Here is a 142,807-nt window from a genome sequence, read left to right as displayed (position 1 = left end):
CTCTTGCAGGCACTAAAGGAGGAAAAGGGAAGGGCTCGAGGTGGCTCAGGCAGGCATACAGCTGGGGCGATGGCTGCAGGGGCTGAGAATGCCACTGCTAAAGGGGACCGGGCCAAAACGCACAGCTGCCTGGCAGCATTGGCACAGCCCCCTCCAGTCAGAAGGGATGCAGGAACCAGTGGAGAAGTGCTCACACCAGTACAGTTCATTCTGGTCTGGGAAGGGAAACAGGGGTTTCAGGACCAGGACCTGTGTTGATATCACCATGCTGGTAAAACCAGAGCTTGGCAGGAAAACAAACGTTGCCTTCATAAAACCGCTCTGCGTGCCTGGCCCGGAGAGGGAAGCCCAGCCAGCCGGGCGGAGAGCTGTGGGCAGAATGCTCACACAAGAAGCAGAAACACAACCATTTCTGCCTGCTAAAGCAGCGCATGTCTGAGCTGCAAGAGAAGAACCGAGCCCAGTGCAGGGTGTGCCATGTGCGAGAAATAGCATCCATCGGAGGGGACCACTGTGGCCGAGTCACGGTGCCCGTGATTTCACCCTTCCTGACTGTGTCACTGCTGACGGATCCTCTTGGAGAAAGGCTGCCCAGCTGTGAACAAACAGCTGTGGATGCTAGGTGGTGGCAGCACAATTTACGTCTGATCCTCCTCTGTCCAAACCAGGGCGAAACCAGAAAGTAGTCACTGATGTCATTAAAGCAGGAAGAAATTCTTCCCAGTTCCCATAAGAGGTAGATGAGCTGAAGGAGTCGTGGAGGCTGTGAGACTGTTAGGCTGCAGGTTCACTTCCCACAAGAGTCAGGAGTCCAGGTGCTGGAAATAAAAATCTGAAGTCCAGCTTTAACAGATTCAGAAGTTCACACTAAATTCCACAGGTGTAATTCAAATCACAGATGTCTGTGGCAGCTCCTCACCTGATATAAATTGCTCTCTATATAACCACTGCTATGTTGTGTTTTGGTAGAGGTAAGAAAAGCCCTTATTTAATTCCAAAAAGAAAAAGAAAACAGATTTTTTTTCAGAACCACTGGATAAAACTAGCAGGGGACAACTGGGCTTGAATTATCTTCATGTCAGTTCTTGTGTCAAATAAACTTTTCCCAGCAAGGGCAAGGGCTGGACGCGCAGGTAACGGGGGTGCCACTGGCGCGACGGGACCTGCGGGACGAGCCCCGGGTACCTCCCCAATAACCCAGCGGTGCTGAACTGCCCGGGCACACCGCAGCCATCTCCACGGACGACAGGAATTTATTAAAAATGCTCCTTCCCGACACTAAGGGGAGCTCAAGGGCCGCCACCCGCTCCGCGGCCGCCGCGCCGGGACCGGGTCGGATGGGATCGAATCGGATGGGATGGGGTGGGATGGGATTGGATGGGATGGGGTGGGATTGAATGGGATGGGATGGGGTGGGATGGGGTTGGATGGGATGGGGTGGGATGGGTGGGATGGGATTGGATGGGATGGAGTGGGATGGGGTGGGATGGGATGGGATGGGATCGGGGGCTGCCCAGCCCTGGCAGCACTCTCACTGCCCCTGCCCCACCGTGTCAGTTCAACCAGCGCATCCCTCTTCCCTGCTTTTCCCATGGAGAACCGTGGCTTCTGAGCATCTCGGTGGTAGCTGGAGGGTTCCAGTGATGCGGCCAGAGGGTCCCCGTGATGCCCCACCTGTGTCACAGGGAAGGACAAAAACGTGGTTTATTCTGTTCAATGGTCTGGCGGCACATGCAGCGAGAGCTGAAGCCCAGGAGCAGGGCGCTCGGTCTAAGGGGGTGAGGCAGGCTGTGGTGGTTTCCCAGTCTTCGGGAACTCCAGTTGTGGTGAACCAGTCCTCCCAGCAAGGGATTTTAAAAAGAGAAGAGTGAAAAATACCTTTGTGATTCAGTCTCTTGTGTCTGATGGTTTATGGGAGACTGCCAGGCAGTCAGGACAGTTTTACATTTTTTTCTCTCCACTCTTAATAGCTAGAAACACTCTTTTTAAGGTAAAACCCCAGATTTCACCAGTATGTCAGAGGTGCCCCCTTGGAGGGACAGAGGAGGGACAGCTGCACAGCTCACTCCCAGCCTCACTGCTGTGAGGACAGGACACAAGTCACAGCAGTGGCACTTGGAGCCTGAAACCCAGCACAAGGCCCTTGGGCAGCAGGATTGGAGGGTACTTGTGGCCCACACGTCTGCTTCTCCAGTCCAAGGGAAGGTCCATTGGGGCAGGAAGGGTGCCACAGGTCACCGTGGGATAGTTGGTGAGCAACAAAAAAGCCTCTTGCATCTACAAAAATGGGTAGCCCTGAGGTACGAAGATGGGCAGCCCTGAGATGTAGAGGCTGGCTTGCGTGCCCATGCCACCTCCCTCACCAAACACCCTGCTCAGTGCTATTCGGCCCCAGCTTTTAAGACTCCCAACTAACCACCCTACACTGCCCTACAACAGCTATCTGTAATAGCTAACAAGGAGTTGTACAGCTCTGCTTATCATTCACTCCCAGCACCAATTAAAAAGATTTAGTTAAGCAAAATGCAATTACACTGTCATGGATAAAAGGGATACAATTAATTAAAAAGGAATACTTTCCCTTAGGAATGCTGTTATTTCCAGATGCTCCCATCCCTGTCCCCTACCACTCCTCGTGATCTGAAGAGATTTGGAGTGGGGAGAATTGGGGGGTTCGGGTAGTTTGTCTTCCCATCTCACTGACTCATATATATTTCTGAGGTAACGTTAGCAAGATCCTTGAGGACACAGACCTCTGGAGCCCTAAAACATCATTTCCAACATATCTGACACTGTTTTCCCTGCTTTTCCAAAGAGATGAACACTTCGTAGAGGCTGTTTGGCACCAAGCTGGGACTTCTCTCCTTTTGCGGAGAAAACTGGGCTTTCTGTCAACTGTGAAGGAATGGGGAGCAGCCAGAGACTGTGGGGTACGTGCTGTGGCTGGAAGGATTTATCAAAATCCACAGGGAAGCAGCTGAAGTTTCCCATCTGATGTCCACTGGGGAGGGAGGAGACGCGTGCCACCCCCCCCAGCCCGCTGCACAGGCAGACAGCCAGGCTGCTGGTTTCCCAGCCCCGTGGTGTGGAGATGTTTGGCCCCAGCCAACACCTCTTCCATAGACAGTCAGATATGGAAAGCTCAGCTCTGCAGCGAGGAACAGATTTCCCATCCCCAGAGCTTTATATCACAGAGGATCCTGCTGAGAATGTGTGTTAATAAATAAAGAGTATTTATCCAATCATTGCTGTGTCTCAGTATTGGCATTACTGTCAAACCACAGAAAAACGACACGGAGGAGAAGGCTGCAGTTTGCCAGCGGAGGTTGATGAGAGCCTGAATGCAATTTTCATAGCCTCAACAGAAGGCACACGCAATTCGAAGCACCACCCAGGCAGACAGAGATGCTGAAGAGCAAAACGCTTACTAACGAAAAGCCAGTTCTCCAGGTTTCCAAAGCCTGAAGTTTATGCTGAATGCATCCATAACACATCCCGCCTTAGCAAAATTATTGATGATTCCAGATGCAAATGTAAAAAAGGCAATTTCATTTGGCTCACAGCTAAGAAGTTGTTCTGTCTGAGGTTTGTTGTTCTTTAAAGTGCATTAAAGTCATCACATTAAACATCAACTGCAATAAAAAAATTAGTTCTCTGCTCATATTACAGACAGGTAAAAATTTCAATATGCATGCTGGCTATATCTAAAGATTAAACTCATGATGTAATATATGGGTCACTAATTGTATTTTCACCCCTCTCTTCTGAAGTCTTCTGTTCTTTGCAGAGTGAGGTCAAGTCACCACAAATCTGCCAACACATTCCGTAGCTTTTTCTGCTAAACCTCTTGGTGGAAGGCAGCATCTGGCCTCAAAACACTCAGATATTTTTTTCTCTTTCACTAGGTGTCAGAACTGGTCATGCTTTGCTTGGTTAACTCCCTTTCCACTGGCGTGGTCCAGCAAAGGCCCAACCAACCATCCAGTGCAGCACACAGCCCAAGCTAAAAGTATTTCTGATCCGATCAAAGGGACCAGTTTGGCTCTCACTGGCACCGGCATGAAGCTGGAGCATGGATTGATACAGGCAGCTGCTCTGCTATGACGCAGAGCTGAATTTAACCCGAAGTATTTAAGCAAACTGTTAGTGGTAGCTCCAAATGATTATCCATTTATTTCAGTATTTGTCTTTTTCAAATGTGACCTAAAATCTATAAGTAATTAGTTATTGTACTGGCTACGGTGTTGCAAAATGCTTCCCTTCATTTTTTATTCAGACTCTGAGCTATAAATCCAAAATCATTCTAGTCACACCAGCCTTCAAAGGTCTAACTGGGGAGGAAGGGGGGCTAACGCCTTAATATCTTTGAGATTTGCAAGAATATTTGAGGATTTTCTGGGGATTCAGTGTGACACGAAAAAAAAGAGTTTTGCAGGCAAATAGAGGAACTTGTGCCTCAAGTTCAAAAGGAAAGACACAGCCAAAGGGAGAAATGTTAAAGTGCTAAATAAATATTGCTATTCAACAGCGGTCTTTGTCTTTTGAGTCCTAGGTTAAAACTACTTCACAGGGACTATAAAAGCTCCTTACTCTCCTTTGTTGAAGCTAAATGAATTTTAACAGTGCAAGTTCCGGAGTGAAGAAGAATCATCACCAAAAACTCCTCCCAAGTCATCCATGTACCATAGGGGGGGAAGGCAGGAGAGGAGTTGTCAAATAAGTATTGTGCCATGTGAATAAGAAAGTAGTACACAAATTGCATTTATTCTGGGTCCACTTTGTGATGTTTTGTGTAAATCCTAACAAACGAGTGGCGCTGTGAAGGTGCTGGTTCCACGCCATCAGGGTATCATCAGCACAACGGAGAACAGCTCTGCCACGACCTTGTATCTTGCTGCCTTAGGAAATCCCACTGGAATCAATGGATTCAGAGGGCTTTCAGGCTCAGGCCATAAATCACTCAAGATATGAATTACTGCCTTATTATAGCAGCTTCATAACTGTAATTCCAGATAAATACACAATTAGTCTGATCTCTTCTGATAACATGCCAACAGGAAAAAAAAAGAAGTCCTCTCCTACTAAGCTGAGTAGCTATTCAGAGGAACTGCAGCAAACTTTCACAGATGTTAAGGCCAGCGGGACCATTATAATAATCTCATCTGACCTTCTGCATGGTGCAGGGTGGAAAAACTCACCCAGCAGCTTCTGCATCATTCTGAAGCCACAGCTTGTTTTCCAGGGAAGTGTCTTATCTTGATGTGAAGAATTCTGAAAGCAGAGATAGTACCATGTTCCTGAAAAACCACCATGTTCTTGCCACGTTAGTTATCCTGCTAGTTCTCTCACAGTAACTCCACTCTTAAGCTGTGCTGGGACACCAGGAGCCAGATGAGGTCCTAGAGCCACCAAGTTGCCTTAAATTTGTTCAGACCAGGTTTGAGAAAGAAAATAAGTTTTCCTTAGCACAGTAGACTCCACCTGGCAGTATAAGCCCACAAGTAGGTTTTGGAAGAGCTACCGTACCAGGCAAGCATCACACCTATAAAGGGATGCTAATGCCCTTGCTGGAGTTGAGAAAAGAGGAATGAGTGGCACAAGGCAAGATCAAACTGGAGGTGACCTTGATGGTTTTACGCCTGCTCAGCATCTGAAAGGGAATTACTGGAAGGGTTTTGCCATGGTATCAAGCACCAGGACTCTGCCATTGCTCTGATTGTGCAGTTGCTCTGATTTTAAAACAGATGCTTTGGCTTTACAGAGTAGTGATGCAAGAAGCTCAGTGGGGGTGGAAGGCTCTCAACACACTTCTGAGGCCCTCAAACCCTTTTTTCTGGGTGGAAATGAGATCAAACTAAACTTAAGTGGCACTATTTGCATGAGTAACAGCTAATCCTGATTACCCAGGGCTGTGAGCTGAGGATCCCAGGGCTAAAAAAACAAGGGTGTTTTTTTCCAGACATGGGTAAAGACTGTTGACTCAACTTGCAGGGCTATAAAATTTCTCCAGTAACAAGAAGGGACAGACTCCTACAGCAATGCTGGAGGGAAGGGAAATACCCTGTCTCTGAGAATCTGGTTATTTCAATCAGCCTTGAGGAGCTACACAACACTATAAACGGATCTGGCTGCAGTTAAGAACGCCCTTTGCTTCTCCTGTGTTTGTACTCCAAAACAGCAAGATGAAGAGTGGGGAAGTCCCCTACTCCCAGTTTATTTGCTCTAGAGGAGTCCCCCAGTCCCTTTGAGTCCCCCAGTGCAAGCTGGCATGGGGAGGGCAGAAAATGGGAGAGAAGCATCCCTCTTTTCCAAGGGCTGCTGTGAGCACAGTGCTCTGGGGCACTCCGACTTTCCACCCCTTGAACTAGGAAATGTGAGGGAAAAAAGTCACTTTTTCAACATTTTCCTTTTGTTGCTCCCGGACGCCCAGTGCCGCTTCCAATTACAGGCCAACATGTCAACTGTGACCTGCTCTGGTGCGATGTGCTGTGACCCCGTGGGGCAGACACAGCGCACTGAGGATGCGAGGATAAAATGTACAGTCTTCGGTAAACATGTGGGGCCCAGCTTAGTGAGGGGGTCCTGGGTGATGAGACTTCAGCGAAAGGCCTCCAAGCGTCACCCAGCATGGGAGATGAAGCAGAGAGCTGTGACCTGGGTCACATCTGCAGCTGGTATAAATCAGCATCGCTCTGTTGATATCTGGGGAGCTACACAGATTTGGTCTTGCGACAAATTCAGCCCTTTTTTGTTCATTTTTGGTTTGCGCAGCTCTCTCAAACACTGCTTAGCTCCTGTAAAAGCTGCTATAATAATATGTTATATGCATTTCAGTGGTTAATATATTTTACAAGTCCACTCTTCTTTCTCCAGTATCTTCTATAAAACGCTTACAAAAATAATTTCTGTGGAGTGGGGAAGCTTGTCCAATAGTGATGTGATTCCTATGTATGCATTTGGGTGTATGTTTATACTAGCAACAGCCACATACACACTTACAGTGACCAAAAGTTTCATGCAATGAGTTTCTGAGGCTCCCATGGGGCAACAATGAGAGGAACACGTCCAGGCGCTGCAGGTCTCCAGTCTCTCAAATATTTTAGAGTAGTTTGAGATGTGCAATCCTCATCGTGTGCACTTTTGTGATCTCCCTTTTGCATGTCAGCACACGATTGCACCTGGCCAGTCAAAGAGCAAGAAAGCCCATAAATATGTGAAGCTGGAAGGATGAGCCCTTTCCTTTTACAGCAAAGCTTGGCATATAGACCAAAAGACAGCCTTTGCATGGTACATCAGAAGATACAAACTCACACTCTGTAGAAGACTGATGACAAATCAGACAAGCCGTTGTGCAAAGGAAAAGGCTTTAGAATAAACATCCCTTGAGAGATTCACAAAGTTGCCTCATCTAGAGATGGATGACACCAGAAAAGTAAGGGGTAAGGTGGATTTTAGCATCCTCTCATGCTCATTCGACTATGTGAGCATGTCTTTAGGATATGTTTTCTTTATCCCAGGAAGTCCAGATGAAAATCCTACCAGGATGTGCCCTTCCAACTAGTTCTATGCATGTAATGGGAAACCAGCATAAATGTTTTTTTGGTTTGTTGGGGGGTTTTTTTAGAAAAAAAGTTAATCAATTTCATATCCATGTTCCTCATGGAGATATTTTTGTGGTCGTCTTGCTAAAGAAGAAAAGATACAAGCAGTTTCTATGTTGAATTTCACCCAGTCCTAGAAATCTGAGATAAGTGGAAGAAAGAGAAATGACTGTAGGAAGGCCCTGTGAACATCATATCTGTGCTGGTCTGCAGGTGTTTCATGCGAGCTAGCTAATAAAATGAGGATTGCAGTCTTATTAATCCAGGCTGGATCTCTGCCAGATCCAGGATTGCTGTACTTACAGACAAAGACTTCACAGCACCTTCTGCAAACTCTGCTTCCCCTTCCAGGATCCCAAGTGGGAGCTCCAGCACGGTCTGAAAGCCTGGAGCATCTTTCCTTTGCTCCTAAACCGGAGCTGGGTTGTGTGATGCCCCTCACCTGCCTCAACACTGGAGAAAGGGGAAAAAATTAAAAGAAACCTTTAAAGAAACATTGTCTTATGCAGTCTCTCTGCAGGACACGTAGGATAAGCTCTGAAGCTGGCAACACATGAGGCCATAAAGCGAGGGAGAGATCGAGTTGTGTCTCAGCTGACATGAGGTGCACATTCCCCCATGCACCTGCAGAAGAGAGGCAATGCCGGGGTGGTTTGTCTTCTTTGAGGAACTCATTTAGCACTTGTGGTTATATTAAACTGGCTGGTTCCTTCCCTGACATTTACTCCGTAGAATTTGGAGTTTCCCTTAGAGGGTCTTTCTGGAGTTTAGCCCAGCAATGAGTCAGAGGCTAAGTGCCTCCCAGAGACAGATTTTCTGTTCCTTTGAGTCCCTCTCAGCAGTTATTTCACCCATAAAAGAAATCCCATTCCAGTTCTTTACCTCCCTTCGCAAACACAGGGACCGCTCAGGGCCACGTGCCTCCCGTCCATCACTCAGCACAGCTCCCATCAGCTTTATCAGCCACTTATAGCCCAGAAGCAGCAGCCAGGGCTGGACACTGCCAAGGGACTTTCTGGGGTCTGGGTGACATTTGTAAATCCTTCGCTACCTCCTTTTCCCAGCCAGTTGTAACCCTTTGGGAGGCACAGTTTCCCAGTGCGGGGCTCACGGAGAAGCCCACCCAGTCCCCACTCCCTACTCACTCCTCACGCAGCCCCATCTGAAAGCAGATCTGAACTCCCCAACCAGCTGCTCCCTAAATCCAGAGGGAGAAGATTCAGGGTGAGACAGAAACAAACAAAAGGTGCAAGAAATAATGTCATCATCTGGAAAGCAGCTGGTACTACCGAGAGCAGAGAGGACTTAACTCAGAACTGAGAAAGTTCCAAGGCAGATGGATTCACTAATGGGGCATGGGATGCTTCAGGAGTCAGGATTCACAGCCTGGGGAACATTTTTCTGGTTGCCCAGCACCTGAGGAGCTGTTCCCACTGTGCACAAATCTGGGGGTCGGGTCTCTTGCCTTCCTCTCAGGCTGCTGGGCAGCACACATGACCCATCTGCAAGCCCAGCAGCGGACTCACCCACCAGCTTTCTAATGAAGAAAACAGTAGGGACTCTTCCAAAATGGTTATTTAAACAGGGCATTTTAAATTGAGCTGCACTGATTATTAGAAAGCGCAGTAATTTTCATTCTCGTGGCACAAAGGCATTATAAAACTGCCATGAACAGTACTTCATCAACGTCCCTAGTTCCAGCTTTCTCCCACATTGATACTCCTGCAGTGTAACCCTGGTTATTGCCGTTTATCTGTTCACCCCATTACGATAGATGCAGTTCCAAGCCGCCCTTTAGCTCTTTTCCATCCAACATCAAAGGATCCGAGTCCTTCAGTTAGCATCAGCACACTTAGTGATGAAATTAGTTCTGACCCAAAACATGGCAACCGGGACACAAAGCTAGAAAACTGCCTGAAAAATATTGAAGCGTAAGCATAGAAGAGAGTTGTATGGAGTTTTCATCCAAATTTCTTAAAAAAGACACATTTGGATAGGAGAAACTCCTACTGCAGTGTAGAAGGGCTTATTCCCCAGCTAACTTCAAGTACCACAGCTAAGCCTGTCTAACAAAGTATTTGTGGATCCTTTCCCCTATCTTTAGGGGTTTTTTCCTCCTATTAATTTGTACATCTTCTGCTCTTTAGCTGTAACCTGTTCCAAGATGTTCATATGATATGAATTTATAAACCAGATGATAGCCATCATTTTCACTTCAAGGAGGCAAACTCTTGTACTGTTTCTGAGGCTTTAACTCTTAATCTTTGTTTTCAGAGCCGTAAGTACTGCTCTATTGATATTTCTGACCTTTAGTTTCCAAATATTCAATCTCTTTCAAACGAGATCTTGGTAGCTGGCAGTATTTGAAAACACTGATACTGCTAATCAGCAAAAGTCTTGCTGAATTTAAAAAAAAACACCTTGTCTGTCTTGCAAGACAAAAGATTAATGCTTTGTTAGCCCCAGCCAATATATTAAGGTACGGCGTAGAGAGCAAGCCTTTGAGGTTGGTTAAGACAGAAAATATTTTAATCACAGATGAGAAAGGAAGAGATCAATGTCAGGTTTGCATAGGCTCAGGCAGGTCCTCAGCTGGTGTAAATAAACTCAGCTCTGTTGAGGTCAAAATGGTTTACACACACAGTTATTTTTCCTGAATGAGGTGAACATGCAAAATCTCTTATCGAGTCATTTTCAGCAAGCTTGAGCAGGTCAATTCTCACTAAAATCAAGAGGAATTAGCAGTCGGAGAGAGGACCACCCAAGTTATTGCAGGCTATTGGTAGCTTTCAAGGGGAAAATGGCTGTAAAGCAAAGAATGTGAGTTCTTCCCCATTAAAAGCACAGGTTAAGTATATAGCTGACAGGAGCTCAAAACTTTTCCTTTCTGCATTTGATGCAGCAGCAGAGTGTTCGTCCTGGCAGCAGCATTTCAGGTAGACTGGGATAAGTTAAATATGTAAATACTCGGGCTGAAGCATCGCACCTGTCACTTCGAGGGTAGCTGAGAGTTACCTGGCAGGTGATATGAGCAGTACCTGGATGGAAACGTGGAGAAGTACAAAGATGAGGGGAACATCCAACTTTCAAAATGGACAGGGGGAAAGAAAATCCAAACTGCCTCTATAGGAAAGAGTAGAAATGTGGAGAACCTCCAACAGACCGTCAAAATTGTCTGTTATATGAAACCAAAGGGACACTTTCAGGGAGTCTGGGGTCATAAATTAGACGCTGAGTTTCAGAAGTAATCATACCACAACTGAGTCAAATTTGAGAAAAAAAAGAAAGTTCACACCAAGCCTAAAAAGTTTCGGCGCTGCAGGTAGGAGAACCAGAGCAGTAAGAGGCTCTTTTTGTTCTATGGCAAGCTGAAAACAAATCAAAAACAAACCTTAAGATTGAGCCAAAACTCAAGTTTCTCTGTTTTCTTGCCAAAAATTAAAAACAAAAATATTTCAGTTTTTAGAGAAAGTGAATGTTAAAGATTTCACCAAGTTTGTTTATCATTTAAGTCAATCCCCAGCAATTTAGAGTGAGGAAAGCAGCCTTATGTACCCCAGGCAAAAGTGGCCAAAAAGAGTTCAGCCCACCCGGCCCAGTGTTTGTGCCACACTAACATCAATTTAATCCTAGTGTCCCTATACCCACACTGCCAGTAAGGACTTCTGAGCAACCCAGTTACTTTTGAAAAGATTTGTGGATGGCGACCATCTGTCATTGGGAAAACACGAGATGGGGGACTAGTAACAGACTGGCAGGGAATACTGGAAAACTGGCGATATATTTTACTCAGGACAGATGTAAACACAATGAGGATATTGTTCTGAAATTAAAGGAAGAGCAGGAAATTTCGCAGTGTTCTCCTGAGGTTTTCTTTTTTTTCCTTGCCACATCAGTGGGAAAAAAAAAGCTGGCAAGCGAGAAGACTAATTATAGGGCATAAATCTACCAGTTTGGGGAATCTCCCCCGGGGTCTGCTCCTCCTCTGTTACTGCTTGATTGTCACCATTACTGCATGTGAGATGCATGTATCCACTGCTGCTAAATGCCACAGATGCATCTCTATTATCTTTGGAAACATAAACTGCTTTTTCTAACAATCAATTTCCCAATTCAGAAACAAATCTAACGAGCTCATTCTGCCTTATGTGTTGGAATCCAGCACCATTTCTGCTGGGACTAAGATAAGAAGGAAAGTGCGCAGAAACCACTTAGAAAAGCTAAGTGAGGAACTTAATTACTTCAGTAATTTTGCTTCCCAAATTAAAGGGAAAAATGTTTCACAGATTAGAAGATTTTCAAAGTGTCTCAATCCCAATGAGAGAGATTTCTGTTTAAAATGCTGATGGTCGAAACATCTCCAAGGCCATGTTCATCACAGAAGGGGAAAATATTCAGAAAACTGCCAAAAATGTCATCCAGGGAGGGAACCTCTCCCCAGATCTTGTCTGCACTAATAAGAGTTTGCTGGCACTTTTGAAGGCAGACGTATCTTCTGCTGGCAAAAGCCTTTCCTGTTCCCTCACTGAAGGAAGACACGCTCTTTGGCTGGTGTAAATCCGTGTATTTCTGCTCCTGCTAGCACCAAGATGTCATTAAAAATCACAGTCCAAGAGGCATTACCGTGGCAGGAGAAGTCTCCAGCTCAGGGTAGGCTTTGGCTGGGGGCTGCCACTTGGGAAGGGGTCTGTGTCACTGCTGCGGCAGACGTAGGGACCAGCGAATCCCCCAGAGCAGGGGGAAAAGCATGAAGCCTCATTAACCAGCCAAACCTGCAATTAGTAGGGTAATGTTAGGCAAGGAGTGTGATCCACAGAAGCAGTGGCTGGCTGGGATTGCTTCCATCCCTCTCCATTCTCCTCTTTTCATCAGGCCTCCTAGCCTGAAGCTAACTGAAGTGATGGAAATACTTCACCGACTCTGACGGACTTTGGATCCAGCTTTTCATGGCATTTTATCCTCTGGTTCTACTCCAAAAGGCCCTACATGGTGACCACGCGACTGAGATTTTCAAGTCTACCCCCATCACTTTCAACAGCGACTTTTCTCCCACCTGCTGAGACAACCCTGAGCCACGCGCATTAATAATGAAATAAGAGCCGAGCACCAGGGGAGGGGAAGTGACAAAGCCGCCAAACTTCTTCCGAGATATTTTGACAATCCACAGCCTGAAAAGATTGTAAATGAGGGTCTGGCCCCTCATTACACTCCCACTTTCTCCTGCATATCTTTAAACATCACATGGATTACGCATCATCCATCCCACAGACGTATTTTGATGTCACAACGACAGTCCCGACTCCAGAGTACACAACACTGAGCTGCAGGCGCCGTGATTAACAGCCGCTTTTGCCACTGTACCCTCCGGACTCCCATCAAAGTAAAATTTGTCCCAATTCATCAAACCCAAGTGTTCTTTGCTGCAACGCTCGTCTGTATTGAGAAGATCTTGAATGTTCATCCCGGATGCTGTGCGCGGCTGCTAACCTTTCGGTGGAGTCCACCGGGAGCTGCTGCTCATTTGTATACAAAGCACAGAGGATGAAAGGGCAACTAAACATAATTTACCTGGAAATGAGGTTAAAAGTGGTTTACCAGCTTGATGGTGTTAGGTTTGAGAAACAAAACATTAATTAACACCTACCTATTGATTAATATTGACCAGCTTTTTTGCCTTCTGCAAGTTTTAAGTAGGCAATTTTAAAATTTATTTTTAGATAAATTTTCCCATTACCAAGAATATTTTGACAAAGTTTTGGCCAAACATGAGCCTGCTTCTGGTCTGGCTGCCTGATAGGGAGAAGACCTGAAACTCCACAGGGAACTGCAACCGCTGCTGCTCCGAGAGTTCCTCCTGCCCTCAGTGGGAGGGTGCCCCAGGACACCCTGATCCAGCACCACTGACATTAATGGGCCTTGTCACTGCCTTCAAAGAGCCCGAATCCAAACACATATGGCCAAATCCTTCTGCCCACAGGGCTGGGACTTGCTGACATGCTCTCCTTGCCTTGGGTGCCATGTGCCTAATTTCGCTGTAGGCATGTTAGAGAAACCCAGTGTACAGACCCAAATCCTTGGCTTCTTTGAAAGATGTATTTATTTTGCAGTAGAATCCTCTGGATGTCATTGCGGCTGTGACACAGGGTCTTTGCCTGCCCTGAGCACCCCGAGCACTCCACTGATCCCACAGACAGAAGTTGGGCTGTCTCACCCCAAATAAGAGCGAAAACCTGCCCCGTGCTTTGCTACTGTCCCTGGACACTTGCGGCATGGATGAACACATCCCTTATTGCCAGGGTGCTCCTCATGGAACGCGAACGTGGTCTCAATTCATCCTCTGAATGTGCTGGTTTTAACACTTCTTGCCCATCCATGGCACGTTTAATTTGGTAACACTGGTAGATACAGGCAAAATTAAAGCCAGCTATTTGCCTGTCTGAGATGGGAGGAAGCCGGGTTCCCGCAGTTAACAGATGCTGTAAGCAGGGAAACTGGCTTTCACATGAATCTTTCCAAAAAAAGGCAGCATGAGGCTGGAAACTCACCCACAGCCAGGATCCCACAGGTCCCAGGAGAGCCCCTTTCAAGCAGGAAAGCAATTTGGGGTCTGCAGTGGGGGTGTTAGCACTTAAGCCTGATCTTCCTCCAGAAATTGTCCTTCAGGCTGGCCAAAGCCCATGGAAACAACTTCTGCAAAAACCAGAGCAGGTGGGAAAAGCCTTCGGAAAGCAAAGGCAAAGCCTTGAAGCTGTATCTGCCTTGGCAAGCCTTAAAACAGAGCCCCTCCCTTCAATTTTTTTTCCAATGGCTCTTTTACTGGTGTTTATTAAAAAGTGACCACTTTTGAAACTTAAAAGATCTCTTTCCAAATCGCCATAATTTTTCTCATTCTCCAAAAATCTGCTTTTTTTTTCTTGAATTGAATTTTCCATAAATAAAAGACCCTCTGCAACTTTGAAAGCTACTTTGATTCAAAGTTTTAATAAAAAATGTTTGAGGCATCTTGTTGTCCTCGCCTAGAGGGGAGAATGCTTGCTTGTTTGTTGGCAGGGTGGAAAATGCTGACAGTAATGGCAGCTTCAGAAAAAATTAATTTTTGCATAATAAGCTTTTTTTTCATCCTGGCAATTCCAAACATCTGTACATAGGGGTCTATACCTTCAACTACATAAATGCTAAAGCATGTGTTTGTTTAAATTTAAACAAATTTAAATTTAAATTTAATCTATTAAAAGATTTCAATGCACTGCAGCATCAGTCTGTTCATTTTCTGTTCTCACCTCTCATTTCAAAATGGGATGGCTTTGCACTCTGGAGCGATGCTTTTCGTTTCAAAGTCGACCTGACTTTTACAGGACAGGTGAAACAATCCCAACTGCAATGTGATTTTAATCAAACCAAACATTCTGAACACATTTCAAATACTTCAAATTACTTTTTTTTTTCTTTTTAAAAGAAAAAATACCCATTTCAATTTGATTGAACTCAAATTTTCCCTTGGCTTCCTTAACAGACAAGAAAAAAAATTATTTGCCTGGATCTAACTATGAACAGAAGATGCACAGAGGAGCTTATTGGTGAAAGACCACTACAGCATGCCTTGACTCCTGACAGCGAGCCTGCAGGCTTAGCCACTGCTGATGGGCACTGTTTGCAAGTTTGTTTGACTCATTGGGTTGTTGGGATGTTTATAAGAATAGATCAAAAAAACACATACACATCTTGCCCATCACAGAACAGTAACCCAATGCAGTCTTGGCCTATGTCCCATCCTCCTGCCTCCTAACCACTAAACTAGATCAAGCCTTCAAGGAGTCTGAAATCAGCCCTGGGCCCAGAAATACACAGTATACAGAGATCTCACGCTGGGCCACTTTGCAGAAGTGCATTTTGCTCTCTGTGCTCCAGAGCCCCCAGAAAGCATCTTTAAAATCATTCCTCCAAGTATTCTGCAGCTTAGCCTTAAGTGCTGGCCACAAACGAAGCAGCCTCAGCCTTTAGGAGCTGCTTCACGGCTCGAGCTGTCCCAGCACTCCCATTATCTGCCAAGGGCTTGGGATTTGCTCACATTTATGGTCATGCACTAAGGAGAGCTAGTCTTCTAGTGCTCAGATGAGAGATGAGGTGCATCCCTAACATATGCAGGTAAAGAGAAGGATGAAAATTGTTTATATCTGTGGTTTAATGGGACAAAGTTATTTCCTTGCAATAGAAGCCTGGTCTCCCCAAAAGGGAGGGAAGGCTGAATTTGCTGCATCCCTTTAAGAGCAGCTCTGAACATCAGGCTGCAGTCACTTCTTGACTGACACAGAGATTTAGGAAACTCTGTGAGTGACGAGTCACATCCCTGCGGGAGCCTTCCTCAGCCCCTGCGCGGGCATGGGGCAGCGGCCTCTCCTCCGCATGGATGTACAGTCATACTCAGCACATGAACAAATTGGAGCTCTCCAAGGCTCATAACTCAGCCAAATCAGTCCCAGTCTTCACGGGAGCGCCCGGCTGCACTCGTCAAGGAGACCCATTTCCCTGCCAGGATTCATTTGCCTACCCCCAGCTGCTTTGCCTGTGTAGATGTTATAAATAAAGTTGCAATGACTGTTTGCTACAGGAAAAATATGATTTTTGCACTCTGGTATTGCAGAATGAGCAGGCCGGGTCGGCTTGCGATCCCTCACACATTCTCCCCAGCTATCTCACCCCCCACCCATACAGAAAAATAAACGAAAAAGCAAGACATTAGCTAACCCTTTTGTCCAGAGAGAGGCCAAGGTTTGAAATCAATGCTCTGGAAGGCAAATACAGAAAGCCTCTTTAATCACCAAGAGACCTGGACACCTCTTTAATTACCCAGGGTGAACCCCCCCACAGCCTCGTCTTGTCTGAGCACTCAGACGGGTCTGGGGGGGCCAAACACCCTGTTGAATCCCAGTCCCGGGTGCCCTTGGAGGACACCTGCCAAGACTGAGCAGCTTCAGCCCCTGCCAAAAAAGTTACTTTTCTGTCACTTATTTTTTATGAACTTCTACAAGCTGCCAAGAAAGAGATTTTCTTACGTGGAGAACTGACTAAGACAGCAAGAAGACAAGAAAAATGCCCCTTCTCCCCCCACTTTCTCATTCATCACTAAATTAATGAGAAGCATTTGTAAAGGACACAGGCGATCCAGCCCACGCTGCATGCCGGGTTTCCCACTCCCACATCACCCCACAGGTAGGCAGCGTCACTGAGGACTGGCTTTGTGACAAAAGACGCCCACCACGGCCAGAGCTGCAAGACTCTAAGAACCACTCTTCAATTAAATTAAAAACATTTCTTGCAATAGTGTAATTCAGAGCCTGGGGCTTAAGGGAGGATTTCTGAATGCCAAATAACCCATTTATTAAAAATAAAAAAAAAACACCCTTACTTTATCACCTGCTATTCTGAGGTGAGAGACTTATACCAAACCTCTGCAGAATGCAACTATATTGACTATAAATGGGATTACTCACAGGAGCTTTTCATTTGTAAGTTTTCTGTAGAGCTTGAAGGTCACACATTAAAAAGGGCTACAACCTCCTTCAAAAAAACAGCAAGGGAGAACGCATTACCTTTGCTGCTGCTGCTTATGCAGGGAAACAATAAAAGCCTTTCTGAAATGGCATAAATTGAGCTATGCTGATGTTTCACAAAGCCACAAATTGCTTATCTTATTTAAGAGTCAGTTTGTTTGCTTCTGGATGAGATCCGTACCGCTCCGCCACGACGGACAAGATTAGCTCAACAGCTCTGAAGTGGGAAGGGCCAGCTCAGAGTGCCCAGCACAGCTCATCTGGCCAGTTAAAGGACATTCGCAGGGGGAAGATACTCTATCACATACATGTATTACTTTACCATTTATAGCCCAATGATCTGAGTCTCCAGAGGCTGAGCTTTGACATGGTCAAGACAGGAGAACCTTTGGTCCCTTCAAGGATCCCTCTCAAGACCCTGCGGTTTGAAGAAGCCACCACATGCTTGCTGTGCCCAACCAAAGCAAGGCAAGGCGGGCAGCCACATCCTTCTGCTGGCCCCAGCCCCTGCTCGAGGACTGCAGGCAGCCTTGTGGAGGTGACACAGATGTCAGCTGTCTACCTTGTTCCTGCTGGCAGCAGCTCCAAACTTCTCGCAAGTGCTGCAAAGCCGAGGCGACGTGCTTTCCCAGCTTCCTTCCCCACCCCCAGGCAGCGCCAGTGATGCACACCATGTGCCGGCGGACTCTTCGCTCTTGGCAGGGACATGGTGAAGCTCATTTAGGAGCAAAATGAACTCACCTCAGTCTTGCCTCTGGTCTCTGCAGTAATTAGTTGTGGCTCGGAGGACCCCTGTGCCAAAAATGACACATCTGAAGAGACCCTTTTATTTTGAATTAATTTTCAGATTTTTTAATTGTCTCCTTCAGCACATTTCAGTGACATCTATCTTTCAAAAATGTCTTAATTAAATGCCAGATTTTCAGAACTTTGAAGAATAGCAGTGGAAGTGTCACAGGGCAGATGTACAGACTCTTACCCCACTAGACATCAGTGGGTTTGATGCTCTTTTCTTTTTAAGAAAACGAGTTGAATTGTCTGGTCCTCAAAATGTCTGCTTGTACCAATTTTTGAAATTCTTGCTATCTAAAATATTTAGTAATGTAGCTCTAGCCCAATGCAGAAATAGTGCATATGAAGTACCTATGATTAAAAACCACGCCAATTCTGTGCCTGGAAAACATTACTGAGTACGTTTCCTGCTTTCTACTTGCAGCAGAGAATGAATAACGTACCATGAATACCCAGGCGACGGGATCAGAGGTCTGCGTGAAGACTGACTGCCCTGTAAGGAGAAAGAAAGAAACAAATGACTGTTTCTGCTCTGTAAACCCATCCTCTCCGTTTGATGGGGTTCCCAAAACGAGAAGAGTGAGCACTGGTCTGACTCAGGACCAATCCCCCAGCCCACTGTGAGCAGAGCCATGAGTGGGGATCCCTGCAGGAACCTGGACCTGCTGTCTGTTCAGCTGGAAACCACATTTCTGGAGGAGCTATTTGTCCTTCAAAAAGCCATGAATCACTCCCAAAAGCAATGGCTTGCAGGAACCACCTGAGGTAGCTGATCCTAGATGCCCTGAAGGGCACCTTCTTCCTCCAATAGCTCAAAATAAACAGCAGCGAAATCAGAGGAGAAAAAGGACTGAGTGTTAGGGATGGAAGAGATTCACGGGACCAGAAGAACCCGAGACGTGAGAGTGCGACTCCACGAGGTTGCGTCAGCAAGCACAGACACACACCAAGCAGTGCAGAAACTTCTTTTCCAGATCCAGCATCCTTTACATGTCCTCCTTCCTGACCACAAATCCCCCTCTGCTGGGGCAAGAGCCGCCCTCATTGTGGCCCCAGGAGGTTTTATAAGCCATCTGCAATTCCGGTTTTACCTGCTTTAAGTACCTGCTATCATTACAACTCCCTGTCCCCATGGCATCCAGTTTGTCTCTCCTGGCTTGCTTAAACAGGATGGAGAGCAAATTTTTCCCAGGACCAGCTGTAACTAACTGTCCTTCTGTGATGTTATTTTTTCATTACTTCTGACATTTTAGCACATTAGCTTTGTTCTGCACTATTACATCTCCAGCTCTCAACTGTGGGAAAGGAAGGCTGTGTGGATGGAAAGCCTTCTTGAAAGATCACAGACAAAACTGAATGGTAACAGGGGCAGCAGCATAGCCAGGCTCTTCTCCTGCAGCAGCTGGGTTGCTCATGTGGACAGTATCAAAGGAAAGTCCAAAAATGTCTTTGGGACAAGGACGTGCAGCCCATGGTGGTGCCATATATGTACTGAAGACCTCAGATAGGTGATCTGAAATAACCAAGAATGGTCATCCTGGTCCCAACCTCTACGAAAACACTTAACAGTAGGAAAACCTTGACCTCATCCGGCTAAGCTAACCCTTGTTACTCATGGGAAGGCTGTTGACTTCCCAGGAGCCTCCCAGACTTGGCACCCTTGTAGTCCCATAGAGCAGACAGCTGTCCCTCACGGCTCCAAGGCATGGGTCATCTTTGTTTCTTGGCAACTTCTTCAGGTATCACATAATGACGTGGATCCTAAATACTAAATAAATCATGTCTTTCATAAGCGTTTATTGCTCATTAGTTTGGACACCGAGCTAATGAATGACTCATTTGTCTTCCAAATCCCTAATGACCATTAATTACAGAATTTACCCAGCCTGCTTAGAAATGGAAGTAAGAAATCAACTGTCAACTGTTTACAGATATATACAAAAATGTGCGGTTATTTTTAAGACTCCAGGATGCTTTGTCAGGGAATTGCAATCACTCACCAAAGTGCTGTGCTTTAATTTCCAGTTGGAAAGCTTCAGAGCATTTCTCCTGGCAATTGTTAAGTGGCTGAATGATTTCTCCCCATTGACAAATGAGGGGCTGGCAGGTCGCAGGTGGTTATGTGCATTCATATAAAGTAGCACAATGTAAGTCGGTGCTGCTTAGACGCGTGTGTCAGCTCTTCATATTAACAAAGAAAAATACCACTAAAGGTTTCAAGTGTTTTGCTTATTAAGCAGTTGACTGATTGCTCCAGACCGTCAAGTGACACCGTGCAAGGAACCAGGTGCTGCTGCTTTCTGGCATGCTAGAGCTGCTGATCTTCCTCTTGGGCTAACAAATTAGCCAGTGGTACGGTAAGAGGATGAAGCTTTTGGTGGATTAAATATTTTGAAGTATCTGTTATGTGATGTGTTCTTGTCAGCCTAACACCCCTCCTGTTATAGATGGAGCAGCTCTTTCTATTTGCTCTGAAAACAACAGAAAAAGGACTTGGCTGACCACTTGAGACACAAAAGTTTCCATGGAGGCAGACAGGAGCTTAGTGTAATTGGGTGTCAGGTGAGGAAGCATTTTCTTGTGTTTGCTTTGAACCTGCTGCTCAAAATATTCACTGCTGGCCTTTGTACTTGTGTTCAACAGCATGGTGAATAATCCTCCGGTCGCTCCATCCATCACCTTCAAGATATCACAACTTCTAGCTCGTCTCACTTGCAGTCATTTCTTTTCCAAGAGGAAAAGTCTCAGTTTGTTTGGTGTTCAGCATATGGAAACGCTTGCATGCCCTTGATCATCCCTTACCCTTCTCTGTATCTCTCCTCATAGATGAATAGTGCCGTTGGCTTCATTGGAATTAGTAAAAGCTTGAAGTTGAGCTTGTAGTTAAGAATTTGTTGGTTTTGTATGTGGGTTTTAATTCCTTCAAAATTCACACACACTCACAAAATTTCAGCGACACTGGGCTGGATGAGAAGAAGCATTGGCTGGATCACCACGTGTCCAGTGCACAGGCTACAAAAGCAAGGACTTGGTTATCATCTGGATCACTCAGTAGCTAGCAAGATTTTAGTGTTAGATGATGCAATACCCAATACATGCCTTTGAACTTCACAATACTCATTTAACTTATACCCTGTAATTTACGTATTCAAGTGTTGGCTGTATACATCTGCTGATGGGTAGAAATGAGACCTCATATTGCCAAAACAAAGCATTCAAAAATCATGTTAGGTGCCGTTCTGCCTCCAGAAAACATGTACAGGGGGAATTTTCTTCTGGGAGTGATTTTTTAAATCTGTGATTTCTGAACCTGTAAGGTCTGCTAAGCTCAGGTTTCCAGGGGTTTTGGATTAGCCGCTCTCTTTGCCGGTGTCTCAGCACCCCATCCACGGTGACTCAGTCTACGATGAGGGTTTTGCCGCAGCTTCTTCCCTCCTGCCACTTCCCCGGTGTCTGCCTCTGCCTTGCACACGCTCTCCCATGGCACGCACAGGCAGACAGCAAGGCACTGAGCATGTTGGGGTGTCTGAGGTGGGATTTTCACAGAAAATTTTTTAAAAACCAGCCCAAAAATGCAAATGAAAACAATTTTGTAACCTCCCCTGTTTATTCCACTGCTGAATGGGGCAATGCTGAAGATCTCAGTATCTTTGATGGAGTGGCACAAACATTTCCCAACTAGTTCTGCCTAATTACAGCCTCATTAACAGGAGAACTGAGTGTACCGAGCCACTGGCAAAACTAGGCTGCCACAAGGGAAAAACTGGGAATGGCCACGGATTTCACAACCTGTACCACTGCCAGGCTGGAGCATCTACGGTAGGTCTTGTGAAGAACCAGTCCAGATATGGCGAGCATGCATATACAAATACGTCTGAGTGTGTATTTCTACTTTTTCACAGGTGTATAACTGATAGTAGGTGATGCCACCCCCAGCCATCCCCTGTCCGGTGGGGGATGAAGCCTCATCCCCAAGGCTTCACTCACTCCCCGCTTTGCCAGCAAGCCCAGCCTGGCCTGCATCAGCAGATCGCCTTGGTGCCAGCTCCAGCAGCTCCAAACTGACAAGCCAGGACAAAGCAATCATCATGAAGCTGGCCTAAAAAAAAAAAATCACAGGGTTACATGGTTCAAAACGTCACAGACTTGTAAATCCCCTGGACTCGCTGCCTTGAGTTTGCAATTCCTTGGTGAGAGGTACAAGATGAAGGTGGAAAACACAAGCTGGGGTGTATACAAAATACGTACATGATTAACAGCAGGCTGGGCTCGCCCAGCCCGCCCTGGCTGCCCTGGTACCCCAGCATCTCCCATGCTTCAGTGGCCACTGCAGCCAGAAGCCCCCTGAATTTTTTTTAAAAATTGGTGTGTAAACAGGAGGAAAGGTTTGGGGCATGGGTTTGGCTTTTAATTGTTTGATTTATTTAATTAATTGCCTTTCATTTTTTTTTTTTTTCCCCTGGCCATCTCCCGTCCTCCCAGGCACACACTGGTGCAACCCAAATTGCTGGCAGAAGCAAGACGAGAGCAAACACCAGCGTTGGAGGTGGGTGGGTGGCAGCGGAGGTGGGGAGTAGTGGCTGGGAAGAGCTGGGAGCCTGCCCCGTGTTCATCACTGCTGGGAGGACAGCAAGGAGCCAGAAAGTTTCATCATGTCCGAAAGAAAAGAGCAGAGTAATGAAAGACTGCTCAGACAGTGCTGCGGAGTGCCAAGGGTAATAAATCAACCAGAAGGAAAGTCAAAACAAACAGGGGCGAAAACCTATTTTTGTGCCGAATTTCAAGCTTGTTTTGTTTAAATTTGTAAGCCTTTGGTCAGGACAAGTCTTTATTTTCATACAAAACATTTGCAATATAATTCCATTTTCTCTCCAGACTTTTGTTTAAATGAAGTGTGTTTTTTTTTAAAATCAAGAATGATCCTTCCACAAAGGATTTTGTAAACGGTACATCTACAGAAATAATATTTTAAATAGGATTACTTTTGCCCATATTGCTTTTTTAAGTAAAAACTCATGTTTATTTAAATGTGCAATATGAAAATACATTGACCAAAATCCTTTTAGCAGAAACCCTGGCCACAGCGTAATGAAGGGGATTTTTGTTCTTGATTACAATGAGGACCAAGATTAATCACAAGATGAATTTGAGAAACAGCTGGATTTTTGGCTAGAGGGGAGGGAGTTTAAAAATAAAGTTGGCATAAAGATGAAAAAAAAAGACTTAGGCATTATGTTTAGCGAATTAGCTAATTATCCTGTCCTAGCAGTTCTTCTGTCTGCACAAAATGAAAATAATCTTAAACGAATGTTGAACTCCTGCAGATTTCCAAAAGGTATTTTGGAAGATGTTTTGCCCTCTGATTCCTTCCCTGAGTTTCTCTTCTCTCCTCAGCCTGGCCAGTGATGGATTAAATATCCTCTGTTTGTGTTGGAGGGTGACATGGGGGTACGGACCTGCCACGGTGGAGCTTCCCAAGCCTCAGAGCAAACCTGGCAGCAGTTGGGAGGGCCATAGTGGTGCACAGCGGTTTCTCTTCTGCACTCACACGCTCCAAATTGCACCGGGATAAATAAGGACTATTTTACACCCTTTTCACCTCTTGGGAAACATGCAGGCCAACCCATAGCTCTTAGGGCAGAGGAGGAATATTTTTGCATTTGTAATCAAAACTGTAGTTTAATGTGTTAGTTTTTGCTCAGAAATGAGGAGCATCCTGTGCCAGACCCTTCGCAAGCACAAACTAAAAAGATATTTCCAGCTCAAGATCACAAACAGTTACAGACAACCAGGGCAAGAGCAAGGGCTTAAGCACCCACCACTGTGTTGACCTTGAGGCACCAACAAATGATTATTTTGGAGTGGGACTATCTGAAGAAGGAACTGCTGAAGAGCACAAAGGTACAGGAAGGTTTACAGAGAGGAAGAAATGGCCACCGACAACCCAAAGAGGGAAGTTTGTGGTGGCTCTCCACAAGCCCATCAAGCTGCATTTGTCAGGCAAGGAGGAAAGGTGGGTACAGGGAAGGCTGGAGGAAAGATGTAACTCTGGAGGGTGATGGATAGCTGGTAGCTTCAAGCTGCTGTACAGAAATAGCATGTAGGACATAGGCATAGCCTGGGTTGCAAAGGGCTTGAGGTGGTGACCAGACATCTGCTAGAATATATCAAAAAGGCAAGCTGGGACTGTGATATGGGAGAGCAACATTGGTCTGCGAGTCACCAGCATTGGCTCAATTGAAGTTTGAAGATGAGAAAACCTGAAGAGAAGTAGAGGGGGAAGAGGAGGGGTCCAAGGACAAAGCCATGTGGAACTCCAACATGAAGCTGGAAAGACAGCAAGGATGATCCAGAGGTGATGATTACAGCCTGGTGTGCCACCACCCCTTCGCTGCTGGTCCTCGGGGAGCAGTGGCCTTCCCCAGCAAAGAGCTGGGAGGAGCAAGTGGATCTGCCCTGCTAGTGGGGCCCAGGCGGACAGGAGGCAGGGCTGCGGGGACGCTGGGCACTCGGCCCTTAACAAGGCTTGGAAGAGCTCAGGTGACCTGCTTGGACCTTAGTCCACCTGTTGCAATATTTCAGAGTAAAGGAGAGATCCTCAGGGAAAGTCATAAAAAGACTCTGAGCTTGAGGCTTACAGACAGATTAAACCTTAGAGTTAGTCCAATAAGCTCAGGCACACGATTACAGTTGTAGCAATCATGTTCTCCTCAGAGACATGCCACCACCACCTGGGATTTTACAAACCCAGAGCATCATTTTAAACCCAACTGCTGCATCAACTGCTGCACTCAGGGGCTTTGCTCCACTGCCATCCTTGCAAAAAGGCAGCCAGCCCCACACATCAGCTTGGACATGAGTCACACTAGGGTAAACTGTTCCCCCTCTGAAGCCCTCAGACCCACAGCAACCTCCAGGCAAAAGCCAAGCAGCGAGCAATACCCTGGGAGCAGCAATTAAATCAGTTTGATTTGATTTGTTTCAATATTGCCAGCAGCACACTGGCCAGCACTCCGGTCTTGCCGGTGGTGCCCCAGCAGCAGGATGCTCTGCTCAACAGTGGGGGCCAGGACATTGCTGTGTCGGGACGTGCACTGAGCTGGCACGGAGGCCAGCAATCCCCTGAGCCAGGAGAACCAAGAAGGGGTGGGAGCATGCAGCATGGACCTGCCAGGCAGCCTTTGTCCCAGCCACATCTTTGCAGAAGACACAGTAATACATGTTTTTCCTGGCATCAGGAGGCATAGTCCTTCACTGGTTGTCCCTAACAGATGTCTGTCCTCACACAATGATGGGGAGAAATGTTGGGACACCCTGTTTCTTCCACTACCGACATGCAAAGCATCCAAGAGAAGGGTGGCAGCTCCCTGGTCTGAAGGCTTTTTATTTTATTTTTAATGCCTTTTCCCTCCAGCTGCAAGTCCCTACCGACTCACACGCCGTCCTCTACCAGGACAGCTATTTTTGTCTGCAGTTGCACAAATGTCAGAAGGTATCACAACATACTTCCTGGGTATAATTTGGGGATTTCAGAGCTTGAAGCCCTTCTTGGTGAGAACCATGTCATTTTGACAATGCTCTTCCCAACCTCCTGCTCCAAAAGGTGCATGGATTAATGTGGTGTGTCAAAATGAATATATCAAAAGCAAAAACCTTCAACCCCCAGCTATTAGATCAAGTTTGGCCTGCCTAGTAGAAGTGAGTTTGATGAACATGATGCCTTGGTTGGCTGTAATAATTACTGGTAAAGTGATCTCACAGAACTAAAATTAAGAGGGCAGAGCTAGCTGCAGCAGAGTAGGATATTACCACCAACAACCGCGTGCCTTTGCCAAAGGTATGTCTGCAGCAGGCAGCAAAAACCAGAGTGTGCCCAAGGAGCAGGGTTTGGCTCTAGTGAGCATGTCGGCCAACATGAAGCTGGCAAGGAGAGGCATCCCATCACGCAGCTGCGGTGGCTGAAGTGGGACACATCTTGTCTACATTTAGGCCACACCCAGGGCTAAACAATAACCAATTGTTCTATCACCCAAGACCCCTCCCCAGCTGAGAAAGGGAATTGGGAAAAGGAGGGAGAATCATAGGTTGAAATTTAAACAAATTTAATAAAATAAGAGAACCATCATCAATACTAATACAAAAGACACAAAATTATACTTAGCTCACAAAGTGGTGGCAAGTCCCTCCAGGGATCACAACCATTGAGAAGAGGGGAGAAAGAGTGAGAAGAGAGCAGAGAAAAAAGCCCCCCATCCCCCCGCAGCTTTCCCATGTTATAGTGACCCTGACGTTAATGTTACAGAATACACCTGTGGGCCAGCCTGGGGCAGCTGCCCTGGCTTTCACTGCTGATGGCCTTGATCACCATCCCACAGCTGGCCACAAATTGTAACAAAATGGAACAGAAAAGTGATTCTATAAATTTTATCCCTGCAAAACCAGGACACATCTCTGCCCACCGCCAGCAGGAAGGAGAGCAGCCAGAAGCAGTAGTTTCTCCTCCCTGTACCCCTGAGTCTCTGGTCTTTTCATCAACCAGCACCTTTCTGGTCAACCACACCAATAAATTCATACCTACTCATTTTGTGAGGCCAGTTCCTCATGTCTAACCCATCATACACATAAGCAAAGAGTTGCAACATTTCCTTAAAACCATCATTCACTGGAGTCCAGAACAAAACATCTCTTGTCCTTCCCTGGGACATTTCAGTCCTTAATGATGTGAATGTAACCTCTTTAAACTTATATTTTCCTGTAACACTGCTTAGAAATGCTCTCCAGAATGGGTCTTCTCACTCTAATTTCTCACTAGACTTCTGTTTTCAGCATCCCTGTTTAAAATCCTGTCTCAGAGGTTTGACTTGCGTGTGGTGTGCTGTGCCCAGGAGCACTTCACTAATTGCTGTATCACCAACAGACCTGGTAGTAGACTGCACAGTTTCAACACTGTTGGCTCAGGTGCAAACAGAATTTCGTAAGAGTTTTATGAGTTTGACAGCACATTGCTGAAGTGGGGAGGAGATGGGCAATTCATCAGCCACAGAAAGTCTCCAAGCCGTAAGACATTGCTCTTTCCATGCTTGGTATGGAGAACTATGTCAGCATTCAAGCCTTGTCTTGAGAGTCTCCTCGTCCCACTATCAGTGCATGACCCCAGTTACTTGTTGTTGAACTACTGAGTCCTTGCTAAAAATTATGCCTGATGGATCCCCAAAACTTCCTGAACCTCCTCCCGCTGCTGTCAGATGTAAGCAGATTTGACTGTTGTCGTATGAAACAAGATATTAATAACTAATAGGCAATTTATTTGATGCTGTCAGCTTCATGATTATCCACCTCAGAGACATGACCTAAGAAAATGTGAATCAAATGTATGGGCCAGATCCTCATCTCTGCAAATCTGCCTCATTAACTCCATTGGTGCAAGGGATATTTTCACAATCTGACACTTAATTCATGTGAAGGACCAATGTCAGCCACCGGCAAAGAAGCACTTCATTGAAAACAGGAGGTGTGACATAAAACATTTGGTGTACAAGGGGGGAGTTGAGTGTAGAGGCAAAGGGCCCAGGAATGATAAAGTATTAAGCTTAATTTCCCACTTATCTTGAAGACCAACTGTCCCTTGGGTAGCATTTAGCATAAGAGCAAGCCTGTGCTTGAGTGTCTTTTGGCACATGTTGTGTTGGGTTTTTTTACCAAACTCAGGTGAGGGAAAAGCTGGGCACTCAGACACGTGACCTGTGCTTGCTCGCGTCTTCCCAAGTTGATGCTGGCCTGCAGTGAGCACAGGGTAGGGCAGAGCTTTCCATCAAGGGTCGCAAGACATTTTCTGTCCCTTGGGCTGGTATGTGCTTGGAAGTCCCACAGAGCGGGAGAGCTGGTGGCCTGCTCTCACCCAAAGTCACCCGGCGACAAAAAACAGACAAAATTAGCAGCCACCCTTGGCAATAACAAGGTATGTAATGGGTCCAGGAGTCAGAAAAGGCGTAACACTCCTGAAATCCTGCCCATCTCCTTTCCTCCCACTCTATACCTTCTTACACAGAGGCTCATTTTCAAAGCCATCACCTTCAAGCACGCACCCGTCTTACTGGATGCAGGAAGGCGTGTTCCCCAGCTTCCTGCTCTGACCCTGGTCAGGACAAGGGCTGCTCTGCCACCACTCACCTGCAGCCAGTGTGGGAAGGTGACCTTATGGACAGGCTAGGAGTTCACCTCACTTTTCTACACCCATCACCATTAGTTCAATACTTCATGCCCCTAAATGTTCTGCTTGTAAGCCTCTTTGCAAAGGTTTGAGTAACTTTCACGGTGCTCCATCAGAGCACCGGCTTTCAGGGTGATTTTTTTTCTGAGCTTCCCTCATTTGCGTTCCTGGTGACAAGGGCTGGCGCATCACATAAAGACAATTTCATACCTGTTTATTATGGAGAAGGACACATGCATCTATGACTGATTTGACAGGAGACAGCATGACAGCTGTTTTACAGGATTCTCCATTGAAACAGCAAACGAGAGGCTTGCTATCATGTATGGGACATATTTATATCCTAAGCAAAAGGGCAACAACATACATAGTGACAAGTCTTGTTTGTACACAGCTTTCAGCAAGTTTGTGCCAAGCGCTGGCTCCCAGCCAGGCTCGTGGCTGGTACAATCTGGCACAGCCCCACTGACTCCAAGGCAGTTGCATCAATTTACACCAAGGAAGAAATGAGGCATAATTTTCTCAGTTACACACCAGAATCACAAGAGAGGGGAAAAAACCCAGTGATCTGCAGGAAGGCTGGGGGCAAGCAGCATCTCAGCCTGCCACGTGCTGGAGGGGGATAGCTCTGAGCGTGTGAGCAAGGCTGGGCAGTTGAATTTGTGTGTGTTGTGAGGGCGAGCAATAAAGTTACAACCATTTTACAAGCCACCAATTGTTGCCTGCATCCAGCACAGCAAATAGCACTTAATGCAGCAGCCTCCTTGTTTTCAATCTGTTTGAATGGGACATAGGTACGGAGGGAAAAGCTGCACCTCTGTGGATGCTTCTGCACAGGAAAATGGGGACAGGGCTCTCCTGTACCCCAGGGTCTCTAATCATTCTGCAAACAGCAATTTTCTCACCCAGGGAAAAGAGATATGAAGGTCACCTCTAGCCCCCACTTAGTCCCCAGCCATCTGTGTAATGCCAGAAGATGCTGCAGAGAAGAGGCTGATGGCAGTAGCCACTGGAGGCTGAAGCAGGACATTAGTGATCACACCACCGAGTTGAATTTTGGCTGAAACCAGCAAAGTGAACAACCTTTGCCATACCATCAGTGGCTTTTTTTAACAGCAGCACACTGTCAGGAGCACAGTGAGTTTTAATGACATTTCCAGACACTAGTTCAACATGCTTTATAGAGGTCGCCAACTTAAGTCTATTTTAAATTGATTTTTGTACCTCAATGACCAAATTAAAAAATAATGTGGTCACTTAGGCCTGCTCTCTTGGGAAGGCATTGCTTCTCCATGAGTATCTCCATAGCACCTCACAGCACCAGGCTGTTGTCTTCACCGAGACATTTGCACATTGATTCAGTGAGAAAGAAGTCACTGTTATTGTTTATAACAATTAATACCAGCCATAACAGATGATACCGTGCCTGTATATCTTCTTATAGTGTAATTACACTCTGTTGCACCCAGCCCTGCCCAGAACTGCTATTGAGTATAAGGGATTTGTTGCATTTCCAGCAAAACCCCTTGTATCAGTTCCTCACGTGTAGCCAGAAAGCTGCCCAACAGAGGACGTTGTCAGAAGGCTGGGAATTACAGTGGCCCGATCACCTACCTTTGCTTTCACCCTGGCAAAAAAATGATGCATAACACAAGAAAACACATAGGACATCAGTCTTAGCAAGAAGTTCTCTTAGATCTACGTTCATGTCTATATCACAAGTTTTACGATGATCATTTTTAAGTTGGATTGTTATGTCAAAGATAGGTAAGTTAAAAGAAAGGTCTGGGGTTTTTTGTTTTAATTTACATTAAGGCAGGAACAGACATCTCATTAGCTTTAATTTTAGCTTTCTAATACCAAAAACAAGTTTCTTGTCATGAAATAGAGATAATTTTGCCTTCAGCTATTAAAAGCAACAATATGGGTATCGTACGCTAAAAACCCCAGGAACAATGGCAAAGCAAGAAGCTGGTGTAAGCACGTGGACGAGGCAACAAAAACTACACGAGACATTTTCAAACATGTAATGATTACATGTCAAAGCACAATTTAAATGTCACAGCGCCTTATGTGTTCATGAAGAGGAAAACAAAATGACTGAGAACTCCTGGCTAAAATAGTCTTGTTCCTGGCACTGATTGATATTCTGGAATGGAGGACTTGATGGATTATGATTTTTGCAAGAGAATCATTACACGCCAGGTGCACAAATAGAGAAGTACAGCTTGTTGACACCTCTGTGCAAAATAAAGCCATTCTAGGAATTTTGATTCATTATATCTCTATTAGGAATCAATCCACCTGACCTAAATTTTGCATCATAAATCAGATTAAGAAACCCGGCTGGATCGCAGCAAAGTCTGTATGTCCTTGGTTTAAAATCACTCCACTATATGCAGCACACCATTATTATTCTAAATGCAATAATCTATACCGTATAATTTAGGTCAACTTGATTTCAGAGTAGGCAAGAGCATTTCTACGCACTCACCTGCATAGGAATTTAATCATTTTAGGGACATTATTTGTCTTTTTTGTATATGGGTTGTTTGGGTTTTTTTATTTTCACATTCACTGCTCAAGATATGAGGGAAAAAAAACCCAACAACATGCATAAAATACTGCAGGAAGATTATAAAGCAACTTTGGAGATCCTTAAAGTAGAGCCGTATCATTTTCTTACATGGGTAATTACAGTAAATGGGATTTGCACAGCTAAGTAGAGAAGCATTGATTTTCACCAGCTGGTCACAGCACTTAACAGAAGCCAGGTGGGTTTGTGATGCTGCCTAAAAGGCTTTGACAACTGAAAATCTCCCCTCAAAAAGTATATAGGAGCATATAGGTCTGGCTGAAAGTCAAAGGGATTTGCATCCCAGTCTGAGGTGCTTTTGAAACTATCCCCATTGGTATCGCCCTGGAATTTGGAGTGAGTTTTAAAAGGAAAGATGGCAGCATTTTCTGCATAAAATTAGACAAGTTCATTAACCATGAGGATTTTTTGTTTAACTTTGAGGAGCTGCGTCGCTCGCTCCTCTTTGAGCTGCACAAGCAAACCCAGGGGTACGGCACCAGTCTTTGACGATGAAAGAGCTACGAGGAGAAACAAAACGGGCTTTTGAAAGCTTCGAGCCCATGACAGCTGCAAGAGAGCAATAATTCAGGAAGTGTCTTGGGTAAAATCAACTCAAATGACTTGATGCTTTGTTTTATCATTATGAACATAAAGGAGGTTTTTTTTTAGTTATCAACTGCAAATCTCAAGGGGTTCCCTGCAAGATTTGATAATAACATGCTTTGAATAGAAATGGCTGCAAGTGGCAGCAGAGTAACAATAGGAAAAGGGACATTTTTACCCACAAGTGTCAGTTCTGTCACTAAAACATGACACTCCCGTGCTTGATACCTACGCGCTATTCCCAGCGCTGCCTCTAACCCCAGCAGGGCAAGTCTCTCTCCACCCTTCAATGTACTCACCCATAAAATAGGGGTGTCAAAGCTGGCTATTAACCTTCCTATGGACAGTTCCTGGGAAACCTCCAAGTGAGGCAATTTATTGCTACGGCCTCAGGTTTTTTGGTGGTCATTTATACCCATGCATAGGCGGCAGGGGCGGGGCGGGGATAAAATGTGCTGTTAGTGTTGGCGAGTTTTGCAGACACTTTGCCATGGGGTAGGCACCAAGGCATGGGGGGCTTAGCCCTGCAGAGCACCCCCATGCCTGGGGAAGCTGGTCCCCGTCCAACCACCGTGTTGCCATCAGGCAGTCGAATCAAAGAGTGTTTTTGTAATAGCATTTCTACACTGAGCTCGCACGGACCCATTTCCAAAGGAGACAGTGCTTTTCCTGGTGAAGGAAGTATTTACATATGCCATGTGCTTATTTTGTTTTGACTCATAGGCCTTTTTGTGCCTTTAAAGGGGTTCCCCATGATGGGCACGGCTGAGATGGTCCCAGACTCTGAGCCTGGGGCAGGACCAATCTCCATCCCCACTGACGGATAATACCCTGACCCTACCCATGCCTCGGCAGAGACCCCCCAGCCTCAGGACAGATCAGTATGAGCCTGGCAGAGCACAGCACAGCACTGGGGAAGATGTCAAACGTGGTGATTATCAGCTCTGCTAGCTGGTGCCGTTTACATCTGCAGTAGAAATTGGCTTTAAAGGGAATATAAATGTTCTTGGCTCCTTCCTCAACTGTTCTTTTACCAGCACAGTGGTATGAAGGGACTAAGTAAACACTAAAAATCTTACCTACTCTGTATTCTGCAAAATAAGACCCTACCAACTTTCTTTTTGTCTTTTTAACACAAGACAAAAAATTCTCTTAAGACTTTTCTGACTTTTTCCAAGTCCTTCTATATACTTTCTTAACAAAAAAATAAGTTAAACCTTTCTTCCAGAACATTTGGGCAAATGACAAGACAGGATAACAGATTGTCCATATCCCGTAAGTATACATGTATTTGCTGACTGTCTATGAGAGGAAGCCAGTAGAAACAAAAAAAAAGCTATAAACAGTAAAAATAACACTTCTGCCGTGGGGAGGCTCATGGCAAACATCGTGTTGAGAAGACTACTTACATTTCTTCAGTAATTACCCCTGCAATTTAGTAGCATTTTTGATCTAAATGGTTAATGCTGGAGAAGCACAACTGCCAGTGTCACACTCCTTTGTGGATTTCGAAATCCCTTGGCTGAAAAGCATCTCTCCTGAACTCGGTTGCGCTGTTGCCACTTCCCAGAGCACTAGGTTTAAATTTTTTAACCCATTCCCTGAGTACTGGCAGCACCGAGGTGCTATGACGGGTGGTCTGAGGATGCTCTGGGAGCACCGTGCTGGCGTTGCCTAATTCCCCTATCAAACACTGCAAGGTCCCCCTGCGCCGTGTCCTCATCACTGGGAATACCAATGTTATTTTCACAGAAAATAAAGACTTTTTGATAGACACGATTTAAGTAATACAGTCTTGGCTTTTTAAAGGGAAAGAAACAAACCATTCAAATGTGGAATGATTTCTTTCTCGGAATATTTCAAAGTCATGTCAGTCTATCTATTACCCAAGACAAATTACTTTGACAGCACTATCTACTCTTGACATCTGAGTTGTCTCTCTAGCCTATTATATTTTAACACAGGCATAAAATATTTTTCAGACAGTATGGTTAGTCTAAAAGAGTAAATCTAACCGCTTTGAAATGGCCTATTAGGAGACGAACTCTCAGTTTAGCTGCAGGCAGAGAATTAATCCAGTGCTTTTCTTAGTTCTTCAATGGCAATCTTTTCTCCCCTGCTAACTAAATGCTCTTTATTCAGAGGGAGGTAAAAAGGGAGTAATCTTCAGAAGGAGAGGGGGCAAATTAAACAGAAATCAGAGGGGAAAGCATCATTAAGAAATTCTGGCACACGACATCGTTAGAGGACATGTGCCTGGGCTCTCCTGCTGTGGCAGAAGTGGAGACGGAGTTAAATTTTGACTTCAGTCCTGAGAAAAGTTATACACACCACTTAGCCTCCTGTACACCTTAAAATGCAACACCTGCCTCTGCTCTCTGGCTTGGTGTATTGCAAATATTCAGTTATAAAAAGGGACACCCTGGGGGATCCCTTCCCACTCCCAAGCCCCGAAGATGGGAGGGCTGTGGGGTCCCAGTCCCTCTCCCATCGTGTGGGCTCCAACGGGGTCAGCAGGGCAGTGCCGCTGCTCTGCTCACAAGGGCTTCTGGCCGTCTTAGAGCTTAACCATGGGAGCGGTGTGAGCTTGTGTTTGGCCACAACACCCTCTCATGTATAGATATGTGTTTTTTAACAAACAAATGGTCTCAGCTGCTTTGGAGGAATTCATTTCAGTTCTCCCCAGGAGCTACTCCTCTCCTTAGCACCTGCCTTTTCAGTGCTTGCCTTTACACTGTAAGTTTAACGTCTGTCTATTTAACGTCTGCTATTCAGCAGCTACTTCTCTCGCTACTGATGCATCACTTGGCAGCTTCTGCAGGAGAGGATCTGAAATCAGAGCCACACACATAGACACAAGGCCCAGTTCAACACCTTCCAGCAGCTTGCTGCCCGCCGAGCGTGTGACGGCGGTTTTGCACAGCTATCCTAAGTGAGCAGCGGGTCTCGACTCTTACCCCAGAGACACCACAACGAAGCAGGTCTCCCACCAAGCCTGGCCAATGTGCGCCGGCAGCATGGCAGCGGCAGCAGTGGCACCCCGGGGAGACGAGTAGTGGCAGGGTGGGCGCTGAGACACAGGAGCATGGCTGGGGACGTTACCCAGAGCCACCCCAAAGCGCAGTGCTGGCCAGAAACACTCCGTGATGTTGAAGAGGTGCCAAGTCAGGGGTGCCAACCCCAGCCAGCAGCACCTCCTGCCCGGGGTACCCCACGACCCTGTCCCCACAGGGTGTACCCAGAGGCCGTGATCGAGCCCCCAGCAGCTCTGGGTGCCCACGGACCCTCCGGCCGGGGGCTTTGGCTGCTCCCCAGGAGGATGTGTGCTGTGGCAGCAGCAGGACTGGGCTGCTGTAGCTGAAGGCAGGCATTGCCACCCTGTGGAGAGAGAAGGGGAACAGTGAGCTGGGCTGGGGAAGGCTCTCAGCACTACCTGGCACTGCCACCTCCTCTGGACCCCACTGCTGGAGCCCTGAGCTGCCCCAAAATGCTAGCACAGAGGACACTTGCAGGCCTTCATCATGGGAGGGTCAAGGTCCTGTATGGCAGGTCTCTTCCCCAATTCCTGGCACCGCAGGAGAGCACAGTTTGACACTTGGCTGGTCCCACCAAAACGTGCCTGGCAGCCAGCTCACCCGCGAGCTTGGTCAGCCTCCATATTCCCTGGTTCAGACCACATCCTGGAGGAGATGTGGTTAAAGAGATGCCCACTGAGGTTCCCGAGGTTCCCCAGAGAGCTGAGGAAGAGCGCAGGGTGAAGCACGGGGTCCCAGCAGCTCCCCAGGGTAGAAGCATCCCATGTTTCCCTTTGCAGCTGCCCTGGGACGTGTCCCTCCGGTGACTCCAGAGGTTTGCAGCACCCATGATACATCTGAAAAACCAAACTGCAGATCAAATGCTTGAGAAACAACCACCTACCAGCAGCACCAGCGCTTGCTGAAGCAGTGTCCAGAGCCTCTACATATCCCCTGTGACAAATCCCAGCACCATTTACCATGTGGCAAATCCACCTTCATCCCCCTCATCCCTGGATGATGGTGAGGTTTAAAATCTTCTGTGCTTCCCACACCGTGAGGTCACTTCTTGCTAAAACACGTTTATCGTCATGACGGCTTCGCTTTGTGTAATTATCTGTTCATCAGCCACCAGCCTACTCTTACTAAGGTGCTTGCCTCTCTTCTTTTTTATTCATTACATCTGATTCATCTTGAAGATAGATGATATTGCGTTAAATGAGCTTCCTGGGCCAATCAATCAGCTCCGGAGACAGCACCTCGCGTTGCTCGATGAAACTCACTGGTTGCCCTACCTGCACGGGGTGATTACCTCCCCCTTCCCCCAGGACTGCAGCAAAAGGATCCAGGAGGCATTTGTTTTGCTTTTTTTAATTGAAAGGTGAAAACTCTCCTAATTAATGATCCAACTACAGGGCCTCATTGTGTCATTACTCCTTATTGATGAAAAAGGAATAACAGCCATCCGATAAATTAGGGCAGGCACATTAGGACTGTCACAGTGCTCCTAAATTGCATGTGTTGTCTCGTGAAGGACTGAGCATGAAGGGGTTCATTAAGAGTGCCTTGATGACAGAAAGGGACACCCAGGATTACTGTCCCCTGCTATTACATGTGTTTGAGTTACACACCCCGTTGGTAAGCCAGGAGGTCTTTGTGCCCTTCCTCATGTACTCTTGGGAGCCTTTCCCGAAGCTCTTTTGCTTGTAGGTTGACATTTTTGACCCCCCATTCCTCACGGTTATAGTTATATGAAGTTATATCCATCTTTTTTCTTACCAAGCATTGTCCTCTAACTCAAACCATTCCTTCTCCACTCCTATGTCTTTGTCAGAGTGGGCACTCAAAGACAAGCACTCCTGCCCCTGCTCACCAAGCAGTCCCAGCCGCCTCTGTAGGATAAGCTCTCCCCTCCTCTCTGTTTCTATCAGTCTTTCTCTGTAGCCTTTACAGGATGAATTCATCTTTCTTGAGCATGTGTGACCCAAATATGCAGTATTCCAGGCAAGGACTCGTACAGACCTTGTGTGCTGGTAATGATATCTCACTTTGCTGTATCTGGGGAAAGTCCATCCCATCATATGGTTACAGTTGACTGCTTGATACCTGCAGCAAACAGAGCGGTTGTCCTTGTTAGCTCCCAGCCCCCAGTGTGTACCACAAGCTCCCGGCACTGTCTCGAGTGCCCAAATGCAGGACTTTGCACTTTTCACAACATTTCATTCCATTTCTCCGGGTTCTTGAATAAAAATACTGTGATTCTGCTCTCCACTGACCAGATCTCCTGAACGTGTCTCAGTGGCTAATGCAATAAATGTTGTCTTGCCTTTTGGGCCATAAAGGAAATGTCATTAAAAAATAATCTGTTCCATGACCTACCTTTGAGAAAAGTCTTTATTAAGCTCCTTGCTTGCTGTTGTCCACTGTAAATGAATCCCCTATCATCAACCTCATTTGTTCATCTCTGAGAATCAACTTTTCTAGTTTCACCAAGGACTTCTTGTAAAGTATGTTTCCAGGGAGAAGATTTACTGCCCTTGTGTTGAGGGTGTTTGTTAGCTTAGCCAAGGAGAGAGAGAAGTCAGGTTAAACTGGCATGAACTTTCTGGCAACACCTGGCAGGATTTTTCCCTGCCAGCCTTCCTTTTAAACTGTTTGGCATTCTGTTCCTTTGTATACAGAAACCAAAGCTGCCTTTCCTATTGTTTCAATAATCTGTGGATCAAGCCTTCCTTCTGGCAGCAGCCTCTGAAGTGTCAAACAACTTGCCATGTTCAAGTCTTTCCCAGATCTCTACCCTGTACGGTGCCACCTCCCACCCCAGCCTTGTTCTCCCCCTAAAGACAGGAAGCACACTCAAACCAGTCTGAGGATAAGAGGAAGAGACAGGGAAATAACACCTGTCTTTCAAAAAATTGTATTTGAAGGGAAACTTTCTCCAGTTGCATGAAATCCACCTTCATGCAGAAAACTGGACAGTTTAAAGACTTATGCAGACCTTCCCACTGGAGCATCAACCCTCCTGTCCCTGCTCAGTGCACAGCATACGCTGGGCAAACCCCTCTGTAGGTGACACCTACTACCGCCTGCTCACACCGTACTGAGTAAAAGGTGGACTAGAGGTATCACTGGAGCACAAACAATAATCATGAAGGTGTCTTCAGGGCACACGAGCTGTATACGCATGCACACAGCTATCTAAGTGTGTTATAAAATGTCTCGCCTTCTGAACCACTCCAAACCAGCCACAGGGATTCTGCAAGCCAAGCAATTGTAGGGGAGGGAGATCCAGGAAAGACTGGCATTTTTATATAGGCAATAAATCCTACTTCATGAAGAAACATGTTGAGGTAAAATTGCCAGTGGCTTTTTTAATAAGTATTTATGACACATGAAGGGATTTGATTCATAAATGCAGTAATTATGTCTTTACTACAAAGCAGTACAAATATAAAGCCTCCTACCTATTACATTGAAACTGTAATTGCGTCTCATTAAAGAATACAGGCAAATCAAAATTAAAAACTTGAGGGGGACAGAGAGAAGTACTACCCAAAATCTTGGTGGTTAAACATTATGGGCTTTGCGTTGTGCCGTTCAATCAGCCTAAATACCTCATTAAATGGAGTGAAGCCCTGAAGATCTGGGTGGCGTTCCTGCAACCCAGAAAGCGGCTTTGCTTACCTAGGACTGACATTTCCAAAGAGACCTGTCCACTTAAAAGGCATAAAAGAAACCTTGGCTTTAGCCTCAGACGAGTGGGAATTCCACCAGTGCCTGCCATGTGGCCACGATTGCACCGCTCCGGGCATGACGGAGCCACAATGGAAGGTTAAAGCCTTCCCCGTCCAAACAAGGCAGAATGATAGGCTGAAATAAGCATTTTAAATCCTACTTAAGTACACACCTGAAGACAGTCTCTCACACTGTGGCACCAGAAAGGTGTAACATCACTGCATTCCCATACTGCAGCGGGTATGAGGGTAAATTAATGTCAAGTAGAAAAATAACAGCATTGGGGTTCAGGCGCTGGTCACAGAGGCACAAGAGCCTAGTGGTTTCATCCCCTTCCAGGCTAACCCCATCCCATGTGGCCTTTGCCAGGACTCCTACGGGCTCCTCACTGGGTCTTCCTTCAGCATCTCCGAAGTTTCAGCCTTCTCCCCTCTGCTATGTTCATTTAATCAGTGTGATTTGGGGGTGAGGGGCTCTCGCTCCTCCCAGCTGCACCTCACTCCTGGCCAGTTTGGGTCTCTGAAGGCATCAGACTCCACTCGCTGTGTTCAAAATGAGCTCCTTGTGGTCCAGTACAACTTACCCCAAGTCACTTCAGCCACAACACCTGCCCACCTCAGTGGCTGGCCTTGCCACGAGAGCACCTCCACAACATGTTGGAGCAGTGCTGGAGTTATTGATGCAACTTTCCTAACAAATGTTCTTTGGCCTATTCGCTTTCTTAAACTACACAAACACAATCTCTGCACCATGATCAATTATTTAATAGAAAATGATGCATTCAGTTAGAAACTAAATACCATTTAACATGCTCCAGGAATTCTAATTGAGAGATTTCACTGTATTGCTAATGAAAACTTTAACTTTGCGGTGTTTTTAAATCTTCTTTGAATATAGATAAGCCAATATCTATATACTTTCTTTTAATGTCTGGAATTATTTTGCCATTTTAATGTAATCAGTCTTTCTATTTTGAAGAGGGTGCCCTTGTCGGTTATTTGTTTTCCTCCTGTTTTGCAAATTGTTCCCTTTTCAGGACTGTTTGTTTAGTGTCAAGAGGTTATTAAACAAACCAAGCACAGTCCTTAAACTAATCAGCTAGCAGTGACAATAGAGATCAGGAATAATTCAATATTAAAGAGGTTACTTTTAAAATTGATCTGAAAATGTAACGTATTGGGGGGGGAAGGGGAAGCACACGCACATCTCTTATTAAAGTTGAAAAGATGAGCAGGAGGGACCAGATGCCTGAAGAGCATGAGTCAGGAGCCCCAGTTGATGGGAAGAGTTGAGCTTCAACACGCCGCAGCTGATTTCCACATTCATACAAGTTCCCCCCACCAGAATGACTTAAGCAAAAACCCCAGGGGCGTTGCAAACAGACGAGGGCTGCCTTTCCACCAGCGTTTGCTTTCAGTCATTATCGGTCTTTGGGATCTTTCCATGAGTACTTTGTGTGCTACCACAGCTCAGGGTGGACCCCAGCTCAGGAGCTCAATGCTACAACTGGTCTATCTGTGGTGAAGGCTGAAGGGTCTGTAAGTCTGTCTCCCTCCAACAGGCTGCTCATTAGCTAATTAACACAAATCATTACGTGTCTCTGCCCATGTCTTCTGGAGCGCAGCTTTTCACACACCTTTCTCAACGTCCCCTTTGAAGCACTGGTAAGCGTGTTGCCTCGGGCATGGTGGTGTTCCCTGGGGTTTAGTCACTTTCTCATCTCTCCTTCCACTTGCTCACAGCTGATCAAAACACAGAAGGGGAAGGAGAAGAAAACTATCCACTAAGGGACCTTCTGAAGGACTTTTAGTCTTAGTCATTTCAGCTGGATGCTAATCCTTGTGTAGCGAGGACCGTACCTCTGCCAAGGACCCAGCAAACTCCTGGTGCTGTAAGTAGCATTTTCCATCCCAAGGGCTTTACATCCCTATGGCTGACTTCTGCTTGGGGAAGACGCTGCAGGCACAGGACCTGTGCTGGCCAAGTATCCTCTCACAGAAGCGGCTCCTCTAGGACCAGCAGCACGTCTCTGCAGCTGCCGATCTGGTCTGCAAGGCACCTGGGGATTAAGCTTGGAAAACCCCAGGCAGGAGCTGGGTTTGTCAGCAGTTACAGCTGGAGTCAGGCTGTTGCTGAGCACTTTCAAACCCCCCAGCTGGTAGGTCATCCTGGACCTTTTCTGCTGGGACATCTCTGTGGTCTCATTTGGTACCTCATCAACACGTCACTGCCTTGGTAGTGCCAAAGGAGGGCTCCTTATCCCGGCTGTATCCCCACTGTGCAGAGCATGGCCTCTCCTCATGCAAGTGGCCCTCAACACAGCAAGAAGTTTGTGAAGTACCAAGGAACTACCTGCCCAACACTGTCCACACCAAGAGCTTTGTGCCCACCAGCCAGCTACAAACAACCCTCACATCGCCCAGTGTTCAGTGTGATCAGCTCAGTGCTCCTGATCAAGGCAGAGCAGAGAGCTCTGGCGTCCCTGGTTTCAAACACAGCTTGTAGAAAAGCTGACACGTTGAATTAACATAAAATCACCCTCCCATCATCATTTTGGGCAAAAGGTCCTCCAGCCAGGCTGTTTATACTGGAGACACGCAGCGCAGAACGTCGTGCGAGTCCTCTGGTGCTGCTCGCTCCCAGTGCTAAGTGTTTGTAAAGTGTCACCGGGATTGTCTCTCTGCTCATGTTGTGACCAATTTGGGGGAAATTAATTTAAAGGGAGCAGCTGGTAACAGTCCTGTGCTTTCAGAGGCGGCAGCGCCATGCCTTGTGGTGCATTTCCATCTCACGTAAGGGTGCAACAAGCAGTGGCAGAGAGTCCCTGTGCATGGGACTGATTTTTTTTGCATCTTTAATAAAGAGTAGACACCTGAATTCTCACCCAAATGCCCCAAAATTCCCCTCTGCCCCCTCCGTGGGCCAGTCAGCAAAGGGCACAGCAAACAGCCTCCAGCAAAGCTGCTGCTGCAGGAACTGCTGGCTGGGCACTTTCATGATGCTATAAGTGGGGTTTGGGGATTTCGGGATATTTTTCTTCTCCTTGATGTCACTTGAAATCAGATTTAAGCTGAAGCAAACAAAATAAGTGATTCATAGGTAGAGATTTAGTAAATTTACTGGTCTTGTTGTAACTTAAAACTTCCCTGTTTATTTAAAGTGGCTGAGGGGGAGGAAGGAAGGAAGGGTGGAAGGGCAAAATCTGGCAAGAGAGCTGCTGTGGTAAGCCTGGGTGGTGAGTGCTGCTGTCTTTATCACAGAGGGGGGCTCTTAAAAGCAGAAATGATATAACCACTGAGCCAGCCATCAACTAAGTGCCACTTTCCTTTTTCAGGCTATTCTGGTTACAGTTGTCTTCAGAAAAGGGAAATAAAATATGCATTAAGAAAGACCCACAGTCACAAATGAGGAATAGGACACTGCAAAGAGGACAAACACCACAATCTAAGTCACTTTCTTTGTTACAATCCTGGGATAAACAAAGCTGCTTAATAAATATTGATACTGTTTGTACATCCTGCATTTGGAAATGAATAGCAGAGTAATGCTCTAGCCCCTTTCCCTCTCTGGAGAGACACTAAGCTCAATACGTGTGTGTGTTTATGCACCCCAAACTATTTTTCAGAGAAAGCTGGAAAACAAGTTCACAGCACAATTAAAATATCCATAATGGGTTTTGGAAGTGTTTGGATGACACCACTCAGCTGTCTGTGTAACGCCGAGGAAAATCAAGCTCTCCCAGCACAGAATAATCACGGCGATCTCATGCTGGGACCAAGTGTTTGCCCAAGGAGTTAATGCAGGGGGGCTCCAAGGGTCCCCTTGGATGATCCCCCTTGGCAGGACAGGGCTGCCCTCGGTCAGGGGGCCCTGCTGTATCTCTGAAGGCTCTTTGGTAGACCTGAAGCCAGTTCGGTTTCCATCCCAAACTGGTCTTTGCTCTCCTTGGGACATCTCTATCAAAGCCTGCCAAGCTGGTTCTTCATTTCACGTTTCAAGTTGGTACCACAGATCCAAGCATCCCTTTTTCTTCTGTGTCTCCCACCTCTCTTCCATGTAAAAGCTCATCCATCGCTGTGGACTCGGCTTCACTTCAAACTGCTCTCCTCCCAAAAGAGATCTGCACCCAACAGCCAGACCCCGTGTTGTCTCTAAAAATGGACACGGTGACATTCCCACAGCGGTGTTTGGTCTTGCTCATTCTGGCTGAAGCTTTTTAAACATGTGTCAATGTTTATGTAAATATTGAAGCAAAGCTCCGAGGCAGGGAGGCCGAGCGCATCCCCTGCAGTCACAGGGCTGCTGTGCAACGAGCTCCCGCTCAACAGACCACCCCACCCGGCGTCCTCACACAAGTGTCCCTTAATTCACAGCACGGCTGGGAACACACAGAAACCACCACAGCAATGGCAAAAGCACAGTTAAATCGCCTCCAGGCTCCCCTCCCGCTACCGTCAGGAGCCATCAAGCCAGCTCTAACTCTGTCCAGCATCTCCAGCATCTCCAGCACAGCTGTCGGGAGCAGCGGCTTTTTTTCCCTCCTGTCTCCGTGGGCAAGGACAATGCTGCCCCAGCACCAAGGGTACCGCTGCCACATCAAGCGGCTGACTGCTGGCCGGACTCTGCATTTACCCCCATCCTATCTTCTGCAGAGCCCCTGCGGTAGAAACCTGCAAAACAAGGGGCCGGGCCCTGATGGAGGGAGAGCAAGGGGGTGACTTACTCCCACCAGGATGGGGTAGGAGAGCAGAAAGTATTAGCTTGAAACACGCTGACATCCTTGCACAAATACTACGTACATCTGGACCCACAGCCAATGCACCCTCTAGAGTCATCATGCAAACGACAGTGCTGGGAATTGGAAGTGTTAGGCAGGAATTCAGCGTTAAACCATGAATAAACCCAGTAGCACCCGCCCACTCCTGCCAAGGCTTTGCTGGGTGCTGGAGACACTGGCGGTCCCTGTCCCCCCCTACACACCAGAGCAGTACCAAGGATTAATTTGTGAAGCCACTTTGTTCTCCCTTCGTATCTTTTTTTAGTGCGTGCCAAATCTGTTTGTTTTCTCTGCCAGTCAGATGATGACATGAACCACTAAAAACTATCATCTTTTAAATGTGCACGTCTCGTTTAAACTACCTGGAGGTGTTTAATTATGGCTTAGCTCTAGCACACAGAGCTGCTGTTCCTGCATCTTATTTTATATAAGTGCCTGGGTTAAGCCCAAGGCTCTGTGCCCTCTCCTGCTCTACACCACCGGGATTACATAGGGATGTACGTAAAGGATATTTACAGTGCCCTCCGCCTCCCCCTGCTCTCTCTAGCAAAATGCATTGCTTAGCACCATTTATTCTGTTTATTTTTTGCCATCACCTTACCAGCTTCTCTGGTGGTGGAGAGGTAACTTGCATTTAGCAGTCTCCCTTGAAGAGAAAGCAAAAATTAACATTCAAGTGTAGGTAGTACAACACATAGAAGATAATATAACACCATTCACTCTCACACTGACCATGCATCATCCCTCCCCGAGTTTTTGTCCGCAAAGCTTCAGCAGAGGCAGCATGCACATTTCCTCTGAAACAGCAGCTGAGTGCAAAACCATCAAGCCCAGTCGGTGTGTACACAAACCAGCACACGAGCAAGCCCAGTGGGTGTCTGCGTTAGCAGGTAATGCTCGATGCACCCTTCTTACCCATCCCCATCCACGCTCTTCAGCACTCCTTATGCACAGAGCATTATTTGCTTTACACTGATTTTTTGCAGGTCACAGATCCCACTGCTCTCATCTCTCCAGACCACACCAGTTCACCTCAGTCTTGATGTGTTTGTTATCCCTCTAATTTTGGCATGAGATCAAGGATGAAATTACACCTGAGAGATACCCACCAAGAAGTATATGAAGTATATGCACTGAATATAGGGGTGGGGTTTTTTCTGGTTTAGTTTAGCTGGCCAAAAACCTAATGAGAATATTTTAAAAAAGCTTTACCCTGAGGATTGCTATGAGCAGATGTTTCCCCACCCTGCACCAAAATTTGAGAATCACAAGGCTAGAAGGACACCAAAGCACAGGTGCAGCAGACGGGTCCCTGAACACAGAGCAAAGGGACTTGTGTTGCTCTCCGGATCCATGCTGATTGCCCCTCTTTTCTCCATGGGAGTTGAAGAAGGAGAGCATGAGAACGCTGGGGAAGCCCGGAGGTAGGCGGCCATGTCCCACTCTACAGGAGGGGAGCAGCTAACGAGGCGATGGGGTGGCAGCTCGGATGGAGAGAGAGAGGAATTGCTGTGCACAGGAGATATCAAATCTGGGGAGCTCATGCTGCAGGACGGTGGTGTGGACACCAACACTGCATGTGGTTTGGGAAGCAGCTGAACCCACGGAGGAAACAATCCAAAGTCTCCACCTCAGGCTCAGAAAGGCTGAGCCAGGTCCAGCAGGCTAACTCCATCTTTCTGCTGACCACTTTACTGACACTACTACTAAGTTCACAAATCCAATCAAGCACTGGGGAAGAGCCAAATATTATAAAACTACCAGATGAGGAACCAAGAAGAGGAAAAAAGAAACTTTTTTTTTTTTTCTAATTTAAGCCCAGAGTCAATCTGGGAGAGAGATGTAATAAATATGTTAACCAGCTGTATAGTGAGCCCAGTAACGGTCTGCTAGTTCTGCAGTACCCCTGCCAGCTTCATCTGACACTAATTTCTAATGCAATTGAATCTGATTTCACTTCCCAACGAGCTCATTTCAGTCACTGTCACACAGCCGGGTGACGCCGGCTCAGCCCAACGTGGCTGATAGCACTACACCCTCCCCGGACGGGCTCAGCCCTGCTGGGCGCTGGGCTCTGCCCGGCTCGGCTGCGAAGAGCGCGGGTCCTGGCCGTGGCCGATGCATCGCAGGAGTCACCGCTTGTGACTCGCAACGAAGTGTGAGTCAGCACCGCTACTCTAAACTGCGTCCTGCGGAGGCTTAAATATAGACACTCCTGCCCGGGGTGGAAACAAGGATAGTCAGATTGTTGTGAACGAAGTAAAAGCAAACTCAAGCTGAGACTTGAGAAGCGTGAACATTTTTACAGTGGGATTTTTTTTTTTTTTGAACAAATTTAACGTTTTTCCCTTTTGTGATCTCAGCTGGTAGGAGGGAAAAACAAAAAAAATCCACGAGGAGGGTACCCTAACCCTACACTACGGTGTGCTCTCCCCTTTCTTTTTATATCTCAAAGCGGTTTTTTCAATGAACACTATATCATCTTCCACACACAGAATTGGCACACCTGGAAGAGCACTAGGACTTGAAGAGGAGACCTCAGAAAGCCCCACCAAAACCAGACGTGTGGGGCAAAGGGGCTACAGGAACAGGGAAATTAAGTGACAGGGATCCAGCGAGACAGAGCTTTGAGATAAACCTCTGCATCACTCACACACATCCATTAATAGTGAATTACATGGGGAAAAGGCTTGGGGTTACGTTGGGGTTTTTTTTAACAGATAACCTCCAGATTATGCAGTCAAAAAATACAGTAAAAAGTTCTGAGGCATCCTCACTTTGGAGGGGGCTCTACGGTGAAAGCTGTGAACATTCAGCCCCCCTCGGGCTCAGCCCCACGGTGCCGTGCTCTGGTGCACCAGGCACACACAGGCAGGGCCCCTGGAGCTCAGGGGTGTATGAGTTTCTCATATCCATGAACTTCAAAGGAATCGGAGTGCTAGATGCCTTTGGAAACCACAGCAGCAGGTCCAGGTTTCCACCTTCTTACTGTAGATGCAAAAATAATGTGCTCGGACAGGTTTGTAGAGGAAAAGGGCATCCAGCGTGGTGGTAACACCTTTGCACGGTCACTCAGCAGGACTTGGGGGGACCCTGGGCAGCACGAGCTGTGGCAGGCTGGAGCTATGAAAACAGGGATGATCCAGGGCTTAGATGCAGGGGCTCACCCCTGGCAAGAGCCCTTCCACGAGCACCACCCTGCCCACACCCCATCACCCCGCGCACCTCCTGCTCCTCCTCACCCCAAAACCCCCCCACCTCAGAGCCTGTAAGGGATGCTATTTGCTCCTTGTCCCTGCTGTGACACCGAAGCAGGCAGCCAAGCAGAGCAGCGCAGCAGCGGGGTCTCTCCCTGCCCTCCACCCCTCCATCGCCAGCTGACCCCCCTGCCCTGCAGCCAGCTGCCATTCCCGGCCATCGCACGCCCTCTCTTGGGGAGCCACCCTTAGGGCCAGCCCCATCCCCGATGCATTGCTCGCAAAAACACCCTGTCCGGGTAGAAAGCAAGCTGGGAAGACTCTAACAGGAAATTCTAGCCCTTCCAAAATGGACCTAACAGAGATGTAGTCACTCTGGTGTGCAGTGACAGCATCGCCTGGGACACAGGAACGCACCAAGCGTCATTTTTAGAGGGCTGTATTACAGGCAGGCAGATGGGTATCTGTATCTCTACAGATAGACAGAGAGAGAAAGGGTGATGGAAAATCAATAGCACCTATGTTCTTGAGGAGTCATCTGGCTTGGCTGCTCACCCCAACACAGCTATGCTACAGCCGAATCTGATGGATGTCTAATGCACCCTTAAGAGACCTTCTGTGCTGGAGATCCACAGCCTCCCCAGGCAACCTGCTCCTGAGCCTCACCATCCAAAAGCTTCTATCTGACCTTGCTACTGCATCTCAAGACCCTCACTCTTTCCTATCCAAAATGAGCACAAAGAACACATTTCTCTTCCTCTCTTGCCCTTAAGGAGCATCCCTTGTGCCCCCTACACCCCCTTCTTCAGGCTGAGCAGCCCAATCCATCCCTCTTTCCTCTCAGGTTGCATTTTCCAGGTTGCCAGACTGGAAATAGGGTTGTCTCCTGGACCATCCTCAGCCATCTCACAGCTTTCTGGTTGCATTGTGCCCACGAGTGGAGGCTGCTGCAGGTGAGATCTTCCCAGAGCTGAGGAGAATGGAATTACTTCACCCGCTTTGGAGGCTCTGCTCCAGCTTGCACATCTCAGTATGTGCATATCTCAATATGTACGTTGGCCTTTTCCGCAGCATACACAGTCACCTCACGTTTAGTCAGTGGTCCTCCATATCCTCTCTGAGAAGCAGCTCCCTGGCTACTGTTCCCAACCATCCCCTCTGCTCCTCTGGCTTCCCAGCACATGTCCATGCCATGGACTGTCTCCAGGTAGAGGTAACTTGCACCTCTTGAATTCTCTCCTGGTTTTTTTACATTCTTTTCCTCTGTTTTGTCAAGGTCATTTTGAATTTAATCCTCTCTCTGCCTTCATGACATCTGCAGATTTAACAGACAGGTCTTCTATTTAATCAGTCTCAGCACTAACGACGGCACTGAATCGAGCAGAGCACAGGACACACTCTGGCACTGTCCCACACAACACTGATTCTCCTGGCAGTGTATCATCTGTAACTGGTCTCATGGTACATTACCCAATGGGCTTTGAAATCACTGTATAGGAGATTCATCTGAGTCATATGACCAATATTTGTAATATTCCCACAGATGTTTTGATGTAATTTGCTACAGTTGCAGATCAGTTTCTTATTTATCAGCAATAAAAGACAGAAAGGAAGAAGACAGCTCCACATCTGTTAAATCTGCAGTTTTCTCTGCATTACCTGATGCCGACTCTGATGCCTGCCCAAGGAATTGCCACCAACAGAGAAGCCCATGGGGAAACACATGGGAAATCACCAGGCCACTCTGCCCCAGAAGACTTGTATTTGTGCCTTGTAGATATGGCGAGTTTAAAATGTCCAAGGGCAGTGACTGACCTCAGTTTGCAGACAGGGACGATCGCTCAGTCTTACCCCAAAACCCTCTGTGAACCATGAGCCTTTTTTCTCCCACTCCACTCCCTCCCACCACCAGTCTGTGACAGCTAAGACAAATTTTTAAAAACTCAGCTCTGCCATTGTCCATACTTTCATTTGGCAGCACAATTCATGGATTTTTCAGGCTGGATGGGACTTATATTCACCTAATTTGACCTTCTTAAGCAACCCAGGCTCTTATATTTCACTCGGAGATGTCCAGGAACAAATCAAGTGATAAACACTTACAGAGACCTCAAAATTTAGCTATTGCAATGAATCCCTGCCTACCTGATAACTCTGCTTTTCTATTGCTTGGAGAAATTAGTTTGAGAAATCTACTATGAGAAGCGAGCTCCATTTTTCACTTTAAAGTCTGTTGGAATACAGAGGTTTCTGGTGGCTACAAGCTGGCATAAATTCATTCTCCAGGCATCTAGCTTCCATGAAACAAACTGCTTCCCATTTAAGACCCATCTAAGAAAGTAAAACTTGGCAGTCCTATCAGTCCACTAATAGAAAAGGAAAAGTAAAGGGACAGCTTGTGGTTAGTTGCAGGTAGTTAGTTAGTGCACTAACTCAAAAGAAAATTATCTTGGACAAGTTATCAAGAATTCTGCTTCATCGTTGTGCCTGAAATCAAAGATGCTATCTCTGACATCAGAGATAGCATCTTCTATATTGTTCATTTTCCAGCCTCTAAATCCATAATATAGCCTCTGCATACACTAGTCTACAATTGCTTCAGTTTTACCGCCCTGGCCTTTTTTTTTTCCTTTGGAACGATGGTAGTTGGAAACTGAAGAGGAAATCTGAATTGTAGTTCTCAGAAAACACCAACCACAGAATAATTCAACACCTATGTATTTGATTTGTGCTGTTCTGAAGTAAAAGCACATCCATCCCATGCTCTGCTCCACAGGCTTCAAAGACTGTACATACCAATACAGAGGCTTGTTGATTATGCCAAGACCAAATCTAGTAACTTCATGAGAACTGAGAACAGTAACAAAAAAGACCACCACCACAAAATCCCAACCAAAGATTAAACCTAACATTGATCCTTCCCCACTAAAGCCACTGAGCACCTGTCCACCAGCTTTGATAGGGAGCAGACCAATCCCATAGAGAACATCTAGTCCACCAGCCATATGCCTTTTCTTGAGCCCTTCCACCTAGACAGCAGAGCTGATACAGACCTGGGGAGGCTAACGAGTCCAAATGTAAGGAAAAGCAGGCAACAAAATCTCATGTAGATGGCCTTCTCAATTAAGTATTTTGAGACTAAGAGCCAATTATTACTCACAATGTCCCCCTGATTTTTATGCCTTAGGGAAAGATGTTGGAAAAGAGCAGAACTCATTTTAATGCTGCAAAAGGCAATTTTAGGCAGAGTCACCACAGGGTTCAGCAGTCGTGGACTCTTGTCCTGTCTTAGGTTGCCAAAACAATGTTCCCCTGGAAGAGAGAAAACGTTACATCTCTGAGCAGCCTTCCTGTCCCGTCTCCCTTCTCATAGGTTTGAACAAACTTTGTTTGAGGAAAGATTATTTAGATTGCCCAATCAGAAGTGAATTAAAGCTAAGACTGTTTTAAAGACCTGCCTTGCTTTGATCCAAATCCATATTTCTTTTACAATCAGTTTCTCTTCGCATCAGTTTGAGCCCTTCTTTAGGATCAGCTGGACCGCCTTTCCTCTTTTCCACCGTAATTCTGAAAACAATATAAAGCGCAAATGTCCATTGAGACACAGCGTATGCTCAACAGAGACACATTTCTGTGTGGTTTTCCTATCCCCCACTGACAGCCAAGGCTTTGGTAGAACCTGATGCAGCACCGTGACTCACCCAGCCTGGAACAGTTTAACTGGGATCACAGCAGTATTCTTACTCTGCACAGCAGTGTCTGTGGGAGACTTCACAGTGTGCGCCGTCAATATGTAACAACACTATGCATCATGAATTATGGAGTTGCTGGAATCAATGGGATTTTGCATATTAATTGCAAACACACCCAAAAAGACAAAGGAATTTATTGGCTTAATTAGTATTTCAGCTCTAATAACGTTCAAGCTTCATTCTCACACATATTGATAAACAGCAGCACAGTGTCACTCCTCGAGGATGCTTTGTCTTTCGAGAGGGGATGCTAAAGTTTACGATCCAAGCGCTCTCAGCTGCAGCAATACACTCAGCAGGGTCTTGGAGGAGTTGAGCTTCAGAGATATTTGACCTCTCTCTTTCCTAAGCAGATTGCTAGGCTCTGTCAAAAAGAGCTACTCCACCCTCTCTGCAGATGCTAATGGTGTTTCCCCTGAAAGATATTTATATAGTGACACTTACTGGGCAGGACACAAAATGGAGCTGGACCATTTCCATCTCTAGCATACAAAGATTGAGATTCATTATAATATGTCCCCAAACACTATGTAACAGGAACCAGTTGCCACACTGGCAATCCTAGGGTAGCTTAAGGATTGATTCTGACTCCATGGATGCTGAGAAAAACTAAGTTTGAGAAGAATGAGATCAGTGTACCTGGAAGCAGACTTTGGCCCTTGGGCTACCAGCTCCCAGGAAGGACAGGTCCATGAAAAATGAGGTGCCAGGAGAAGGACAGGCAAACGTCAAGAATTCAACTGTATACCAAAACAAAACAGAGAGAAACCCACCTGGATCTGATCTCCGTCACCTCACGCGTTCACACGCTGCAGCACAGCACGGCTGATGTGAAGTTTCAGGAACAGCATTACAATAATGAGGGAAGAGCAAGACACTACCTGAAAAGCAGCTTCCTCCCCAGGGAGTTAAAACGCTTTCTGCATTATCATACCGTCAAAATTGCATCTTCAAACTAAGATCGGACAAAAAATCATTGTTCATAAAGCCTGTGCAGACGATAGCTCACATCTTCAAACAAGTTATTCTCCTGGGCGTGTTTTCCCCCCATTCTCAGCAGCAGATCTCTCCTCTTTGGGATGGGGATCACATCACAACACTTAAGCCATAAGCCATTTGTTGACAAAGAGAAATGGCACCAAGAAAACATTTCAGCTGTGTTCAAGACTGGGGTTGGATATTTTTGTTTGTTTGTTTTTCTAGACATGATCTGGCAGCTGCAAGCAAAAAGAAGAGCCAGGATCATGTGAACATCCCCTCTCCGGGAGGAGTGCAGCCAAAGGCTGCAGGCAAGCCACGCTCTCCATGTCACTGTGCTCACAGCGCACTGAAGGAGATAATCCTGCATTAATAGGGCAGCAGATCACAGGGATCAAACATGCCTTTTCTGTTCCTACTGTAGCTCGTGCCAAACACACAAAACAGGAGCAAATGCAACAAAGAAAGTGATATGCCATCAGCCCCCTGTGAAGAAAATCTACTCCTGTTTATTAGAACATAAAACTGTGCCACACAACGGTAATGGCTAATTCAGGCTATTTTATAATTGGAAGAACCCCAAGAAGATGGGCATTTATGGCTTTCTCTATAAGGAAACAGGGCCATAACTCATGGTTCCTTCAGAATGACGCTCCCAAAACCTTAAGAGCGAGATCCCGCAGAGCACTCTGCAGCAGGGGCCAGGACACAGCAATGCCTCGGCACTTTTCGGGCTGTGACCCGAAACCACCAGCTCTCAGGGCTTCAGCCTGAAACACAGGGGGAAAGAAGGGGAATTTCAATGTATGTTCAAGTCTAGGACATCAGATCACACCGCAGCCCCTGCTTCTTGCCTATACAGGAGGTAATGCCACTGTCCCCCAGGCTATTCCAGCGAACCAGCACTGTGCTCTGCTGGCCTCTTGGCCACTCATCATTAAGGCCAGTAACAAACTGGTCCTAAATAAAGAGGAATTAGAAGGAGCTTGGCTCCCTGCTTTAATCCCCTTCAAAAAGGAAGCTCACTCAAGGGCAAGTGGGCTCAAGAAATAGTGAAGCATCTCCCCCACTTCTGCTGTGGCACCTGCTATGTGACCAAGAGATTAACTTCTGAACTGGCACGGGCTTGGTCTAGAGAAACGGGCCCCCATTTGCATGTTAGCCACAGCTTATAATCAAACTGAACCTCCTTCTGCCACTAGATGTGAAACCAGCTGAGAGCAGGCTCTCACCCCTACGTGCCAGGGTGCCCACATGGTAACAGTTTACCTCTCACATCTGTAACTAATCTTCTGAGTCTCTGCACGATGCAGACATTCACAGTAACAAGGACCAAACTCTTGCAGTCTCAAAGTCAGTGAAGATTCACTTAGTCTTTATTTTATTCTGACAGGCTCCTTTATCCCAGAGACAATACTAAGACACAGGATCTTAGCAGGAATTTTTCCCAGAGTCCAGTCCAATCACAATAAGGAAAAAAATGGCATGTTACAAAAAAAAGGTATTTAACACAAAGATATTAGATTTAAAATAGAATTATATGGTATTTTGCCTCTATCTGCCACAGACCCTATCTGCCCCGCTGTGGGCTAGTGTGGCCCCATCAACCCAGGCCCTACCCTGCAAGGGGATGAGCATCAAGGAGAAAATGTGCAAGCCCAGATCCTGGAAAGTACAGAGGCACCAGACTTTACACGGACACCACCCAGCTGCTCTTGCAGCACGGGTTCCTCACAAAATTCTTTCTGTGCGCTGGCTGGCGAAAACTTAGCCCCAGCAGCCAACCTGCTTCACTTGAGCCAAAGCAGGATTTGCTCACCCATCTCCCTAGAGACGTGCCAGGAGCATCCCAAGCCAAGGAAGGTCAAACCAGAAGAAAACAAGTGTCCAGCCTTTGGCTTGTGGGAGTGCAGAGTAACCTGAACGCCTTCCTCCAGGGAACGGCCACAGACGAGGGGTGGCTGGCACCCCTCTCGGGGCTCTCAGCAGCATCCCCATTTCCTCTTCCACAGTGTTTCGTGTGCTTGGATGTCTCCCCCTCCTCTCTTTCCCAGGGACCCCTTCCATAGCCAGTGCTGCCCAGGGTCAAGGATTCACATCAGTAGCACAAAGATCAGGGATTTGTTGCTGCAATATCTAAGTTGCTTTGAGAGCATGAACACTTGTCTATTTTTTTTAATCTTAACTTTTTAATTACTATTTTAACTTGAGCACGCAGCCGGGCACAAAACAGAAGTACCTGTTGTCTAAAACTCTAACCTTCCACTCCTTTGAGGGAGGTTCCCCCATTCACATCACATCTGATCACCTCACAATTTTTAAAAGCATTGGCTTTACTCATCAAGTAAAATAACACTTCCGAGGGGCAGACCTCCAGAGCAGACACTGGCTAAAGGTTGTTTGAGATGCCAGTGTCATTTGGGAAAGCTGGTCCCAGCAAAAGCTGAAGCCAGCCTCTGAGTACGCATTAATTCTCCTCCTCTGATCCAAATCAGGGAACCAGGGTATCCTCGCTACAAACAGCCCCTTCTCTTTATGCCATGAAACACACAGAACCCATGGAGCCCACCCAAGGCGAGGAGGACACAGTCGAAACCCAGCAGGTTCGGAGCCCACCACAGGCTGCTTGCTGGGCTGCATGTGACCCTGCTGTCACCCACAGCCACCCACAGCACAGGGACTGCTGTCCCCATCCTCAACGCTGCCTCTGCTCTTCTGGACAGCTGCACCACCAAGCACTAAAGTTTTTCATCTTCCAACTGCTTTTCCCTGTGTTACTTCAGAAAAAAAAACAACCCACACACTGAGCTACTACAACACTGACAGGGACAGAGGAGACTCTCCAAGCACCACTGCCGCAGACGCTGGGTGAGAGCCATCAACCCCCCCACAGAGGCAATCTCGGAGGTCCCTGTGATGAGGAAACAGAAAAGCCTGCGAGCAGCCGAGGGAGACGCTCATTCTATCGATTGTGTAAACTGTCAGTGGAGTGGCAATGAGCATTTTTTTTTTTGTTTCTATCCTGGGGAATAATCCAGCCTGATAATTAGTACATAAGAGATAAGTGGAAAATGAGACATCTAGCGAGGGTGGTTCAAGCCTCCTCATGACATTGATAATGTGCAGATACATAGATCACTGTCGGGGCAAACCGCCACTGTGAGCCTGTGTCTTCCCATTGCCTCATCAATCCATCATCCGCTTAGCTACTGACACCTTGGCAGGCACACACCGCCAGCCCTGCATTTGAATTGCGAGGAGCAGCCTCCACCAGGGAATACAGATTTAAAAATCTAAGATTCAAATTTGTTTAAGTATTGTGAACAGCAATTCCCTTGCAAGGCATCTTCATTGCCCTTTTGCCAAGGGGGAACAGTTGGGTCTTTGTTAGAAGTACAAATTGCTTCTTAATGCAAAGGATAAAGCAGAGCCCAGGCACCTCCTTAGAATTCCTCCCGGCTCCTGCTAATGCTGCTGCATGTCAATTTTAATTTTTTGAAATTTAAACCGAGGGCTTTGTGTCTAAGCTCCATTTCGTTGGAGGGGAAGGGAGGAATAGTCAAAAAGGATTATGGATCCGGGGGGAATTCAGGATCCATAGCAATTATACTTCATTTGGGTCTCAGACACTGGTTTTAATCATATTCTAAATAGTACAAATCAACACGACATTAGAGATTGATAAGTGTCTAACACATGTACCTGGTTATGAACTCTGCTTCCCTCAGCTGGGGGATGTTTGAGGACGGGATGAAGGAAGGAATTGCTTTCTCTCTCTGACCCTCCTCTTCCAGCCAACGAGAAGCCAATACCCACCGAGGACTAGGTAGGAGACAGAAGAGACTGTAAGAACTCGGTCATCACTGGGCTACCCCAAAGTGGAGCTGGAACAAGTTCATCCCAGCTGCGGTTCCCTTTCCTCCTGCAAAGCCAGGGTGGAGGCAAAGCTCCAGCCTCGGCAGAGCAGTTGCAGTCCGGCTCCTGTCTCTCTTACCTGTGAAACCGCACTAACGCTGCAAAGGGCAGTAAGCTGATAGGGAGGTAAGACCTTCAGGAGGGAAACATAAAATGACAAGACAATAAAATGAAAGTAAGGGCTTTTGTAAATCAACTTAGCTTTTTTAGCTTCAGCAGAACCACCCCAATTTACCCAAACTGAGGAGGTTATCTACTGGGGTGATGATGAAAGATGCACCTCCTCCACCAAAGGTGCAGAACCACACACACTAGCTACACACCCGTGCACTTCTAAAAGGACACAGAGTGGCTGGGATTTACTGAGGACCAGGAGCTGAAAACATTTCCAAATGGTCTGAATCTGTCAGTGTTCAGTGAGCTTTCTCTCCCAGCCTGTCTTGGGGACTTGGCAGACCCACCTATGGTCAGGTGTAGTTTCCAACCCATATAAGCACTGCAAATGTGGGGGTTTACACAGACTCTCTCCCCCGCTGCCTTCTTACATTTGTCAAGCATGTTACAGAAACACAGCTTTCCATAACTGCTGATTAAAACGCTTTGCTTGTACTTCACTAACCTCTGGATCTGGCTCAGACCCAGTAAATCTGTTCAGAAGATCTGCACCACAACCCCACCTACATCTCTTGATAACTGTGTGCCACTTTCTTACAAAACTTTTTTTCCCTCTCCCTCTGCTTCTTCCCAGTTCCCTTGAACGATACTCAAGACCTGGCCAAGGTGCCCCACCCTAACTTCAAATTTTCCTGCAAACCTAAAGGACTGAAGTGATCCCCTCCTTTACTTCCCACCCTCCCGTGGCACCACCACAGCATTCCTTTGCAGCACTGGAAGAGACAGACAGCAAGAAGGCATTGTCTAAAAACATAATTTAATGTGATATTTTGGTGATTGTGGTCAACGACTGAATTCTTTTGCAGACAGGAACAGGTTTGACATTAATGACACCATCATTCACACGAGCATTGCAGTGCACAGGAAAGAAAAGTTTACACTTGACCCCATACAAACAAAGCAGCAGAGGAAAAACCAGTTATGGTCCAGTCCCACTTTGTGAATAGTTGATCTGAAAATTCATCGTCATAATTAATACTCATTGACAAAAAAATGTGACCGGTTCAAATTCCACATGTGGCACAGTCTGAACTCAGGGCTCTCTTACACCCCCCGGGAACCACTCGAGAGTTTGAAGCTGCCGAGTTCCCCGTGTGACAGACAAAGCACTGAGGCTGACAAAGGGAGAGGGGGGTTCAGAGCAAATGGGGGAGAGTAAGGAAGAGGATCGCTTTGTTTCACTTCTGTTTTGTTTCCACAGGGGTAAAAAAAACCCAAACATACAAACTGATGATGAAGCTAAAGTGACCTGTGGAAACAGCGGACACCAGCAGGAACAGCGGCACAACGGGGTACAGAAACGCCAACCAGCCCCACGCACATGGGTGGCGGGGCCAGTTGTGTCACATCGCTTGTTGTGTGTTAATCGGGGTATAAAAGAAAGCCAGAGAAAGTGCTGTACTTATTGTTGTTGCCTCCGTGCGCTTTGCCTCCATCCAGCTTGACGTACACCTCGTCACCGGAGTCCAGATGCAGCACCACGCTGTTGCTGGCATAGTCGTAGTTCTGGTCCGCGTCTTGGGCGATGGCACTGGCCCGCACCTGCCAACATAGCCGCGGGGTACATCAGCCCCCCCGAGCCCCTCTTCCCCAGCTCCTCCATCAGCCCCCCGAGCCCCTCTTCCCCAGCTCCTCCACTACCCCACTGCCCTCCCTCCCGTCCCCCTCCTCACTCCACCTTCCCCCCAGCCCGGCACGAAAGTTTGCAAGCCGGGAATTTGGAGTTTGTCGCTGCTCTAGAGCTGCTCCCCGCGGTGCACCCCCGCCCCGACGGCGCGGAGGATGCTCCGGCTGCTCCTTTCCCCGGGAGCGGCGGTGGCCGGTGCCCGCGGGCGGCGCCGGGGCAGGCAAAGGGGGAGACCCGGGTGGGGGGAGGACGAGCGGGGGAGCGTCGGGGACCCACCTGCCCGTTCTTGCAGAGGTCGGCCCACATGCTGGTGCCGTCGCCGCCGCGCATGAGGATGTGGTAGGTGAAGAAGTAGATGCCGCGCACCTGGCAGGTGAACTTGCCGCTGGCCGGGTCGTAGTGGTTGCCCAGGTTGGTCACCACGTCGTCGAACTTGAGGACCTCGTAGCCTTCGTGAGGGCTCTTCAGCCCCACGTAGAAGGCGATGCGCGGCCCGCTGAAGGCGGCGCTCAGCCCGCCCGCCGCCTCGCCGCCCGCCGCCGCCCCGCCGCCGCTCCCGCCGCCGCCCGCGCCCGCCAGCGCCAGCCCGGGCAGCCCCGGCTTCCCCGCGTCCCCCCGCTCCCCCGGCGGGCCCCGCGGGCCCGGCGGCCCCGGCTCCCCGGGGGGTCCGCGGGGGCCCGGCTTGCCCGGCCGGCCCGGCTCCCCCTTGGGTCCCTGGACGAAGGGCGGCGGGGGGTTGGCGCCCAGGTCCTGCAGGGCCTCCACGGCGGCGGTGCTACCGGGGCCGGGCGGGCGGCCGCCGCTGTACGGGTCGCAGATCATGCGGCAGGTGCCCATCATCTCGTAGTGGGCGCCGCTCTCGGCGGGCGCCTGCAGCAGCAGCAGGGGCACGGCGACGAGCAGGGCGACGGCCATGGCCAGGGCGAGCCCGGCGGCGGCCAGCAGCCGCCTCCTCCGCTGCCAGAGCCGGGCGGCGACGGCGAGCAGGTCCTCCTTGCCGTGCGAGGCAATGGTGGCGCGGGGGGCCGGCCGCTCCCTGCGGGGGACGGCAAGAAAAGGCGGTGAGCCCCCCACTGCCGGCGCCTCCCTGCCCGGCCCCCGCCTCAGCCCGCCCGCCGGCCGGCCGCTCGCCCCGCCATGCCGCCGCCGCCGCCCCGCTCCGCTCCGAGGGGACGCGGCGCCCCGTCCGCCCGGCGGGGCTGGACCGGAGCGGGGGCGTCGCTGCGCCGAGCGGGCGCCCGGCTCTGCCCCTCGCCCCCGCGGGTGGGGGGTGGACGGGCTCGCCCGCCCCCGTCACCACCCCGACGTGGGGGGCGCGGAGCCGAGCGGGGCGGGCGGACCCACCTGCGGGGCCGGGGCGGAGCCGCCTGCGGGGCCTCGGGGCTCCGCCGCCGCTGCGGCCCGCGATGCGGCCGTCTGCCGCCACCGGCGCTCGGCGCGGGCGGAGGGGAGGGGGAGGCGGCAGGGCGTCCCGCACCGCCCCGGGCTCTCCGGCCCCCCGACGGCTGGCACTGGTGTGGGCGGGACCCTGCCCGCTCCACCGGCACCGGCGGGGTCCCTGCGGGTACCGCCCAAACTCCACCCCACTGAAACCGGGACGGTCGGGGACGCATCTCATTGCCCCGTTCACCTGCCGCCCGAAACGGCTTCCTCCCTCCATCCCTCCACCCCTCCATCCCTCCGTGCCCGCGGCGGGACGGCCTCTGCGCGACTGCCCGGGCCGCGGCCGGAGCCCTCGGTGAGCTCCCTGCCGCCGCCGAGCCGCACCGCTTTCTGCGGGAGTGGGTTGGGGAAAGCCCCGCGCAGGCACCAGGTTGCCCCGTCGTGTTCCCCGTGGAATTCCTCAGCCTCCCCCTGTCCAGCCTCGGTGGCCCAAAGCCGAGCGGGACAACATCGTGGGTGGATCTTGGTCCTCGACACTAAAGTTCCTTCCACCCGTCCCTATTTCCCGAAGGCAGGCAGGGCTTGACAGGTGGAAGGGGAGCCCTGGGAAGAAATACCTTTACCAGAGTTTAGGTTGGGTTACAGCACAGTATTTTGTAGGTTTCCCTGTGTAACAATGGGTCCAAATCAAGTGGGTTTTCCCCCAGTTGAGAAATTGTGATTAATTGCCTTTGATTTCCTGAGTAAACGGCGGTAGTACAGCGGGAGCTCTCGCACCGTTAACTGCCTACTGGGATCTCCCCTCTGGAGAGTAAGTTGAGATCTTACCCACCCCATCTCATAGCACTGGTTAAAGCACTCGTCCTGGAAAGAAAGAGAGTGGTACAGTGATTACATAGATTTCCTAAGGGCAACATTCCGGTGTCCCCCGCTCCCTTGGTGCATAAGAGTAGTGAATTTCCAGCGGGTTCACCACAGTCTGTTTTGTCTTCAAACGGGCACAGCTGTAGGTCAGAGGAAGGGAGCAGCTCAGCCTGATCCAACGCTTGTTCAAGCTGATGGCCTGGAGGCATCACATGCAAATGGTGACATACAGGCTTCTTCCAAGAGCTGCAGAAATGCCCTAAAAGGACTTGGGACTCTTGTTAGCTTTCCTTGAAATTTAAGGAGGGAACATCAAGGCTTTCCCATCTGGAACGCATGCACTGCAGGACCGGATCTCATCTCAGTTACATCCCTGTGTGCATCCAGCATTTTTTCCTGGAGTTACTCGGGCTTTGCTCTGCTGCTGCTGAGATCAGGATTCATCCCTGCCCCGCCAAGTCTCTCTGGTTTTTTTTTTCCCCTCACATCTAGGTATTTGAAGCTGGAAGGAAGGGAAATTAATCTTGCAAATGAAAACCTTTCCCTGAGAATTGTATAGATAGTGGTATCAGAGTAACCATGTCTATTACTTAGCACAACACAGCTCAGTGTTTTAAGAGATGAGATTGTGACAAAGATGTAAGTGCTCTTCCTCTCCTCTGAATTACCAGGTGCATCCCACAGTGTTATTATAAGCCCCCTCACTTGTCTAAAGCCTTGTAAAATGATTTCTCATAGTTGTTTCTTATTACAGCCCTAGTATAATTTTCCATATATTAACTGTGCTAAATACAAATAAATTCACAAATAGATTACACTGCTTTGCTGATCATCCCTGCTTAAGCTCCTGTTAATTTCCCTTTTGTTCTGTTATTTGTCACTAGCTCGGCTCTCCCCTGTATGTGAATCCTTGCTATTACCCCAGAGCTCTGCAAACCCCTCTAATGTGGTTTTTTAATCTCCTGTTTTCCAAAGGCAGCAGCCACACTGTAGCTTTTCTAACCCTTTTCTGAATAATTAAGTTCTTGTATCATTGAGCTCTGTTGCAACTTTCCTGTTTGCATTAACTCACTTTTATAATGAGGTGACCAATGCTGGGAACTATATTCCAAATGGAGGCTCACCAGCCCCTTCTGCAAAGCCAGAATAATTTTCTCTGACAGGGTCTGTTATTCCCACGGATCAACAAGGACAGATGAAAAAGAAGAAATGTATTCTAACTTTCAGCAGGACAAAATTGGCACAGTTCTTAATAAGGACAGTTGAGCACTTGAACAAGCTGGCAGAGAAAATTACAGAGATATCAGCAGTTACATTAAGTGTCAAACTCTTGCAATTTTGTTTGGGAATAATTTAATTACTCCTGTGTGATATAGTGAGCTGGACTGATTACCTACTTAATCCCTCCATCAGATTACTTTAAGGTAAACACAGTGCGACTTCAACATATAACACATCATCTACAGTAGGATCTATGTTCTATGTTCCTGGAGACCTGGAGTTATGGGCTGCCTGATGTAACGCATCTTGTGTCCCAAGAAGTAGCGCTGTGATCGATGAGGCAGCTGGTATCAGCCACTGATCCTACGCTAGTAAGTATTTAGGAAGATAGTTGCAAAAAGCTTACAATTTTGATACGGGCTGCAGCACCCTGTAGATGCCTGCTTTCTGTACACAATGGGATGCACCACAGCAGTACAAGGAGCAGGACATTACCAGATTAGCTAAGTACCACCTGCCCTGAAAGGAGGTGCCTTTCTTCATCCGAGGTCACAAGTACCAAAGCCGCTCTTAGAGTTAGGCACTTCACATCTTTCAAAAAGTGAGTCGAGTTGGTCCTCCGTTGCAGGCTACTTGGGGCTGGCGAGACTCAAGTGCCTCTGGGTGTACCCAGAGAGAGAGATAAAGGCACCCACAGAGCATCCCTGGTGAAACACAAATGGTGTCTGGACCTCGACATTAGGTGGTGGCTGAGCAGGAGCTTTGGTGATGGCTGTTGCTGGCCAAAGCAATAGTTAAGTACCTAAAAGCTTGCATGGATCTAACTCGAAACTCCATTTTCAGATGTGGTGTAAGGACTCAGGAACCTGATTGCTCAGGGAAGTGTTTGACAGGTCAGGCACAATTCCCAAACTTAGACAGTCAAGAACCCAGACACTTTGCATTGAAGGTCCAAAATTCCAGGGGCACATGAATTTCCATCAGTTACCTCCTCCTTAATTTCTACTTCAAGGCACGGCCACCCAGCTCAGGATGCTAGTAACTCTCAAAAGATGTTTCTGCTCCATCAGATTCATCAGATCCAGCTGCTCCATCAGATCCATCTCCCACAGGCATTTCCAGACAGTGTGTGCTGTATCCATCCTCTCACTACTATCATCACATGCACTTGCCACTACATACAAGCTAGTTGTGAGGACACCAACCAGGGATGTTGGAGACTTGTTCCAGTCTTTCACCCTTTACCAGATTTGGAGCAGGTTTTTAAAACTATCATCTGTCCAGTCTTCCACGAGAATAGTCTCAGCCTTCCAGCTGCAGGGTGTTGTGAGTTGGATCTTCTTCAGCTTGTTCTCTAGGATTTACTCTGCTGTAAAAATAGTTAAATATTCACAGGGGCGGCGGAAGGAAGAATAATCCGCAGGCTGGTTGGGGTTCCCTCCTGAGAGACACAAAGCAAGCAAGCCAACAACTGAAGGAGCTCGGGGCTGAGCTTTCAAATCATGTCTGCCCCCATGGCTGAGCCACCTTACAGAGCGTGGTCAGAGTCTGTCCGTCGAGGAGACAAACACAGGACACTCCGTCTGGCCAGCTGTATTTCACAGGGAGCTTGTCAGCAGGATGACAAGGAGGAGATCTGGGTTCAGCTCGATTTGCTGCCTGAGAAATACCAACCTGTGTTCCCTGGGAGGCTGCCACAATCCTCCAGGGTGCAAGGGGAGACGGGGAGAGCAGGGAGGAGAGCACCACGTGCCCTTGTGTTGAATCTGCTCCTCTTTGCATAAAAAGAATTAAAGATTCATTGAGCTAGAAGGAGAGGAAGACCAAAGGTGAGTATAATTTTCAGTTTAGTGATGAGGGCACCTACCTGATCCAGAGTCCCACTCTTCCTCCAAGAGCTGTTTGTGAATTCCAGCCAGGAAGGTGAGGTACAAATGCAATGAGAAAGAGAGCGGGTGGCTCTGACATACACAATTCCCCTTCCTGAAGACCATCCCAACTGCTGAGCTAAAGACTCTTCTGCACTGTCTCACTTTTCTCTCAGAAGGTTTGCTTTTTTTTTTCCCCTTCTCAGCTACACATCCCCAGCATTTCATGAACTGAAGCATGTGGTTTTCTCCACAGCCAACAAGAGCTGGACCATCCCCGGACCAAATCCATAACCCTGGCAGCACCCAGCAGGACTCAGACCCACTGAGGTGGTGGGGCTTCTGGGCACATTTGCAAGTCGACTATTGTATCTTGGAGATTGAATGTAGGTATCTCCTGAGTTAGGTGCCTCTAGGATTGAACAGGAGTTGAGGGAACATTTTAATTTCAAATGTAGGTGCTTAAATTCTGCTTTAACCCCTTCTTTCAGTTCCTTTTTGGATTTGGCCCTTAACTTGAAAATGTAAGAAGAGCCATACCAGCTCAGGCCTCTTATTTAGCAAAAATGTCAAGATCAAAGTAAGTCTATGGTGACACTTCCGTGTTATTTTCTCTCAATCTCCAGCAATCCATAGCTTAAGGACTTCCTGAGACATAGTAAAATACTTTTAAGAAGCTGAAATCAAGATTACTGTGAGTAAAGGCACAAACCTTGGGTCAGTACCCTCACCCATCCCAGTGAGCAACTTTGTTTTGCTATCTTTTGCCATGATTGATGGAAGTTATGGATAAGATTACCCTCTGATCCTCTGAAGTGCTTCCTTCATTGCCTTTCTCACATCACAAGACTCATGGATATTTCTCATTGCCAGAACTAACAATCTGGAAATCCATGTATACACAGCTAGTAAAACATAATATATATAGTCCTTACACTAAAATGCTCACATTCCTTGCTTAAAGCAAATTTGAATGTTAATGCTCAGAATACCTATAATATTGTTTCCATTCACAAAATATTAAAAGATAACAATACTGATTATTTTTGCTGAATGGAGGGAAAACTTTAGAAATGGTTAGGCTTATTGGATCAACTGCCATCATTCCCCATAAATACGGTGCACTTCTTTTTGACCTAAGCTGGGATTTCCGACAGTGCTTGTCTTAACAGCACAATGCTGAATTTACTTCCACTTGATGGACCTGGTGGGTACATCGGGTCTTGCACAGCAGACAAAGCATTTTATGTCATAGAACAAGGACAGAAGCCGGCTCTTGTCTTACTGTCTGTAAGGCAGAGTTGCGATAGTCCACAGAAGCTTGTGCTGCTGTAGCAATACATAAAATTCAGTCCATATAGCCAGAATCAGGCCCCCTGTACTGACACAGTGTCTGTTACAGATCCTGCACAAGGAGAAGTTTGCATACAACCCAAACAGCCATTGCAGTGGATAGGCTTTATTGTATGTATTGATCACTGTGAACTGCTGCTATTTGCACTTTACCATACTCACTTGCTGTACATGGAAGACAAAAATCTGCTGGCTGTCTCTTTGCAGGGGGTGTTTAGCTGTCCGCAAGAGAGCAGCTCACAAACCCCAGACCTGCCTTCAGGGAGCTGCTTGGAGAAATACCAAAAGGTGTGGAGAGAATAAGTGAAAGCCGAATGCCTTTGCATCCCCCAGACAGGTGCTGTTCACCAAACTCAGGAGAACTCAACCTATCTCTTGTGGCAAAGATCAGTCAGAGTGACTGAACCTCGCTTCCCACTTTTGACCCAGTGGGACTTTTGCCCTTGCCTTTTCTCAGAGCAGGGTCACACCCTGACGTTAATTCATCAAAGCTTAGATAAACTGCGTGGGATCAGAGAAACCTCACACAAGGACTGAAGCTGGTGCTGAAGATGCCCGATCCGAACTTATGTAGCTGTTCATGTCCCTGAGAAACTGTTAGGAACTGTATGGAAGCAGCAGCTGATAGCTGGCCCCGGCAGCTGGAGTGATGGAGGAAACGTTGCAGGAGGTCCAGGCTGTTTGGGAGCTCCTCGTTTCCAGAGCAGGTCTTCAGCTGGAGCTAAAGAAGCTTTAGAGAGAAACAAAACTGTCCTTAACAGAAGGCAGGACCTGAGCAACATCACCTATCAAACTAGCATGTTTGAATGACTTCTTACTTAAAAACAGTGAATTAAAATGAAGCAAGAGGCCAAGTCTGCTTGCCCTTAACCAGCTGAAAGCTGGAATTTGGGTCACAGCGAGAGCAAATTCAACTCTCCTTTCCCAATTCTGTGCTTCTCAGTATGTGTTTACAAACTCCTTGAGGAGAAGCAGGTTGGCCCTAGATTTGTCTTCTTCAATTTGTCTCCTTTGATAACTAATGCTTTTCCAGTGTGACTGCTGGAATAACTCTGCGCTGTCTATACAACCAGCTGCTTTTTAAATTGAGCTAGAGCCTTCCATACAAAATACAAATAATGAAATAATAATTAAGTACATTTATGGTAAATATAAGAGTAACCCGAATTTGGAGGTCTGGTAGAAGAAAGAGATCCTCCCTTTGCCTTCTGAATATAACACATGTGCACTTGGCCAAGCTGCTCAGCAATGTGTGTATAAAACCAAACCCCTGGCAGGTTCTCCAGATGAAAGGCACCCATCTCCCTTCCAAACCCTCTGAAATGCCTGGCAAGACTCAACTCTCAAGCCTTCATGACTTCAGAAGAGGGATGGGGGAGGCTGAAAGGTCAGAGCATTAAAATCAGTCCATTTGTGCAGATCCCTTGTCTTAATTTAGCAAAATTTCCACACCCAACCATAAGGCTTGATTATTTCTATTCTGTGAAGGGAAAAATTGCTGCAGGGAATTGATGTGCTTGGGCAGCTGGTTTCACCAGGATGAAAGACGTACATTAAAAATACTTTTGAAGTGCATTTGGGCTTCCCTCTGGGAGTTTACTAAACCTACAGTCAGGTACCAGAGAGAATTATTTCCCAGAAGGCAAAGACAAGAATAAAATTAGTAAGAAATAATAGCCAAACCCACAGGTGTGACAGATGGCATTGAATGGACATCTGTTGGAGTAACGCTCAGTTACTGTGATAAACTTTTACCCCATGTCCACCAGAATTAAATGTGTTCCTCTGTTAATCACGTAGCATGAAAATGTGAGGACTGGAGACCCAAAGCTAAGGATCTAGCTTTACACCTCCGTCGGGTGTAGGAAACACACAGCAAGCAGGGTGTAAAAGCTGGAGGAAGGCATATGGACGAGGTGGGGCAGATAGTCCGGCTCCGTGATGCTTTGCTGTGGTTTACTGGTGCCCACTGGAGAGGAGTTGTTCTGCCAAGCAGAGGCAACTGTAAGGTTTGTGCAGAGACAAGTTGCTTTGTTGTGGTCAGACAAATAGCCCCAGACAAAGAGGTTTGACTGCTACTTCTGGAGTAAGGGTAATTTGGGGTGTTGCTAGAGAGGAGACAGAGAGCTGGAGACAAAGGTCAAGGAGAATCAGTCCTGGTGCAGTGGCATGAATCAGCTGGACAAGGTCATGTACCTCTGGGATACTCAGGGAACTAGTAACCAGACTAACTGTGACAATTGTTCTCAAAAAAGCCTGGTTAAGCTGAGAGAAAGAGTAACAGTGAGAGAAAAACAGATTTCTGTAAAAATGAAGCTTTAAATAAGCACCAAACCAAAGTAGGCAATATGGCTTTGTGAGATTAAAAAAAATATATTTTATTAAAACATGGTGCAATTGTCCCAAAATACGTAGCCATCTATGATGACTCTTCATTATAAACCCAAATTAAAAGCATGACAATGGGCTTTATTTAGAAACATCCTGACCTTTCTCGTATGACTCTTGTCCTGCCTTCTCGTTACTTGTCATTCTCCGTCACTGTATCTTGCTTAAATGAAAAGTGTAAGCTCTCCAGGGCACAGGACTGCATCTCTTTTTTTTTTTCATCTGCTCTGTACAACAATGCATGCAGCAGGGAGACTCTTAAAACTGTAAACAAACCACAAATAAAACATTTAATCTCCAATTTTACAGCTTTACTGAATTTCTTTGCAAGAAAAAAAAATCTCTAGTGTGGATATTAGTCAGAAGTTACGGGCTCACATAAGTAAAAGTTAGGCTAAATAATAATCACAGAAAAGCAGCGCTCTCCTTGGTAATGATGTGTATTAAATGGCAGAACAGTTCCTGGGCGAGAGCAGTGGAAGCCCATTGCTTGGGATTTTGAGAGCAAGGTTGGGCAAAGCCAGAGACCGCACTGCAGGGCTCGGTGCCCCGCTGGCAGGAAGACGAATGAGAAGCCCTAACAGTCTTCTCTGTTTTGTTCTTCTATGATCCTTATAAGAGAGATTGATGCTGACAGCATCCAGGTGGTGCGTCCGTGACTCAGCTGTCACGTCACTGCTTACAGCTTAAAGCCAGTGAGTCAAGGAATGAAAAACAGGTGCAAGGAGGAGGAGAGCCCTCCTGAAGTGCCACCTCCAGCCATCTCTCGCTAAGCGAGCAAGGCCAATTGCAAACCACAGGGACACGGAAGAAGGAGAGGCAATGGCAGAAGGAACGGCTGGTCACCTTCCTCCAAGGGCAGCAGGGTTGCAAGCCATTCTCCACACCTTACGTGGTGTGGAAGAAAAGCCTGGTGTGAGTTAATGGACTTCTGCGAGCCAGAAGTGTCCACCCTATGTGGTTGGTCTGGGGCCCGCTGGCTCTTATAACCATGCTCCGTAGGCAAAGCGGTAGATGAAGCAAATATTAAATCCATCTAGTTTCATTCATGTTAGACAGAAAAGGTAACATCAGAGATGTCTGGCCATATATTTTCATCAATACAAGGTTTACTATTATGGATCTGATTTCAAGTGACACCCTAAATTCTGTTCTGAGAACGGGTTCTCAATGTGCTAGTGACTGTGACAACAAACACTATTTCTCTGAAAAGTCAAGAAGTCCTAAAAGACAGAAACAAGACTCCTTGGAGGCAGACTCCTAGGTTCAGGTGGCTTCTGAGACACTGCTGCCTGTCTGGGAAGGTTCACAAAAGAAATCTTCCTGAGATCTAATCCTGAATCTAATTTTTTTACCACTGCCTTGATTGCATGGCCAGCTTCTTGTAATTCACAGTAGCAGAAGGACAATGGCATCTCTAGAAGGTGGGTACTCCACCGCTGTCTCTGCCTTTGGGCATGTGCAATGTCTAACACATGGAAATCTCTCCTGGGATGGAAACTTCATAACCTCCCCAAGAAACCTGTTGCAATGCTTCATAATCTCTACCATTCACAAAAACATTTCCAGCATCTGATCTTAATTTCTCTGCTGCAATTTAAACTTCTAATTCCTTGTCTTATCCATCATGGACAGAGAACACGTGATTCCCTCCTTTTCGGTGGTAGCCTTTCACACAATTGACAATTGCTACCTTGCTTCCCTGGTCAATGTGTCCTTCAGAAGCTCAGTCCATTCCACCTTTCTTCATCGCTGTTTTTTTCTAGAGCTCTGGTCATCCCGACTGCTCCCTCTGGGCTTTCTCCCATGGTTCACATGTTTTTCGGTGTTCAGTCCTCAACAGGAGTCTTTGGCCAAACCTCTCTGTTCATCTATTTCATAACAGCACATCATTGTCTACTCGTATCCATCTTGTAATCCCCGTCACCCACAAATCCTTCTCCAAAGAGCAGTCAGCACCCTGTACATCCCTGTATGCGTCACCTCACGGTTATCCCTGCTGAATGGCATTCTGGTCTCCTTCCCAAGTGGTGTTTGATTTGCCATTATTATTTGGACTTCTCAGCCTCTCCTTCAGCCTGCCAGCTGTCACGACCTGCTTGTAAGTTTAATAAGTGTGCCCTATCCCATCATCGGTGTCTTTACTAGTGATATAAATAGACCCAGACCCCTAGAGAGTCCTACTTTCCCTTTTGGCAATGACCAGCTGATACCTTCTCTGTTCACCTCAGTTTTGTAATCATACCATGTTCTGGACGTTCCTACAATATTAGGAACAACCTTCCCTAGTTCCCTTACAAGAATATAATGTGTAACAGTGTTAAAATCTTTTTAAAAGTCAAGATATATGGTACCTACTTCTTTTCTACACACACAAAGAAGAAAATTATATTGGTGTGACACAACTGATTCTTGCCAAAAGAAAAGTGTGCTGGCTATCATTTATGCCTTTATTATATGATTATTGTATGTTTTGGTAGCTGCCAGGAAGCTTGTCATGCATTGGCACCCTCTTGTGCAAAGTGCTCTGCAAACTCAGAATCGAAAGATGGTTCCTGTACTGAGAAATTCACAATCTAATCAACCTTAATTTTTTCCCAAAAGAAAACGCCAGCTCCTTCCTTATTAGACTTCAAATTGAAACATCTAGGAAAAGGAGGCTATTCATTCTGCAAACTTGTTTTATCGCAAAATGAGACGACCACTTCTTTCCAAGGACTCTCAAACAAGTAGTTATTACTGGCATCATCAAAAGCCATATCTAAGTCTTGATTTTAACCGCATTAAGCCTTGCTTAAGGCTAAAAGACATCATCTGTCTGCATGCCCCTCGCTGTCTGCTCACTCACTGTCTGCTCCACCTAGGATGCAAGTCAGGCAGTTCTTGGGTTCTCAAACCTGACTGCTTCCAGTATGAGTGACACATTTTATGGTGAGACAACTGCTGCAAGGTCTGCAGGAATTGTCTGAAAGCCAAGAGCTCTGTCCAAAGGAAGGAAAAATGGCAAGGATATAGTTATGTGAAGTGAATGCGTAAAAGGCATCAACTCCAAGACTGCAAGGCACAGTAACTGAAAATGTGGCATTTTGCGCTGTCCCTGCTGTGCAAAGTAAACTAATTTTAAAAAGTGATAAATCATGGCACTGGTTGTGGCAAGCAATGAAACTTGATCTTATTTTATGGAGTTTTGATCTTCACAGACACAAGGAAGACCGTTACCAAGCTAAAGTATTCCAGACAGATAGTCTCTGGTTGTATGTTTGCAGAGCACCTGTGACAGCAAAACGTGGGCTCTGCTGTTGCTTCTGGAGCCAAAGAGTTAGTAACAACTAATGTTGTTTATACGTGCAAGGCATTTGGAATTAATTACAGTTTTGTGCTCTATTTAAGTGTACTTTTAATTACTTTTGATTAGGATAAAAAGGATCATTTTCTTTTACCAATTTGCAGGATATTCAGAACATCTGGAAACTAAAGCAATTCTTTGCACACTAGGTTATTAGCGTAAACTTCAACACTTCCACAGAAAACGCCTCATGAGTGGGGAATGGGTGGGGCATCTGGCATGACGTGGATGACCTGGGACCTTGGTGCCACAGAAATGTCTGGACATGCAAACCTTTTCCTAGGGTAGACAGAGACGATCTGTTGTTTGACCACACACATTTGCCCAGCTTCTAGATGTTTAGAGGCCAGAGTGCCAAAAAGTCCAAATTGGAAACACTTATTTTACCCATCCATCTTACCTTCTCCCACGCAGCAGCTTTCTGAGATGAAGTGCTCGTGAGCCTGCTGTCAGCCCTGTCTGGTACCAGCAGGGAATGGGGGTCTGTTCTGGCTCAGCTCTCCACCTGCCTCACACCTCTATTAAATCATGCCTTTAAAGGCTGCCGTTCAGGGACCTCTGCTCATTTTGACGGGGACTTCGTTGAGGTGGACCCCAGCCTGCCTGAAGATGGAGCTCACTGCTTTAGCAGCTGGCAAAACCCAGCTCCAGAGAAGAGGCGGAGGTCGTCAGCCCAGAAACTGGCCAGTGTGGGTGGCCCCACAGTGCCTTGCTCAACTTTGCTGTCATCCACAGCTCTAAAACCTCTCCTCTAGCCAGACCTTCGTGGCACATGAAGCACGCACTTCCATAAATTACCTTAAAATAATTCTACTTCTCTGTGGGACAAGAGGAGAGGAGAGGAGAGGAGAGGAGAGGAGAAAAAGAGAAAAGAAGAGAAGAGAAGAGAAGAGAAGAGAAGAGAAGAGAAGAGAAGAGAAGAGAAGAGAGAAAAGAGAAAAGAGAAAAGAGAAAAGAGAAAAGAGAAAAGAGAAAAGAGAAAAGAGAAAAGAGAAAAGAGAAAAGAGAAAAGAGAAAAAAGAAAAAAGAGAAAAGAGAAGGAAAAGCCAATGTAATGAGTCCAGCATCTTCATCATGGGATCACAGCAACTATATAATCTTTCATCATGGAAGGACCACACTACAGTCAGGGATGAAGCCCAGGCAGGCTGGTTTTGCAGCTGAACGCAGCCCCGAGGCTCCACACGGGACCTCCCAGCACCATGCTGCCCCACTGGATCCATGCTGATGGAGTCGGGAAGCAGGCACAGATGCCAATGATTTACTGCGAGTGCAGGAGGCTGCTCGCTTTAATATATGGCACATATGGCATGAGAGTGCTAATGGAATTTATACTGTAAAAAAATTATCTCCACACAAAATATGGAATTACTTGGGAGGATTTATGCAACAGACATAAAATCCAGTGGAAACAATCTAACCTTTCTGAGGCTTATTAAGTTTTCTCTTTATTTATGGAAATATCTTAATTTATGCAAGGTGAATGCCAGAAAAAATGCTATAGATTTAGTCAGAACCTAGCTCTAGCTATTTATAGATTTTCACGGCTATATTCTGCTCCTGTTTACATGAGGAGCAAAATTATTTGAAGCCACTGGGCCCAATCCAAAATCATCTGCATGACTGTGTTGAATGGGTACCAGCACTATGGTATCATTTAACCCCAAAATGATGCTAACAATGAGCAAAAAACGCAAAGAAAAAAATATCAGTAACAAAGTTAAAAAAAATTGCTTTGCATCCTGCTTACCCTTGTTGTAAATGTTACATTAAACATAGGTCAAAGTAACACTCTTCCATCCTTACCTGTGTGCAAGCACTAAGATGCAGGACTCCCTGAGGACAACGGGGCCCCCAGGACAGGATGGTGCTTACTCCTTGGTGGCGAGGAGGATCTTTAGCCAGGTTACTAAAGAAAAGATGACACTTAAGTAACCACACTGTCTCTCCATCAGTGCTTACCCCATACCCACAGTTTCAACCAAACTGTGACAATGATGTCCTTCAAAAAGTCATGTTCCTACAACTGTCATGAAAATCAAAGAGGCATAGCCAGCCCCTAGACTGAGACATGGACCCAGGCTTTCTCAGCAGGTTCCCCTGCTCTGTCCAGCCAAGGCAAATCAGGGTCATCTCCAGGCTTTGGAGGAGCATTCTCTACCACGCTTTTGGACCATCTCCTTCACCCCCACCAGCACCACTTCCGCTTTCTTTGTTGTTGCCCTTCATCTGGTGGCATTTTCCCCACCTGAGCTGTGTCTCACTCCTGTCCTCCCTTCTCCATCTTCTGCTCCACCTCCATCTTGGTTCCTTCATACCCCAATCCCCATCCCAGGTCTTCAGGCTCTGCACCTCTCCCCACTGTGTCCAAAAGCACTGAGGTCTGTCCACTACACCAGATCTAACCCCCAGCTCTCATTTAACACTTTCATCCCTCCGCTCCACACACCTCCCTACGGCAGCATCCCAGCATGGTCCATCCCTCCTGCATCTACCCCGGGAGCACAGAGAGCACCAGGAGACAGTCCCAGGCTGTGCCCAGCATCCCAGCGCAGGATGGGCAGGGAGGGGGAAAGCCTGGCCAGTAAAGGTCTCTCCTGTCACTCTCCAGAGCGTGAACAGAGACTTTTCAGGGCTTATCACTTCACCCAGTCTGGGGTTTTAAATATGGGTGATACAGCCTGGAGAGCATCTCTGCCATCACACTTGGAGCTTCTACTCCAAAGGATGGAGTTTCTTCTAGGCAAAACATCTGTAGCAATTTCTATAACATAGATAAATTGCCTGCTTTTCCTAAATTTACTCCCAAGAATAACTGCATTGTGTTAGCTGAAAATTTGCATTGCTGCGTACAAGCAAATACAATACGACCATGTGTATGTACCAGCCACAAGCTGAACAACTTTCATTCAAAGAGCTAATGTTTGATAAAGTTATAATCAAATGAAAACTGTAATCTTATTATGAAAAATGTTTAGAAATCTTAACTGTAGACATCACAGTCTGTATTAGTTACAACACGATAAGGACTAATTTCTACATTACTCTGTATCACAGAGAAATCTGAAAACAATGTTCATATTTCATTTATTCTTCACTCCACCGAAACTCCCTTTCAAATCAAACCAATGGTAGCTGAAAGTAATGTTTTGCCACAAAAAAAAAGGATCTTCAGATTTGTTCTGCTTCCATCATTTCAGTTATACTTTGCGTAATTATTTTGAATGATGCCCTGAAAATCCTCCCCTGTGCTACAAAGCTGCCTCAGCACCTTCCATCTCCCGTCTCTCTGAGCTCATCTGTTTTCCCTTTGCCGTTATCTCATCAAACTGTGCGACACAGTCGTCTCTGCCTCTCCTATAACATACACCGATGCAGAATAAATAAGGGGAAAATACTGTTAGATATGATTCTTTTAACCAGGATCTTACGCCTGCTCTCTAAACAATATCTGATGTGGCGCGTATGTAGATCTGCCTTTGAAAGAGTTGTTTAGGGGGAGATGCCCGGAGGATTCCCATCCTCCGAGCTTGCCAACACCGCCGGCATTTCACTACAAATGCATTTAGACAGATGGGTGGGCAGGACGGCTTTTACAAACTCCCAGCCAGGACTTCTTCAAAAGCTGCATTTGCCTGCTTAACAGTTATAAAAATGGAAGAGAAGAGGGTGGAAAATGTAAGGAGCGATCCATCCGCGTTACTGAACAGTTTTAATTGCTTGCACATCGCAGCTGGTGTGGTAGTACAGCCCTGCATGGGGATGGAGGGGGCTTGTTTCTCCAGAAGCACCATGGCTGAGCCCCTCAGAGCCACCACAAAATCCCACCTCAATTCCCGTCCCCATTAACAGCAAAATATGTAGAACAAAGGTGCTGAAAGGATATCGTGGGCTTTTCTTGTTGACCCATCAGAGGGGTTGTGTACTACACGGTGTAAAAATGAAGTTCAGCTATTTCAAGGGTGTAGGATCAGATCCTCACGTCAAGTCCATCTTGTCCCAGCTGCTCTGCTCCCAGGTTCATGTGATGTCTTGCTCATTGGCTGACAGCCCTGTGGGGTCCATGGAGACCTCTTGGCTGGTTTCAGTACCATCCTTGTTATTCATTACCCACAGTTTTACACTTAGGCAGTGTTTCACAGGACACGTAAAGCCAAGGCAAGGGACCTGCCCCAGTTTAGGGGGGGTTGTGACCCTGCGAACGCCAAACCCCATCACTCAATGACTCCAGCGAGGGAACAGGCAGGTGGCACTTTGGATAAAGGCTCTACAGCACAAGGACCTGACTCCCTGACCCATCCTCACATTCCTGTTGTATATTCACATACATTGTACAATATACAATATATTGGATATTAATATTGTCTTATTCACCCATGCATGAATTATCTAGCCCACTTCAGCCTCCATGGCAAGGTACGTACCCTGCCTCCACCTGCCAGGGCTCCCAGTGCAGGTGTGGATGAAGCCATGTCCCAAAAATAACAAGCCAAATCCTTCTCCTGATACAGTGTGGAGTTTCCCAAGGAACCAGAGGGGAAAAAGTACCAACACAAAACCTAAGCATGGCAGCAGGGCTTGCACCAGCAGCCATAATCACATCGGAGGGCAGAAATGAGGAGAAATTCAGCACAACTAGAAGAAAACAAAGCACAGAACATCACCATGCTGCCAACAGCAGCTCACAATGGGGTTTAACTGGTGCCTTTGGCTCCTTCCAACCTCCAGGCTCTGCCTTATATCCCGGTGCAATTTGGGTTATTCGGCTCCCTCTCCATGAGCATCCTGGCTACCGGGCTGCCTTGTGATCCTGCTGCGGCTGCTTGCTTGTAGGTACTGTAGCACAAAGGCGTAAAACCTCAGTGTTTATTTCTTCCACACAGATCACTTGTGGTTTTGGGGTGATGACAGTATGACGGGTGAAATTGCCTTTGTCCTCAGGACAAACAAATATCCAACGCCAGGTACAGCTCTCCAGGCAGGAGACTGACATTTGTGCTTGACAAATCTTGGTTTAGGCCCCTCAGCATCAAAGTGAGAAACAGCTTTAAACAATCACCCTAACTAATGATGGAGAAATAGGAAAAATTAAAAAGACCCCCAAAATTTGAGAGTATTTATTTCCCAGGCAGTATTTTAAAATAAAGATCTGAAGGTTTAAGCACCTGATCATTTTGATAGCCACTCTCTTTGCTAATCTCTTGAAACAATAAAAAAAAAAAAGGGTTGAAATAAAATAATTGAACAGTGACAAGACACTTCACCGGACACTTTAGTTCTGTGACCTCATGCTCGTCCCCACGGCCAGGCAGACACAGGAGACAGAGCCTGGACTCAGCTGATGGGAGGACCCTGAGAAGGAAACAAAAGGAGGTTTTATGGTCCAAACCCCCTGTATTTTGGCCTTCTGGTACATCAATTGTCAGCGAGGTGACTGAGGGGCACAGGCCACACAAAAAGCTGCTCCAGACAAGAGGGAGCTGGGCACGGGTAAGCACAATTCACCGGCGATGGTTGCAAGGTGCCACAGAAAGAGAAAATCCTGCTGTCGCACGTGGCACTGGAGAGCTTTTTCTGTACTTGAATATTGTTTTAAGAAAGCAAAACCCCTGTATCGCTGTTCAGGAGACCGTGACAAGCACGGAGTCTGGCAGTGGCACCGGTTGCACATCACTCAGCTGTGAGCAGAGCCGCGCGAGGCTCCCTCTGAGCGACAGCTCTGCAGCGAGGCTCGAGCTGCACAACCCGTCCTCGACACAGATATGAAAAGAGAAACAAAGCGCTTCAAATTTGTCATTGTCTGCTCTTCATCTGTGGGATCTGGCTCGCGCTTTGCTTTAGCACAGCAATATCCTCTGGGGTCTCCTTACAAACCTCCTGCACCGTGGCTGCTCCCACCCCACGTCCCCAGCGCCCTGGGCAGGGCTGCTGCAGGGACCCTGGCCCCAAATCCTCCTCTCCTTCTCCCCGTTTCCCACAAGAGGTGTTGACCTTAAATCAATGCTGATTTAAATGTTTTAATCACCGGTACGGAGTTCCTCCTCCTGGTTTTATTAATCCATTGACAATTTGTGATGCTTTGCATATTAGCATCAGCCCTGCCTTACGCAGTGGCCATCAGTGGTTGAACTTGTCACAGCTGCATCCCAGTGTCACACCAGTAATCCTTTTCCAAGTTAATTGGCCCAGGCGTGCTGCGCATACCATTGCGTAAAGCTCTGGTTTTACCTCTCCGGCAGCGTGAACCAGGAGCCGGCTTTGCTCCCAGGCTGATGTCATTACGCTGGCAGCGGGGAGCTTCCCAAGCTCACATCAAACACCCCGGCACGCTCACACCAACCAAGCCTGACACAGCATGGGCAGCCTCGAGGGCTGGGTATCAGAATGAGTGCAAACAACCAAAACCAGTTCAGAAACTGTGAAATCAGGGCATCCATCTGGACACCGAGCAAGTGACTTTCTCCCTTTCGGGGATCATGTGCAACCAGTGTCCCTGCAGAGTCAGGGGGAGAAGGAGGATAATTCGGAGCACCCACAGCACTGCTGTACTCTGAGGGAACATCTCTCTCCATCACCTATAGAGACACTCAGAAACCAAGCCTTTAAACCAGGTGCCTGAAATCAGACAGCATGAACGGCCCCTATGATTTTATTTACTGTGTTTGCTGATTTGTTATTTAGTAAATAATTGTATTTAGTAGCTCATATTACAGAAAAAGAGTTTTATCCAAAAACAGAGCCAGAACTCCACTTTACACATCTCAAGCTACGTTACATGACAAATTTGGCTGGCCAAGCCTTCGCCTCCAGCTACAGAGAGACCCCAACCCACGCACAGCCCTGCTGCTGGGCCCTTTGGGGTCTACCCAGGCAAACTACACCCCTCCTGGGGTGGGCTGCCAGGGTCCTCACAGCCCAGTGAGAGCCCCCTGGCATCACACGTGCTGAGTGCTGTACTTTGACATCACAGCTCTCACCACATCATGCTCAGTTTCCTCAGTGTCCCCAAATCTGCGTAGTGCCAGGCAAGATAATTTAAGCTTTTAAGTGTCTGCCAGAAACGTTTTCCTCCTCCCTGCCCTCAGCTTTGTTCCCCTATAAGGGCACAAAATGGTATATCTTGAACAAACTGGTGCACATCTATAGGTCAACTGTATATCATCCTATAAATTGGCAATTACAGATCTCTCACTCTAACCCAATAACACCAAGACAGCAAAACCACAAAGCGATGCCTCCTCTTTTCTGTTTCTCAGTACTTTATGCTTGCTTAAATCCCCAAAAATGTCCAGTAATCACCCCAGCTGTGTTTCCAGTGGTGGTACGAGCACATACAATGTGGTCACGCAAACCCACAGAGCTGGGCTCCCCAAAGCTCCAGACATCTGCAGGACTGACCGACTCCCCTGCCACTTGGCCAAGCAGCGATGTGACCCTGTGACTCTGCCAGAGCCATGGTGGGAAGGAGGGAGCTGCACTACAGGGCTGGAAAGGGCTGTGTCTTGTCCCTTCCCTTCCAAAACCATCAGGACCTTGAGCGAATCCCCTGATCCCCATCAGTGCTGTGAGACCCAGCGTGGGCTGCTGAGAGCCATAAGGGCGGTTTCAGCCACTCCATGCTCATGATGCTCAGCCACAGGGATCCCAGATAGCACAGGTTTATGGGCTGCCCACATTTCCTAATCCTCAAGAGCAAACTCTGCCAGGAATGATTACTAGACCCCAACAAAGGTTGTGCTCTCGCAGGGCTCCCTGCTCATTGCATTGGGATGTGTTTTCTTTACGTTTGTACGTAGCTGCCGAGGCTCTGTTATTTCCATGTATTTTATTTCTGACAAAAGTTTTCTGTTGGTAAATACCCACTGCTGGGTGCTGTGCACAGCTTTCAGCCACCCTCCCTGCAGCCGTGGGAGAGGAGAGGTGTCAGATAAATCCACATCCAGCCACCTGACCGGTGGTTTCCACAGACATTGGGGACCCCCCGGACCTTGGAGGAAAGGACCGGCAGGAGCTCAGCCCGTTCTTGGGCACAGCATGTGCTCTGCAGCACAGGGGACCCATGCACTTGGCTCTGCCACCCCCACTGCTTGATGTGGCACTGGGAAGGGGAATTCATCAGTGCACTGAGTGGTTTCGGTTCTGAGCAGGCGAGGCTTAATACGATCAGGAGGAGAAACAATCCTTTCAAATGGAAAGCAAAGGTGAAGAAATGAATGCTTTTAAGTCGCAGCCTGCAAAGCCCAGTGCTGGGGTACCAGGTTACACTGGGGACCAGGACAGCTCCTCTCCTCGTGCCCGCACAGCTCTGCGAGCGAGTGGGGCAGCTCCCACCCGACCCGCCACTGCCCTCACCCGCTCTGCGATAACTTTTCCAGGAATCTCCGTTTCCTCCCTTATCATCTTCCTGTCAAGTCTCTTCCCTGTCCTTTGATCCTCTTTTTCCCTCTCCCGGCCGGGGGACGCGATGCTCTCCCTCCTCGCCGGCACAGAGGCCCCCTTCCCTGGCAGTCTCGGAGCTGCTTGTGTGGAGTGCTGGTGACATGTTGTGGCTGGGCTGGTTAATCACACGTGCTCCCAAGAGCAATCAAAGCTGGTTGGATACGAGATCTGATCTAACGCAAAACGCTCGTACTGTCCCCCAAAACAAGTCAGCCAGGGCTGTGGTTACCCACCTGCTATAGGCTCAGCCTTTCTGGTGTGGTTACAGGCTGAAGTCTGAAAGGTTCTACACTATTGATACATAATTATATACATGCATGGAGTGTTATTTAACACACTATCTCGACTTCAAAAATATTCTGATTTAAGCTTGTACCTAATAATATTTACATATAAAATTCTCAGCCTACTGATGCCTACAGCCCCTGCAATTCAGTAACACTCTTAATTAAGGCCCTGATGGGGCTCCGTGTTTAAGACTATGCTTAAATCTATTGACTTAATGAAATGAAATACAATTAAATATTTATTGCTGACCAGTGCAGATACGTGTGGGTAGTCCATTCCATTCACACTCACCCTATCCACTTCTGGGTGCAGACCCTGGCTTTGTGTTTAATTTGTGTATCATCCAACAGAACGGTGGGACCAGGCTCTTCGGCACTACAAGATAATTGTTTATTATTATACTCACTTAAGGCAAAAGGACTTCTTGCATGCTAAAGCACATGCATAAATTGTTATCAATTAATTTATTAATTGTTATCAGTTGTTCAAGCCTGTGTTTATGGACTTTACCAACCCAGAGCTGATACGCCCCATGTCGGCAGGTCGAGGGCAGCAGCAGCACCTGCGAGTGCTTCCAGCAGAACACACGCAGGCTGTGGCATAGCTGCACCGCGGTACCCAGGAAATATCCAAGTCCTTCCTTGTGCCCTCATGCCAAACCGACATTTCAGAACTGCGGTATCAAGTCATTCCAACACTGCCAGTTTATGCAGCATCTCAGTTATCCTTTAATAGTATACTTACTTACTTTTTTCTCAGAAGACAGTGGTGTCTAATCATGTCAGGATTATCTTAAGTAATTCTGCCTCAGGGTAAAGAGTATTTTTTTATACAACAGCGATGGATCTATATGGCTTTAAGAGGCAGATTCTCCTAACACTCAGGGCCTGGCTTAGAGGAGGCTCCTGAACTGATTCTGTCAAAAAGCGTTTTCATTTTCTTCAGGGTCAGTTAGAAAAGCAAAAAAACCTAAATGCGTTTTGACATTTGTATTTCGAGTGTTATCTGTCAAATATACCAGGACCAGATCACAAATTTCCTAAGGATTGTCGTGGGTATCCAGCCTATCAATGGCAATCTGAGCTCATATACGATCCAGGTGGAAAGGCACATTCATAGAGTGCAATGACAGATTTCGCTTTAGCACGGAGGAGGAATAGGGGGCAGCTAACAACATCTTTAAAATTGCACATGGGTCTTCTCGGTAAGTGAGGTATGACAGGCCAGTTTGCAAAAACCAGAGAGGAAACAGAAACCAGAAGGTTGCCTGAGGCCATGGCTGCGCTACCTGGAGCTGATCGGTGGCTTTGCCACACGAGTCTTTCATCCCTTGCATTTTCTGCTGCTGTGGGCAAAATTACTGTGTAGGAAGCCTAGCCCTTTCACTTCCTATTTATATGTTATTTTGGAGCAACGGATCTCTTACAGCCCCCAGTTCTCTGAAACCAGCTAGGGGCAGAGGGACTGTGCAGGGAAAGGCAAGCAATGGCACCGGGGGCTGAGGGATGCTGAGGAGCAGAGTCATCCCAGGATGGGCATCCCCACCTCCTGCAGAGCCCAGCCCTGGGACCAGCTGCAGCACCAGCTTGGGTACCTGCTCCGGCAGGACAAACAGTGCTTATGGAGGACATCCAAGAGCAGCCTTGCATACGTCTGTTCAAAATCAGTGGCAGCAGAGGACAGAGGCTACTTAGATTTTACATTGCTTCATCTATTTAGTCCCCCAGGTTCGTTATTGATTCCACCTGCGACATTACGCAAAAGCCCCCATCGACTACAGGACCATTTAGGATGATTTCTGATACACCAGCAGCGTCAAATTAGATCTGCTTCAAGGTGATCTGCCAGCTCTGCCTCTCCATCACACAGCACATGGCTGTTTCCAGAGCACCCTATTCTCATACTACATTTTAATACCATGCAGAGAGGAGATCTGCAGGTCCCGTTATTACATAAAATTAAAATTCATTGTCCTCGTTACATTCCTAGGTTTAATGTATTGGCACCGCTAGCAAAACAGCGAGAGCCCACCGAACACAAGACGCCATGCGTTGTGTTAGCTGCATTGATTTGTGGACGAGGAATGCACAAACTGACGGCACACTGTACTCTAACGTGATAACGAAATGCCGATGAAATGTAATGCTGTGTAGAGAGATGTGAGTTGCTTCTGGGTGTATTAATAGTCAGGTTGAACTGGGGGGAAAAGGTGTTGGTGTGTTTGTTGCTGAATGTTCTTGAGATCCCGTGTGGTAAGGTGATGCTGGTCTGTTTGACCATGGGTGACGTTATCCTCACTGGGACCCTGCTTGTCCCAAGGTTTTCCAGGGATTGTCAATACCCTGAGTCCTGCTACAGATGCTGTCAACCATTTCATTATGGATGCTTAATCAGCACTGGTGGTGGATTAGGCCCTGGTCTCCTCCAAACACAAGCATGTATGTGCAGCAAAAGCTGCGTTTCAGAGCCCAGGCAGTGGGCTCCCAGGTAGCTTCGATTTCCCATAAGGTTGTCCCTGCACAACGAATACCCTTCAGTTACATCGAGGTAGATGGGCACAGGCTTCAGCAGGTGTTTACTTCCCACATAGTGAATGCTCGTTCAGAGCCAGGGCAGGGCCCGTGGGAAATATTCTGCAGCGGACTGCCTTCTTGCAGGGTTTGAGAGATCACTTGAGTATGCAACAAGCTGAGGGAGCAATTCAACATGCGATATTGCAGGAGGCACCAGGATTCCCCCTGTGCCACATGACATGGAGCATACGCGCCACATGCATCTCACCTCCCCCAAGGTTTCTGGGAAGGATGCTCTGCAAAGCACTTAGCCTTAAAACCAGTCGATACTGAACACCAGCCCCTCTTTTCCCTCCCAGTTTAATTCCAGACTGGTCCTGGTAGCTCCTGCCCCCGCAACCTCTAACTGACACTGCACACAAAGACTAAGCTGTTGTAATCCTTCCTCTCCCGTGGGTCAAGGGATTAATCACTGACACCGTGAACAGGAATCATTGGCTGCCACAAGATTGATGGAGTCCCCGGAGGGTAGGTGGGATGGCGAGGTGGTACACAGAATGACTCTTAAAATATAGCTACCATCTATTACATAGTATTGATAGATCTGAATATCAGCTGTGTACATGTTATGAATAGTTTACTAAATTTAAGGGACTGTTAATACCCACGTTTTAGCTGTAATTCCACTTTCCTACCAAAATCTAATGTCTTCTGAATCCTATGTTATTGCTGACATAAACAGCTCCTGTTTCTACATTCAAAAGAAGCAAAAATAGCCCATCAATAACAAGGAAATATAAAGGGTAGATTCATTTTTTAGCATCATCAGGATGCCAGAGCCAGGATATAGAAACAGATGCAAGTGCTATGGCACGACCCCATCACCCGTGCTGCTGGGAGGCATTGTTGCAGAGCAGAATAGAAATATTTCTCTCTTTTTTTTTTTTGTACTTCACAATCAGAGGGTTTTACAGACATCATAACCACTGGGAATAAACCATACAGGGCAGTAAGGGACAGTTTGGCAACTCGGTAGGAGTAACCTTGGAGAGCAGCATGGACACTTGCTGGAGTAAGCCAGAACACCTCGGGCAGGAGCAGCCTGAGCACTCAGCCCTGGAACCAAACTCAAGGTTCCTGCTCTGAAAAGGCTCCCAACTCATGCCAGCACAGCCAGAAGTCCCCAGCCAGCCCTGCACCTCCCAGGGCTGCCCCGACATCAGCCCAGCACTGGCCACAAGGCTCACTCAAACAGACCCACAAGATGTGTGCTGAGCCTGGAGAGATGGGTCAGTAGTGGGGAGCGCACTGACAGCCTAAAGGAAAAATTAGGGCCAGGGCTGGGCATTTTGGGACGTCTCACTGTCACTGGACCCAAATACCATCTTCTCCCAGCTGCAGAAATGGCCCCTTGGCTGAGATCCCAGGGTGCAAACCCCAAGGAGCAAGGATCCCATAACTTCAGGAACTCCCCTCCATCAGAGCATCAAGCAGGCTGCAAACGATGCTGACCACCACAAATGCTCTGGGTGTCCTTCTGTCCAGCTGCAAATACACCCAAGTTCCCTGTAGAGATGAAATCCTCAGCAAGGTCATGCCAGGACACACCGTAACCACCTCTAGTGCCTTGCTAATGGATTGGATAAATATTTAAATCACATATTAGCTTTCTCACTAGCTACTGGCAAAGCACCCAGATCAGCAGGGACTGTGGGCTCTGCATCCCAGCAGGGAGATACCAACCCTGGGCAGCACAGAGCTTGTCCTGACGGTGAAGAGGAGCAATGAGCACTGGAAGGGATGAAGCGATGTCCAGCAGTGTCCCGAGAGCTGGATGCTCAGCACCCTGTGCCAGTGCGGGACCAGCCTCGTGGGCTGGGACATGGTCCCAGTCTGCTCTGCCACTGCCGGGCCGAGCCAGGGACTCACAGAGGTACTTTGGTATCTGCTTTAAAATACATTAAATCCCTTCCTCTTGATGGACACATTTGCAGTATAAATAGTTATGTCCTCTTTATTTCACTCTGAAGTTTAATTAATATATAAATCAAACACTTATAAAACTCACAAATGCTTGGGAAGATGTAAAATTTAATTAGTTTGCCCACACAACTCCATATGTCAACTGTTAGCTCAATTACTCTTTGCCATGAAATACCGACTGCACTTTCCCATATTAGTAATTTCCCTCTATCTCGGAGTCATGGTTAATCAACACCCTGAACTCAGCACACACACTTGTGTGAAATTAAATACTGAGCACAAGGAGCAAGAGCCTCCTTAATGAAATCACAGCTGGATTTTGCTCAGAAATGAGATTCTCATGCAATATTGGGGCAGATGATAATCTCTGGGGTGCAGGGCAGGTTATCACCCCGCTCCAGGATGCTCTGTAGGACCAGCTTGCAAGAAGTGTACCACCGTGCTCACGCTCTCACATCGAGGGCTGGAAGAAATACATCCCTGTCTGGGTTTTCTCGGGATGGGAGAGGGATGGGGCAGATGCCGGTCAGGCAGGGACCGGAGGAGACAGTGGGAGGCCAGGGACGAAGCACACGGCAGGTATGGGTGGGAAGGGGCAGGCAATAGACACGCTGTGACCGCCTCACGCACGTGCAAAGCGCAGGAGTGCAGCAGTTAAAGACGGTAACAAGCTACCCCCACACGCGTTAAATAGACACTAAAAGCACGTTTAGGTCAGCCCCCAGTCTGGCAGCGAGAGTCAGTACAAATGAGTGCTGCCGCTGCATTTATTCCTATTGCAAAATTTCCAAGTGATGACGAAATGTCAAAATTATCATCTGGAAAAGGGCCAATGAACTCGTCACCCCTGCCCTGGGGTCCCCCTCCTCCCCATCCCCATCACAAGGGCTCTGACAGCCCCTTCGCTGGAGCTCCGCGGGGCACAGCCGAGCTCTGTGCCCAGCCCGGCAGCCGTGGGGTGACTTGGAAGTGACCTTTGCTGGCTCGGCCGTGTGCTCAGCGAGCTTGGATGCTCTCAGCCGGCCAGCGGCATCGCTTGGGATCCCACAGGGCCCGTCCCACCGAGGCTGGATCCTGCCTGCCCATGGGAAGTGGGGGACGTGGCCGTGACCATGGCCAATGGGACCGTCCAGTGGGGAGGAGGGTGCCGGCGGCTGGATATGCTGTAGCAGAGGGTGCAGCAGCCGAGTGGAAATTAAAGCTGAGGGAGGGGGGATGCACTGAATCATTTTGCTGCCTTCAGGAGAACTCCCTTTGAATAAAGATGCCTCTAACTCTAAAAAACACTTTAAGTTAAGCTCTTATTTTTCCGATTTGTGCCGCTTGCTTGTATATAATTTTCCCATTTGTGCTGCGAATACAGACTACTCATTTTCCCTAAAACTATTTTCTTACCCATTTTGCTTTCAAAAGCTGGTGCAGGAGCAGAGCCCGGCCATGACCACCATTCCTCAGCTGCCAGCACTGCCTGCCCCCGTGGCTTCTGCTCGGTGCCGTTTGCACCGGTGGCTCTCACAGTCCGGGGAATGTTCCCACTTGCCGTCATTCCCGAGGCAAGGGCCCGCCTGTCACTGACCCCCTGGTTTGCCCCTGGGGTTCAGGTTTTGCTCCCCTCCCTGTAAGGGGGGAGCTGCACACCCTGCTACCAAACCTGAGGTGATGCTGGGAAGCTGTCAGCCTTGGATCAAGCTCTCCCATTTCATGACACATAGTTCAAAGCTCCCCTAAGCCCATGAGATCAGCTGAGAGCCCCATTTCCCTGTGCACCGTGACTGTCTCCAAAAAAATTATAATTTCAAGCATAAAACCGCTTTGGGAGGAGGAGGTCGTTGGGGTTTTTTTAAGCCATCCTGATATAAACGGAGCTGGAACCCGGACACAAAATAAAGTCATTTTCATCCTCTGACTTCTTTCTTCAGGCAAGCAGCTTGTTTCTTTGATTCAAATTAGCTCTTCACATTCAAGTCGTATTTTATTTAATCTTTTTCTTTCAATTAAATTCAATTGTCTGTGATCTTCTTAACTTCCCTGCATGGCTGATACAGACAAACTTTGCATTTGTTCCTTTCACTTTCTTTTTTCTTTTTTTCAAGTTGGTGACGTTTTGCTCAACGAAACCATCTTCTGGCAAAGACTACCAGGTAAGAGCAGAGCCGTGGCTCGCTCCGATCCTGAAGCACATCTGCGTCGCTGCTAAAACGGTGCTGCTGGGAGGAGGAATACGTTTTCCACAATCTGGTTGCTTCTGCTTGATGTCGGGGAGCTTGTGCTCCCCATAGGCAGGGAGGAAACCCAGAGCGGTGGGGCGGCAAGGCTGGGGCAGGCTTTCCCCCTCCATCAGCCAGCACTGGATTAGAGGGAAAGGAGCATCCCTCTGCTTTTTGAAGTGTCCCTTCAAAATACAGCCTTTATTTCTTCGGCCTTTCTAGAGGGATGAAAGGAAGTGTTTCATGCAAAGCATGATGTTAAACATGGGTTACAAGTACCTGGGGGAGTTCAGACCAAGTCAGACTCCTGATTTCAAGCCTCCAATATTCAATGCATTGCAAGGCCTGCCATGGAGCCACAGGGTAGCTCCAAGCTGTACATAAGATGCTTTTTTCTTAAGACCCCCTTTCACAGAGCCTTCCCCAGGACACGCAGTGCTCCAGACACATGAGCACAGCCCACCGCCCCACTCTGGGTCCAAAGGCATCCCTCCTGCAAGTCGTGCACGAACTCTGAAGTCCCACCTGGGTCGCTGCAGCCAGACCCTACCCCTGGTCAGGATGGGAGATCCTGGGGAAAAATGGGGCTGTTCAACAGAGAGGGAAAGCAGCTGTCAGTAGACAGGAGAACTTCTGGGATGGTTTTGTCCACAGCTGTGAAGCACCCAGGGAGTGGGTGACGAGGCAATGCTGGGAAGCCCTTGCTTTGGAGTTGGGGAAGCTACCACCCACCAAGAAAACGGTTGGCAGTGGGCAGGCTTTGGACAACACATAGAACGGGATAAAGTCAGGAAAGCTGCAGCAGCCAAAGGATAAACCTCAACATATACAGAGGTGATGTATATCATCAGCCACATCTTTATCCAGCCAATTCTCCAACACAAGAGTGTAAAAGGCAGCTGGGAGCACCCTGCCCTGCCCAGTGCCCACCAGACCTGACATTTGCAGGGAAGATGCTCCTGTAGGATTTTCTCAGTTATTGCATTAGGGATGAGTCCTGGTTTTCCAGGGATAAAATTTATAGAATCACCTTTCTGTTACATTTTGTTTCAGTTTGTGGCCAGCTGTGGGATGGTGATCATAGAATCATAGAATCATAGAATCATAGAATGGTTTGGGTTGGAAGGGACCTTAAAGATCATCTAGTTCCAACCCCCCTGCCACGGGCAGGGACACCTTTCCTCTAGACCAGGTTGCTCAAAGCCTCATCCAGCCTGGCCTTGAACACTGCCAGGGAGGGGGGCAGCCACAACTTCTCTGGGCAACCTGTTCCAGTGTTTCACCACTCTCACAGTAAAGAATTTCTTCCTAATATATAATCTAAATCTACCCTCTTTCAGTTTAAAACCATTCCCCCTCATCCTGTCATTACTTGTCCTTGTAAAAAGCCCCTCTCCCACTTTCCTGTAGCCCCTTCAGGTACTGGAAGGCTGCTATAAGGTCTCCCTGGAGCCTTCTCTTCGCCAGGCTGAACAGCCCCTACTCTCTCAGCCTGTCTCCATAGCAGAGGTGCTCCAGCCCTCTGATCATCTTCATGGCCTCCTCTGGACTCGCTCCAACAGCTCCATGTCCTTCTTATGTTGGGGGCCCCAGAGCTGAACGCAGTACTCCAGGTGGGGTCTCATGAGAGCGGAGTAAAGGGGCAGAATCACCTCCCTCGACCTGCTGGCCACGCTTCTTTTTATGCAGCCCAGGATGTGGTTGGCCTTCTGCGCTGCAAGCACGCACTGCTGGCTCATGGCGAGCTTCTCGTCAACCACCACCCCCAAGTCCTTCTCCTCAGGGCTGCTCTCAATCCATTTTCCACCCAGCCTGTATTTGTGCTTGGGATTGCCCCGACCCACATGCAGGACCTTGCACTTGGCCTTGTTGAACTTCATGCGGTTTGCACAGGCCCAGCTCTCAAGCCTGTCAAGGTCCCTCTGGATGGCATCCCTTCCCTCCAGCGTGTCGACCACACCGCACAGCTTGGTGTCGTCGGCAAACTTGCTGAGGGCACACTCAATCCCACTGTCCATGTTGCCGACAAAGATGTTAAACAGGACCGGTCCCAATATCAACCCCTAAGGAACGCCACTCGTCACTGGTGTCCACTTGGACATTGAGCCGTTGACCGTAACTCTTTGAGTGCGACCATCCAGACAATTCCTTATCCACCGAGTGGTCCATCCGTCAAGTCCATGTCTTTCCAATTTAGAGACAAGGATGTCGTGCAGGACAGCGTCAAATGCTTTGCACAAGTCCAGGTAGATGACATCAGTTGCTCTTCCTCCATCCACCAGTGCTGTAACCCCGTCGTAGAAGGCCACCAAATTTGTCAGACATGATTTGCCTTTGGTGAAGCCATGTTGGTTGTCACCAATCACCTCCTTGATTTCCGTGTGCCTCAGTATAGTTTCCAAGAGGATCTGCTCCATGATCTTGCCAGGCACAGAGGTGAGACTGACTGGCCTGTAGTTCCCCGGGTCTTCCTTTTTCCCCTTCTTGAAGATGGGGGTTATGTTTCCCCTTTTCCAGTCGGTGGGAACTTCATCAGGCTGCCACGACTTCTCAGAAATGATGGATAGCAGTTTAGCAACTTCATCCGCCAGTGCCCTCAGGACCCGTGGATGCACCTCACCAGCTTCCATGGACTTGTGCATCTTCAGGTTCCTTAGATAGTCTCGAACCTGATCTTCTCCTGAAGGAGATCAAGGCCATTAGCAGCTAAATCCAGGGCAGCTGCCCCAGGCTGGCCCACAGGTGTATTCTATAACATTAATGTCAGGTTCACTATAAATGGGAAAGCTGAGGGAGAGGGAGGGCTCTTTGTTCTGCTCTATTCCTATTCTTCTGTATTCTCAATGGTTGTGATCCCTGGAGGGACTTGCTGCCACTCTATGGGCTGAGTATAATGTTGTGTCTTTTGTATTAGTATCGATATTGGTTTTCTTATTTTATTAAATCTATTTAAATTCCAACCCACAAGTCTCCCTCCTTTTCCCAGTTCCCTTTCTCAGCTGAGGAGGGGTCTTGGGTGACAGAATAACTGGTTATTGTTTAGCCCTGGGTGCGGGCTAAAAGAAGACGGTGTTTTTCTGCTTTTATGCTGTAGCAAAGCCTGGCTGTCTCACCATCGTTGCTGTCACGATGCTTTCAGCACTTCTGGAAAGGTTACAGGAGCCAGAGGACCAGTGATCAGGTGAGAAATTCAGTTTTCACCATCTTTTTCAAATACTAATAAATGCTCAGTCTTTCCAGTTATGAAAAAAGCTATAAGCAGCCCCCAAGTGTATTTCAAAGATGGAAAGACCAGAAGGCAAAGAGAAAAGGCCCCCAATTTTATTATTTTGTATAATTGGAGAGCAGACGCTGTCTGTAGCACGCTGCCATTGGGGACTCAGGATTTCTAATAAGAAAGCTACGGGGGAATTAGACGCTGTTTCGGTGGTGTTGTGGCTGATTTACAGGGATGCACCTGGAGCCAGAATCCGTGCCCCAGGTTGCTGTACTTCACCAAAAGCAAAAAATTTAGGCACCGTTTGTAAATCCCTGCAAAAACTGGGTCCGGTGGAAACAGTGATAGTCCCTTAATTAGCAGTGCTTGTGGGAGCTGTGATAATTAGGAGTTTCTCGTGTTCTGGAAATGAAAGTGGTTTCTATTCTCTTCTTTAATTAATTCAGGCTTTTATCTATGAAAGTGGAGATGAATTAAGGTTCTGCTCTGGGCAAAGTGCAACGATGCCAGTGCAGTCCCTGGCAGGGTGGTGCCACTGAACCCCGGGACTTGGGCAATGTCCCTCGTGCTGCAACATCCTTGGCCTCCAGTTCTTGGTATTTCAGGAAAATGAAGGGGAAAAGACAGAGGGAGATGTGCCCCGAGCAGGACTCGCCACATCACACGCATATCACAGGGACCTGCTGGACAGGGACATGCGTCTGTCTATCCACAGCAGAGGACAGACTGCCTGCCAGCGAGAATTCATGCGTGGCAGATAACAGACACCCAGCATTATCACCTCCCCACACTGGAAAGGGTGAGTCAAGCTGCGTAAAAATCATAGGATTGGTATAAAATCATGATTTTTTGTTGTTGTTGAAAGCAAGTTAATTTTATAGGTCCCTTTCATTTTGCACTGGGAGGGGTTGATTTTGAGAGGTTTTCTCTGGCAAACTCCTCAGGCTGGGAAATCACATTGAAAATCCATGTGACTGTTAGAAGATGACAACAGCAATATGGGATTTGTGGTAAAATCATGCGATATGATCAAAGCAGATGCCTTCATGATGTGAAATTGAACATGCATGGGTGGCAAAGAGAGGTTTTTAGCTGTAAGTAAAGCCTCCAGCTGATGGGACTACCTCAGTGCTGGAAAGAGGAGCATCTACCACCCACTGGAGCTGAAGGTGGCAGCCCAAGCCAGTATATTGCAATTAACCCACACAGCTAATTAATTCAATCCAGTCCTGACAACGTTATCAAGGAGCTGCCTGAAAATGATCTGTTATGTCGAAGTCTATTTTTAGATCCAATAAATCAGGACCCATCCTGGACAAGCCATGTCCAGCTTGGGGCATCTCCATGCCCTCATCATTGCCCATGCTGCAGGTTCCCAAACCACAGGCTCAGCCCTAAAGCTGTGCCCTGGGGCAGCTTTGTGTTGGATTAAACTCTTCTGTGGGAAAGAAATGGCATTTCAATATCCATCATCTTTCTTTTTTGGTCTTTTTCTCCTTTTCCTACTAGATGGCGCCTGCATGACAGGCGGAGACGAGCCCCGGCAGTGCCAGTACGGAGCATCTCTACCAGGTCTTCTCCGTGAAGGGCTGATAAATGACATTTTTTTCTCCGAAAAGCCAGGCAGTTGCGAAAGCGATAACCTGCCAGGAGCTGATTAGCAGCCAGAAGCTGTTTTCTGGTAGCGCCGTGTTAACTGTGCTTTCCGACTGACTTCCCCAGGGGATGCTGCCAGACCCCTGGGGGGGTCCAGGGCCCAGCCAGAAGCCAAATTCAAGATAGTCCGGGTGTGTGTAAGCCCTGTATGGACACTTCCAGCCTGAGCATCCTCCTGAGTACCCTGGCAGCACAGCCAGGATGCTCGGGCTGGAAGTGTCCGGCATGGCTGTGCAGCCCCATCTCACCTCGATACCTTGGTCCAAAACCCAGGCATTTCACTGGCATTTCTGGATCATCAGCAGAAGACACACAGCTGATGGCAGGGAATAGGTGATCAGTGTGGACACAGACCCCCATGGACTTTTAGCACCCTACAGCCCTCATTGCCCCCATGGGAGGAGGGGTGGGGGGGTACAGCCCATCCCTCCCCACCTGAGATACTCTGAGAGGGACGTGGCAGCGCTTTGTCCTGCCTGCAAGCTGCTCCCCTCTGCCTGCTCCCTCCTTGCAGCTCCGTGAGGATACAGGTCTGTCCTCAGCACTGTCAGGATTCAGCATTGCCCCCAGTACTTCCAGATAACCCCAGCAGAGTCAAGGGACAACACCAGCTACTGCTTCTTCACTCAACAAAGATGCTGCTTGCCCAACTCTGGCTTCTCAGAGCCATCAGAGATTCCCCCCTCCACCTGTTTTTGCAGCCCCTGGCTCATTCCCCCTGCACGTGCTCTCTGTTTCACAACTGCACTGAATTCATTTCTGGCCTCTGCTCACTGGCAATGATTAACCACACATTATCGATGCCACCTCGCCTGCATTGTACATGCACCTTTCCAGCTCCTTTCTGGGCTCGGCGAGCCCACCTGACGCTACTGTTGTACTTATAACCCACTTTCCCAACCCAAACAGCATCACTGCACCCCAAGAAAGCAGCTTCCAGACCAAAACGCAGCTCTGGAAAGGCCAGAGGAGGAGCTCCATTTACTGACTGCCCAACGGTAAGTGTCACTTACTACCCCTGGATTTCAGAGGGAAGCAGAGCTATCCCATTGCTGTGACATTGTGGGTGGCAGGGTGAGACAGTGTCCCCAGGCTCTGCTTTTGTCATGGTATTTGCTCAGGTGCAGCCACCGCTGCCAGATCCCTGGTGGGCTCTGGTGCACACCAGCCCCAGGCTGGCACGTACACCTCCGTGATGCACCCAAGGGAGCCAGAGAGGGGGAAGGGTCATGGGGGCGCTTAGGGACCACTGTCTTGGTGTCTGGGCACAGCAATGCCCAGGCATGCCCTGGGACAGGGGAGGGCCACCCACCTTACGGATTAAGTGTAGGACAGGAGGTGAGCTGGCCCAGTGCACCCCTCCATGCGGCCACCTCGGATGGCTCAAACATCCCAGCAAGAGTCCCAAGACACAGCGTGGGAGGTGGGGGCTCCCCATGGCTCCCTGGCCCAGCAGCCAGGAGCTGCCGAGGTTCATCTGCTCGCCTGTGCCACGCTGTGCCAGCACATGGGCACCAGCAGAGCCTGCCAGCCTGGCCCTGAGCAGATCTAAAGCGGCTGCCTGGCCCTGTGGGGGGGAAGGATGGGGAGGAGGGGGTGCAGGTGGCACCGTGGCCGAGGGGATGGCGGGGGCATGGCCAGCTGGGCACAGGGACACAGATGGTGCTGCCAGAGAGCTGTGGATGTGACCACCGAGTGATGGGCCAGGAAAGACCACTGCTGGGACGAGAAGGGTCCAGCTGACACAGGGAAAACCCTTGCTCAGGACCAGCAAGGAGAAAGGGGGGAAAAAAACCCAGATAAACACACAGAAACACCAGCCAAGTCCAGCAGAAGTCCGGCACATTGAGTATCTCTTGGTGGAAGAGAAATTATGTCACCTTACAAGCCCACATCAGGTCACCTCATCAGAAAGATGGTTCCTAAGGGTGGTTCTTGAGCAACCAACAAAGCCAGCCAAGGGCCAGGACCTGGGGAGGCTTTAGCTACCTACTGAGGCATCTGCAGGAAAAATGGAGCTGCGGGACTCAAACCATCCAACAAACAGGTGGCCTGGACAGGTCTGGCCATGGGTTTGAGAAGAGGAGGACAGGTATAAAATGGGTGTTTGTTTTGAGGTGCTGCTTTGGGACAGAAAGGTGGAAAAGTGGAGGATATTTTGGTGAAAATGATGGGGGGCAAAAAAACTCCAAAGTTTGCTTCTATGAAAAGGAAGTGAAATCTCAAAAAAAAAAAACAACAAAAAAAAAACCAAAACAAAAACAAAAACAAAAAAGCATATTTCAGTGCTTTGGGATAAAGGAACCCAGAGGACTGGTCATTACCCAAGGAAATGACAGCAAACCCGTAACAGCAGCCTTGCCCTGTGCAAGGGAAAGGTGCACAGGGAGACCCATACGGTGTAACCGCGGCTTTGCAGAGACCTGCAAGATCAAAGAGGAGTCATGTGAAATGAATCGCAATGACCAAGGCAAACAAGGCAATGACTATGGGTACTGTAAATTAATTAAAAGGCAAAATTTGTCCTTTACATAATGCGGGAGTGCAGGTAACAATATACAGAAAACACAGGAGAGTTCAATGATTTCTTTCCTTCAGTCTCCACAAAGGGCTGATCATGGCATACAAATTAAGCATCACTAAGATAGTGTGAGGAGGCAGGGGCCACAACAGGGAAGAAGAGGGTGAGTAGTAATCTGAGTCTTTTGGCTGCATTCAGTCACAGATGGACTTCACGGAGGCATGATGAAGTACAGATATCCCAATGATCCTCCTTCTCCTAACCATGCCAATAGGTTTTCTCGCCTCTCCAGCATTCCCCAGTACCCAGGGAACTCTCATCATCTCGAAGTTTGCAGCTTGAACGCCCTCAGCCTCTGAAGCTTTCTGTTATCCAAGGTCCTGGTGCCAGGAGCCACCAACACGAGCTTTCCCCAGCAACCCCACGTTGTTGCTGCAGCCTCCCTGTATCGGCAGGTTTCTGTATCTCTCACCCCATGGATGTGAGAGGCGATGGGTACCCCCTGAGCTGGGATGGCGTTGACTGGCAGCTGGCCCCATTTGCAGGCAGCACAGAGGCAGGAGAGAGGGGACATTTGCAGAGGACAGCAGTGAGAATGGGCTGAGATGGCTAAAATCACAGCCTGCCCAGGAGAGGGGGAAGGAGCGGGTCTTGTTCCATCCCGGGAACACATATCCCACGCGCAAGGTGGGCACAGAGGGAATAGCAGTCAGCAAAGATCGGGAGATTAGGAAAACCCTCCTAACTGCAGAGGAGGTGAAGCGTGTCAGGCTCCCTTCGGAGGGACTGCACGTCCCACCACGCAGGCTTCAAAACCAGATCGCACCAGCATCACCCCAGCTATGCCGTGGTTCGGGGATGGATGAGACAGTCCCTTTGGGTCCCTCCCCTCTGTGCTCCCCTCCTCTACTTGAGTGAGTGAACCAAAGCTCCAGAGGGATTTTTTTTTTTTAAATCCCTGTGGGTTTGACCCAATGTTTTTGCCTGAAGACACTACTTTCAGTGCCAGTTCTCGGCAGCCTGACAGCACGCTACTGCTGGTCCATGGGAGCAGGGCCGGGCGGCTGCGTGAGGGGTGGTTGCAACAGGACAACTCTTTCCCGGCACAGGGGTAAGAACCATTATCTCTCTGCTCCACACCCCGTGGCACAGCTTTTAAGAGCGAGTGCACGGCCCCTGATAGCACTGAGAGAGGCGCCCCAAGCCGCACCCTCCCATTAAAATGAAACACTGGCTGGCTCTGAAATGCACTTAGAAATAGAGAACTAAGGTCTGCATCTGCCTCCTGCCTGTAATGGATGTTGTTTCTGCTGCAGCCCCGGCAGCGATGCCCTCGCACCCGTGTGCGTTTAACCTCGGCATGGCAGTGCCACCAGGGCGGGTGCAGCAGGGACCGGGGCTGGTGACAGGGCCGGGGCTGGAGGGCTCACTGCTGCTGCACCCTCACCCCTGGGCTGGGCAGGGTTGGGCCATGCAGTGAGCCGGGGTGCGCAGCGCCGTGCTGGGCCAGGCTATGCCATGCCACGCTGTGCTAAGCCGGACCAGGCTGTGCCAAGCCGTGCTGGGCCATGCGGTGAGCCTGGCTGTGCTGGGCCAGGCTGTGCCACACCGTGTTGTGCCACGGAGAGCCGTGCTGTGCCACGGAGAGCCATGCCGTGCTGGGCCATGCGGTGAGCCCGGCTGTGCTGGGCCAGGCTGTGCCGTGCCGAGCGGCGCGGCGCGGGTGCCCGGCGCCCCCGGGGTGCACATGGGCAGGAAGGCGGGGCCCGCGGCCTGACATCACGGCCCCCGCCTCACGGCTCCCGGACGGCTCCGCTCGCCCGCCCGCCCGCCCAGCCGCCGCCCGCCGCCGCCGCGCAGAGGTGAGCCCCGCGGGGGGACGGGCACGGCGGGATTCGCCCTTGCGGGGACGGCGCGGCGCAGCGGGGCTGCCCCGCGACCGGGGCTCGGCGGCAGCGGGGCTCGAAGCCGCAGGCCTGGGGCCGCGGCGGGCGTGCGGTGCGGGGGTGGCACGGCTCGGCTCGGAGGCGCCGCCGGGGTGCCCCTGCCCGGGGTGACAGTCCCGGGTCCACGGGGGCTCGCCCGCCGCGGTGCGCTGGGTCCCGGGGCCCCGTTCCGCCGCCACCCGCCGGCCCCGGGAGCCCCGCGGCGGGGCTGGGGAACAGGGGCCGGTCCCACCCCTGGGCTCCGCAGGGGACTCCGGGCCGGCGGCGGGAGCGGCCCCCGGGGCGGTCTCGGCTGTGGCCGCCTCGGTGCGAGTGTTGGGTTTGGGGCCGGGGCCAGGTCGCGGCCAGAAATTTCCGCGGGGGCCGGCGTGCCCCACATCGGGGGGATCGGTGGGAAGAGCCCGGTGGGACGCTCGTCCCCGGCAGGTCCGCGGGCCTGCGGTGAGGGGCGGCTGCTGGAAGCGCTTTCCCGTGGTGGCCCGACACGTCCGTGCAGGTACGGGGAACTCCCTGCACCGGGTGTCTTCAGCTGCGCACACAAACCCGCCTGAAACGGGGCGGTTGTCGCTGTCCCAGGCCCACTCGTGGCCTGGCCCTGTGGAGCGCGGTGGGGCAGCGAGGTGCAGATGGGTGCACTAGTCGGGCTGTGTCCCTCCGAGAGCAGTTTGCACTTAGGTTTCACTTTTGCATTCTCAGCTCTCCAAATGCTTTGAGGAGACAGTGGCTTCTGCCAGCCAGAGAGAAATCAGCACTGAGACAGAAAAAAATCTTGGGGAAAATCTTGGCCAGGACCCACGGTCCCTCAGAGGCGAGCGGGGGGCGGCCGTGTGACTTCTGTACCAATGCAGGGCTTATAAAAGGTACAAGGGTTGGATGCTCTATGGGGGAGACCTCAGCATTTGATCCGTGTCAGAGTAACGAAGGATGAAAGCTGTGAAGGAATTGGAGAGAGGTGACTTTGTAGTAGGACCATCCTACAGGTGATATGACCTGGGGTGGGACTGTCCCTTTCTTGTGACCCTGGCCGGGGTGTAACCGCTGCCTGGGGGGTGCGTGGGGCCGCGACGGCCCCTTTGCTGAACAACGGGGAGCTTGGGGGAGCGTTCGTGTTCGTAATGCCTGCACCCCGCTGAGCTGAGCGGAGGACAGGCGGGTACTGAGGACCCCAGAACATTTCCCTCGGTATAGTCTAAATAAAACTAACGCACAGGGAAATTGCCTCCCATGGCGAGAAACCAAAATTGAGAGACAGCGGGAGAGGAAGGCCATCGCCTACAGCATCAATACTCCTGTGGGCTGAGAAGATGGAGGGCTAACAAGATTTAAATGCTACATCAAGCTTAAGTTTTCTCCTCTTTTAAAATCACATTTGCTATGAAACAAATGTACAGTAATACAAGATCCCATAGTCACTGCACATATTTGATTTCCTCCGTGATTGTAGAGAAAAAATGCTGATGACTCAACAAGTCTTTGTTTAAAAAAACACCACACCAAACGCCAGGAAAACGTGCTTTTTGAAAGCATAATAATTTTTTTTGTTTGCTTTGCTTTTTGTTTTTGTTTTGTTTTGCTTTTTATTGTTGGGAACTATGCTTTGACTGTGACCTTGTAACATCACACCCATAAATAGAAGCAGGTTTAGATTCAGGGGAAACACATTTTTTCCGAGGGTGGAAGAAGTAGGCCAGCCAAGCCGGCTCTCTCGAGAGGTGGGGAAGGCACTGGCAGCTGTGTAAGAGGTGTCACATAGCAAGAATTAAAACCCACCAATTTGTTATCTGTAAGTTTACCATCACTGTTTAGAATTAGCTTTTTGTCAGCCCTATAATAGAGGAAAATGCTAATTATTTCCAAATTTTAAGTTACTGCTGCTTCATAGGGTAGATTTCCCTGCAGCCCTACAGTGGATTAAGCAGCTTCCCATCTTCATCTAAGTTTAAGTGAAATGTAGCTTAACTGAAAGGATAAAACATTTTGAAAGCATATCAGAGATGTGGGAGCTTATGTCCTGTTTCCCGAAGCCCTTAGGTACTTTGGGGGCCTAAATCACATGGACATTTTGAAAATTTTGCCCAGGGTTTAAGGAACTGAGACAAATTCCTTCCGTCCTTTTTCCAGGTTCTCAGATTTTCAGTGAGTCTCTCTAAAGCCTTCATTGTGGTAACACTTGCACGTGCATTTCCACTTAGTTCGTATGAATACACCACTGTAGTTTTTGGAAAAAATGTCCTAAGAGCTCCCCATGGACAGTAGGCTTCAAAGAATCACGGTCTGTAGATAACGTGTCCACCACAAAAGTATGCTGATGCCAACTACTGAGCATGTGCAAGCACTAATAGATACCAACATGTATCGCTTCAGGTACTCAGAATAAATTAACTTCTCGCCGTGAGGGTGTGCTTGCCACAGGTGGGAGCAGGAGGCAGCGCTCCAGCAGAGCTGGCTTTAAAGAGCACATTAAAGGTCATCAAAGAAGGATCCTAAGTGGACAGAACCGACCAGGCAGGAAGCATCAGTTCCCTTTGCAGCAGCCAGCGTAGCTGGACACGGGATGGCTCTCCCGAGTGGTGGTGAAATACGTGGTGTTGGTACTTGTCCAGCACACGTGGGTCTCACTGAGTCGTTGGGGTCCTTGGGGGAAGGCAAGCTGCGCACACCTGCACGTGCACACACAGGCACCAGACTTCCCTCATCCTGGAGGAGGTACCACTGAGTTGGTACCTTCCTCTGCTGCTTTATACCAAGGTGTTTTCCTTCCCAGACACATCTCCTGCCCGTGACAGCTGCTCAGCAGAGCAGGTATGTCCGTGGCATGCCTTGAACATGCCCCCAGGAATATAGTGTGCTCAGGCAAAACAAGTGCTATATTCACAAGGCAACGTGATCACCTTAGTCATCGTCCTTCCATGGTCCTTTGCTGGTGAAGCCACCTGCTGTCTTCTCTTGCTTTTCCTCCAGCTCCTCCCAGGTCAGTAACATTCCCTCTTCTTCCTCCTTTGCTGTTGGTCTCATCACCTGCTTGAAGGAGTGAAGAAAAATAGAGATAAATAGATGGCCAAAACGGTACAGACACAGCAAGACGTTAGCAGCTTGGTGTCACCCAACAGAAGGGACCGGGTGAATTTGCCTCCCTGGGATGACCAGCGAGAGCCCTGTGCTCCCCGGGCGAAGCGAGCTGGCTCTGCTCTCCGGGATGTCGGACCAAAGACACGTTTCTGCCAGACAGAGGCAAACAGCCAGGGGCAGGCGGGGGAAGGCAGAGTGCTGTGGGGTCCCACCATCTCAGGGCAGTGAGTTGACTGTCGGTGGAGAGCATCTCTTTCCCACCCATCTGGATCCCCGAACAGGGCTGGTCACGTTAGCCCCATCTCTCCCAGTAGCTCCCCAGGAGCTGCTGGGAAAGGCAGACAAGGCAGAGCATGGCCCTGCACCAGCTTCATTGCCTTTCCTGGGCAGAGCACCCCGTTTTCACGGCTCAGCGCATTCAGGGCTGGCTCAGAGCTACCTCCATGCGCTGTGTGCCCTGCCTGTGCTCTGAGGGAGGAAAGCAAGGGATCAGCAGGACCTGGGCTGACCTCACACCATCGCTTGTGTCTTCCCTCCACCCCAACCTGCCTCCCGAGCCATATTCTCCCCCCATGTGGTCCTGCGCATCCTCTGAGTCACCGCGAGAGGCAAAATCAGAAAGGCGAGGGAGTGCTGATCTTGGAGACCCTTCTAACAGGCACTGCAGCACGGGAATAGCCAATCCAAATATTTTCATGCACACGCAGTGCAATTCCTGTGCGTCTTTCCTGGAAAGAAATAAAGAGGTTTTAAACAGCCGGAGCCTGCCAGCTCCCTGCGGTGATGGCTGAAGTCAGGCCTCACCATCTCCGAACCCTCCAGCTCCCAGCAGAACGGCACACGCTGCCCGGAGAAGAGCGGAAGACATTGTCCGCAGCTCATTTCAGGCAGGAGCACCTCCTCCCATCATGTCTGGCTGCAGGGAGTTATTAGATTTACCTGAGAAGCTTCCACCACCTGGAGTTTTGGCTGCATCCCTGCTCTACCCGCAATTCAGGGAGGGGAAGGCTCAGAAACGGGTGAGTCACTGTGAGACAGTCCTTAGCTTGGTAAGAGCAGCAGCGGATTAAGACCCCAGAAGAAGGCAAGAGAAACCATGCAGGACTTCAGTACAGCACCTGAAGTTGTTGTAAACCGTCCCTTTATGTCACTTTTAAGAGCTGTGAGATGATAAGCGGGGAAAATGACCTTCTTATTCAGAGTCACATCAGTCCTGTGTGCTATGTCAGCATCAGCACTGCTCTGCCAAAACCCCATCTTGCTTCAGGTGTGTGCTCTCCACAGTCTTACCATGAAACCTCCGGGCTTCCCAGACTTTCAGATTCCCATTTGATGAAGTTTTATTACAGAGCAGGTCCTTCTCAGGCCTCTCATTACTCTATTGACACAGCAGGCACAGACAGCAAGATCTTTTTGCGGAAGAGCAGAGGAAGCTCTTCAGGCAAGGACTTTGCTGCAGAGAAGTGATACTGCAGAGGGGGCCCTTGCCTTCAGAGACAAATTTGGGACAGTTTGGGGCTACCTATGGCAGAACCTGTTGGTAACTGTGCTTAGAAGTTCATAGTTTCGATGAAAAGAACAGCCCAAAAGTTCGTTTTCCAGTTCCATATCATACAGGCGGGTGATTTTTTTGCTCAGCATTAATGTTGCCCATTTAACCTTGGGAAGGGAAATTGTTCCTGCAAAGTGCCCACAGGCTGATGTATTTCTATAGGAAAACCGTAGCCAAAATGTCTGAGCTTGTGTGGGAAAAAGAGACTATTTTGCTCCTGTGGGAAATTCTGGTAGCCCTTTCTCCTCTGCTTTTCCCTGTTTTGAAAGATGTTTTTGAATTTTGCTCATGGTGAAGAACATCTCGTGGTCAGGGACATGCCTTTGGCTTCCAAAACCAACATCCTCAATATTTACCAGTGTTTAAACCGGAGGCTGTAAGGAGTGGGGAGGGTCAGTGCCTGTCAGCCCGTGTTTTCATTAGTGGGTGATGGAGTAGGGAGGCACAAACTGAATTTGTAGGTGACACTGAGCTGGGAGGGACTGGAAACATTTTAGAGGAGAGACTAAGAATTAAAGATTGTGACAAACTGGAGAGCTGGTCTAAAAAAACAGGGAATGTGTTGTGTCCTGTGTGGGAAGACCGACTGACTGCGTGGACACTGGGTGAGCGACCGGCCAGGCAGCGGCTGTGGGGAGCCAGAGGACGGGGTGATGGGCACCGCGGCCCATGAGTCAACAGTGTCACGCAGTTGTGCAAAAGCAAACAGCCTGATGGGATGAAGAAAGAGAAGTGGCACATTGGGGAAACGGCGTCTCTGCTCCAGCCAGCACATTTTAGGGGCTCAATAGGAAAATGCAGTTCTGGGCGCCCTCCAAGAAAAATGAGAGCAAGGAAGAGAGGCCGAGCTGTCAAACATAACAGCTCTGAGGAAAGAGCTGGGTTTCACTCCTGCAGGAAAAACCGAAGGGAGACGTGAAGCCTGTTCTCCAAATGCAGAATGTTCCCGCAGAGAGGGAGGGGGCAAATCATGTGCTGTGTCCTTTGGGGGTAAGAGAGGAAGCGATGAGGTTAATTGGATCAAGAGATACAGAGGGGAGAAAGCTCTGCAGGAGCTTATGGAGGTGGTTTTAACAGATAAACACTTGATAAATTAGATAATGGGATAAACACCTGCCCTGGGGCACGGGGAGGGATGGGGACCTGTGAATGCAAAGTGCATCAGGGTAGTGAGTGGTGGCAGGGGGACATGCAGCAACCCCGGGAGTCCCACAGCAGGTTTGGTGTCACAGCAATCCCGGGGCCCCACAGCAGGTCTGTCCCCACCATATGGCAGAGGACAGCCTCAGCACCCAGCGATGCCTGCTCGGGGCAGGTCCATGTCCCACCCCGGCGGTGGGGGCGCGGGGTGAGCAGCCCCCCGTTCCCCATCAGCGCTCCCTGCCCCGTGTGCCCCGTGGGCGAAGGGGCCGAAGGACGGTGGCGGGGGGGCCTGGTTCCCGGCATTTCCTCATTCTCACAGCCTGGCTGGCGTCCCGGGTAGGTTTGCAACATGGCTTTTCTGGCTGAAGTAACACCGAGGGGTGATTTATTCCCTTTGCCAGTTCCTGGTTTGCGCTGTTGGGGAGTTAACTCTGCTTTGGAAGGAGAAAGAGGGAAAGGGGCAGCAAGCCTGGTTTCCCCCCACTCCTTCCCTCGCCTGCAGAGCAGAGGGGTTATTTCCAGTCAGCCTGGCAGGACTGAAAGGTCTCCTGAAATGTGCACCAGAGCTGGGGTTAAAGCAGCTTTGGATAAGCCCTTTTCTTACTTAAATCTGTTCCAGTCCCAACGTGGTACTTGCTGTGCTCCTCGGAGGGACACTCCAGGAGTGGGAAAGAGACTTAAATATTTTATTTTCCCTGAAAACAAGACAGCTGTAGCCAAAAATTGAGTATTTCTGCTCACAGCAAGACCTGACTGGAGACTTCAGGGGCTGAATGCTCCTCTCCAGCTGGGGCTTCTCGAGGGTTAATGCAGCAGGAGGTGCCAGTGCCCACTGCTGACCAGAGGGCTCTGCAAACAGAAGCTGTAAGGCTTCAGCTTCGTGGTTCAAAGGTCCTTCCATGCAGACTGAAAGTCCCCCGGGGGCAGAGATCACCCAGTCCCTCTGGTGTGTGTGTTTGTGGGACCATGCTCCATGGAGCCGGGTGCCAGCCGTGGCCGCAGAGCCCAAAGGGACCGTCCCGGTGCAGAAAGCACAACGTTCCTCTGCCATGACTTGACCAAGGGCTCTGCTACATCATTTGATTCCTCATGTGGCTTGCTGGTCTTTCAACCCACGTGCTCATTAGGGGATGTAGATAATAATCATGTGCTTTATCGCAAATAACCCCCAACACAGAAGCTGAAGCACAGAGCAGGCTCTGTGATGACCTGCACCGGGTTGAATCCACGGCTACTCGAGACTCAGTTGTGGTTGGTCTAAACAAAACCTGACCGCGGGGGAAGACACAAAAGCGGTTGTTTTAGCCAAGTTACCGCTGGCTGAGGCTCCGTACATGAGGCTGAGCTCAGAGATGATCTTTTGTGCAAACAGGAACCAGTTTGGTTGCACTGGACAGGACCATTACTTGGAGCTCTTCATGAGATTGCTGCCGTGTTCTTCAGCACAGTTTGACCCAGCGATATGTTTAAGACACTGCTTTTTTTATTAGAGTTATTGTAAAACTAAGTTATCTTTTGTCTGATAAATCTGAACACCAAGACAGTGAAATGGGTCTTGGTTTTTTTGGCCAGAAGTGTGCCTTGCCACCACAGGTCCATCCTTCTGCAGGGTTTGAAACCCAAACGCCTCCAGACTGTGAGTTACGGGAACCAGCGAGGTTGTCCTTCTGTACCAGAGGAAGTGAAAGGGGCCCGAAAAGATGGTCTCATTGTTAAAGACATGGTCAGGGATATCTGGGTCTTCCCAGGCAAACTTGCTGGAGTCCCATTATCGTTAGTATCTTGGTCCCCCACGTCTGTCGAAAGAGGATAACAACCGAGCCGGCCCCCTGTTCGTGGTGGGGGATGATCTGCTTGGCAGATTAACTCTGCTGTGAGCCCAGAGACACCTGAGCGGGCTCCTGCAGCCCAGCTCTGTCCAGAACGGTTGTCCTGCTGCAAAACCTGAGCGAGGCCACTCAGCATGGGCAGAGAGGCAGAAAAACCTTGTTTGCCTGGCACTGAGCCTAAGCTTACAGCCTCTGCCAAGCCTCAGGTGCAAAATGTGCCAAATTATCCGTGTTTTTTCTTCTGTTGGAGCCCCTCCCTCCCTCTGCCTGGGCAACAGAGATTTGACTGCTTCGTTTCACCCAGCTTTTGTCTGTCTGATCCCATTCTTTGGGGCAGGAGTGGCCTTTTGGCTCGTTTTGGTACGGTGCCTGGCAGAGCGGAGCTCCCTGTCTTGCTTGTTGCCCATCACTGCTATTGTCCGGCAAATAATAGCAGTAATTCTCACAAGTAACGAGTGACAGGACGAGAGGAAACGGCCTCAAGTTGGGCCAGGCGAGGTTTAGATTGGATGTCAGGAAAAATTTCCTCACCAAAAGGGTTGTCAGGCATTGGAACAGGCTGCCCAGGGAAGTGGTGGAGTCACCATCCCTGGAGGGATTTAAAAGACAAGTAGATGTGGGGACCTTAGGGACATGGTTTAGTGGTGGGCTTGGCAGTGCTGGGTTAACGGTTGGACTTGATGATCTTAAAGGTCTTTTCCAACCAAAACGATTCTGTGATTCTATGACAATTGCGATACCGTCGGTGAACTGCACACAGGAACAAGCGTGCTAGAGCTGGACATAGCATCCCCATACAGTGATATAAGGGTGTCATTAATAGTCTAGCTGAAGGGCAGCTTTACATTGTATTAGATATTTTAATTAGGGAACTGCTTCCTGGTTAGGATTGAAGCTAGTTTACTTCCACTGGGCTGTGCTTTAAATCATCTTGTAGCTTCCTCAGTAAGAAACCCATCTCCTTGAATTGCACATGCCATAACTCAGCAGGAGTAGATTTTCCTTGATAGGGAAGATCAATAAATGAGGTTTATCTAAGGCTGCAGCATGCTAAAGATGTGTCCCAGCGCCGCAGTATTCGCTCTTGGCCACCTCTGCCTCGGGGTGAACCACAGCATCCTGGCCATGGCGCTGTGCACTGACTCTGGGTGGGTTGACCTTGCCATGAAGAACTGGCTTTGGGAGGGAGAGTTTTAAGCAGGTAACATAGTGTTCATAAGTGCAGAAAAAACAGTGTGAACATGGTACGTCAGGGGCGGCGGCGGGAGCAGGGGGGTCTGCGTGCTCCACAGAGATACAGAAGTGAAAAAAATTGTTGGCTAATCAGACTCCCCATTTTCAGGCATCTGTTAGGCAGAGACCAGAGCGTTTGTCTTGGTGAAATGCGTTTACAGTGAAAGAGGTGTTTTCCCCTCCTTCCTGGCAGATTTCGGTGCGTGGCAGCGATGGCAATGCAGCCCGCGGTGGCAGACGGCAGCCAGCGGCAGGGACCAAGCTGCCATCCCACCGAGGGCTGTGCAGCAGGGACGGGTCCTGCTCCAAAGCCCCGACAGTCAGAGCACGACAAAAATAATCACACCAAAATCCACAGAAAACATTTTGAGGTTTCTTACTTTCTAACTATCCTGCTGACTTCAAAGGCCATTTAATTCTGTCATCCTTTTTAGTCAAAATAACTGGAGACAGCAAAGCTGTTTATCTCCAAACATTGCTAACATTTCTCTACGTGTTCAGTGGCAGTTACAGCACAGAGAAAACACACTACAAGTAAATTTGCTTGCAGCAGAATTCGTGTCCTGGTGGGAGCATGGAGAGAGCTTTTGAGGTGCTTTAGCTTGAGGATAAAATGAGTCTGTGGATAACAACCGCTTTGTCACCCCGAATGTTGATTTCTCTCCCCTTGGCTGAGAGCCAGAGATGCGTCTCTATTTTGGGATAACATTTTGATTGTACAGGTGGTGGAAAGGGAGGGGGGGAGTGTAGGAAAGAAAGCTCGTTAGGCTGAACAATAGCGTTGGCCCTAGAACAAATAGTTCTGGCCACAAATAAATTCAGGTGGAGCAAGGTGGTTTCTAAAAAGTAAAGCAGTGAGCTTTTGATAAAGCATCTGATAAGAAGGGGCCGGGAAAAAAAAAACAACAGCTTTTCAGATAGAGCTGCTTTGCTTTACACGAGGGGTTTTGCAGCAGGACTGGTTGTGGACAAAGAGGATTAGCCTGTCCGTATTGCTCTCCAGCGTTCCTGTTGACCTGAGCTCCACCTGCGAGGTTGCTCTTCACCTCGAGAAACCCCAGGTGCTCTCTTCTCCCTCCTCACCGATGTGTTTCTTTGCCAAGCTCACAGCTCTTTGTCATCTCTCCCACTCTTTTCCTGTGGCCCTCTTCTAGGTTTATTCCCTTTTTTTGCAGTGGAGTGAGCAGAACTGCAGCGTGCTGTTCAATGTATGGATTTATATAGTGGTATAGCAGTGTTTTGTGTGTTATTTTGTATGCCTTTCCCACTAATTCCTGGATGAAATGTCCTGGTGACTGTGATAGAAATGGGATACACCTAAGGCAGGGGTGTGTGCCCAGGCAGCAGCCTGGGTTAACCCAGCTGACACAGCCAGCATCACCGAGTCAGCCCTGGGGCACGCAAACCCTGCTGCAGGTCTGGAACAGAAGCAGAAACCTTCAGAGTGGAGTATGAGTAATACAGAGTTTAACAGGACTCTCTTACTCACCTAGAGCGTGAAAGAAAGTCTATGTGGTATGGGGAGCAGAGGAAAGGTGTTATTAAAGGGGAGAAGTCAGCACACCTTCCTTTGGTGCTTGTTTTTCTCCCGAGAGTGCTTCTGCCATGTACGAGCATCTTCTGTCTCTGGGACAGGGGGGTGCTTGGCGAGAGGCAAGGAGAGCAGACAGACCTCTGCCATAGAAACAGTATTGCCACCATAGCCAGGATTTTTTGTATCCAGAACAGTAAACTACAGTTTTGAGGTCCATCTGCTGAAGGTGTTTTGTAGGCTTCTGTTGGAGCAGGACTGAGAGGTCTTGCCCCCCAGTAACTCAGGCTCTGTTTGATGTGTGCCTGCCAGGGAGCACCGAGACGGTATTTTCAGAGTAATGTGACCCCCCAGGTCTTTTTTCCAAGTGGTTTTAACAAATTTACAGCTCATTAAAGTATACGTATCATTAGGAGGAGGTTGTGGCCATAGGCAGCGCTTGGCACGTGTCAGTAGTGAATTTTGGTGCTCAGGCACTTTGAACAAGGAGATCCTTTTGCACATTCTTCAAATAAAGATCGATTGTCCATCATGCACAAGCTCCATCTTTCTCAATATTCACTCCCTCTCCCAGATCACTTATGAGCACATTGAACAACACAGATCCTCAGGGAAGTCCCTTGATAAATTATTCCCATTAAGAAAATTATTTATTTCTTCTTACCTTTTGTTTCTCATTGGTAACTATTCATGCAGAAGTGCCCTTCCCCTTTGCACCACTACTGCTCCAATCCCAGGAAAGCCTTGGGTGAAGGACATTTCCAAAAGTCTATGAAAAAAACAGCCTGCCCTAGGGACCAGATCACCCCATCAGAGCGGTCACCTTCACTTTGAAAGAACTTGACTAGCTGTAAGCGAGACTGTGCTCCGCCAAAACCAAGTTGTCTCAGTCCCCAATACATCAGGAGTTTGTTAATTCTGGTCTTTATTATCATCCCTACCAGTGTGCCCAATACAAAAGCCAGATGTCCTGGTGTGTACGTTCCCTGGGCCACCTCCCGAGCCCTTTAAAAATCTGCCCTTAAGGAATTTGCCATTCCTTAAGCTGGGAGGCAGATCTGAGCCACTCATGAGCAGCCTGGCAGTTCCCTGCCTGAGTTTCATCTGACCTCCCGGGCTGGCTGGTGTGCTGCTGGTGAATTCATTGATCTGCTTAAAACCTCTCCGTGGCCTCAATATCGAATCTGTTATGGAGAGCAGAGTGTTACAGGGCAAAATTCATTAACGTTTGTAAAGCTCATCAAGATCTTTCATGAGCAAATCCCATCATGTTTTAATATATTTTTTAAATGTCACGAGTAAATTCTCATTACTCATTGAAGAGCTGAAGCAAACAGCGCTTGCCAGACCCAATATTGGAACAGGCAAAGGCTGCAACTCTCTTCGTTTACCACTTTTAGGACACTTTCATTTCAACTTAAACTCCCTGCCTTGATTCTGCTCTTGCAAATCAGAAGCACCCCCTCAGCTTTCCCAAATGTGGGCTCAGGGATCCCCATCGAGCACTGGCCCTGGGCTTTTCATAAGATGCCCGGTAGCTCCATGGGGGTCTGAGAGTTGCTGGTCGTGGTCACTGTTAGGATTGCCCTGGCTTTGCAGTGTGAGATGCCAGCATGAGGAACAGCAAAGGATGGATGAGTGCATCCAGCAGCTGTTGGATCACACAAACCCAGGAAACCTTCCTAAAACCCTTCACCTTCCAACCCAGCGTGGTGTTTTGTCCCCCTCCAATGGTGCTTGTACATTACTGCATGCTTGCTGGTGGGTTTGGCAGATGGGTCCTGGGCTACTGGGGCTGAAACCACATGCACATCTGTCTGTTCAAGTGGCCTAAGTGGCATTTTTCCCCATGACCACGGATGTGGTCTGGTCTCTGTGAGAGCTTCACAATGAACTTGCATTTCGCCTTGTTTTTCCTGACAGGATGTCCAGAGGAGACATGGCCAAACCCCTCCTGGGCCATCGGAGCATGGAGGGAGACCCCAGCATCACTCCTGCGGCCGGCCGCACCATCGGAGTGCTGGGGAGCGGGGACTTCGCGCGGTCATTGGCCATCCGACTGGTGTGCTCTGGGTTCAAGGTGGTGGTTGGCAGCCGCAACCCAAAGCGAAAAGCCGGCCTCTTCCCTTCCGCAGCAGAAGTCACCTTCCAGGCTGAGGCGGTGAAGAAGACGGATGTCATTTTTGTGGCGGTTTTCAGGGAACATTACTCCACCCTCTGTGACCTGGCTGATGTGCTGGCGGGCAAGATCCTGGTGGACGTTAGTAACAACACCGAGATCAACCATCACAAAGAATCCAACGCCGAGTACTTGGCTTCCCTGTTCCCAGCCTGCACCGTTGTCAAGGGGTTTAATGTGGTTTCTGCATGGACGCTGCAGTCAGGTGCCAGGGATGGAAATAAGCAGGTATTGTTTTCTTCTGGCAAGGGCCAAATCCCAACTATTTCAGCAGCTGAGGTCTGGCAGCATCAGCAAATGGCCTTAGGCTCCAGGAGAAGGGGTCTGAGTGCTGGCCATGGCATCCAGAGACCACCCCATAGCTTCTGCATTTCTTTGCTCAGAAATGAAGTACCCTCACTTACTTCATGCTTTGGAGCCTCTGCCTAAGTGAAAAGTATTATTTAATTATCTGTTTATCTAAACACATCCAGTAAAACAAACTGGTGGTGCACACATGAAAGGAAACCTGTCCAGGAGAGAGGTCTTTGGTAAATCCCCATCAGAAAGCCTGCCAGGAGGCATGATGCTCAGTGGGATAACGCAGGCTCCCCTTAGCACAGCATCCCTCCCGACGCACTCGTTCCCAGCAGCCTGACCGCTCTTTGCCCTGTGTGTATCTTTCTGTTCGTTGCAGGTTCTGATTTGCTCAAATAACCAAGAAGCCAAGCGCACCGTAGCAGAGATCGCTCAAGTCATGGGATTCACCCCTGTGGACATGGGCTGCATGTCGTCAGCCCGTGAGATCGAGAACATTCCCCTGCGCCTCTTGCCAGCCTGGAAAATCCCCATCTTTTTGGCTCTGGGGCTCTTTCTTTGCTTCTTCACTTACAACCTGATCCGGCAGGTCATCCACCCTTACATCAGGGAGCAGAAGAACAAGTTGTACAAGATCCCCATCGAGGTGGTCAACACAACGCTGCCTTGCGTGGCCTATGTCATGCTGTCTCTGGTCTACCTGCCTGGAGTGCTGGCAGCCTGCTTGCAGCTCTACCACGGCACCAAATACAGGCGCTTTCCAGATTGGCTCGACCAGTGGCTCCAGCACCGAAAGCAGATTGGTCTCCTCAGCTTCTTCTGCGCGGCTTTGCATGCCGTGTACAGCCTCTGTCTGCCCATGCGCCGCTCCCACCGCTACCAGTTAATCGAGACGGCCGTCAAGCAGGTAACGTGGGTACTCTTCAGGTCTGCACCTGTAGTAATCTTCTACACACATCCAGATGTTGGGTAGTGGGCTTAATATCTTGGCTTTTGCATTCACTTTCCAAAGCACGCGTGGGACGGTGGGAATAATCTGTTGCCTATACAAGCACTCCTTCCACAAGGCACCTGCACACCATGGACCAGGCATGCGCCCGTCCGCACTGAGGACCAGCCACCTTAGCAGGGTGTTGCCCGTGCACTTCCAGCCAGGGCTAGGATCAAACTGCCCTGTGCCATTGCTCCCCAGAAGCACAGACAAGCCTCTGAAACCAGCTTTGCCCGGCACCTGGCGCGTCTGAGACTAGGGCAGAGGCAGGCAAAATGCTAGGAGGGGAGAAATCCAGTGCTGGAGGGAGACGAGTTCCCCTCAACTTTTCCCCCTAGATTTTGGGAGATCCTTGTTTGCTCACACTGCCGTTCACAGTAGGTGCCTGCTGGAGTGACCAAGCCATAACCCCAGGGGGTTTGTTTTGTAGGAGGTGTGTCCTCATCACAGTGTGCCTCCAGGAGTTTAACAAAGTGATGGTGGAGAACCATCATGGTCATAGTCTAAGGAACAAGGAAATGGGAAAGGACTTTATTGCCTTATTGAGGCTCTCAGCAGTGTTTATCCAGCGTGAGGTCACTACCTTCAGGCAATTCACCCAGCTCTGTAACTCGGCAATGCCATGGGAAAATGTGATTCTGCCCTTCTGCCCTGGCTTCTTGCAGCTCCACCCTGCTCCCTCCCGGGATGGCACAAGCTTTGTGCAGCTCAGTGGGGAACCTGATCAAGGAGTTGCCCCGTAACCAGCCTGCTTTCTGTGCTGGATATTTCCCAACTGTTTCCAAATGCTTGTCCCAGCGGAGAGGAGGGAAGGGGCCGTGGGGCAGCGGGGAGCAGGACAGCTGCTTTCAGCAGCAGCACCTGTTCAAAGCACCCATCAAACGACACCCCCAGCCTCTCAGCTCCAGCCTCGAGCAGGTCCTTCTCAATTGCCACAGTTGCACATTAATCTCGGGCAAGCATCCTGTGTTCATTTCCCCTCTACCTCCTGTTTTCTAGCAACATCTTTGTTTAGTAAATTAAACCCATCTAATGGGCTAAAGAGGATGGTTCTAAATGTTGCTCTTTGCCATGCAGCATAAAACCCATCTTCCCTTCCATTAGCATGAACAATTTCCCCCCTAAATGCACTTAAAATGAAGGTTATTAGGAGACTACTGCATATTCAAGCATCTGTATTTGTTTTCATGGCTTTAAACTGACTTCTTGTTCTAATTAGCTTTCCAAATGCGACTTTGGAGCTTGCTGTTGTGGTTACGGGCTGTGGGAGCCGAGAGCATTCAGCAGTTCCTCCCAGCAGGCTTCAATTCTGGTCTAGCTTTGGCCAAACGGCGGTGGGATAAAAGAGCATTTTCACACCTCCCAAAACGCAGGGGCAAATAGTGCTGGAGGTGTGAACAGGACCTGGTGTTCGTCCAGGAAACCTGCTTCCAAAACCAAAATGAATACAGATAAAATTCAGTTCCTCTGTTCCTAAGCGCTCTGTTTTAACAACGCTTCGTTGTCATGCCAGGCTGTGGAGAAGAAGATGACTGTCTGGGTAGAGGAGGAAGTCTGGAGGATGGAGATTTATCTTTCTGTTGGAATAATTGCCCTGGGCTTGCTGTCGTTACTTGCCATCACTTCACTTCCGTCCGTCGCAAACTCTCTCAACTGGAGGGAATTCAGTTTCATTCAGGTAAAGCTGACATTTGCCGATGCCAGAGGGTGATTTTGCAGTCGGAGCCAGGCCCTCACGCAGACCAGGGGGGTGGTGTGTCCCAGAGGGGCCACGCTGCTGGTCTACAGAGGGTACTGCTGTCTCGGGGGGAAGGGAAAATGTGTCATGGGCATCCACATGAGGATTAGCAGCAGGCTTTGTAGGAGGGAGTCTTTAATGTCTTGGCTGAAGTTCTTTCTCACCTGCATTTAGCAGCATTAGTTAGAGATCCTGAGAAAAAAACAGCCTGGGCTTTGCCTGTGAGACACCCCTTTGCAGAGTCCTTTCCCCCCCTTGCTTGGTGCCTGGGAGCAGCACTGCTGCTCACAGCTAAAAACCTCCTGAAGTCACATGGGGTAGAAAGGCAGAAAGCCTTGGGGTCATTTTGAGAGGGTGGGGTTGTTGGCTTCTGTAGGCATGGTCCCCCTTGGAGCTGATTGCATGTGAGTCACCCACGATGTGTCGGAGCTACTGTGGGGAGTTTGCACCAGGCTGTGGAGGGCAGGCAGGTAACCCACCATGGAGAGAGCTGGGACACAGATCTGCCCCTGCATTTGAGGGAGAGTGAGCTTCTGAAAAGGAAAGCACCTGGGAGGACAGTGCAGGGGCAGGAGAGGTTTGGCAGAGCTTGCATGCACCCAAATATTGAACAGACAGGTTTGAAAAGGCTTAGACTGGTCTATAAAACTGCCAGAGCCCAAGAAGCACAGGGAACTGGGTGTGATTCCAATGAAAAGTCTATGTCTGATCCTAAAAAGTGAAGTGTAATTTTTCTTTCTCCAAAGTCATTCACTGGTTTAGGAGCCTTCTTCCCACTTGCAGCAATGTCCAAGGGCCAAATTCCCTTAGTGACCTGAGTCCACCATGCGAGACATTCACAAACCCCGAGCTCGGGGGCTGCAGCGTTCTCAGGGATGCACTTGGAGCCAGGCTTAGGGCTAACTAACGGGGACAGCAGGGAATGAACCTTCCAAGTGTTCCCGCACATTAGACCTGATTTTGCGGCCAAATCCCACCCACCTTGTCACTGTCATATCCCATAGCCCTAAAACCCCTTGTTACTCGTGTCTCCCACAGCACTACTGCTTAGCGTGCACCAGGCTTCAAGTCCGGCTGCAGTGACCCACGTGGCACCTGGACACGTGTGAGCCCTCGTGGGACCCCGTCCCGCTGCATCTCCCCCACGGAGCCTTGCATCACACCAGTGCACACCTAACCCTTCAAAAGGGGAGGGCAGGGTTCGGGGCTGCAGAGCTGAATATCATTCAGCCTCTCCTGTTGAAGCTTTTCAGCGGCATATAAATAATTCAATATTCATTAAAGCAGGAGTTTGGAGCCTGCTCCCCTGCTTCCCCCCCTCAAGTGCCCCAATCACCAACCGAGCAAGTCAGTTTGTCTTTTTTCCTCTCTTGCTGTGGGCTAGCGAGTAATTATTTACACTGAGTAGAAGACCCTCACCAGGAGAGCTTGACCCCAAGAGATCATTCCTCAGGGAGGAAGGAAACCTGGCTTTAAACCTCTCTTTCAGATCGGACAACGGGAGCATATTAATTCTCACCACATGTCTCAGGGGAGGGCTGCAGCTGCTGGGACGTTGGATAGATCGATCCTGGCTTAGGCATCTCATACCAGGAATCCCAAATGAAGGGAAGTATCTCCTTGCAGCCTGGAAGGAGGCTTTGAAACCTTGCATTTCCCTTTGGCTCCCCAGGCAGCCTGGCAGCTCTCCTGAAGGGTGCTGGTGCTGTGTCATGTACGTTGTCACAGCAGTGCTGCCGTCTCCTACCAGTGCATGTAACACAACTGTCACATCTGCCCTTTGGGACCCCTTTCTGCGTCTTTCTAAGGGTATGTCAGCACTGGGACCAGACAAATACGTGATGGTCGGCTCCAAAATAGCTCTTGGCTGCCCCACATGGGAACTGGCTGGCTTAGTTCATGGAAAGATACTCACACCTATTTCTGTCCGTGTGGGATAAAGCATGACAGCGCGACACGAGCTCCGAGCTGATCACGTGCAGGGATCACGGCTGGTATTGTGCCCTACTGTGGAAATGTCATGTAAAAAGAGCAGGTTACAGATCTCTTAGCACGTTAGCTTCTGTTTATTTATTTTTTTTTAATGAGGACTCTTTTAAATGATTTACTCTTCAATAAGGTGGTGATGCCCTTCTTGAGGAAATTAAGAGCAGCTACTGCTCCCAGGCTCCTGAGGTTAATATTCACGTAGCGCAGTGTGGTCCTCCCTGAATTAATGCACAGCCACACAGTGTAAATACGAGGGGTGAAGCGTGAGGCTGCTTTCTCAAATATTTGGGATGTCCAGCACTTGACCCTTTTACAGCACCATCAGAAGCATCGTGGCTTCCCCTGCCTGGGAAAAGTGAAAGAGAGGGAAAATGGGGAGCGCAGCCGCCCCAGCCAGCTGTCTCCCAGAAAATGCAGCAATTCGTTGCCATCTCAGTTGAACTGGCTGGTGTGTTTGAGAGACACTGTACCAAAGCTGCATTTGAGAGAGGGCTGGGGCTTGTTACAAATTCAGGAGCCACTTGAGTCCCGTCCTTACCCGGATATTCCCAAGTCTGACATTTTCCAGCAGCAGTGTGCACCTGCATTAGTGTCATGGAATATGGCCGCACTCTTAAAATACACATCGTGTTGCCTGGTGGGCCGCAAATCCCATTTGGGTTGTTGCTAAGGTTTTTTTTTAAAAAAAAACAGGTAATTTTTGTAGTAGTTCCTGCACATATACAAATTGCAATTAAATATAGTTAAATTGGATACACAGTTCCCCTATATGTCGAGTTTTGATTAACAGAAAATGTACAGGATCTAGACACTGGATAACAGGAATGATTTGTATGTAATTCAACTTATAGGAGACATTTTTAAAGTTCCCTGGTGATTTACAAGTCAACTCGAATTGGCTGAGAAGTAAAAATGTGTATGATTGCCTTTACCTTCCCACCACCCTGAGAAGTCCTCCTGGGATTTGAAGGTTGAATTGACCTGGTTTCTTTCTTAGTTTGTGTATCGCAAGATATAAAGAATCCGTCATCAGACCTTTTCTAACCCTCCTGTCGACAAAGCGTGAGCCAGAGCCGCTTCCATGGAGCTAATGACTTCACGGGACTGATGGCAGCAGAAGTCAGAAATCTATTTGGGTCAGGAAGGGGCTTTGGACACTGCCCAGACATTTCTAAATGAGCCACATGTGACTGAATCACCTTCGCTGATGCATTCCAGGGAGCCTCGCGGACACTGAGGAGATCGGGGAGATATGAGAGTTAATACAGGACAGAAAATATATGCAAACCCTGCATCAGGAAGATACCATCTTCATACAGTCGTCTTTTGGAGGGCTTTAACACCTTACATGGGTGGTGGCCCCACATTCCACGTGCTGTGACAGTGCAGAAGAAACCCCTGCCACTGTTTAAAATAATAAAAAAAAAAGTTTCTTAGCCAGAAACTGCATTGAGAGGATAAATGAGAGCGGAGTTTCTAAACTCAGGGCGGTATCAGGGCTAAGCATGATGGAAAATCAGCCCCCGTGGGGTGCTCAGCAGGCTCTGCACTGTACTATACTGAGTATATATTGAGCTGTATATACTGAGCCAAGCTGCGATCAGCAAAACTTTTGTTTTTCAGGCACTTACAGACCAACCTGTACCTGGCTGACAACGGGTCTGGTGGGTGCAGCCATGGGGCCCAGCTGACCACAGGTCCTTCAGCAAGCATCAGCACTGGGACACCCCCTGCTCTTACCAGACAGCCTCTCGTTTGAAATTTGGTTGTTATTGGAGGCTTAGACCAAGCATTCAAAGCAGGGCAGCAGAGCAATATGCTACACCCACACTCTTCTTTGCAAATACAGCAGCAAAGGCTTGTACTTGAGATGCGTCCAGGAGTGAGTGCCCGGCTCCTGCTGAGTGCGAACGGGCAGCGGGAGCTGGGAAGCTCGGGAACTCCCACCTCAGGAGACCACTGGTGAGGGGACCACAGTTTAAAACCCCTCTTGAGAGCAACCCTCAGAGGGAGCTGGAAATCTTCCAGTAAAATGCTGTCTGTGGGTGCTTGGGAGCCATGTTCTCAGCTGAAAATGGGGGAAGTCCTTGTCTGCAGAACAGGGGCTGGGTTCTTGCTGCCTCCCTGAGTGGATACAGGGCTCTTGACTCCTCATTTCAAGGACTTAGTCCGTCATACAGCCAGATAATCCAGCGCATGAACCAACACAGATCTCGAGGACAGAGAAGGAAACCCTTCAGGGCTGTTGCTCACCTCAGAACACTTCTGTCTCTGCAATCTAATTTTCCTGTAGATGACGGCAGTTACCTGAAGGTGTCTTTGCTCTGTGCGAAGCTACAGCTTCACCAGCTTCTGACGGTGCCAGCTGCTGGTCCAGAGCCACGACGCTGATGCTTCACCCCGCCGTCAGCAGCCCCTCGCCAGCCAGGGACGGGCAGGCAGCGGGGCTGGCAGCTGCGGCTCGGGAGGAGCGTTTGTGAGCTGCCTGCGGCGACGTGCTCGGCAGGGCTGGGGGCTGCTGCTGTGCACCGAGGCACGAGCCCACCTCTCAGCCGAGTTGGCAGCATCTTCTGGGAAACTCCTGCTGAGTTTCTAATATCACACTTAACCTCTGATTAGAAAAAGAAAAATGCAGTCTGGCACGCTACCCGGGAGCGGCTTCCAGTCGCGTTTTATTCTGTCCAAGAAACACAGGAATACTCATTGCTTTCTCTGTGCTACACACACTTATAAAATAGTGTAAAAAATATAGGGAAATAGCCAGGCACGAGGTCCTCTGCTAACTGGCGTGTGTTTCTCTTCCTTTTAGTCCACCCTTGGATTTATTGCCTTGGTAATCAGCACTCTGCACACACTCACGTACGGATGGTCGAGGGCCTTCGATGAGAACCAGTACAAATTCTACCTGCCTCCGACCTACACCCTCACGCTGCTCGTCCCATGTACTGTGATCCTAGCAAAAGTCATCTTCAGTTTGCCCTGCGTCCAGCAAAGACTTCTGCGAATCAGGAGGGGCTGGGAGAAGGGGAGATACGTGAAGTTTGTTCTGCCCAGCGCGACGGGGGAATACTCAAGCGGGGAGAGCTCTAGCAATGTCTAACAGAGCCCCAGCTGTGACAGAGGATTTCAAAGCACTATTAACATTTCTATAAAGGTGTTTCTTTTTCTTAAATATATGTATGTTTTTGGTATAATTGTATTGTGGGTAAATAATAAAATTTGATGACTTTAGAAAATGGATGACCATGAAACTAGTTTAGACAGTAGTAGTTAAATTATATTGCTGATTTGCTAGGACAATTACTGCCTTAAAAATTACTGTGAAAGTCGAGCTAGCAGCACTAATATACATGGGAAACTGCTGGACTCTGTTAGTCAGATCAGTCACTTGAGGTGCTGGCTGGCAGCTCCCCAAACCAGTACTTCTTGGTTGCTTCCCTAGCTGCTCTCATAAATTTCAATGCCTTTTTTTTTTTTTTTATATGAAGTAGCACAGATTTTCTGGGTTTAATGACAGCAAAAATATCATGCCTCTGAGTGTCTGGATCAATCAAGGCAGTGAGGTTTAGAAAGATGAATTGTCTCTGGTTTTGGTTGCCTCAATGAACTCTATGGACAAGTAAGAACAGCAATATCCATGTCATGTAGCACCTGCAGATTTTACTTAAAGCATCCAAACCTGACAGCAAGTCTAAGTATCCCTGTTCTCTCAAATACAGACAGCACTTCTGGTCCTGTAAGCTGTGCCTGGTGCGTGTTTATAAGCTACGGAAATAAAGCACCTTTTCCAGCAGTATAAAAGCATTTGAACACAGAGATGTCCCTAACATCACACGTCTGGTCTGCACTGCTGGCTCTGAGATGACAACTGCTGCTGCTGTGTGTTCTCTGTTTTACTGAGCCAAAGTTTCAAGCAGTATCTGATGGAAATAGAGCGAAGATAATTATCAGAAAGACCTGCTGCTTCACAAAATTACATGGAGAAAACCAAGGCCTTCCAGCTGGCCTTACATCAAACAATAGGGGGAAGCTTTTAGAAGTTATTGTCACCTGAACATGCCCATTTACACAGACAAAACAGCAGCTCTAAAACCATTGTTTTCACTAGTAATAATAAGATCTTCACACGGTCTTGCAAAGGCATCAGCAAGTCTTGACCACAACATGAAAATACAGCAGTTGTACATTTTGGGCACAGCCCTTCATTGCCTTGCACCTTAAAAAGTCACTTGCTAGATCACAAAGCAGGTATCAAATGGTCTTCTGACTTCACACCCACTTTGGACAAGGTACAGGGCAATGAAGATTTCTGTCCTAATTTCACTTTCCACCTGTCACTTTCTATCCCTTCAAGCTCTTGCTCTTTATCAGAAGAATTCTTTAGGTTTTGGACATCCAAATCACCAGAGAATGGACAGCCATTCACAAAAGCTCATTTAAAAGCAAGCAATCAGGATGACACAAGAAGACTACCTCAGTAAGGTCAGATACAAGGACATGGCTAGAATAGTCTCATTTTCCTACAGTTAAGTAAAAGACACCACTCAGTGTTCAGGATTGCTTTGAAAAACAAATGAAGTGTGGTTTGTGGGACAAGAAAGTAGTTGTTACTAGACCAGTTAATATAAATGGGGGGGAAATGATCAAATTTGGGGTGTGTAAGCCCTTCTACAAGCCAACACTGCTTCTGTAACCTGGATGATTTCTACACAGACAGCAAATCTTAAGAATTCCCTGTTTAGCCTCAAATAACTGCAATGAGTAATGCTCTCCAAATATTGCTCATGGTGCCAGTGATGATATTGAGGGATTTCAGTTCTTGCCTAAGGCTTACAGTGAAGTCTCCAAACGCCACTTCTTTTCACTGAACAGAAAGAAATCGGAATGAGGGAAATGCCTAGATTTCATAATCAGCTGATTTTTTTTTGTAGGGTTTTTTGACAACACGGGGAAGGTACCATTCTTTCCTGCTGTCCCCTTCAGAAAGCTGTGGTTACTCAGGTTTCCCCATCCACCTCCACAACCTATCCCAGATCAGCACCTGATCAAATCACTCACCAAGCAGGTTGATTACCCAGCGCTGTTTATTTGTGGTTGAATGGTAGGTTACATTTCTGCATGGATTTGAGACAGTTTCACCTGAGTATAATTCCACCCACTCCAGTTTAACTCATCCTTGAGGGAAAACTGGATTCAGCAAGCTTGGTCTTTTAGTCTTCTTTTCCATTTCATCATCAAGCAAAGCCAACATAAAAGCACCAGTTTACACATTTTCTGGTTACAATAGTGTATTCCAGTGCCTCTTTTTCCCACATCTTTCTTTTTACATCTTTAGGTCAGGCAAGACTACTGCCTGGTGGCAAAAAAAAAAGTATTACGAGGCAGGGAAAGATTACACAGGCTTGTGAGCTTTGTCTTCAAGGTGAAAGGTGTGGTTGTATTGTGCATCGCTGCAAGGTTAAAGACTCACCTTTCTGCCTAGCAGAAGTAAGGTTTGCACCTTTGCTTTGGTTATACGACTTTCACGCCCACATACCCTTTCCCATCCATGGCAAAGGGGCAGTTTTCATGAGTAGAAGCAGAGTCAGGCACCTGGACCTACGTGAGGAGCTGGTTCCATTAGTGAGTCAGCACGGTGCTTTTCAGATGGACACAAGCCCAAAAGGACAGACAAGCCAACTCAAAACCTCCACAGCTACCGCAACTCCACAGCATCTAAAAAAAGGCTGGTCAAGTGTCTCCAGGTAACGCCTGTGCCAACATACTGTCCAGCCAGTCACCATCCCTTTTAAAGACTGAAACCCCTTCCTGTACATGCAGAACAGCATTTCACATGGTGCCCTCTGGAGGCGCCTGGTCCTTAGAGCCTTTGACACAACAGTTCGAGTCATTTCTTCTGATTCTGGAACACCGAGAAGTAGTTTCAGGAATTTTTCAACTATCTTTTCTCTACACTTTTTTTTTATATAGATGGGGGTTCAGTGAGGTTAGCTTAAAATTTACCAATTAACTGGTTTTGTACTTGGAGTTTCTCTGTATATATGTACACACACATATATATACTATTGCAGAATATATCGCTGGAATGTAAATTCTTTGTATTTTTATTTTCTGTATTGCCTACTATGTGCCTCTGGGATATGTAAGAACCAACTGAAAAGCTGTAAGAGTAAGGCCAGTTTTAATCACTGGCATCTGTAGTTATATAAAAGATACTCTGAACAGGTATATATGATTAAATCAGAATTCATTTGAGTCTTTTTTTCCCTCCTCCCCCTAAACAATACCATTACTTCAATGGCAGTAGTAGAGTAGTGTGATTATCTAGAATTTAACCACTAGGAAATAAAACCCACTACAGCCAGGAGCTGGTAGAGTCTTGTTATCAAGGTAATAAGTGAAAATGATCATTGCTGTGACCTGTGGTGCCAGGACCTCAACGACAGAGTTCCTATGCATGTGGGAGGGCACAAGTGTGTACAGACACACATTTCATTACAAGAGGCTAGTGATATTACACAGCAGTTGTAGCACAGGATCAAACAAGCTTAATTCACTAAACAAAAAGTGCTGTTGGTACAGAGTTCAAGGAAGAGGGAGTTCCAGATGAGGGTTTATGGGACTGGAAAGAAAAAGGGAGTTTTAATACTATCAATTTGTTCTTTGTTTCTTAAGTCACTTCACAGAAGTGGCATGCAGATCAACCAACTTCTAGATCTGCAGTGTAGCATTTTAATGAGCTAATTTGTAAGTTGATTTTAATGAGTTCATTTAAATTCCAGTGCTGAAGATTAACCTCTGCAGGTACAGTTCTCTCACTCCTTCTGTTTTATAATACAAGGCTTTTAACAGTGCAGTTGGTTTCTTGCTCTTCAGGGATTTACTTACAAAGTGATATATCAAACTACAGTTAAATCTTTAGGGGGATGCACTTGCTTCAGCACCTCTATGCAATATATCTCCTCCAGTCTCTCCAGGATGGCCAGCGCAGCTGCATGACCTGCTACAATCAGCAGCAAAAGTCTGGTGTTATCCTTGAGCTCAAAATTTCATGCACTGAGCTAGCAGGATCTGCAGACTGTGCCTCAGGTTTGAAGAACGAGATTTGTTACACTAGGACAGTTTTCTTTTATCCTTTTATTGTGCCTTAATAAGCAGCATCAGTTTTGCAGAATTTCTGCACGAGGCTTTTTAGTGCAAGTCAGAACCACACTTGTTTTAAAGCTGAGCATACCACATACAGCAGGAAGATACCATCTGTGATTAGGGACAGTTCTTGTTAGCAGAGCGTGTGCAGGACTTTCATAATCAAAGACTAAAAATAACCATTGTTGTGTGGCCAGCCAGGAGGATCACGTATTACAAGCCATAGTATTACTGGAACCTTTCAAAGACTTAAGTGGCACTACTGCAGTCCTCCTAGAAAGATAATCTGCTTTAGATTTAGAAACCTCAGCACTGAAGGATCTACTACAGCTGCTGTTCAGCTGGTTAGTTACTCTTGTTATCTGTTTCCCATATCTGATCTGCAATTAGCTAGCTTCAGCTGCTGCTGCTGCATGCCAGCCTGCTGGCTTAAAGAGCTAGCTACCACCAGACGTGTGTGCTTAAGTAGCTGTCTCGTTCAGTGCTCTAGAAAACAAAGTTGCTATGCAAGATTCAGGTCTGCTTTCTGCAAAACCAGGTTTATTTGATGTGGGAGGGATGGGACAGGGGAGCAGTGTGAAGAAATGGGCATGATACTAACTGCCAGGATATGAGGCTTTCATTTCCAGATTGCTGCTTTGACTCTAAAACCAACTGATGTCCCAGTTGGATGGACACAAATACATGCATAGAGCCAAAGATGTGACCTCAAAGTAGTGTGAAAAACAGACCTATACCACACCTTCCCTTTTAAAAATCTCAGTTCACTGAAGAAAAGGGGCTTCCCAAACTGGCCTTAAAGAATATGTTCCCTGGGCTTCAGGTTAGAAAGCAGAATTAAACCTTCCCAAGATGTGGAATGAGAGCAGACAGCAGCAGTTCTTAGAGTACTTGTGGACATTCCTGGTACCCAACACTTAAGTCACCTGCCAGAGAGCAGAAATGGACATACAAAGGTAAATTCTTGTATTAATCTGTCATACTGAGCTCTTGAATGTATTCATTACCAATTGAAACTCCCATTCTTCGGCCTAGCTGCTTTTGGCCCACTACAAAGGAAAGAATCTATTGTTATCAGAGAGGATGCTAGCAAACAAAAGGGGCAATCCATATCTGATCAAAAATACCATATCTACAGGAAGATGAAAGCTCTATGCCCCATCTTCTCCCCAGCCACATCACCAGCCCAAACAGCCACCTCTCCTCAGCTATCTGCCATGCTTCAAGACAAGGTCCTGGTCCCCAGCAAAGCAGAACTGGGTGCTGTGCAGAAGGAAGAGAAGCGAGAATAACACCTCCCAAACCACCTGCACCACCATGCTGGCTGCACCCATGCACACAGTGGTCTTCCCCTGCAGACAGCACAAGACTGCACAGCTGTGATCTGATCTCCCATGCTTCATCTCCAGATTGTGAACAGTGTTTGAGGGTTATAGTGATAGTTTGGAATCAATAAGCAGTTCTCATACACAGCAAGCTGTAGTAAACCCCTAGCATGACACCAGTGCTACAAGCCTAGAAGAAAGGAACTGAAGAAGCAGCCCAAAACAGAACGAAGGAAGAATTTAGGTGACGCAGGCTCTACCTGCCACTTCCCTCTCTTTGATAGCCCCCCTGGCATCTGCAAGCTGCTGCCAGAAAAGTGACAGGAATCTCAGCAGAAAGCGCCATCCCACCTTGTCCCTGTGCAACAATTCAAATTTACCATTTTAACGAGGTAGCATGTATGCACACTTCAATCACTGACAGCATAAAGCTGTGCACAGTGCTTGGGTTTGGGCTCTGAAACTCATATCCCCTCTCAGCTCATCACAGCTCAGAAAGCGTGGCTCAGAGAACACAGTGCCAGGTTCTCCTCAGCCCTTGCGCTACAAGGAAGAAATAGTAGGAGCTTAGGGTGAGGAGCATGGAGGAGACATTTGTTGTGTGTTTAAGCTGTGTTGCTGAAGATATTTTGCTCTGCTTTGCATGTGTGTCTGTTCTGGGTGGTTTTCCTTGTGTTTAAAAAAAACAGCATACTTAAAGTCTACTTTAGAATACCTCAGCAAATTAACACTGATCTTTTCCAGACAATTCTTCAAATGAATGTTCTGCAAATGCCTCCTCACAGCATGCAAAGATTTACGCTGGAACGGGCTCCACAAAGGATGCTCTCTGACAAGAGGAATTTAAGCACTGATACCAGTTCAATTTGCCGCTTTTTGATTTTAATATAAAAAGAAATACTTTCTGCAAGGAAGGATTCAGCTTTCCTCACCAGAACCCTAGTACAGACTTTGCAGGCTAAAGCAATTCACACATAAGCACGTTTCATAAACATTACATATTCCTTCGCTTACACAGGTTCTGGAGAAGGAAAGAACAGGCTGTGCTGACACCTGGTGGCTTTCTATGCAGACAACGACAGCTCATGGCAATAAGTCTTGGCTTTTCGCTGCATTTTTTTTGCATTCCTGATGTAACTTCTCGTTTCCTTCCAAGATACAAAGCATTATAAAAACATTTTTGTTTCCACTGACCAGTGGACAGTGCTGTCCTACGCAAGTCCTCCTGTAAAGCAGAAAAGAATCCTTTGTTGTGCACTATCAGTGACAGTGTAGAAAAGGTCTCCTCTTTATTTCAAAACATATTTCTTCACGAATACAAAAAAAAAAATGTACATTCACTGACTGCCACAGGAAATGCTGCTCTTGCATATCAGATGAGGTGCAAACCTAACCACTAAAGCACTGCAAATCAGCAGAGGTGGCAGCAAGAAGCAAAGGGAAGTGGCTGGGAAAGCATGCATAGGTGTGTTCATTTCTCTGACTCAACAGGAAAGTGGGTAGTAGGGAAAAGTCAATGTCCTGATAATACGAAAAGTAGTAAAGTTATCTACTGGGCATCATTGGTTGACTCATGAGATCGTTTGCAAATCTGTGCCAAGCAGTACTACAAAAAGGAAGTCATGGGAGGAGGATCGGGTGCCAACCAGCAAGACTGAGCTCAGTCCGAACTGTTCAATAAGCAAAAGTGTGCACTTGCCTTAAGCATTTGTAATGCCTCCAGCCAGCTGCCGTTGCGCTGAAGCCAGGATCTTACCAGTCATATGAGACCAAGAATAAGTATCGCATGTTCTGGTTTTTCATTCTTGATCTCTGGACACTCAGGATTTCTGTGGCTATTAGCTTGCGAGGACAGGACCCACAGATGTCCTGCCATGGCTGCGGTAACTCTCAGACTGTTACTTGCAAGCTCATTTTTAAGTAAATGATCTGTCAGGGGATGTGGTGAATACTCCCAGGGAATGAAAGAGAAACACCACAGCTTACAACATATCTCTGGATCACCTTCAATACAGAATGTTTACATCAGCTAAAGCAGTTCCCCAACTTTAACGGTGGTGTGTATCAGATCTTTGCCATTGGTAACTGTCAACATTTAACTCAGCTATCCATGTCAGCAGTTTTCTTAGCTCTTGCTTCTTCAAGAGGCAACATAACTACCTCTGGACAAGAAAATACACAAAAACTTTGCACACACAAAGTATAACGTGACACAGCCAGAAAAAAACAAGATGCCTATTCCAGCAGTTTATGAGTTCAATTCCAAAAATTATTAAAATGCACCACTTTCATACCTTTAGTGCTATAAAAAGCAGCACTACTCCAGTATTTCTGCGCCAAGAGTGCTGTACATTCAAGGTTTTGCATGTTTCTTCAGTTACACTGTTACCTCTTCTTCCTCTTTATGGTAATTCCACTCCTAATTTCCTCTCTTCTCCTTTAGTACCTATTCTTCCCCACCTCCTAACCAAAACTCCAGTCTCTTTGATTTTTTTTCTCCAAGAAACACCCAAGCCCCAACACACCCAGCTTCCAGTTTGACTGCCTTTCCCTGCTACAGCGCTATAACGCAGGAGAAGTTGTATCTTATTTCAGCGTCCACTCTGGATGCGGTTCTTTTTGTTTAAAAAAAAAAAAAAGGCTCATGAAAGGCTCCAAGGACATCATACTCAAAGATAAATCCTTATTAAACCCACGATGCCTAAAAACACTACCAAAGCCATATGACTTACCCCACTACAGATTATGGAGAAGCCACCTTTGGTTAACAGTAGTATAAACCGATGCAGTTCATGACTTCTGCCAGGATAACAAACCATGGTACCAGCTCTGTAGGTGGTTTCCTTCAATAGAAAGAGGATTTCATAACAACATGGGCAAAGGCATCTCAGTCTTTAGTAGTTTATTAGCCAGTGTTCACAGATTTAATTCAGTACTCAACAATCCTTGAATCAAATCTACTTTGACACAAGGCTATACCATATCCCACCAAAAAAATGTTGGAACAGCATCTATCTTAACAAGTTTTCAGTTATTATCTATCTTTTTGTGGAGTTTATTTGAAAGAAGCATTATTAAAAGTCCAATTAAAAAAAAAGCACAGTAGAAAAACACTTCAGGAAGAAACCAGTTTCCAAGAGCGGCCATTGAGAGCATTACAAAAGGCTCTACTGTGCTGCTGCAGAAAGGAGCCAATGAAGTGCCACTGCCAGAGCAACTGAGCTCACAAAGCAGTAGTTTAACTCTTCCCTTGGAAAGGGAAGCTAATCTGGAGTGCCAGGCACATCATTCTTGAATATTCGCATTAAAACATTTACCATTTTCTCACTGATGCTGTAGAATTGCTCTTTCACTGTGCCACACTCAATGTGGCACTGAACATTTGTAACCTTAATAGCCCAGAAGGGACAGCTGTTAAAATTTGGTGACTCTTTCAAAAGAGAAAAGGGATCACAAAACCAATCCAAACCTGTCTGAAAGGGCTGGAGACCACACTCAAATCCCCAGAACAGCAAGAAAAGAATGACAGTGTCTGCTCAGTCTGAGAATGCTGACTGTCATCTAGATGCCTTGGTAGGACAGTCTGAGACATTGATGTCTCCAGGATGCCATCTACTTCTTACAAAATTACCTTCATTCTTGTAAATCCGGCTGAACAAAGCTGGAATACTCTGGAGTGAAATGCATTAACTTAAACTGTCTGAGAAGATGAGTACAAACTCATATTAGCCAGATTACTCTGCGAACATGACAGACTGTGTAGGAAGGTAGCTGAGACATGGGCCCATGTTTGGGGAGCAGGTACCAGCAACAGAAAGGTGGCCTGGACAGAAAGAGGGACGTGGTAAGTTCTCCCCACAAATTCATCTAAATCCCAAGAGAACACAGCAGACTTCAGTGACACAGGACTCCTCCTTACAAGTTAAAAATACAATCGCCCTTTTAATCACAGATGACAAAGTGGTAGACTACTTTCATAAGGGAATAAAATTCTGTTTGAAGCAAAGCTGTTGGTGAGTAACACCAGCTACCGAAACCAGCCTAAACCAGAGAGTTGTCAGGAAGGATGAAGAAAATTAGGTGGGAACAATACATAGAGATTTCTTTTGCCCTACATCTAAAGTAAAGAGAACTTTTATTTAGATACTTTGGAAATCACACATCTGCTTTCACTATCGCATGTCAATAAAAAAAAATCATCAAAGCTCTAGGAAACGGTAAGCTTACTTCTTTGGCAAGTCTCTAGCGGAAATGGTGTTGTCAGCTCTCACCCGGAGTTGAGGGTAGATGTGTGGGTCTAAAGCAATTGCACATGAGGTCTCATTTGATTTAGCAGGGCCTATGCCAAAAAAAGCCTGCTAAGGCAGAGAGCCAGCATCACTTCTGTTTCAGTGAAGAAGCTTAAAGGCACAAGTGTCCCATCTTGGTAACCCCTAAAATGCAGTTTCATAAGCAGTATCTATCTAAAGGTACTTTATTGGATGTATGACTATTTTTTCTTATTCTTGATTTGGTTAATGTAGTAGGAAAGCCTGGAATTACCAAGAACTAACATACAGCAACAGATTATTTGGCTCTTGGAAAGCAGGAAAGAATCAATTCCAGTCTTGAAGACATGTGGCTCGCAGACTGGGCCTCTCCTCACAAAAATGCAGTCATTCAGGTTTTATTCTTAAAACTGAAACCATGAGCTTTCACTACATTTGGAAAAATGCCCTAATTCCTATTTATGCACACTAATGTCCTGGCAGAACTCAGGTGGCTACTTCTTACATGAAGGTGTCTCCGTGAAGTACAGCTAGAAACAGGCGAGCTGGTCCTTGAACGCAGAAGCCTCCCAACAGTCATTTGTCCCCTTCAGCACGTTAACGAGGGCTGGAATAGAGTATAAAGGGCAGCATTCACCAGTGAAGAGCATGAAACACTTGCCAGTCTGCACCATTTAAACAAAAGAGACCAAACATAAAATGAGAGAAGTAAAGCTATGACTTGAAACAGAGAGATTCACTCCTCAAGCTCTCTAAAATACCCAATGATTTGGTCATAAAACGTTTCCATTTTCCTTTGAAGTTAGTACTGTGATGGGATCTTACTGTGCATTGTATAATCTCCATATGTAGCTAATGTCTGCTGTAGGATCACACCAAGAATGTGTGTCCCAGGTCACAGACTGCACTGCCTGCATCGTAAGAGGCAAGCAAAGCAACAAGAAATGAGAGAAAGAAAAGAAGCCATTTATGTTCCCCAGTTTTTCTTCTCTCAGTCTTAGCATTTTGACAGAAATTAATTTCTATAGGAAAGGAATTGCACAGTTTGCAAAGCAATCCTCTAGGATTTATTGATCTTTAAGAAAAATCTCATTAAGCAGAATAAGGAAAATTTACAACAGGTATGGGAAAATAAAACAATCTCTTGGGATCTTCACCAGGCCGAAACAGGATTAGCTTTGTAGTTTCTGTAATCTTCCTCACAGAAGAATGCTAATTCGGTCTCATTTGCTAGAACGAATAAAAAATTAAATATTTAGCATACCAGTAAATGAACCACCCAACAGCCAGCTGTTTAGAATCTTAGAAGACAACTGGCAACTTTTTGGTCAATTATAAATCACCACACACTTTTTTTTTTCCCCCGTCATATTTTTGCAAAAAAGATTCCAGTATTAAAGATGTTTTTTAACCTTGTTTAAAAAAAAGCCAAAAAAAACAAGAACCTGAATATATAGAAGTAAATATCTACACAAGACCCCTCAAGATCTGTTTAACACAGCCGTCAGAATTGTTTGTACAAGCATTCAGCAAATTAAGTGATTGCATTTCTAATGCCTTCAAATGCTAGAAAAATAACAAAGCATGATTTTGTCTTTTTTGTGCATTTTTCTGTTAGGAAAGAGAAACTATTTTTTCCATTAAATTAGCCTGTAGGTATAATAATTTAATACTTAGAGGATCAGTAGAATATTTTACAGATCACTTTACATTTTCCCTCATGACCCATCAAAATATGTGTCTGAAGAAGTTAATTTTTTGCCCTGCTGATGATTAATTCATGAGGCTTCAACAATATGCAAAGTGAAAGACACAAATTGGCTTCTCCAGCAATACCTTCAAATACCTCTAATTATTCACAGGGGATATGGCAAAGCTAAAGGACCCACAAAGGTTCAGAGCAGTCACAATTCTTTCAACCCAGTAGGTCAAGGACTTCCTCTTCTAAAACAATAAGTCAGCAACATTACTAATTCAGAACAGAGACAAATCTGATGGAAAGCCTTCACAATTATTAAACATGGAATTCTTTAAGGTGCTGAGCCAATAAGTTCCCCATTCGTTTTTTAAATTAAACCTGAAGTTAATGAAGTCTGCCTGTCTTGTAAAAAAAAAAGAAAAAAAAGAGCAGAAGGGGTTTTAGAATCTCAACTAGAAAACAGACGAGACTGTTTGCAATGAATACTGAACACTTTATTAACATACACCCTGCTTTTAAAAAAAACAGGAAAGTATTAACTTTGCTGACTACATAATAACTGTAATAATAATCACTACCACAGAGGCTTTCCCGAGGATACTTATCTAATGTCCTCATAATTTATAACTCTCTAGCCCAACCCTGTAAAGTGCCAAGGGCAATCAATTGCAGCTTAGAAAAAATGTTCTGCGTGTCGCAGAATTTCCCAGATTTTCTAACAGCAATTCTCTATTTTATTCTAGTAAATCTTGTCCGGACTACATATTGGAAAAAGGTAATATGTCACTAGGAGATTTCAAATCTTCTTACTGATTGCAATGAGACTGTACAAAATGAGGACTAGTGGTATATGCTATCATACTTCACTTCCTCAGTTTACTATTTTCCACTTCTGTTGAAGAAGAAAAGTAAAATCTTCAAGATTTTACTACAAAGACCCCACTCCTAACTTAGCTAATTTTCATATCAAGGTACGCTGGAACATATCAAAATACAAAATGGCATAATGGCACGCTGCATTTTACAAAGCAAGAGTTTTTCTTTTCTATCACAAATGTGCACTATATACTAATGACTAACTGCTGTTAGTTGTTCTGAAAAAAATAATAAGCAGCTTTAAATTGTTTTCTGCCCTGCATAAGCCACCAGAGACACAGAACAGGCTGGTCTATTCTGATTTACTTTCACTGTAACATTTACTCTGATGTTTTGACACCTTTTTTGAGATCACATCCAACTGTTCACTGCTGTAGCTACAAACTTAGTTTCAAACATGGATAACATATACAAACAATTATCAATACCTTTTTGAAAGAATGCAGCTCTGGACAATGTAGTTTCTAATTCAACATTTGGCACTATCCCTCCCCTGAACTGCATTGCCTCTTATGCCTTAGGTAGATAAAAATCATGCTTAAATGAATATTCTGCTAACTAAACTACAAATCTATAAGACTTGAGTGCTAGTAATCCTCCTTCCTGAGGAACCTTTTTTTTTTTTCCTCCGGATAAAAAGACCTGGTTTGGTACAAACAGACAGAGAATAACTATCATTCATATTATAGGAACACCCAAAGACCTTTAGGAAAGGTATACTGCGGCCAGCTGCAGTGCACCCCAGAGAAAAACATTAAGAGTCACTTAAAACTGGAAAGTAAATGGCAGGAAACAAAAGAGCCAAGAAATCTATGAGAAAGAAATCCCATTCACTAGCTGGGGAGCAATCAGGGGGCATCAGGAAGAGGAGGGAGCTTTCTCTGCGACACCCCTGCACTTAGGGCAGGCAGTTATGCGTTCCAGCTAGGCAAATCAGATTCAAATGAGTGAATGTCCATATCAAGGTGGAATGCAACTACATCCCTTAAGTACCCTGCTGCCACAAAGTCATTCAGCCACGTTTATGTGAAGCCCAAAGGACATCCAGGGACCATCAATTTTATAATGACAGACATTTCTTTACATTATTACCAAAAGACATGCCCTATATGTAGTCCCCTGTCAAAATGTGAGAAATCAGGTCAAGTTCCAACTCGTTGCTACGTTCAGCACATTCTCTAAATGATACTGCTTGAGCCTTTCTGAGCAATCTGGCTATCAGGCACTGTATGCTGCACATTAAACAAATCTAATCTTATTTCATTATTCCATGCTGGTTCTACTACTTACATTTCTAACCAAAACATCAGTTTAAATGTTACTGATAAGACTAAGCAGCCACGGTACTAATAACCTATCTGTCAATCATTTAAAATTACTCTCAGCAGAATTATAAGCATACCCTCTAAAAATCACAATTTGCATTCTGAACATTTGGAGTGCAGATACCTGCTGCCCTCAGTCCAATGATTTGAATGTACATTATCCCCCCCTTCTTCCCTGAATAATTATCAAGTAGTGTAAAGAGCATGAGGAATAGCATTTACTTTTCAGCAGGCTATCCAAACATCATCAGCCAGTTATCAGTTTAATGACAACTGCAATGAACAGCACCTTCAGTCAATACAAATGTGCTCCTACCTACTCCAGCTGCTTTCAGCGTACTGTCTTCTTTCAAAATCAGTTTGTCATCGTCTTCCAAACTCACTACAAGTTCACCGGTCTACAAATCAGAGAACCCAAATACAAAGATAAGAATAAGAATTTACTGACTGTCTCTGCCCCAGTCTTGTTTGACAGTGCAGAGATCTGCCTGCATTAAAGCATGCAAAAGGAGAGGAATGCAGCTAATAATCATACCTTAGATTTGTGTGCTTGATGAATAATCTTCATTGTATCTGAAAGAAAATACAATGTTTTTGTAAAATAAGGCTTAATAGGCAGGTAGCACTGAAAGCTACTTGCGGAAGGAGAGACAAAGGGTGTAAGGTTTTATTAACAACAATTTTGTGTATTCAGTCTAAAAGAGGAGAAAACCTCTTAATTTCCCAGTCCTGCAGCCACAGTCTTAAATCAGTCAAGCCAACATTAAGGTACACACCCTGCTGGGCTTCTGCCTGCCTGAATTACAACTAATGACCATCCCAATTGCCAGTCAAAACACATCAATTTAAATGCCAGTTAGGGTGTTTTAACCTAACAAGTTTTACACATGCAATTGGGGCAGTACAAACAACATTTATGCACTGTCAACTACTTCAGTTAAATTGATAGGCAGCAAGTGATTAAGGCACAGTAACCTGACCACTTCAGACCATTCCTTGAAATTTTCCTTCTCACGAAGAAAGCACCCACGTAGAAATATTGCTAAGCAAGTCCACTTTTCATGAACACATACAGCCTGTCCTCTTTTTAATGCTATACCTTCTTCAGTAATATTTATCTCCGACACGTTTGTGCAGTGTAGCACTTTAAGAAATTATGCTGTACAAAGAAAGAAATACGGCTTTCCTCTGGCAACGTGGGCAGGGCTTTGTTAACAGAAGGGAAAAACTGGGGAAAATAATGTGGTCACTAAAGCAACCAGATGAGTGCAAAGATCCAGAGGGAATGGAAGTCAGATGATGTCCGTGCAGCACTAAAAAAAAAAACCCAAAAACTAAACTCCAAAGCCTCTGTGTTCGAAAAAATTCAGAATAACACATCAATCCCTTCCCAGCAAAGAAGCAAAAAACAGTTCTGTTTGCCTGCTCGTTTTCTGTTCTAGTTTGGTTTTGTGCAATAACTGAACACTACATGTTGAAATAGTTAAGTGAAGGATGCAAGAAAGTTAAATACAGGCTAAAACAAGTTTCAAACTACCAAGAGCAAGTATTCAGATGTTCAGACTAACAGAGATCACATTCCCATTCAGATGTTTGCTTTCATACCACTCTGGCCCATTTTGAACATTTTATTTAAAATATTACAGAAGGTTAAAACTACTCTGTATTCCCACTGCAGAGGCCACTGAGAAGGCAGCTTTAGCATGCTGTACTAATTGCAGTATTAGAAGCAAGACATATATGAAATTGCAGTTCCTGGACCCATCTTGCATAGAAGCACTGCAAAAAGACCGAGTAATCACAGCAAAAATACACTGCATTCATGAAACCTTTCTACCACAGCAAATACAATTCAGCCTCTGCCTGTTAGTTTTAAGCTTCTTCATCTACTTTGTCACATCTTCTTTTCTCTAATCTTTGCCCCGTCATTCTCTGAACTATTGTCTCAATTTTACTTCTTCACAGTTCCACCACTGGCATCCAGCAGTTCACTGTGCCTTTATCTGAGCTATTAAACGCCCTCCCTAACTCTTGTTACAGAGATGAAACTACAGTCTCTTCACATTCTAGCTAAAAAGCCTCCTCAATTGCCTTTGATATTTTCATCCCAATTTAGTCCCACTCAATTGTATTCCCAGATTTTTACCTTTCCTTTTCTGGTGACGTGACAACAGATAAGAAATCACTTTCTAAGTTTGATTCTGTGAAGTATCTACCATATTGCTGCACATTCACACAGAAAAGAAAAAATAAATTGAGAAGCAGCTTATGAGGCAAGTTGGCACCCAGGCTGCCATCATCAGTGAAAAGATGGCAATGACAGGGCAGGAAGATAACAAGATTGACTGAGAAGAGTTCTACACCAAGGACAAGAATGATGTGTACAAAGAAATGAAGAGCAAATTAAAGTCATAAGCTTTGAGATGTGAGTTAGAGCACCAAGCCAAGAGGAAAACCGTGATGGCATTATGTACGATGTTGAGAAAACAAAGTGGTGCTGGATTCTGGAGAGAAAGAAGCCAAAACAGGCACAAGGTGAGAGACAGCCAGGTCTAACTGAGATTTCTGGCACTGCCAAACAAAGCAGAAGGAAAAATCTGACTCTTACTAGCACTATTCTTGCAGAAGTATCATTGCCCTTTCATCATCAAAATACAAGACAGACAGCAGAGCACACAAGAGATGCCAGAAACATGAACCTGGATGATTCACAGCCTGAGGGGAAGGTGAGGAACTTGGCTTTGATTTTTCTGTGTGAAAACTTCCACGAAACTAGCACCATCCCACTAAAAGCAGGCCCCTACTTAACTGGTGTAACAGGTTTTAAAGTTCTGCAGTGTTTTTCACCCACACGATGCTCAGTCCTACACAGCACAACCAGGTGCTCAGCCACAAGATATGCCTTGGGAAAAACTACCCTGATGCTCTAAGTGATGAAAGAACTCACAGCAGGGATAGGCAGCACCAGGAATACAACTGACAGCAGTGGTCCCCCATAGGACCCCCTCATCTAGCCAAAGCCACAGATATCAGGGGGAAGAAGGGCACCTCCAAATTCAAACTTAGAGTTACCTAGATTTTAAGACCTTAAGTAATACATTAAAAATAATAGTCATGTTCAAGTCCTTGCCACTGTAAATCTTAATCCCTAACTCTTTTCCTGCTTTCATTTTGCACTATTTCACCATCAGTGAGAACACAGAATGAAATGCATGGCTTTTTTTTTTTTTTTAATAGCCAAATAGAGTCTATTCCCATTCACACGTATTAAGTAGGTTCCTCATTCCGTTCTTTGAATCACTGTAGAGGAAGGAGTGTGTCAACTCCAAGAACATGGGAGACAGAGGATCATTGCAGCAAAACTCCAAGGGAACTTTCAGAATTGCCAAGTTTAGGAAAAGATATGTTACTGACATCCCAGTTAACAAACTCCAAGAAAGGAAGTAATTTAGTCTATTTTGAAAGTATATTCTGTCCCAACAGATGAATTGCACATGTTCATGCCAATTGTCACAAAAAGGAAATACACACATAGCTTTACATTAAAGGATAAAGTCAGCCTAAATTTCACACCAGGCTATTTCATTCCATCAGCTTGTATTTAAGAGCTTTCATATCTTCTTTGAGCAAAGTACCCCTGCTTCTCTTATATCATGTAAATTATTTAAGTATGTAAGTCTTAAGCATTTTCCATTTACTGCCTTCAGCTCCCGCTTCACCATCCTTTCTGACTTCACAATTAGTAAATAGATACTGAAATACAGAAGCACATAGAGAACTCTAATTTCAAAACGTCTGAGATCACAAGCTGCTCGCTAGAGTAAAAACAGAGTTATAAGGTACTTATACAAGTAATAAAAAATTAATACCAAAACCCATCAGTAGCAATTAGCAAATAATGTATAACATACAGCCTAATTGAAAGATTAATACAGAACTGGAAAATAATGGTCAAGTTCTGTAGATGTGATCCCAGTGGCATAACCCCAGCTACAACAGCTGGATAGAGTTGCAAATGTAGGCAGGCACTGCCACCAGCATGAGTATTCTACAGCAGTTATCTTCTAAATTATATAGAAACTGGTATAAAACGTTATGCCTGCATTTTACAGGAATTAAAACAAGAAAAAAACCCACGTACCATACTTGTAATTTTTGAAAGGAGGAGGAAGTCCTGTTCTTGAAGGCACATCTATTAAAATAAAAGCATCAAGTTAAAACAAAGTTGTCCTTTTTTTATTTCCGGTATCTTATTTTCCATTATTTTATGCATGCATCCTGGACATCCTTTACATCAAAATAAATCCACAACATGGGAGACTTGTTTGAGCAACAAATACTAAAACACACCCTTTGGCTCAGATTTTACAGTTACTCCATGTCTGATTAACTTCACTTGAGCATGAAGTCCCTCTGAACAAAACAACCCATGAGGACAGTGAGTCAATGTAATTCGGATATGATCATGGGAGTCTGATCTTCCAGAAATCTGCCAGGAATATCCCGTTAATGATTTGTACAGCATCTCTCTCTACCTTATACAAACAGCTGACAACTGTCATTCATAACTGAATTGTTCAGCAAACACAGCCACGTGAACCAGCCACAAAAAGGAAGCCAAATGGTAGAAAATTACCTCTTTAGGCGCATGCAGGACACAGCCCATAAGCAACTGCAGGAACACTAACACCTTCCCTGGTGCGAGTGTTCCTAGGGCTTTAAACAGGGCCTTGGAAGGCCCAGCCACTTGTGGGGTGCTCAGCAAGGCGGCCGAAACGATCATTTCATCAGTAGTTTAACAATTTATCTCAAACTCCCCCTTCAAAACAGATTACAGTAAAGGAAGGAACACAGCTCCCTTTTGACGAGGAACAGCACTATCCATCCATCTGTGGAATAAGGTTCCAAAAAATTTTGTTCAAGACACTAGCTTTGTCTCAAATAACACCGAGTTGCAATACTGCACACATCAAAAGCAAGTCTCTTCGCATTGTTATTTATTTTATTCTTCATAACAGCAGCTGTACCATATGTTCTGAAAGTGCTTGTAGTTTTCTAAAAGCATCCCAAGATCTCGCCATGCCTATTACTGTCTAGAAGTATGGAAGTTGCTGAAAACACAATACAGCTGTGAGGCCCAGGGCAGTGTCCTAGGAGTTGCTCAAATGTTATCAGCTGTGACAGTTCGAGACTTGTTTAAGCTGACTTCATGCAAAAAATCAAATGATGTTATTCTGCACCCTTTGAATGTCTCCGTTTAGGTGTGTAGAAATACACCTGCCAGATGAGGGTAACACCCTAAATAACTACTGAGTCACTGCGTGGGCTGGTCTACATAATTAACTTTTAGATACACTGTCACTTTCAACCAGGCTTCTAAAACATAGAGCCTACAGATGAGTAAAAATCTGCACCACAAAGCTCAAGATGGAGACAGAAACTCAGAAGCAAACATGTATAGCAAGACCTCACAGTGTCAAAAACAATTTTTCAAGATCCTCTCTTCTCACAAATAGCAAACAGACTTGCGTTCCCACATTCCACATATTGGTGTAGTTCCTAAGGATCAAAGGCTCCCTAAATTCTATTAATTTACTCCTGTTAATCTATGAATAGCTGCCTGACAGCACCCCTCAAGGAGCCAGAGGCACGGAGCCAAATGCAGCCATGCCCTCATCTCTTTTTGACTAAACATGAGGATTTGGGCAGGGGGAGCAGTGTACCCAAATTGAGGCATGGCACACTGACCATGGAAGCTCTTATTAACTCCAGACTTACTAACTCATCCAAGGGAGGAGAGCACACAGGGGTTGTAAACACAAATCTGGCATCTCCACCAAAGCCACAGAATTCCCATTCATTTCCTCCCCTCCACTTTCTTGTGCAGAGACAGCAACACAATGGACTGAAGCGAATGAGTAAGACAACCGCCCCTTACCCTTCCGCACAAAAGTAATGAACTGCTTTACTGTCTGATCCAAGTTAACTCCATGATACACCACGGGTCTGAAGTTCCGGTGTTCAAAAGAGCGAACAAGACGAACTGTGATGGTTGAGCTTTCTGCTGACATTAGAATTAATTCCGAATAACCTGGAAAATATTAAAAAGAGGAATTATTGCCTTTCCTCTATGTATGAGGACGGCTAGAAAACAAGGTGCAGGTGGGCCTCAAAGATTAAAACATGGCAAGACATCCAATAGCATGTCTTTCAGGACTTCACTTTTAGTATTTCTACAGAAGCAATAACAGGATCTCAAAACAAACAGCGTTACCTAGGATACTACTGATACTGCACACCAATTAGTCCACTATTTGTACCTGTGCTGTGTAATACAGCATCAAACTCCCTATTAAACACACAAAAATGTGATGGATAAATGCAAGTATGTCGTTTGGGTTTTAAGTGACTGAAGACTTTACCTGCTGAGTGAGTAATCTTGTGCTCTAAAAGAATGTACTAATAAGAACAAAACCTCTTTAATATACTTATGTCGTGGAGAGCATAATACCCTGAAAAATGCCTAAGCTCTTACACAACGCTCATTTTCACCTCCCTACAGAAAGTAGAAAAACCTCCCCCACATACACATGCAAATAATTCTCCTGGTATACTACTACATAATAAGGAGTTTAATTTAATTTATAATAGTAGGTCTCTAGAATGACTCTACAGGGTTTACACTACTTCAACAGAGAGCAGAACCTACAATAGAATTGCCTTATCAAGCCGAGCCCCTCTTCAAACAAGCCCATGCGTTGTTCTGTTGGCTCCTTTCTCTCCACGGGAAAACGAGATATTTCCCACTTTGGCAATCTTCTCTGGTTTTGGTGCTGGGTATTCCGCAACAGCCCTGCTTTCTGCGCACATGCTAAACTGTAGCGGCTGTTGCAGCAACGAGCAAAGACTGCAGTCTGAGTGCTGCAATATCAGTCAGGGGCCCAGCAAGACCTCTGCACCACTTCCAGTGCCACAAGAGAGTCTCTTACCTATTCATCTCTTTATGTGTGTGTGGGGGGGTGGGGTTGTGGGGTGAAATTACTTAAGTGCCCCACCATCATGCAGGTATCCAGGTACCTCCCAGTCTTTGCTGTATTTGTCCTAGCTATATCCTGGCAAAGTAAACCAGCAATATTTTCTTCAAATACTTTCTGCAGAATGGGGACACAGACCTTCCACGTTACAAGGCAATTTGCTTTTACATTCCCTCGGTTAATAATTCACAGAGCTCTGATTCCATTTTCATTGTAGATAAGCTGTGATACACAAATAAAAGATGCCAACCAAAAAAAGCATACTCCTCTGCACCTGAGAATTACAAGATTTATATTAAATAGTGGAGACATATTTTCTTGATGCTATTCCACACGGGGTCAAGATCCGGAGGGCACAGTACAAAGAAAAGGGGACAGCATTCACTTCGCTTTCTCCAGGGCAGCATGGGAGAACGCTGTAGGAACACACACTTGGGAGCACAGACAATCAGAAATCGCCGATTTTCACACGTACTGCGCAGACCCAACAGACTGACCTCATCTAGGCCTGGGCCCTACCCAGCGCCTCCTGAGGGGCAGCACGGCTCGGGGCCCTGCCCGGATCAGAGGCGCCGACAGCCAACACCTCCTGTGAGGAAGAGCATCCCCCGGCCCTGCCCGGCTCCTGCCTGCCGGCAGCAGCACCAAGGCCCGCGGCGGAGCGCTGCCTGCCCCAGCACATCTCCCCGACACCGAGCACCCTCCCCTCCGCCCCCGCCCAAGAGGAGCCATTAACGGACCTCAGCCTTATTACCGGCTCCCCGCCGGCACTTCCGGGTCTCTCTCTTCGCCCCGCCTCACACAGCCCCACCAATCACGTCCTTTCGGTGCCACCCACCGCACCGAGGGATTGGATGCGAGGCGCTCTGTCCCGCCCCCTCCTCCACCTCCTCCCCGCGGCCCCGCCCCCGAGGCCCTCCCCTTGGGCAATGCCCAGGCTCACCCCTCACGCTAGCGAGCGCCGCGGCCCCCCCGAAGCCCGCCCATCCCGCGCTGCCTCCGCATTGGCCCTTAGCCTGGCTTCGCCCCGCCCCCGGCAGGCGCCGATTGGCGTCGTTGTTGCCCGTAGCGCTGGGATTGGCCAGCGGGCGCTCTGGCGAGGGGTGAAGCGGCCGGGCGGCGGGGGCGGCGCGGCAGACGGCAGGGGGTCGTGATCGCGTTGGGCTCGTCGCCATGTCTGAGGTACGGGCTGCGCCGGGGGGGGCTGTGGGGAACCGGGGGGTGGTGGGGGCGAGTACATCCCTCTCTCCCCCGTCCGGTGGCGGCAGCCTGCGGGCGCTCACCCCCGCCCCGCCCTGGGGTCTTTCCCCCCTCCAGGCCGCGTTTCAGAAGGCCGCCGAGGAGGTGAAGCAGCTCAAGTCTCAACCCACGGACCAGGAGATGCTGGACGTCTACAGCCACTACAAACAGGCCATGATGGGCGACGTGAACACGGGTAGGTACCGCCTCGGGGCCCCGCCGGCGGGGAGGCGGTGGCGGTGGCCGGGCAGCGCCGCCCCGCGCCCCTCCGGGGCCCTGCGCCTCCGTGCCCGGGCCGCCGGCGGGCGGGGGCCGTGCGGCTGCGGCCTGAGGCTGAGCGGGAGGCACCTCGGGAGGCAAAACCTCTTCCCTGCTCCGTGCAATCCTGCAGTTTAGCAAAAATGGCTCAGTCCCGCCTTGGTATGGATTTACATGCAGGCGGGCACAAGCTGACCTGATAAGGGTTTGTGCAACGTGTGGTTTTTAGATTAACCCAGCTGCAGTTGCCTAAATCATATGTGAGAATCCTTTGTGTTAGATTCGTGTAAATATTGGGTTTCAGATTTTTGGAGACCTTTATCAGTAAGTAGCTGCTTGGGTCAAGGGATGCTGTTTTAATACAAACACTTTCTCAGTTAAGCAGGCTTAAACAGCAAAGCAAACTGTACAAGTGTGGAATTGCAATAGCTGGGGGGGAGCAGTTTGTTTAAACTGCCTTGGCTGCTAGAAACAGTATTGAAAAGCCAAAACTTTTACAGGAGAAAACTTTTACAGGAGCTGCAATTAAATATTGCATCTTGGAAGGACTGTAGCAGAAATCTCTCTGCAGGTACACTATGCAAAATCTCTCCTGCTAGTTCTTTAGCTACACTTCTGTCACTGGCAGCTCAGCCTAGGAGTAGCATTTAGAATGAAGCCTGTCTCTATTGACCTTGTGTAACACTTGAGTAACTAGAATTAGAAAGGAAAAAGGTCATTTATTTGGAGCGCTGTCCTCCTAACCCAGTTGTTGCTGAAGTTTATTGCATGTTGATTGAATTAAAAGCTGGCGGTGAAATGTACAGGAAATTGTAAGTATGGGTGCTTGCAGTCCCTTTTTTCCCAAGGTGGGCATCGTGAAGGGAGAAAAGAACTGACTTTGGTTTTAAGATGTGATCCTTTTGGTGTGGCTGGACCTTGACATTATTAAGGTTTGCCAAGTTGAAATGGTGCTATAGAGCTGTTAGGAAACCAACATTTCTGTAAGTCACTGCATTCTTGTGAAGCAATAACTCATGGGAGTTGGCTAGAAAAGCAGTCCCTTTAAGAGTGAGCTAATAGGGGTTTTTGTTGGAGAGAAGTGGAGCTGCCAACTAGCTCTGCAGGTCACGTTGCCATGTGAGCAGCACAAGGGTATTTGTGTGGCTAATGTACAGGCTACTGTCCAGTTCCATTTGTTAATCCTAAGAATTGTCTTTAAGGAGACAGAGAGGAAGTGAAAACCCAGAGGGGAGTTTATGTGAAGAATAATCATAGACATATGCATATCTCATTTATTTCTTCTCTATGGGGCCACAATGTAGCCTGCAATGAAGTGAGTTAGAATTTGGAGCTTATACCTCTAGATGACAGAACAAATGAAGAGCTGTATGTTAGAAACATACCATTAATTTGATGATAATGGGTCCTAAGCTCTATGCTGCTAGCTTTTGCTTTCATATCTCGGCATGTAATGGACCTTAGGGCATTTCTGCTTTACTTTAGAGCTGACGTTCTTTAATTGGATAGCTGTCATGTGACAGCAGTCGCTTCAGAAAGTACGATGAAACCAAATGACAATATTTAGTGCTCTTCTGCTCAAATGCTGCTGTCTTAAGGAAACTTGACAGAGAATATCTCTGTTGCCACCAATAGTGTTCCAACGCGCTCCCTTGAGGTAAGTTCCTGACTACAGGTTAGTAAGTAATAGCTGGAAAGATGAACCATTGTATTTTATTGTAGTTAAGAGCTAAATAGCCTTCAGGAAAGGGGTACGTATTACCTACACCCAGACCACACAAACTAATTCTGCTGCTTATCCTGTCTCTCTCAGACCGCCCTGGTATGCTGGACTTCAAAGGCAAAGCAAAGTGGGATGCCTGGAATGCACTGAAAGGTAAGTGTCTGCTTAAAAAATAAAAATAAATAAATAAAACCACGGGCAAACTAGTCAGAAAATCATATGTGGTTCAGCAAGAAATAAAATAGTGTTGCCTTATAAGATGAGTTTTAGGAGTTCAGAATGCTGTGATAATAAACACTTCTTATTACCTTTGCAAGGTGGAAGTAATACTGAAAAATGTAGCCTGTGGGAAAGGGAATTAAGGTGCAAAAAGCCCAGCTGGCCCAAGATGTTACACAAAGGATAACTTGTAGCAGCAGCAGAAACCTAAATTTCTGTTTTCCAGATCCCAGCCTAGTGCCCCAGAGACTGAGCTCTCCCTCCAGTTGTTGTGTTTCTTCTAAAGCTTTCCTAACTGGAAGATGCAGCTGGGCTCTTTGCTCTAAATGAGGAGCCAAACAAGTGGTCTAATCTATGAAAATGGGATTCTTCTGGTGTTTTAAGGAGCCAGCACTACATCTACATGCAGTCTAAGTTGATTGAATAGCTTTCCTGTAATAGTTGTGAATGGCGTTAATAGAACTCATACACTGTTTAGTTGCTGTTTATACAAGTGTAACTTTGCTTAGAAATACTGTTTTCTCATGACTACTGAACACATTTGTTTAAAACTTCAGTACTAGAATCACAGCCAAGTGACCTTCTTAGCTCCTTTGCTGTCTGGTAGCATGCTACTATGTACTATAGCAAGGAATTGTGACTTGCATGCAAAAAATATCTGAATCTGTAAGAGTTACATGACTGCTTCCTGTGTTTGGTCTTCCAGGAATGTCCAAAGCAGATGCAATGAAAGCTTACATAGCAAAAGTGGAAGAACTAAAGGGCAAATACGGCATCTGAGGACTGGATATAGCAGCCACTTGCACATGTGAAACATGCCTTATTTCTAATACTGAAAAACTGGTTTCTGAGAATAATTTTAAATACCTACTGTGTTATAGTTGGTTCCCCTCACACCTGTAGTTCAGGGGAAGTTGTGTACCTGCCTAATGTACTGACACGTTATAAATTCCTTCCGGGAACAAAATCTGGAACTCATTAAAGTGCATTTGGTACTTTAGCTGTTGTGATGGTTATCCCTTGGACATTATCCCGAGCTCATCCCTTAGTTGCCGGGTTGCAGCTGTCCAGCACTGCTCAGTAGGGCGCAAGCCAGCCTCTCCAGCCACTAGAGGGGGCTCAGTAGTCTGTGTTTCGTGCGACGCGGACCTGTGTCCAAACCAAACAGGTGATGTCTGATACCGCTTTACCTCTGTTCTCATGTAGGTGAGTGGCAACCCACAAAAGCTGGAGCACTGCAAAGATTATCAAGAAGAGGCTAGGTCTGATGCTGTGTATACTAAGAACAAGGTGCTTGATATTAGTTGTCTGGGGCTTTCAGAGATTTAGTCAACAGCTGTCAAATCATCTTTCACAAAACATTTCTTGGAGATGTTATTCCCCAACAACAATGTCGGGGTTCTGGAGAGAAGGCACATACTCAGCAGCTGAACACAAAACCTTACCTGTGGAAAGAAAAGGTTCTGCAGCCAGTGGAGCTGTTGATGCCCTTGATACTGTACTGCTGTAAATACAGAGTATTGGCATTGCCATGTACTGAGGCTGCAGTGAGGGCTGAATCAAGTGTAGACGGGCTTAACACTGACAAGGCTGTTCAAACAGGAAGATTTACAGTGATAATCAGGAAAAGTTTTGTTACAAAACCCACAGTTGTGACCATCTCTAGGCTTTTACTGTTTTGGTCTGCCTCGAATAGTCTGTTGGAGCTGCTGATGCTGGAAAGGGAGACTGCTTTTAAACTGACATTGAACTATTCCAGCAGAAGGCCTATGAGAACCAAGTCCCAACCTTGCTCAGGAATAAGGCATTTTAATTCCTGCTCTACTGCTTAGCATCTGAACAGGTGAGAACTTCAAATCAGTCTTCAGATAAGCAATTGATTTATAGAAATATATAGGGATGAAACCTATCAATACATATCTGTCTAGGTAAATACATAGTTCTGTACCAAGTTACACAGGCTTTGCTGTGTGTAGTATCTTGTAAAAGATGGAGATAACTTTGCCTCACATGCTTTCAAAAATTATAACTTCCCCCTTTGCTACTTTTGATGGGAAATGCCCTTGGAGCTACTTGTTCACCCTTTAAAATATGTTAGGATAAAGGAGGGTTTGTTCCCTACTCTTACAAGAAAAGAGGTTGTTTATTCTTGTTCTTCTGGGTAATATAAGCATTTGGTTTTTTTTTTACCTCCTTTTGTATCCTCTGTTAGTTATTTGAGATTTTATTAATTACATTCACCTTGCAAAAGAGGGGTAAGAGCAGATGTTCAGTATAAGAGATGTTTTTAGCTCTTTGCCAGCCCTAAATTTCACAGCCAGCTCCATCTTCACAGCTGTGTTTTGTGAAGCTGGTTGTCCTTGGAGGATTCAGCCAACCTGTAGCAGAATGTAGCTCCTATTGGCAAATGTTTCCACTTCTGCTCTTGTTTGCTGGAAGCTGATGCACTGTGAGATTGCTGTACATCATGCTAACATGCTTTCTGTTAAAACAGGTGTTGTCAGAATATTTGACTGCTAAAGCACTGGAATTGGATTCTGTCTAAAGAGTGGGCAGGGAGCAGCAAGTTTGTTATCCTAGTCCTCTTTTGGCTTTATTTCCCCTGTGAGACTTAACTAATTGTTACAGTGCTGCTCTCCTTTCTCATACCTGTCTGGCATTATGAAAACATGGCTATGTACACAGTGCTTATCCCAGAGAGCACGTGGGCTTGGCCAGGCTTTTATACATTGCCTTGTACTTATAAATAATGCTATTTGCCAGCCTGTACAGGTGACTGAGAACTCCACCTCGGATGTCTTTATTTGGGTACTTTATTTTTACCACAGTAACACCTTCCTGATTGCAGCTTCACCTTCCTTAAGAAAGTAACGTCAATGGTCTTGCTTTTTAGCTTGCCCTTTGGCAATGAGTCTACCCTTTGGTAATTGACTGTGCATCTCAGGAGTAAGCTGAAAAATTCAAGTTGTGGAAGTGAGAGCTATGCAGTAAGAGACGGTACTAAGGCAGAAACAAAGGTACTGATGTCTGCGCACAGTGTTCGTGACGAGAAGAAGCAACAGAAAAGTTGGCTGCAGAGCTATTAACTGTGAGTACTGCCACTGCAGGGAGAGTGTTGAAAAAGACTGAACTGAGTTGTGGGGCTGGTTGTTTAGCAGCAGGGTGGATGTCCGTAAACGCATGGAGTGTTGGGCTGTCTGAAAACATTGCTGACTTACTGACCACATGGTGCTTGCTAGTATGGAGTATGAGACTCCTGGGTTGAGTAAATAACACTTTGGCAGTAGTGATGCTAGCACAATGGTGGTGGAAGGACTCCACAAACAGATTTGTAGGTAGAGGTAATTGCTTGTATTAAACTAATAAAGTGGTAAAAATAGACAACCATTAAGGTATTCAGCCTTGAGATTTGAAACAGAAGCAGCAAGCCTCAAACCAAAATGTAACTTCAGAGCCATTGCTCTGTCTGCAATAAGGTATTCTTAGTGGAGGAACAGATTTTGATGGCTGTGCAGTGCTGCAAAACGGGATTGTTCTGACACCCGTTCAGGGAGTTGCTGCTATTTCCTCTGTATTAGATCAAAGAAAGGCCAGCAACATCCTGATCCTCGCAGTGCTTGCGGAGGGGAAAAGACGTGCGCTGAAACAAGCCCAGCATGCAGGAGGTCAGAGGCCAGCTGGCACACGTGCACTCAGATCTGGTTTGCTGAGTTTGCAGAGTGTGCAGGATGGAATCTGGACTTTGGATATGGCAATAATAAATGTTAGCTTGCCTGTGTGATAAGACTGTTCCTTGTATCATGCTTCTGCTATTAGTTCTTGCACAGAGAAACTAGTTGATTGGCACCCAGTGCAATTAGAGATAAGCTGGAAAGGGGATGTGCTTTCCTTGTGTTTTTTTCTTGTAGGTTTTGCTTGCTCTTACCAAACATCTGTGAAGGTGCAACACCCCTGCAACACAGATTTAACAAATCAGTACTGGTGTGCTACTTAAGGTCCATAACAGGTTTTTTTCAAGCCTGTGAAGTTAAGTTTTCTGTTTGACTAAAAAGCTCTCTGAGGCTGACAGCAGCGTGCAACTGTATTTCTGCCAAAAGTCTTCAGTTCTCATCTGGAGTGATCTTGTTTCACAATGCAAGTAGTTTAACCTTTGAACTTATTTGACCCTGATGATACTGCTAAAAATAATTGACAATTGTATGTGCTGTTGTTTAAAATATTTGCTCTGCCCCCTGAATGTTCAGAACAAACAATATTGGGCAATACCACTTCGGGGTAACTGGGCATCTGAGCCATTTTGTGGGATTGGTGGGATTGTTTATAAACTGCGGAGACAAACAAGAAAATGCATTTGGCTTGGATAGGTTTCTGAATACCACAGCTGTCACCCAAAAAGGGTCATGCAGTCTTCCAAGTTGTCATCTCTTAGAACCCTCCCGTGTAGTTT

At 47.3% G+C, this 142,807-nt stretch overlaps 4 protein-coding genes across 7 annotated transcripts; 2 read left to right on the top strand and 2 right to left on the bottom strand.

Moving 5' to 3' along the window:
* Positions 1–56,239: 56,239 nt before the first annotated feature.
* On the bottom strand, positions 56,240–57,419 carry C1QL2 (complement C1q like 2). Its single transcript, XM_068408111.1, has 2 exons — positions 56,781–57,419; positions 56,240–56,419 (listed from the first exon to the last, which is right to left on the bottom strand). Exons 1-2 carry the CDS (start codon positions 57,417–57,419, stop codon positions 56,240–56,242), a joined length of 819 nt encoding a protein of 272 aa, XP_068264212.1.
* A 36,165-nt stretch (positions 57,420–93,584) lies between these two features.
* Positions 93,585–114,502, top strand: STEAP3 (STEAP3 metalloreductase). Of its 3 annotated transcripts, none has more exons than XM_068408112.1 (5): positions 93,585–93,613; positions 105,978–106,461; positions 106,910–107,437; positions 109,035–109,199; positions 114,058–114,502. In XM_068408112.1, the coding sequence occupies exons 2-5, from the start codon at positions 105,979–105,981 to the stop codon at positions 114,346–114,348; spliced, it is 1,467 nt and encodes a 488-aa protein (XP_068264213.1). In that variant the 5' UTR covers positions 93,585–93,613; position 105,978; the 3' UTR covers positions 114,349–114,502. The 3 variants fall into 3 exon arrangements, with proteins under 3 accessions (XP_068264213.1, XP_068264214.1, XP_068264216.1); XM_068408113.1 differs by lacking the exon at positions 114,058–114,502 and adding an exon at positions 110,749–111,092; XM_068408115.1 differs by lacking the exon at positions 114,058–114,502 and adding an exon at positions 110,298–110,358.
* A 9,157-nt stretch (positions 114,503–123,659) lies between these two features.
* Positions 123,660–135,716, bottom strand: C9H2orf76 (chromosome 9 C2orf76 homolog). 2 transcript variants are annotated; one of them, XM_068407954.1, is made up of 6 exons: positions 135,662–135,716; positions 133,826–133,978; positions 132,029–132,079; positions 128,423–128,460; positions 128,204–128,285; positions 123,660–124,594 (listed from the first exon to the last, which is right to left on the bottom strand). In XM_068407954.1, the coding sequence occupies exons 2-6, from the start codon at positions 133,956–133,958 to the stop codon at positions 124,518–124,520; spliced, it is 381 nt and encodes a 126-aa protein (XP_068264055.1). In that variant the 5' UTR covers positions 133,959–133,978; positions 135,662–135,716; the 3' UTR covers positions 123,660–124,517. The 2 variants fall into 2 exon arrangements, with proteins under 2 accessions (XP_068264055.1, XP_068264054.1); XM_068407953.1 differs by lacking the exon at positions 123,660–124,594 and adding an exon at positions 125,000–125,217.
* Positions 135,717–135,992: 276 nt separating this feature from the next.
* DBI (diazepam binding inhibitor, acyl-CoA binding protein) lies at positions 135,993–139,360 on the top strand. The gene is made up of 4 exons (XM_068407865.1): positions 135,993–136,103; positions 136,239–136,356; positions 138,232–138,294; positions 139,067–139,360. The coding sequence occupies exons 1-4, from the start codon at positions 136,095–136,097 to the stop codon at positions 139,138–139,140; spliced, it is 264 nt and encodes an 87-aa protein (XP_068263966.1). The 5' UTR covers positions 135,993–136,094; the 3' UTR covers positions 139,141–139,360.
* The last annotated feature ends 3,447 nt before the right edge of the window (positions 139,361–142,807 follow it).

This window comes from Nyctibius grandis, chromosome 9, assembly GCF_013368605.1.
Source record: "Nyctibius grandis isolate bNycGra1 chromosome 9, bNycGra1.pri, whole genome shotgun sequence".
In the NCBI taxonomy this organism is placed as follows: domain Eukaryota; kingdom Metazoa; phylum Chordata; class Aves; order Nyctibiiformes; family Nyctibiidae; genus Nyctibius; species Nyctibius grandis.
The sequence above is the reverse complement of the archived record's forward strand: the minus strand, read 5'-3'. Positions and strand labels throughout refer to the sequence as shown.

Excerpts from the sequence above, each read along its gene's own strand:
- DBI (XM_068407865.1), top strand. Across the intron at positions 136,357-138,231 it reads GATGGGCGACGTGAACACGG|ACCGCCCTGGTATGCTGGAC; the intron begins GTAGGTACCGCC and ends TGTCTCTCTCAG. Across the intron at positions 138,295-139,066 it reads TGCCTGGAATGCACTGAAAG|GAATGTCCAAAGCAGATGCA; the intron begins GTAAGTGTCTGC and ends TTGGTCTTCCAG.
- C1QL2 (XM_068408111.1), bottom strand. The coding sequence starts at position 57,419 with ATGGCCGTCGCCCTGCTCGTCGCCGTGCCCCTGCTGCTGCTGCAGGCG. Across the intron at positions 56,420-56,780 it reads ACCTCTGCAAGAACGGGCAG|GTGCGGGCCAGTGCCATCGC; the intron begins GTGGGTCCCCGA and ends CTATGTTGGCAG.
- C9H2orf76 (XM_068407954.1), bottom strand. The coding sequence starts at position 133,958 with ATGTCAGCAGAAAGCTCAACCATCACAGTTCGTCTTGTTCGCTCTTTT. Across the intron at positions 132,080-133,825 it reads CATTACTTTTGTGCGGAAGG|ATGTGCCTTCAAGAACAGGA; the intron begins GTAAGGGGCGGT and ends TTATTTTAATAG. Across the intron at positions 124,595-128,203 it reads GCTGAAAGCAGCTGGAGTAG|CCCTCGTTAACGTGCTGAAG; the intron begins GTAGGAGCACAT and ends ACTCTATTCCAG.
- STEAP3 (XM_068408112.1), top strand. The coding sequence starts at position 105,979 with ATGTCCAGAGGAGACATGGCCAAACCCCTCCTGGGCCATCGGAGCATG. Across the intron at positions 106,462-106,909 it reads CCAGGGATGGAAATAAGCAG|GTTCTGATTTGCTCAAATAA; the intron begins GTATTGTTTTCT and ends TGTTCGTTGCAG. Across the intron at positions 107,438-109,034 it reads TCGAGACGGCCGTCAAGCAG|GCTGTGGAGAAGAAGATGAC; the intron begins GTAACGTGGGTA and ends TTGTCATGCCAG.